The sequence below is a fragment of the Nesoenas mayeri genome (assembly GCF_963082525.1).
Source record: "Nesoenas mayeri genome assembly, chromosome: 6".
NCBI lineage: Eukaryota > Metazoa > Chordata > Aves > Columbiformes > Columbidae > Nesoenas > Nesoenas mayeri.
In genome coordinates this window covers 3552746-3696224 of record NC_137545.1, presented here as the reverse complement: position 1 = coordinate 3696224, position 143479 = coordinate 3552746, and the positions used below count along the sequence as shown (strand labels likewise).

The following is a 143479-nucleotide window of genomic DNA, read 5'->3' as shown; positions in this document are numbered from 1 at the left end:
GGAGCTGCACCATCCACCTGCAGAGCTCAGTGGTGAAGTCTGATTTGAGGAGATGTGATGCAAGTCCCAGGTGGCCAAGGAGGGAACTGGCAGACTGGGGGCGGAGGGATGAGGAGTGAGGTTGTCCATAAAGTGTCTGACCTTAACGGACTGTTCTCCTGCCTGTCCTGGTGTCTTCAGCTGACCCTCTGGATCAATGCCCAGTGTAGAATGCTGCTATCACCTCTTCTATAAAATAAAAAATGATAGAAAGTACTGTTGAAAGAAAAAACCCTCCCTTATGAAATCTTCTTTGAAATCTCCATCATGAAGTGTCCCACTGACACCTCTCCAATTAGTTGTACGACTCCTGCAGACTTGAAGAAAATGACAGGAAAAGACATGGCTCCTTAGGGCTTTTTGTATTTTAATGAGCCCCATGGTGCTGAGTCCATGAACCTCAGATACCAAGAGTAGACTGAAGAATCTCCTCAAGAAGTCCAAGTCAGGAGCAAACTCCAAAGTACGTTGAAGCACTAATGGGTCCCACTGAGACCATTACTCACAAAGCCTCCCCAAGGACAGATAATTGGAGGCTGTGATTGCATCAGGCAAAGTGCAGCAGCTCTGATGCTGAGAAGACCCTTGCTTTGTTTGATGAGGGAGGATGGTCAAACCCTGAGCCCCTGCCCCTAGGAAGGGAGATCCTGTCCCTCACATGTGTCTCAGGGCTCTTCCTGGGGATGTGAGGAGTTTGATGCCAAGTGAGGGACAACGATGTGACACCTCCCAACCTCCCTCAAGGAGGTGCAAGGAGCAATGAGGTGCCATGACAATGATGTGTTCAGGGCTGTGGCAGGGACATGAGCCATAGCCAAGGGGATAAAGACCTTGGGTCTTTCAGGGACATTCAGCCTCACCCTTGGCCATCTCCACCACGGTCCATCCTACACTGTGCCAGGCCTGTGGCTGTTTCCCCACAGGCTGCAGACACCCATGCGCTTCCTCACCTTGTTCTCACCCCGGTACGTCCCCACCTGTGCTGCTGTCTCTCCATCCTCACCAGCTGTTCCTTGAAACACAAAGTCATGGCTGATCCAGACTCCCTCTGAATGACCACAGCACTGCGCTCAGAATGACATTTCTTTATCCTGAGCTCCACTCTGGACCTCCAGAGCTGCAGTTTTTTACAGCTTTCCTTTCTCATGCTGTTTCCCACCACCAAAAAAAGTGTCAGCATCTTGGAAAATGCTTTTCAGATTTCTCTAGCTACTGCTATTCTTCCCTGTCATGGTTTTACCCCAGCCAGCAACTCAGACCATGATAGTTGCTCACATAGTTCCTCCACTCCCCCAAGTGGGACAGGGGAGAGAAGTGAAAGGGAAGGGACAAACCTGTGGGTCGAGAAAAAACAGTTCAATAACACAACAATGTAATAATAATATACTACTACTACTAATATTCTAATACTAGAGCACATTTCTTATGAGAAGGGACTAAGAGACCTGGGTCTGTTTCGCCTGGAGAAGGCTGAGAGGTGATCTCATCAATGTTTATAAATATCTTAAGGATGGATGTTGAGAGGTGGGACCAGACTCCTTTCAGTGGTGCCCAGCGATAGGATGACAGGCAACAGGCACTGAAGCACAGGAGGTTCCATTGGAACATGAGGAAAAATGCCTTTACTTTGAGGGTCACAGACACTGGAACAGGCTGCCCAGAGAGGTTCTGGAGTCTCCTTCTTTGGAGACATTCAAACCCACCTGGACACTTCCTGTGAAATCTACTCTAGGTGATCCTGCTTTAGCAGGTGGGTTGGATTAGATGATCTCCAGAGGTCCCTTCCAACTGCAACCATTCTGTGATTCTGAGTATAAACCTGGAGTGTGATGCCCCAGTTTACTCAGCTTGATGCCTTCCCTTGGCAGGAGTAAAGGAGATCAATTCCTGACCCTCCCTGGGTGTCCTGACTAATGATGGGACAATGAAACGGTGATTTCTGGACCCAATTCTAGTTTTGACAGGAGAAATGACACAGCTGGAAAGAAGTGGAATGCCTTCTTTGCCTCAGTCTTTTATAGTGAGACCAGTTGTGCTCCAGGTACACACCCCCTGAGCCAGAAGACAGGGACGGGGACCAGAATGTAGTCCAATAATCCAAGGGGAAATGGTTGGTGACCTGCTACACCACTTGGACACACACAAGTCTATGGGGTCAGATGGTGCCAAGGGTGCTGAGGGAGCTTGCAGATGTGATCACTAAGCCACTTTCAATTGTGTATCAGCAACCCTGGCTAACCGGGGAGGTCCCAGGTGACTGGCAGTTGGCGAATGTGATGCCTGTCTACAAGAAGTGTCAGAAGGAGGATCCAGGGAATTACAGGCTCGGTGCCCTCGGTGCCAGAGAAGGTCAGTGAACAGAACATCCTGAGTGACGTCACATGGCACACACAGGACAACCAAGCCATCAGGCCCAGTCAGCACAGGTTTATGAAAGGCAGGTGCTCCTGACCAGCCTGATCTCCTCCTATGACAAGGTCCCCCATCTTGTGCATGAGGGAAAGGCTGTGGGTGTTGTGTACTTGGACTTCAGTAAAGCCTTTGGCACCGTATCCTACAGCATCTCCTGGAGAAGCTGCAGCTAATGGCCTGGATGGTGTATTTGCGATTCATAAAGAACTGGCTGGAGGGCCAGGCCCGAAGAGTTGTGGTGAATGGAGAAAAACCCAGTTGATGGCCGGTGATGAGTGGGGTCTCCAGGGCTCATTATTTGGGCCAGTTCTGTTTAGTCTCTTTATCAATGATCTGGATGAGGGGATCAAGCGCACCCTCAGTATGTTTGCAGATGACACCACGCTGGGTGTGAGCGTTGATCTGCTGGATGGTAGGAAGGCTCTAAAAGGGATCTGGACCGGCTGGATCGATGGGCTGAGTCCAACTGTCTGAGGTTCAACAAGGCCAAGTGCCGAGTCCTGCATTTGGGTCACAACAACCCCATGAACGCTCCAGGCTGGGGAAGAACAGCTGGAAAGTGCCTGGAGGAAAAGGACCTGGGGGTGTTGGTGACAGTGGCTGAACATGAGCCAGTGTGTGCCCAGGTGGAAAAAAGGCCACCAGCATCCTGGCTTCTTCACTCCCCCTTGCTCCCATTGTTCAAGGCTAATCTCCGCCTTTGTTTCACAATCCAGGCTTAACTGTGCAGGCCCGAAAAGTCCCCGCTTAGCTTGCCAGGATCCATCTGTGCCTGCGTCGCCTTGCATTCAAGGGTCTCTCTCTGGTGCACTGGGTCACCTCAGGACCCCTGGCGAGCTTCTGTGCATGCTCTTCTTCGTTGGCCTTTGTTTCAAGGAGGAGGCGGGGGCAGGTGTGACTGAGGCAGCAGGTGAGAATCCATCTTCTGGGTGGCAGCTATTGTCCCCAGGTTGGAGAGACCTGTATAACAATCCCTTTTAGGAGGTGGGGACAAACTTGGTTGAGGCAGCAGGTGAAGTCCATACAGCAGCTATTGTTACCGGTAGCCCCCAGGTCAGAGAGACCTGTGCAACACAATTCTTCTCCTCAGGCCTCTCTCCAAGTCACTGTCCATCTGTTCTTTCTGTCAGGCCCTCAGTTCTCCCAGTCCCTGATGACGATGTTTCAGGCAAATACTGTTCCATCTTCAGACTGACTCTTACACCCACCCGGGCGGTCCATGCTGCAAGATGCTGTTAAAGCCTGAGGAAAGAGCAGAAGAGTGTCCTGGTACTTTGATCTGTGCCTCAGGAGTTTTCAATCACCGTTCAAATGATTGTGCCGTACAGCAATAGAGTGAACTTGCCATTGAACTTGGTTAAGTCACACTTTTACAACATCATATTAAAACCACTTTTGCTAATATCTTTGACAGTGGTTCGTTAAGCAATCTCAGTCACCCATTGGTGACATCCTGGTCCTGTACCATCAGAGTCCTGTCTCGCCAGAGAATACCAATGCACTTGATAAAAGAACATTTTTTACTATGAGGTTGGCAAGACCCTGGAACAGGGTACAAGCTTCTCCTGGGGAGATCCTGACTGGACACAACAAGGAAATTTTTCACCATGGGAGCCATCAGCCATTGGAATAATCTCCCCAGGGAACTGGTGAATTCCCCAAAATTGGACACTTTAAAGATTCAGCTGGATGGGGCACTGGGGCAGCTCATCCAGACCGGGCTTATGCCAGGAAAGTTTGGACCAGGTGATCCTTGTCCCTTCCAGCCTGGGATTCTATGATTCTATGAGAAGGTGTGCACAGGTGTGCGTGTGTGTGTGCGCACACGTGTCCATGTATGTGAGCATGTATGTTCGTGTGTGCCTGTGTAGACACGCGTGTGCATACATGTCTGGGTGTGTGCAGACGTGTGTGGCTGCGTCTGTATAGACGTGTGGGTGCGTGTGAACATGCGTGTGTGTGTAGACACGTGTGTGTGTACGTGAGTGTGTATGTGTTCCGGCATGTGCGCCTGTGTGGGTGCGTGTGTGTATGTGTGTGTGTGTGCACACGCGTGACTGCGTGTGGAACTACGTCCCAGGAGCTGGGCTGGCACGGTGGGCTGGCACCGGGCATCCCACTGACCGGCACCACAGCTGGGACGGACACACCTGGGGGTTATACGGGCTTCTCCCAAACCAGGTTTCTCACTGACCCAAAACACGTCAGTGACTCATGCACCTGAATAAAGGGGATTTGGGGTAGAGACAACATGGGGTTCAATTCCTTTCAAAACACAACGTTCCAGTGTTTGAGGGTTTGGAACAGGACGCGGAGCTCGGGGCTCTGCAGCCGCTCCCTGACCCCTCTGCTGCCGCCCAGCGCTGCCCCGACTGGGGCCTTGCTGGCCCCGGGACTGGCCCCCCGACCCGCTCCCCCGGGACAGTGTGGGTGCAGCGGACCCGCCCCGGCTCCCCCGGGGGCTCCTCTGCTCCCAGCCCAGCTCCTCCTGACCCGCCCCGGCACCGCGCTCGGAGAATCCAGGGGCCGAGAGCTGATCCCGGCACCGCAACGGCTCCCGCTGCCTCCCGGGAACCGGGGAACCGCCCGGCACCCCCGGCCGTGCCGAACTCCCGCCCGGCGCTCAGCCCGACAGCCCGCATACAGCGCGCCGCCCTCGGTGAAGGACCCGTTACCATAGCGACAGGGGCTGCGCCGCGCAGGGCCGGCCTCGGAAAGCCCCCGCTTCCATAGCAACGGGGGTGTCTGCTGCAACGCCTGACTACAAGTGTCCCCAGAGCCCAGCGTTGGGCTCTCCCCTCGGCCCGGCTGCTCCTGCCCGGTCCCCTCGCTGCTCTGTCCCCAGAGCACATCCCGCTGAAGGGACCAGAGCGGCCCTGCTGTCACTCCGGGGCTGGAGCAGCCTTGCAGCACTTCTGCAAGTCGTTTTCTTACAGCCCCGTAGAGCTGAACAAAGTTCAGCCCCGTCTGCGCAAAGGGGCGTCTCTCATTGGTGTCTCTGTCTTGCTACTTGGATTCAGACGGATCCTCCTGGTTCCCACTGAATCTCAGTTTGGAGCAGATGCTGAGGAAAACATGAGGAGGCTGTGTTTCTGCTTGTAGGAAACGATTATTTTGCAAATATAACAGGCCCAGGCAGGATCTCTCGGCAAAGCACGTTTTAATAACGATTTTGCAAGAGCGGGTGTTCTACCTAAAGGTCGGCACACATAACAGGGCGAAAAGCCCCTGCTTGTATCCCCCAAAATCCCGGCCGCAGTTTCCCTCCCATGTTCCCCGTTGGTTGGTAGTGCAGGGTTTACAGACTATCCCAACGCACACAATACCCTTCCCCTTATCAATCCATTTAAGATATGGATTCCTGGTACTTTGGCTACAGTTCCCCCTAAATTAACTTGTCAATACAGGTGTCGGTTTGTATACACGTCTCACTACATATTCCGGGAAGAGACTGTGTTTTATATTAAGGTTTCACAGTCCGATGTCTCTCGGTCCTTCCCCCCTGCTGGGGTCAGGCACCAGGTCCTCAGTTATGTAAAAAGAACGGATCTTCGTTAAACGTTCCTTACATGCTCCTTAAAATACCTTCCTTTTCCACGAGCCTTCCAGCTGTCAGTGCCCGAGGGACAGCCCAGCTCAGCACCCGGCCCCAGGCACCGCCCGCTGGGTCCGTCTCCTGCCCACGCAGTCGAACACAAACAGCTTTCGCAGCTGCGACACGTTTGGTCACTAATCCAACACTCGGCACCACATGGGCTGCTGGGCAGAAAATTAACTGCATCGCAGCCACAACCAGAACAGATGTCTGATATCAGCTTTGTGCCACTCTGTGCTTTATCCACGGCTTTGCCTTATGGTGTGCGGACAGCAGAGGGGCTGGGGCTGGTATTGCCGTACACATCCCCCCCGTCCTGTGCAGCCCAGAGCGAGCTGGCACGGGGGGCAGAGCTGGGGGTGATGACCTGTTAATGAGTCCCGTCTGTTCCTCTGTGGCTCAGAATTTGGCAGGCTGGTCCCGGCAGGGAAGCTGGGCTCCCTCAGCCCCATGCCCAGTTCCCTGGCTGCCGGCACCGCAGGCGCCCACCTCCCTGCATGCCCCGATATGAAGTTTGGTCCAGAATCGGTGAATTCCTGGGTTTGCTGCCATTACGACCCAGACAGTTGTGCTGCTGATCTGTATTTATTGCTCCCCCAGTTTTCCAGGCACAGGCGATGGCTCCTGGTTACGGCGCCTGCGGAGAGAAGAGGCTGCTGAGGCCCCGCCGTGGCCGCGGTGCCAGTGGGTGCGAGGCCGCGGGGCGGCGCTGGGCACTGTGGGGTGCGGGCACTCGCTGCACGGAGCTGCGGCCAGAGCTGCTGGGACACCTCGGCTGAGGTGAACATCTGGGATTTACAGCAGCACCCAACAGGGCGATTTCTGCTGGTGGGTTGTCTGGTAGGCAGATGTCTCTATTGCGCTTCTCACTTGCCATGGCAATGTCATCCTTCGCTTTTGCTCCTGACCTTGCTCTGCCTACGTCTGGCTGCGGGGCTGCTCTTGTTGAGGCAGAGTCAGTTGTAACTAACGCTTGCAACAGTAAGAACAGGTTTCAGGACAGAGTGCCCAGGAACTGAGAGGCCAATTAAAACATCTTTCAGCCGAACTCTCAGTGGAGTTTGGCCAGTAACTGACTCGGCACTTCAGAATACCCTACCTCTAAATGCTTCATGGCTAACGGTAGCCATCTCATATAGAAGCTGGGCAACAGCAACCCCAACAACTCACTTTTGTCTCCTGATCCAGAACCAGAACACACAACACACTATCACCCCAAACAGCACACAGAGGAAGATCACCAGGAAGCCTTCTCCACAGTACGTCGGGGAAACGTAACGTTCCACAATTTTTCTGTTGCCATCCCGACCTGGAGGAACAATTCCATATGTTAGTGTGCCCGTACACTATGGGTAATCTCACAGGCGTCTGACGTTGCCAGGAAATGCTTTCTCACTTTGTCAGCATGTCTGAACCAGTGAACATACTGGGGCTGCAACGGTTCCTTGGTTTCAGAAGAAGCAAATGAAATTCCCAAAGCTGATGCAAACTGATGCACTCTGGAGTCTCTCTTTCTCCTCTCAGCTTTGCTTACACTCTGGGATGGCCATAATCCAGTTTTCCCAGAGTGCGGGCTTTGTTCCCCCTTCTTGGTGATTCTTCCCATTTGCACACGATTTCTTTTGTGCTTGCCCACCTTTCCCTTGGAAACCAAGGCTCACCAGTGCTGTTGCATGGAGGCTCCTCTGACCCTTTGGGACAAGTGGTCCCACTGGACAGACCTCGCGAGGCAGAGGGAGAGCAGGTGGGGGAGCGCAGCTGTTTGACCAGCTGTCCCTTTGAGCGAGACAGACAAAAACCATCCCTGTGTCAGGGAATGCCACGCCCAGCTCTCCCTCCCCAGGGGACCCACAGCCCAGGAGGACAGAGTTGGGCCCTCTCAGGGGGCACCCGAACCTCGCTCTCCCTCTTTGCCTTTGCTCCAGCTTTGCACCGCTTGCATGCCCCCAGCCTTCAGGACTTGTCTCCCACTTATGGCTCCCTGCAAGGCTGCTCAGTGCCTGGAATCTTTTGAAAAAATTCCTATATCTCGGTGTTTCAGGCTTCCCTGGGGCTGGACAGCACTGCCAAGAATCAAAGAAAGGTAAAGCCTTTCTCAGCATGGCTCAGGCGCAGAGGATGCGGGAGGATGGTGCAGGTTCCCTCTAACCCACGCTCAGTCTCTCAGCACATCCCTTTGGACCTCAGCTGACAGGAGGGATCCCCCTCTATTGTGCCTGGGGGGACTCACGGCAAGCTCTGGGATGCAGGGATTGCGGGAGGTACCTTCGATAAGAGTCGTGTTCCCCATCATCTGCTGAGCATGGTTCAGATGGGCTCATTCCCAAATTGTCAGAGTTACGTTGGTTTATGACACTGGGTGACTGAAGGACAGCAATTACCTGCCGTGCCTGGTGATTGAATTGCCCGCGGTTTTTCCTCAGAGACTGGCACTGCATGGCTGCCTCCTTTCTGAAATGCCTCCTTCTCCACAGTCTCATGGTCCAGCTCTTTAGAAAGGAATTGGGTTGTTTTAATTAGAAGCAACCATTTCTCATCAGAGACACAATATCTTCAGATGGCAATACTTCTCAGAATACATTAGTAACACTTAGAAACAAAGCCTGGACATTTGAGGGTGCATCCAGTCAGTAGTCCAAACAATGTGTCATTCATGGAGAAAAACTTTCCAGTTTAGCAGTAGACAGCAAATCCTGACCTGCTGAGGGACTAGGAGATTGCATGTGATCTTATTCCACCCAGTGAGCTTTTGGCAAACTGCAAGATGATGGTAAATGACTTCCTTCCCAGAGGACAGGAAGGTGCTGCAGCCAGTTCAGCCAGGGAAAGAGCCCTTGTGAGCAGCACTTCCCATCACGCCAACTCCATCCCATGGGAAGGGTGACAGACACACAGGGTGGACTGAACTGCAAGCTCTGCAATTGTATTCTGGGCACTTTCACAAGTGGCAGTTAGGAGCCCACTGTCCCCTAAAAGAGGAAAACTACCACCAGGTTATCTAAGAGGCAACTAGAAAGGGAGAGCTGAACCGCCTGGGTCTGAATTCAGAGCCCTTCATTCTTAGCTGCCTTGAAGTCTGGTGTCTGGCCTCAAGCTGGGTGTCCGGCCTGTCCTGTCCCTGTCCCCAGGGTGTCACTGAGAGTCCTCAGACATCAAGGAGAACAGCCAGGCTGGACCAGGCCGGGGAGCTGGGGCTGCTCTGCTCCTGGCCAGGCCGGGCCTGCAGCCCAGGAAAAGTCTGCTCTGATCAATCCCTTCCTGCCGTGTAGGCTACAGCTTGTCCAGGCGTGCACCTAAGCTCAGCTTCCCAAATCTTCTGCTTAGGAGCGATATATACACACCATGTTCCGCTTTGTCCAATTCCGTCAGGATTTCCACTAGGACTTCTGATGAGCGCCGGGAAGATTTTCCTATTTCTGCCTTATACTTTGCTCTTTGGGGACCTTAACAGAAAGTGTAAAGGTAAATTCCTCACAAATAAAGCCCTGAAAACGAGAGCTTAGCCTGTCAAAGCAGACTGCTCATCCCTGCGATGCCAGGTGAGCTGTGGCACAGGATCCAGCTGAGGAGCTGGAAAAGCCGTCCCTGTACCCACACCTGCAACTGAACACCCACCACGAGTTTCCATCATACATTGTGATACTGGTAAGAGGAACAAAAATCTTTTAGAAACCCCAAGGCATAATGTAGCAAGACCAGGCATAATGTAAGAGAAACCTAACAGAGAAACAACAGCTCTATAGAGACTGGGCATGAGGCAAAGCGGGATGTCCTTGGCTTGCAAGCCGGGAAAGTGGAAAGTTCCACTCAATGGAGAAAGAGCTACATGACTTTTGCTGAGTAGCAGCACAAAATGACAATGTGCATGCTCAAGAAATCAGGTCAAGTAGCCAACACCGCGGGTGGACACCAGCTGTGAAGGGTTATGGAAATAACTTACATTTAACGCATTAACTAAGTGGTAGAAACAAATGAATATGCAACAGATATTTGTAATAAATACCAAGAAATGCGAATCACGTGCACGCTGGATTAAAGGAACAATCATCTAAGTGTCCGGCACACTATAATGAAAGTGCTGCTTTTTAACACTTTAAAACTGTGTTAAAGAGTCTTTTTGTTGACTTTATGGCATCAATACACACCACCGTAACTGAATAGCAGAACGTATCAGGGGATAGTATAAGGACACGGCACAATGCAGGTCCGTATTCTCACACTCGCAAGAGATGTTTCACCCCCCTTCCGGCTTTGAGCTGGCAGCTATCAAAAGAAGTAAAAAGCCATGACGTACCCATGCGATGACCCCAAGTTTCAGCCCTGGAACCCAGCCCGGGAGCTGGATACACATCACGTCCAGCCATGTCTGCAAACAGACAGAACAGAGAAGCTCCCATGAAATATTTCAGTGCACTTCTTTAGATCTGAAAAGCAGTGGATTCAGTTCAAGCACGGGATCGCTCCATGGCATTGCTCCATTGGCTCCGCCTTCCACTCTGGAGCGCTGTGAGGTTACCAGGTGCCTGCACCATGCTGATCTAAAGCAAACTGGGCATGGAGCTGCTGGCAGAAAGGACTCCCTGGAGCCCACGCCAGGTCTCAACTCAAGCCCAACAAGCCCACTGGCTTTGCAGCCAGCACTGGAAACAGTGCAGGGTCAGAGAGGCTGGGAAAGAGCTTTGCAAGGCAGAGTGCCCTGGGGCACATCACTAGGCTTCACCCATTCCCTCTCTGGTCTTCCACACATCTGAGCATAGGCCAAGAAAATATTAAGTTAAATTTCATATGAACAGAATAGTAAAACCTGAATGCTCACTCATTCAAGCGACAAACCTGGGGCATTGCCCTGAGGCTCCCAGACAAGATCCGGCTGGGAAGTCGGGTGACCATCGGCCACAGGCGCAGCTGTAATCAAGCACATTTCCATTAGATCTGTCATCTACTTCTTTCTCAGTGATCTGCAGTGACTGGAGGCGGGGTCAGGTAATGGCATGGCACCCAGATGTGGGTGGAGGCTTCCAAAGCTGTGGAGGAGCTGGGGTGACACATTTGCTGGCACCTGGCAGCTCTCAAAATAGTTTCCAGGCCATGTGCAATACCCTTCAAGGACAATCAATGACCCCTCAGGGATTTCCTACTGGGAGATTTCTACTGTGCACAGAAGAAGCCCCCACAAAAGCACTGGAGGAAAAAACCGATCATTCCCACACCTCATGGAGAAGAACCCGCTGAGCAGTGAGAGGCTTCACCAGCGCTGCCCTCTCTATTCCCCAGGCTGTGCGTCCCATGAGGACCTGGGTTCCCCAAGGAGAGCACTGCAGGGCAAGAGCAGGAGTGCTCCTGTTTTCCTAAGCAGACATGTCCCAAGGACAGACATCCCGGGGCTGAAAGGCAGGATCCAGCTGGGAAGTGTCAGAGCCACAGCCCCGAGCACAGCCGTGACCAGCCTGGGGATGAAGTGCTCCCACGGGCTCTTGTTGGCCCTGCAGTGCCGCTCCGGCCACAACATGCGGGCTGGGGGAAGCTGCCCCAGGGCAGGGTGGCACAGGGACAGCTCTAGGGACAGTGTCTCTCCTGGCAGCGTTGCTCCCGGCCCCACCTTTCAGCTGGAAAATACCCCCACAGCAGCTGCAGCCCCCGGGACCTCTCTGCAGGGCCTCTGCCTCCCACTGCCCACGGAGCTGCCACGGCTCACCTGGCCCAGCCCGGCCCCATGTTCTCCCAGCCCTGCCCCACCACAGCCCAGCCCCACTGTCACCCCCAGGTGCTGCCAGGGCTGGGTGCTGGCCGTTGCTGCCCCCTACCTAATCCCCGTCTTTGCCACGGAGCAGCCCTGATGTCCTGGACTTGCAGGGCCACCAGGAGGAGGAAAAACAGGAGAGTGGGGGCTACGGCCCCCTGCATCTGGACCATGGCACTGCTGCTCCTGTTGCTGGTGCTGCCACCAACGTTTCAGCCACTGCCACCACTGCTGCTGCCAGCAATGCCACCACTGCTGCTGCCGGCACTGCTGCTACTGCTGCCGCCGCCGCTGCTGCTGCTGCCGCCGCCGCTGCCAGGACTGCCGGAATGGTGCCACGGCACAGCGCTGCACATCAGGACGTGACACAGCACAGCTCTGTGACCTCATCGCCCAAGGTGCAGCCCAAGATACAATGGGCCTTCTGGGCTGCAAGCGCACATTGCCGGCTCATGGCCAATCTTTCATCCCCCAGGGCTGTTCCCTGGCTTAAGAACTTATCCTCCATGCACTCCAGGATGCTCCTGGATTGCTGACAGCTCGCCATGCTACTTTTCCAGCAGGTGGCAGGTGGTTGAAGTCCCCCAGCAGGACAAGAGCCTGCAAGCACAATGCCTCCTGCAGCTGGAGTAAGAGGTTTCATCACTAGTCTCACCCTGACCAGGTGGCCTGTCACAGACACCATCCACTTGGTTTCCTTTGTTGACTTGTCTCCAATTGTTACCCACAAGAAGCTTTAACCTGCTCATGGCTGTTCTTCAGAGACCGGTACCAGTGCTGATCTGCTGGGCAGCAGCATGGGGCGCCTTGGCCCGGGGTAAAGTCCATGCTCCAGTGCCAGCTCTGCTGGCCAAAGGTGTCATTAGCTCCCCCACATTGCAGCGCAGCTACAGGACAAGGAGAACTGCTGAGCTTCTCACTTTGCCAGCCAGGGAAACCTCCCTCCCTGACACGGAGCCCTTCTGCCTCTGCCATTCCTGCTTCCAGCCTGCTTGACTCCTTCTCATCCTCCATGAGGAGAGCTGAGGAGCTTCAGTTGCTGCTGCTAAAAGGTAGAGAAGCAGAGCTTCCCTGGTCACAAATTACCACCGCCGAGCAGTTACAATTGGAATTTCTTCTTCACATCAGAGCAAACACGCAGCTGAGCAGAGCAGCCTGGGCTGAGTGCCAGGACAGTGGACGGGAGTGGAGCAGAGCTGCTTTGCCCAGGACAGAGTCCTTGTGCCCTTCTTTCCTTGTCTGTTTGGAATAGGCTTTTCCACGCAGCTCAGCTACTGCAGGGAAGGGCAACAGCCTTCAGCATCTGGATGTGTTGGTCTGGGCTCTGAACAGTTTCCCCCTTCATCCAGGCTTGAGTGGCTTTTGCCCTTTCTTTGCAAAGGCAACCTTCAGGAATCCTTTTCCAATTTGTAATTCTTCTTTTTCCCTGATCACCTGAATTCCTCCAGGTCTTAAATACATATTATATATAAACATGTTTAAATATTTCCTATTAAGCTCTGGAGTTTAAAACTGAAACATGGAAGCCACAGGCACTTCAACCTCAGGTGAGATGTCTCTACCTCAGAGGTGCCTGAGGCAGCGGATGTTCTCAAACGTCTTGAGCTTGGACCCAGACTTTGCTCTTGCCTTGGTCTGTGAGTGCTGCCCTGTCCGATGGCCACCCCTGCCCTGTGGCCACCAGCAGAAGCCTGTGGGCACTGAGCACCCTCCTCCTGCTCCAGGCAGCTCTCCACACTCATGTCTTGGGCTTCTGCGGCCTGTGTTTCCAGTTTGTGCCTGTGGTTCTAGCTTGTGCGTGTGTTTCCAGCTCGTGCCTGTGTTTCCACGTTGTTCCTATGTTTCCAGCTCATGCCTGTGTTCCGAGGTTGTTCCTGTGTTTCCAGGTTGTTTCTGTGTTTCCAGGTTGTTCCTGTGTTTCCAGCTCATGCCTGTGTTTTCACGTTGTTCCTGTGTTTCGATGTTGTTCCTGTATTTCCAGCTCATGCCTGTGTTCCGAGGTTGTTTCGGTGTTTCCAGGTTGTGCCTATGTTTCCAGGTTGTTCCTGTGTTTCCAGGTTGTTCTTGTGTTTCCACGTTGTTCCTGTGTTTCCAGGTTGTGCCTGTGTTCCCAGATTGTTCCTGTGTTTCCACATTGTTCCTGTGTTTGCAGATCATTCCTATGTTTCCAGGTTGTGCCTGTGTTCCCACATTGTGCTGGTGTTTCCAGGTTTGTGCAGGGTTTGCTGGTGTTAGATGTTCTCGTGGGACTGGAACAAAGGCTCTAATCCACAAATCACCAATTTCTCCTGCAGACACTTGTCTGCATCTCTCAGCATGTATCCCAAGGGAAAGGTCTAACGAATGCAAGCATGCTGCTTTTACGAGCTGGTTCAGAGCAAAAGTACTTTGGGCAGTGTGTTAATTGACCCTGGTCTGACATCTGAAACATGATGAAATGCCAAAGAACATCCTAAAACTACATAAGATAAGCGACCAAAATAGAAGCATTACTGTCCAACGTCAGAAATATCTAATTGTGCACCCAAGCCACATCATTGCAAACTTGCCTGTCAAAACGTCCCTTACCACCCAGGATAACAACTTTGTTGTTGACGTCTTGCTAAGTTTTATGATATAGTTACAAACTTTTGCCAAGCCACTATTTGCTGTAATTTTTAGTAAATTTGTGATTTAATTGAATGCTTCCAGTAATTGTCATTATTCCGAGTTACTGCACAGCTTATTGAACCGTTAACTCTGCTCTCACCTCACTGAGTCAGACGGGACAAGAGGCAGAGCCTGTTTGGGAGTTGTCACAGTCTGCAGACAGAGGCCAGCTGGGGGCTGGGGCCCCAGGGGTGGGGCTGTTCCTGCCCCATACCCTTGTCGGGGTGCTCACAGCTTGGAAAGGGCTTTCCAAAATCCTGCTGGGAGGAGCCAGATGTGGCCACCCCCGGCACAGCCTCAGGGTCTGCTGCCCACCTGCCCTCAAATCATCTCTGCCCAGCTGGACATTGCCCAGGAGTCACTGCCAGTGTTGCTGTTCTCCTTGGGGCAGCACGGTGCTCACCAGGCACGGCCAGAGCTGTTCCTGTGCCAGGAGAAGACTTCACACAGAGCCTTGGCTGATGGGAACAGTTTCCACCAGCTGTCCAGCTCTGGAAGGTCCAGATGCCACAGAGGGGACGCTGACTGGTCGTCACTTCTCTTGCAGGAACAGGATTTAGCAGCAGAAGTGACGCAGGACAAGAGGGTCCATGAGGTCAGAAAGCACAGCGGACAGCTGGTACAGCCATGATGACAGCAGAGGGAGAAGAGAAAGAGATGCAGTGACCTGGCTGGAACAGTGCTTCTGATGTAACACCTGCCACACAAACACAGAGACAGACAGAGGCATTGGTGGGATCAAGCTGCCAAGATTAAAGTGGCTCAGGTAGATTTGCACTGGCAAGATGAAGGTGATTTATTTATGACGTTTTGGGCCCATGATGCCTCAGGTTATCGAGGAAGGAATGCAACATGTGGATGGGCTCGTGATCAAGGGGTTGACTCGACCATGGACGCTGTTGCACAGGTTATTCACCATTGTAAAACATGCACTACAATCAAGCAAGCCAAGTGGTCAAAGCTTGTGTGGTGTCTGGGGTGATGACTGAAGTGTAAATATGGGAAGGTCTGGCAAATTGACTATATCACACTGCCACAAACCCGCCACAGCAAGAGCTCTGTGCTTACAATGGTGGAGCCACCACTGGATGACTGGAAACATACGCCGTGCCTCACAGCACTGCCCGCAACACTGTCCTGGGCCTCGAAAAGCAAGTCCTGTGGTGACACAGCAGCCCAGACAGAACTGAGCCAGACAACGGGACTCATTTCCAGAACATCCTCATAGACACCTGGCCCAAGGAGCATGGTAGTGAGTGGGTCTGTCACATCCCCCATCATGCACCAGCCTCCGGGAAAACTGAGCTGTGCAATGGACTGTTAAAGACTGTGCTCAGAGCAATGGGTGGTGGAACTTTTAGAAACTGGGATTCAAATTTAGCACCCGGGTGCCCAGGGTTGAGCTGACTCTGAGCCTTCCAAGGGGACAACCTGCCCTGCCCTGCATGTGCTCAGCACAGCTGCAGCCCCAGCCCACACTGTCCAGCAGGACAGTGATGGGACTGGGCACGAGCACAGAGCTGGTGAGAGCCCCAAGCGTAGCCCACGTCTTTCACAGATTCATAGAATCATTTTTGTTGGAAGAGACACTTAAGATCATTGAGTCCAACCACAGCCTAACTCTAGCTGCCCCTGGCAGACCCCCTGCTGCCCCTGGCAGACTTGTGGCAAGTTGCTCCTGAGCGCAGCTCACATCTCTCTCTGGCGAGGAGCACATGAGTGCAGCTCATATCTTTCCCCGCTGCTACTGGCAGACCCGCAGTGTCAAGGCGTTTCACCAGAGCTTCCACCTTCCTGAAAATGGCGGAGAGAGCCCCCAGGCTGCCCCAGGAAGGTCCAGCAGGAAACACCCCTAGCTGTCCCAGGGTGGCCCTGCAGGAGAAGGTTAGGGCTCCCCAGGAGGTCAGTGCTCCACCGCAGCCCAACCAGGTGGATGTGGTCCAGCCACCACAGATGGGTGAGTGAGGGGCCCTGATTGCCTGGGCACTGTGGGGACCAGTGAGCGCACCCTTCTCGACACCAAGACCACGTTTGCCCACACGCTGGCAGGGGGTTCCCACAGGTGGTGGGCATGATGCTGCCTGAAGTCCAGGGCTGCTCCAAGCTGGGAGCCGGCCCCAGCACAGCCTCTGCAGGGAGGGGGGACCCAGCTCCTGCTCCAGGGAATGGGCAGCGAGAGGCAGCTGGGTGGGCAGGAGGCAGCCTTGCTGTGGGACAGGGACCTTTTCTGCCTGTCTGAAGCGAGTTCCTCACCCGCTGCACTGGGGGTTTCCCTGTCCTGCCTGGCTCCAGCATCGCAGCCAATCTGCCAGGCACCTTCCAGCCCTGACACGCACAGGAAGACTGTGCCTGGGGAGCAGGCACTGGGCTGGACGGAGGGCAGAGCTCCTTCCTCTGCTCTTCCTACCACCAGACCCTCTCTGCAGTCCTCCCTGCTCTCCTCCTTTATTAGATGCTGATTTGTTACCAGTGAATGAATTACTAAGAGGATACACGGACTTCATCATGGCCTTTCTCAGCGGTGCAGAAAAGGTAACCACAGCCATTTCAAAGGCAGCTGTGCTGGCATCTGCTGACAGGGGCTTTGCTGCGAGGCTGTTGGAGGGTGCTGGCTGGGCAGAGATTCTTCTCCCAGGTCTTCACATGGCACTGCACCCCCCATGCTGTGGTGCTGCTGGGTGTGTGTGTTCCCCATCTCACACTCCCTGTTTGTCTCTCTGCTCCCTGGCTGCCAGGAGGAAACAAGCTGGCAGAGAATATCAAGGTGAGGGGATACCCAGTGACTCTGGGGAAGGGATCGAGGCCCCCGGCACTGGCACCGTGTGAGGACAATGCTTGGGCATGGTCAGGGGCTGGTGACACTGGGTGCGGGCAGCTGCTGGGTCCAATCCCAGCTGTGCTCTGCAGGTGCTGCTGGAAAAGGAGCCCAGGGACCAGCTGTGCACGGGGATTTATTTCATTGCCCTGGAGAAGTCACTGAGACCACAATTCTTGCTAGGATTTGTCTGAGCTGCTCCTGAGCCCCTGCACACACAGAGGTGCCACTGGGAAGGGTCTGCAGGACAGAGCTGAGCACACAGTGGGTGGGATGGGGTCCGTGACACTGACAGGGAACAGACTCAGGGACAGAGACACAGCTGCAGACAGGGAGAGCTCCAGGCAGGAGAGACATGGGCAGGGAGAGGAAGCTGCTATCAGAAATGCTGGGGAGGGGATTCCGGAAGCCCCCTGCCATCCCCTGCAGTGCAGACACATTCCCAGTGCAACCCCCTGGCCTCTGCTCCTCCCCAGCAGTGCCTCTGCCCCAAAGCCATGGGGTCCAGGTCAAGAGTCTCCATCTCAGTGTCTGGACCTCCAGGTGAAGGATTCCTGGAATGTGGTACGCAATAATGGGGCCAAAAGAACTTGTGCCATGTGAGTGGCAGCATCACAGCCAGGTAAAGAGAAGGTTTCACAGCATGCCCATCTCCCTTTCTGTCCTTGCTTTATTTTCCAGGAGCACTGCAGTGTCCTTCCCTGTTTCTCCACCTGTCCCTGGTGCTCTTGCTCTCTGGGGTTGGGGTGGGAAATTGGGTCCGTTTTAGTTCTGGCACCAACACAGGGCGTTTTGTCCCAGGGGTGTGTTCATGGAAACTAGGTGCCCAAGCTGCATTTTAAGCTGTGATGAACCGTGTTTCTCGGTTGGTAGAAATGGAGAACGAGCTGAAACATCCCTCATTCAAGGAGGGGGTTTTTCATGAGAAATGGCATGTTTATTTTGCTAAGAGAAGTCTCCCCTAACTTGTCACTGTCTTTTCCTCCTACGACATGTCCCCACCTTCACATGCAAAGGAAATACCCAACAATAGCTCCATCACCCAGTTCCTCCTCCTGACATTCACAGACACATGGGAGCTGCAGCTCTTGCACTTCTGGCTCTTCCTGGGCATCTACCTGGCTGCCCTGCTGGGCAACGGCCTCATCATCACCACCATAGCCTGTGACCAGCACCTCCACACCCCCATGTACTTCTTCCTCCTCAATCTCTCCATCCTCGACCTGGGTTGGGACAAATGACTGAGTAGTTCAACAAGGGCAAACGTAAGGTCCTGCATCTGGGCGGGAATAACCCCAGGCACCAGTACAGGTTGGGGTGGAACTGCTGGAAGGCAGCTCTGCAGAGAAGGACTTGGGAGTTCTGGTGGACAACAGGTTGACCACAAGTCAGCAATGTGCCCTTGTGGCCAAGAAGGCCAGTGGTACCTGGGGCGCGTTAAGAAGAGTGTGACTAGCAGGTCAAGGGAGGTGAATCCTGCCCCTCTGCTCTGCCCTGGTGAGGCCACATCTGGAGTTACCGGGTCTAGTTCTGGGTCCCGCAGTTTAAGAAGGACAAGGAATTATTGGAGGGGGTCCAGTAGAGGGACACAAAGATGCTGAGGGGTCTGGAGCATCTTTCTGATGAGAGATTGAGAGAGCTGGGGCTGTTCACCTGGAGAGGAAAAGCTGAGAGGGGATCTCATAAATGTTTATAAATATCTCATTCCTGCCGTCGTTTGAGCAGTTGGCCCGTCAAGAATCGGTGACCTTGACCTGCTTGGTGGCCAGTTTCCACCTGGTGGACATCTTGGTGACCTGGACCCACGGGGACGTCCTGCTGGCACCCAAAAGCGTAGCCTCAAAGCTGGGGAGAGGCCTACACCGTCTACAGCCTCTTGGAGGTGCCAGCCAGCCAATGGCAATGTGGCTACACCTTCTCCCGTGTTATTTGCTATGACGGGATCCCCATGAACTACATCCAGAAGAGTGTGGACAAGAGCTCAGGTAAACCCACTGCTGCCAACATCTCGGTGTTTTAGGCCAATACTAATATCACCTGCTACTGGGTGTCACCAGGGGGCAGTGGGGTCATGGGGGTCAAAATAAAGAAAAAGCTCCAGAAAAAACCTGCCCTGAAAAACTTGTATTTTGAACAAAAGGCCCAACACTTGGGTAGGCCTCATCCGCTGCTCCTATAAGCACGTTGCTGTGCTGGGGCTCTCCCTGGGCTCAGGACAGGGCATGCAGTGGTGTTTTAGGGAGTGGGTGTCACAGAGGCACCCCGAGGTTAGTTTAAGGGACAACAGGGTCCAAAACAACTTTTATTAAACCAGTGAGAAACAGGGTTTTAGCACTCCAAAGTGACTTAAATAAAGGTTCGGATATCAGTTGAGGAAAATTATTAAGGGGCAGCAACTAATACAACAGGCGGTCCACAGTGTGCATGCACATGGCTTCACCAAAACAATACCGGAGCCATCCCTGAGTCCCGGAGAAGTACACACTTGCCTAAACACGGTGTGGGATTATTTTTAAAGAGATACACGTACTCGTAGTGAGTACGGGAAGTGTACACTCGCGATTCTGCGAGGGTAAATTTATAACACACTCGCAATCCTGCGAGGGTTAATTTACTTACACGTGCAAATGTGCATGGAATATTACACGTGCTTATGTGGAAGCACGGGAGGAAAATACACCCGCGATTCTGTGAGGATTAATTTTACACGTGCTTATATTGAGCACGGAAAGTTACACGTGCATATGTGCATGGAATAGTAGAAATATACTCGCAATCCTGCGAGAAGTTTTACTCACACCCGTGGCAGCAAGGCAAGCGCAGTCTCCATCCCGGGGAGGGGGGCTCTCGGTGGCAGCATCTTGCTCGTGCTCCGAGAGACCCGCGACAATGGGCGGAGTCTCGACAAGAATCCCGTTTTTATATTGGCTGATCAGATCTGACTGTAGGCATTCTAGAAGCTTCTCTGCACCCCCACACTGGCTGTGGGTGCTTCTGAAGCCTCCAAACATCCCCCACACTGGCCGCAGGTGCCCAGGGGCTCACTGGCGCCTTGGCACTCCCTTCTCCTAATGGCCCTGGCCAGGGTGCTCTGTGGCCAAACAAAAGAAGCTGTTAGCCTCAAGTAGCAGAGAGAGAGGGAGATGTGCCTACTCCTTCCATACTGAAGGAGGGAGGGGGAGAGAGGGGGGTTTGCATTCTGCCACAGTGGGCCTGGGCTCAGCCTTCATGTGGGGGTGCACAGTGCCAGTGGAAATGGTGAATGATCAACAGGGACCTGCCTAGGACTATCTCTCTGAGAGTTTTGGGCACCATGTCCCAGCAGACTGGCACCGCCAGCTTGTGGCCATACCTGAGATGACATCCCCGGAGAAGAGAGAGAGTCTGGGAAGGTGGCCAAGGACCTTCATCACCCCCAGCTTCTCGCACCAGCCATTTCCAGCACTGGTTGCTCAGCTCAGGTTTATGGGTGAGTCTTGCTGCAAAGCCAACTCCATCTTTCTGCTGATCTCAGCGCCGATATCATGGGAATGGCAAGTCCTGCCCGGCCTCTGTCCTGGCCCAGACCCCAGCAGACCCCAGAGAGGGGGGCTCTGTAAAACCCCACGCAGGAGACAGGTGGCACTGGGAACGGGTCTGGCTCTGGGGGACGCTGCAAGTGTTCTGTTATGGGGTGATGCTTTTTGTTGGGGTTATGGGGGGAACAGTGATCTGAGGGCTGTTGTTTGGGTCACAATGAGGGGAGCTTTCCCCATGCCTGACTGCATTGTCCCATGCTGTGCCTGCACAGAGGAGCTGTGGAACCATGTGCAGGGCAATGGGGCTGGGCCAGCACAAAGAGAGGGTTCTGACAGGGATCACGAAGCACCCGCTCAAGGTGACAGCAGGGACAGGCTACCAGAATCAATTTCTCGATGTTGCCTTTGTTGTGGAGCCATGTTTGAAAATGTTCTGGGTTCTGCTGGGATGGATTTCATTTTCTTTATAGCAGCTGGCAGAGTGCTGTGTTTTGGGTTTGATATGAGAATAATGCTGATAACACACTGATGTTTTAGTTGCTGCTCAGCAGTCAGTTTCTACTGGTCTGCCAATGAGAAGGTGGGGAGTGCACAAAAAGCAAGGGGGATACACAGCTGGCACAGCTGACCTCAACTGACCAAAGGGATATTCCGTACAATATGACATCATGCTGAGAATATAAAGCTGGGGAAAGAAGAATGAAGGTGGGGATGTTTGGAGTTATGGTGTTTGTCTTCTCAAATAACTGGCTTTCCTGGAGACAGCTGAACACCTACTGGCCAATGCGAAGCAGTGACTGAATTCCATGTTTTGCTTTGCTTGCATGCACAGCTTTTGCTTTACTTATTAAACTGTCTTTATCTCAAGCCATGAGTTTTCTCACTTTTACTCTTCTGATACTCTCCCTCATCCCACCAGGGGGAAGTGAGTGAGCAGCTGTGTGGGGATTTGTTTCCAGCTGTTGTTAAACCATGACAGAAGGAAAAGCAAAGCTCTCTTGTGTTGGAACGATAAAGGACTCAGCACTCCAATTCAATGTGAATCACTCAAAGCCCTTTATTACAGAAACAAGCCTCCTTATATATGCAACTATTCTCTGATCATGCGTCCACACTCCAAGCATGCATTCACTAATTGGATATCATCTATGTTCACGAGCTGTCCACGCGCTGGAATCTTACTGCTGATAGGTCCATTGATTTACATCTTTTGAGGCCTTGTTATTGTGGAACTGCTTCTCTCCCACAGCAGGTCCTGTTTTCAGCTTTTCGAGGTGACCTTGTAATTCCTTTGGGCCTGGCTGGTTCAACAACAAATCTCCATCTAACAGAAACGCATCCACACTCTTGGACTTGGTAGTTACAAGGAAAACCATGAGCAAAAAGAATTGATTGCTGCACTAGAAACCAAGGCTGAACAAGGAAAACGCAGGGCTGCTGATGAACGAGGAAGGGAATTTAGTAACAGCAGACACAGGTTGCACCGAGGGACTCAAGGCCTCTGTGTCTGTCTTTATTGACATGGTCTCCAGACCTCTGTGCTCAGGGAAAGGCTTCAAGAAGCAGGAGAGAACAAATTGGCAGAAACTTCAGGAAATGCAGCAGGACAAGCACCACTGTCTGTCCCTGCAGGGGACTCACCCGGCAATGGCACAGGCTGAGGCTGCTGTGGGATCAGCCCTGTGGGAAAGGTCTGGGTGGGAAGGGAGCTGGACAGGAGGCAGCATGAGCCCTGGTGCAAGGGAGGCCAGGAGCACCTGGACTGTGTGACCCAGAGGCTGAGGGAGGCGATTGCCCATGTCACTGCATCCAAATTTCAGATCCCAACAAAGGAAAGATGTCAGCAAGCTGGAGTGGGTTGAACAAAGAGCCCCCAGGATGAGGGACTGGAGCACTTTGCCTGTGAGGAGAGGCTGAGGGAGCTGCGCTTGCCCAGCCCAGAGAAGGTAAGATCTTTAGGGAACATGCAGCAGCATGGCCTTTGCCCAGGGAGACTGAGCCAGGGTCATGTCTGTGATACAAGACACGAGGATGAGAGGTATTGGCCTGGAACAAGGATCGGGCTACACAGAGGGAGAAACTTTTTCAACGTGAGGACAGTCAAGCACTGGGAGCTGTTTCCCAGGGAGTGAGCACCAGCTCTGTCCCAGAGAGTGACCAAGATATGGTTGGATAAAGCCCTGAGAAATCTGGCCTGACTCTGCTTTGAGCAGGAGGTTTGTCAAGACACCTCCTTCCTTCCTTCCTTCCTTCCTTCCTTCCTTCCTTCCTTCCTTCCTTCCTTCCTTCCTTCCTTCCTTCCTTCCCCTTCATGTTTCCAAATCAGGGAAAGCTCTCTGGTTCTCCCTGAACACAGCCTTTGCTTCTGTTTTTATTTCCTCCTACCCAAGATCTTTTCTGTGAGTATTGTAATACCCTGGAAAAAGAACATTCTACCCCCTTGGTCATGCATTTCTTGTTTTGTATTCTCTTACAGTATTTCTGAGATAGTTTCTGTGGTGTTTTCCACATTGGGTAGCAACTCCATTAAACACAGATGTATTTCTTCAGCTGTATTTTCCTGCAATCCTCAACACTGTTATCATGTCAGAGGCACTGGCCTACAAACTTCAAATGCTGATGTGTTGGAGTTTCAGTCTTGATGGACATTGTCACACTTGTGGATTGGGCCAACAGAAACCTACGGCAGTTTTACAAGGTGAAGGGGACAAGGTCTGCACTGGGGCAGAATAACCTCACGCACCGAGACAGGTTGAGACCCGACCAGCTGAGGAGTGTCCTGCGGAGAAGGGATGGGAGTTGTGATGGATGCCATGTGGGCCAGTGGGTTTCCCATTTAGAAAGGAGGATGCAGAAACTGGAGAAGGTCCAGAGGAGTCTGTCATGATGGAGTTAGAGGCGTGAAGCACATGAGCTGTGTGGAGAGGCTGAGGTAACTGGGCCTCTTCCCTCGCTGAACAGGAGGTACAAGGCACTCTAGAAGCAGGTGACACCTTCCTGAAGAGGTGGTGGAACAGGGGGAGGGGAGGGAAGGGGAGGGGAGGGGAGGGGAGGGGAGAGGAGGGGAGGGGAGGGGAGGGGAGGGGAGGGGAGAGGAGGGGAGGGGAGGGGAGGGGAGGTCACCTCATGACGGTGCTGTGGTTGGCCAGGAGCAGGCTGGCATCATGACGTCATCAACAACACCAGCTGTGAAGACTGGAGACACATAACTGAGCCCCTGGGCAGGCCCTGTTCTGGGGTGAAGACACCTGAACATCACATGGAAGCACATGGGACATAACGTGAGGAACTGGGATGGGAAAGAGAACATGAGAGAAGGGACTTGTCCCAGTTTGGTCTCACCAGTAGCTGAAGAGCAGAGACATGAGAAGAGGCCAAAGTACAGGGAGACCTGGAGGGAAGCACTGGGGAGCTTCTGGGTCATCGAGTCTTGCAAGGGCACAGTGCCAGGGGAACCCCTCAGAGATGCCATTGAAGGCCCAGATGACCTTGACGATGGCATCCCAACTACCAAGTGGTGGTACAAATGGAACAAACCTGAGACCAATGGGGAAAAAGTAATTGGTGACAGTTGTTAATTGGGGAGGGGCCTGGGGCACAGACAGGGAGGAACCCAGCTGAGCTGGTAGGAAGAAGCCTGTGCGTGGGGAGGGATGCAAGGGGTCAGCTGCAGCCGGGAAGGGGTTACTCAGTGCTGATCTGTCCGAACCCTAGGCCTGATCACATGGTGTGTCCTGCCCCCTTATTAAACACTGCTTCTGGCTATTTGCTCTGTGAGCTCATTAGTGTGTGTGTGACTGTATGTCTGTGCTTTGCTGGCCAGCTGCAAGGGGGGCTGGCTGGAAGAGAAGGACACCAGGGTGGGGAGACACCCAAGGCTGGAGTTGCCAAGTGGGTAACATCTCCAAGAGTGGATAGGACACCTGGGCAGACCCAAAATTCAGGCCCACGCTGCAGAGAATGTGAATAAGTGCTGCAGAGGATCAACAGACCATTCACGACTTTCACATCAGATCAGCCTGAGAAAGGAACCAGATGGGGATGGTTGTGTTGTCCATAGGGGGGGTGTGTTCTGTGGTTGGTGTGTTGGCTGCAAAGGTGCTGTTCTCTTTTGGTCTGTGGATGGTTTATTTTCCTTGCAAGTACCAGTATTTAGCATTTCCCATTTGGGTGACTCTACCTTGGATGATCTCTCACTTAGGGAGGCTTCAGTCACCACTTACCCCAGGTACAGCCTGTCTCTATAGCTCTCCAGAAAGCTCCAGGTTACCACCCTGGAGAATTTCTTCTGCACTGTCAGAGCTCAGAAAGCCCTGGGTATCTACCTCACCGACCGCTCACGATCTTCATAGTCAGCACACACCAATGAGTGAGTCCATTTTATTTCAGAGATGCTATGAGAGTGTCAGCTCTGCCCAATGAGAGGCATACTTTTATATCAGTTAGACAGAGTAGGTTCGTACGTCAAGAGAAGTATGATGGATTCAAACATCTATGTCGGAAAATAATAAAAACTAACAACTATAAAGATAATTATTAAGAAAATAGAAAACACTAAACAAAGGACAAGCCTTCAGTGGGGCACTGTGGGAGTCATCCGTGAAGAGTGATGGAAAATTTACTACCACTGAGAACCACATCTGCAAGAACTTTCCTGATAGACCCCTTGAGCTCCTGGTTCCTCATACTGTAGATCAAGGGGTTCACTGCTGGAGGCACCACTGAGTACAGAACTGCCACCAGCAGGTCCAGGGAAGGAGAGGAGATGGAAGGGGGCTTCAGGTAGGCAAAGGAACCTGTACTGGTAAACAGGGAGACCACGGCCAGGTGAGGGAGGCACGTGGAAAAGGCTTTGTGCCGTCCCTGCTCAGAGGGGATCCTCAGCACAGCCCTGAAGATCTGCACATAGGACAGTATGATGAATAGAAAACACCACAAAAATACAGAAGCATTAAACATGACAAACTCAGCTTCCCTGAGATAGGAGAGTGAGCAGGAGAGCTTGAGGATCTGGGGGATTTCACAGAAGAACTGCTCCACAGTATTGCCCTTGCAGAGGGGTACTGAAAATGTGTTTACTGCGTTGTCCTGGTATTGTTAAAAACAAGTTTCTCTTTCAGTGAATTTTGCCTGTCAGCTAAAGCCTTCATATTAACTGCATTTTCCTGGAGAACCAGACACATGTTTTGGTAAAACCTAGCAATGGAATGCAAACTTATTGATAAGCATGGATGGACATCTCGCGAGAGGGGCAACGAGAAACAACTGACCAACTGTGTATAACATTCCATTCACATGAATACTTCATATAAAATGGGAGATCACGAGGATCTCATCCCTTTTTTCTCTTGTTCTTATGGCCGACATTAGGAGAGGACCTTGCTAGTCGTCCCTGCAAACGGAGGCCTAGTGAGAGACTGAATCCAGCTCTGGTTGGCCGTGGAGTCTAATCCAGGACTTTGGGTGCCGGCTCTGCAGTTGCTGAGACTTTCAAGATTGGTTTTGTATATTTTGTATTATTTTCTCTATTCTTATTAGTAGCATTAGTAAAACATCTTTAATTTTTTCCAACTCTCTTCTCTCTGTTCTTCTTTTCCTCCCAATCGCCTCTCCTTAGTGGAAAGGGGGGAGAGGGAGGGGCAAAAGGGGGAAGTGGGGGGGAAGAGGGGGTTAACAATACATCTGCCAGGGTTTTATTGTCACCCCGCAATCTTAACCCTCGACAGATAATTGGCACCCAACGTGGGGCTCGAGAAAGGGGTAAATCTGGAGATTTTTGGCTTTTCTACTGCTCTGACGTACCTTTCAATTTTCTTGGCACGGTGTCAACTCATAGAGTTGTGATACTCGCGCGTCTGTTTGCTTTGGACATTATTTAGTGGTATTAAGGCAAAGTGAATTACATTGATTTAAAGATGTTATGGCTTAAGTTGTACCAGTTATTTTCTGCATTGTGCTCACTGATTCCATATCTGTGTTGGGCCTTCTTTTTAAATCAAAGTATTCATTATATAACAACAAGGAACTGGACAATGCTCATGATGATACTGTGTGGTTTGTCACTGGTTTATTTCGTTATACTGCAGCCGCTAATGAATTTCTACTCACTTCTGCTTTACCTTGAAAAGTCTCCAGGAGAGATTAAAGAGCAGTACGGCTCTGTGTTTGCTAATTGGTCAAGCGAACCTTCAGAAAGGCTGACTAACAATACTTTTGTTTTTTCGCTAGGACAGTTCGCAAATGTTTTAGAGAGCTTTGAATATCCTTGGAGTTTTGATAGAACTGTGATGGTGTTGTCTGGTTTGCTGAATGTGTGTCAGTTTGTGCTTCTGTTAAGAGAAATGGCGTTTAACAGGAGGTTTGCGTCTCTTTTTAGTCCTGAGATTTGCGCTGCGTCTTCGGAAGCTTTAGTAAAAAGCACTCCTGGCTGCTCGAGAAAGAGCAAAACAGCGAAAGCTGCCACTGCAGCCACTGCCCCCACAACAGTACCTTCGCAGGCTGAAGCTACAGCTCCTCCGCAGAGTTCCTCTGCCAAGGTCGCTTCTGATAACATTAATTCTGCAGCCTTAAAGGCAGCCCCCCCTTCTTCACACACTGGGCACTGTTGCCGCTGTAACCATAGCGATCACAGTGACAGTCATTCAGACTCTGGAAATGAATCAAATGATGGTAAACCCATATCAGCATCAGTTACTGGTTGTAAGAAAGTCACTAGAAAGACCACCCGTGCAGCAGATGATGGCATAGGGCCAACGTCAACCCAAGGGGCACCATTAGGACAGAGAGGAGATGAAGTGACCTTTTCTCCAGGTGAGCTGAGAGATCTGCGAAAAGGCTTTAGTCATCGTGAAGGCGAGAATATTTTAACCTGGCTGCTCCGATGCTGGGACAATGGGGCAGAAACAATTGAATTGGAAGGTGGTGAAGCCAGGCAGCTGGGATCTCTGTCAAGAGATTCCACCATTGATAGGGCAATTTCAAGAGAGTCTAATGCCACTACTCTCTAGACCCGACTCCTGGCAGCTATGAAAGTAAGATTTCCCTACAAGGAAGATTATATATCCAAGTTAGGGAAATGGAATACTATGAAGAAAGGTATTCAGTTCCTGAGAGAATTAGCTGTGCGAGAGATCATCTATTTTGGACCAAACAGCCAAGAGGGAACAGACCCAGATAGAATCAATTGTTCACAACCTCTGTGGCGCAGATTTGTACAAAGTGCATCACCTGCATATGCTAAGTCATTGGCAGGAAAGCTCTGGTCATCTAGAGGTGTACAAGATATTACTGAAGTGATTGAGCAGCTCTGTGAGTTTGAGGACAGCCTTGCTGGTTCTCTACGCGCTTGTGTCTGTGCTGTGGAGAAACTGTGTGAAAAATCTGATGACCGGTTTGAAAAGCTATTGCAAGAAATCAAAGAACTCAGAGAAGACACGTACCATTCACGACCTGCACAAACCTATGTTTCAGCTATTAGGAAAAGGCATTTCCAATCTCGAGAGAGAGGACACAGGCAGCCCACATAAAGAGGTTCACTGTGGTTCTTCCTACATGAGCAGGGAGAAAACATGAATAAGTGGCATGGAAGACCTACCTCAGAACTTCAAGAACGAGTACGTGAGAACAAAGGAAAAACTCCTAGGAAGGTGGCTGCTCCAGCTTACAAAAGGAGCAGAAGAGATTCTGATGCTCTTGAAGGAACCTCTAATTCACACCCAGAGACTGTGCAAACCAGAAATTAGAGGTGCCCTGCCTCCAACCAGGTGGAGGAAAGGGATAACAGAGTTTATTGGACTGTATAAATACAATGGCCTGGTACAACACACCCCCAGGAGTACAAAGCTTTAGTGGACACTGGTGCACAGTGCACAATAATTCCTTCTAATTATAAAGGAACGCAATCCATCAGTATTGTTGGAGTGACTGGGGGATCCCAGGGACTGACTGTTGTAGAGGCTGAAATGAGCCTACCTGGAAAAAACTGGCAAAAGCATCCCATTGTGACTGGTCCAGATGCTCCGTGCATCCTTGGCATAGACTGCCTCAAGAGAGGGTATTTTAAGGACCCAAAAGGGTATAGGTGGGCATTTGGTATAGCAGCTGTGGACACTGAGAAAATTGAACAGCTGTCTGATTTGCCTGGTCTTTCAGATGATCCTTCTGTTGTAGGACTGCTGATGGTTGACGATCAGCAGGTGCCAGTACACGTGGAATCGCTTGCCCCAGGGGTGGAAACACAGTCCTACCATCTGCCATGGACTGATCCAGACCACGCTGGAGCAAGGTAAATCTCCAGAACACTTGCAGTATATTGATGACATCATCGTATGGGGCAACACAGCAAAAGAAGTCTTCGAGAAAGGTGAGAGAATAATTCAGATTCTTTTGGATGCTGGTTTTGCCATAAAATGAAGCAAGGTCAAGGGACCTGCACGAGAGATCCAGTTCTTAGGAATAAAATGGCAAGATGGCCGTCGTCAGATCCCAATGGATGTGGTCAACAAAATTGCTGCAATGTCTCCACCTACTAATAAAAAGGGGACACAGACTTTCTTGGGCGTTGTAGGTTTTTGGAGAATGCATATTCCTGACTACAGCCAGATTGTGAGCCCTCTCTATCGAGTGACTCGAAAAAAGAACCAATTTGAGTGGGGCCCTGAACAAGGACAAGCCTTTGAACAAATTAAGCGTGAGATAACTCATGCAGTGGCCCTTGGACCAGTTCGGACTGAACTAGACCTTGCGTCTTGGCCTCGTAAGACTTGCAGAGGCTTTTGTTGGCCAAACCCACCACTGTGTCCAGGTTCCCTGCACTGGAACTACAGTGTGTGACCATTTAGGGATTCTGGGGCGTGGCCGGAGCACGATGGCGTCACAACAAGCCCCGCCCCCGGCAGGTTCCGCCCCTGGCGTTGCCGGGGACGCGCAGGCGCAGCTCAGTCCTGTTCTGGACGCGGAGCGGAGCGCACGGCAAGGGCGAGGGGAGGAGTCAGTGGGCCGAACCGAGCGCGAGCGACCGCAGCGAAGGGCGGGACTTGAGGAGGAGGCACGGGAAGCGCGTGTGGTGGCGCAGAGGGAGACACTGAGAGACCGGCGCGACCTTGAGGCGGTGGCACGTGCGGTGACACGCCATGGCGGGCACGGCGAAGCAGAGGGAGCTGCTGAATGTGCGGCGGGACATAGGCGAGGCCAGGGTGCTGGGCCGGCTGCTGAGCACCTCAGCCAAGAAGGTGCTGCGGCACAAGATCGAGTTCCAGCCCGCCAGCCACGGCTTCTCCAGCCAGCCGGAGCTGCTGCGGGCCAAGTACCTGCTGCTCAGCCCCCGCACCGAGCCCGCCGAGCACCCCCGCGGCGCTGAGGAGGGACAGCCGGGCCAGCAGGGTGGGTGCAGAGGGCCGGGGGCTCTCCCTGTGCTGCGCAGCCCGCGGCTCACCCGCCTCTCTCTCCCTGCAGGCAGCGACCGGACCCCGGGGCGCCACGGGGACGGCGTCCCTGCGCCCCAGAAGGGGCTGTTCCCTGCAGGGCGCCTCGCCATGCAGTGGCAGCGTGTCCAGCGAATCGGCGCCGGGCTGCTCAACCTGGGAAACACCTGTTTCCTCAACGCCACCCTGCAGTGCCTCACCTACACGCCACCGCTCGCCAACTACCTGCTGTCCAAGGAGCACAGCCGCACCTGTGAGTGGGGAGGGGAGCGCCCACCTGTCCCGGGGCTGTGCTCAGCACCCTGCGCACGGCTCTGCCGGGGGCTGTGCGGCTGCCGGATGTGCCTTCTCTGCTCCCTCCTGCCCTTTTCTCCGTGGAGAGGACATTCCTGCATAGGGGAGCATCCACTTTTCCTGGCCGTAGCAGTGTTCCGAGCTCTGCACCCTGCGTCTGAGAGGCTTTGTCTGTGCTGCACACAGCCAGGACTAAGATGGGTTTGTCCTCAACGTTCTGTCTTCTCCTCTCCCACTCCAGGTCACCAAAGCGGCTTCTGCATGACATGCGTCATGCAGAACCACGTCACGCAGGCGTTCGCGAACAGCGGCAGCGTGATAAAGCCAGTGTCCTTTGTCCGAGACCTCAAGAGTAAGGATGGCTGTCCTCGCGTCCCCTCCTGTAGCCGTGCGGGAGGGCAGAGACTATTGCAGGAGCAGAACCTTTGAGACCAGGGCACGTCTTGGCAGAGGTTCTTCTGAGACAACTCACTGAGCCTGCCAGGGCCTTCATGGGCCTTGTTGGGCTTCCCCCGTGGCCGACATGAGTCTGAAGTCTGGTTTGGACCAAGGGAGCTCACACCCCGCAGTCCCTGCCCCGACAGAGGGCGGGAGGACCTGCCTCTGTTGCAGCGCGTGCTGCGGCTGATCCCTCCCTCTCCTGCAGAGATCGCCCCGCACATCCGCTGGGGCAGGCAAGAGGACGCGCACGAGTTCCTCCGTTTCACCATCGATGCCATGCAGAAGGCCTGCCTGCCCGACTGCACAGAGTACGTGGGGCCTCTGGTGGCCGTCACTGCCCTTGTCTGCTGGTCCCCTTGTCTGCTGGGCTGCTGTCTGCCTTCTCCTGACGCCTCCACCCCAGCACAGCTGCGGTTCTGTCCCCAAATCCTGTGACTGGGCTGGGTTTGGATCCTGAGGACACAGCGCTGGCCCTTGGGGGCGGCTCTTGGGCCGGGCGCTGTGTGATCCGAGCTGCCGTCTCTAGGTTGGATCGCCAGACCCAAGCCACCACCCTGATCCACCAGATCTTTGGCGGTCACCTGCGGTCCCGTGGTGAGTGCTGGCTGCCAGGGCCTGGGCCTGTGACTCTCAGGGCTGCTGTTTCCCCGAGAGCCTTGCAGTAACTTGGGAAAGTCACTAAGCATGTGCAAATTATGCAGAGCTGCAGCTGGTCAGTCTTTTGGTATCTGTGGGTCACGAAGCTGCTGGCTGTGGGTGCCCAGCTCATTGCCACCAGCAAAGGAACCCACGTTGCCAGCTGTCCAGCAGCACTTGTTGTCCCAGCACGTAGAGGCTGCGAATGCTGGTGCTGCCATCCCAGAGCCCAAACGCGGAGAGGGGGAACACGGCAGCTGCCTGCGCTGTGCTGGGGGTGGCGGTGCCGCGTTGTGCCAGGGGGTGCTCACTGCTCTTTCTCTTGCAGTGAAGTGCTTGATGTGCAAAGCAGTGTCGGACACCTTTGACCCCTGTCTGGACCTGCCGGTGGAGATCACGGTACCGGGGCAGGGTCAGGCGGGGAGGCGCTCTGCTCTGCAGGGGATGTTCCTGCAGCTGCACCGCTACTGCTCGACGCTGTTTAACCTGCCAGCGTCAGGCACGGTGCAGGCAAGAGGGAATCAGCTTCTGTTGTTGCGCTGCCTCCTCTGCCTGGCCCTGACCTCTCCTCTGTCCTGGCAGCAAGCCGCAAACGTAGAGCAGGCACTGGAGCTGTTTGTGAAGCCAGACCTGCTGGGCGGAGAGAACGCCTACCGGTGTGACAAGTGAGTGTGCGGGGCTGGGGAGGGAAGGGTCCACGAGTGTGCTGGTGGGAAGCTGGAGGGCAGTTGCAGTACAGGAGGGCTTCTCTACCTGCTCCACCGTTAAACCGTGAGGTACGTGGCTGTGAAGCCTGCGATGAAACCTGTCACTCGTCATCTCCCTCCTCTTGAGACGTGGACCTGAGCCAGCAGACCTGGCCGTGAGCAGGTGCCCTGGAGTGGTACCCGCTCCCAGCAGGGTCATTTCCGGGGGGTTTGTGGCTTGGCCAGGGCTGACAAGCACCTGGGTGGTGGAACAGCATGAATAGCTCAAGCTCTCCCTGTGCAGATGCAAGAAGAAAGTGTCGGCAACCAAACGCTTCACCATCCACCGAGCGCCCAATGTTCTCACACTTGCTCTGAAGCGTTTTGCCAACTTCACTGGAGGCAAGATCACAAAGGTGAGTGCTCGGCAACTCAGAGCGGGGCTGTTTCCTGTCCCGAGGCCCTGCTGCCCCGAGCAGGGTGGGAGGTGGTTCTGTGCGCGATGCGAGCTCTACCGCAGTCCTGCAGCCCTTCCCCAGCTGTGCGCTGCGGTGGGAGTTTGGCTCATCCCGGCATCTTCCTCACCGTGGGCTCTGCCTGTGGAGAGCGGGTTCCCCCTCCGTCGCGAGACAGGACTCGCAGGACAGCTGAGCCGCTCTTGCCATCTGCTGTGCAGGCTCCTGAGACATCCTCTCTCCGCAGGACGTGGGCTACCCTGAGCTCCTGAACATCCGCCCGTACATGTCCCAGACCAGCGGGGATCCGGTCATGTACGGGCTCTACGCGGTGCTGGTGCACTCGGGGTACAGCAGCCACGCAGGACACTACTACTGCTACGTGAAGGTGAGCCCAGGGCGCTCTCTTGGCACCTCTCTGTGCTGGGGGCTGGCGCATGCTCGAGGGTCCGTGTAATGCGCAGACAGGAGGGTGCTCAGCAGACGTGCGTGGTGTGGAGCACTGGGGGGTACGGGCTGTGCTCCGTCACAGGAAGAGTGGAGTTCTGCTCTCGCAGAGACCCCTCACTTGCCCGGGGCCGCTTGGGGGTTTTGGGGAGCAGAGCTCTGCCAATGGGCCTGTTCCTGCTCCTCCTCAGGCCAGGAGCATCCCTGGACACAGCCCGACCCCATTCTCTCTCCCTCCGCAGGCCAGCGACGGGCAGTGGTACCAAATGAATGACAACGTGGTCCGCCCCAGTAACATCAAGGTGGTCCTTAACCAGAAGGCGTATGTGCTCTTCTACCTCAGGTGAGCGTGCCCTGTGTCCCCGGCCCGTCTGCCCTTGCTCAGCATGTGGGACAGGGCTGGGGGCACATACCTGGGTGTGGGAAGGAGTTTGGCCCAGGCAGCCCCAGCGCCCACGTGAGTGTGCTGGCTCGGGGGAGGGTGGCAGGGAGAGCTCCAGCCCCTTGTAGTGGTTTTGCTGCAGCTCAAGAGCTCCTCACTTCCTCGGAGCTTCTGGCTCCTGGTTCTCGCAGCTACGACAAGAGTGTTGCAGTTGCTCAGACACTGGCAGTTAACACGTGCCCTTCTCTGCCTTCCCCAGGATCCCCAACCCCGGGAAGAGCTCAGAGGGTCCCGTTTCCAAAGCTGCCTCCAGCCTGCCTGGCTGTGTCAAGCTGCCTTCTGGGTCACCGTCACCCAAGCTGGCCCGGAAAGCCACACACGCAGCTGCAGCGTTTCCTGGTGACGCAGCCCAGAGGCCCAAGAAGCCGCGCTCCTCGCAGCCGCCACCCGTGCCCAGAGCGGCTCCAGGATTTTGCGGCCCCAGTCACACCAGTGGGGCCAAAGCGCAGGTTCCCCGGAAGCGCTGCTGGGAGCCCGGGCCTCTGCCCGCCTCCCCCAGGCTGCCGGAGCCCATGCCCGGCCAGGAGCCGTGGGGCAGCGGGGGGAACACCGGGACACCGGGAAGGGACCCTCGCAGCAGGGCTCCTGCCAGCCTGGTGCTGGCAAAGCTGAAGGTCTTCTTGTCGGCCAGTGCTGCTCCGCAGCCCAGCAGCACCATGTCACCACCACCGGCCAAGAAGCTGGCGCTTTCCAGCACATAGGTGAGTCTGAGCTTCTGCCCAGAGACTTCAGTAGGTGCCTCGTGCCTCCAGAGCCGGGGCTTGTGTTGGGGAGTGCAGGACTGATGCTGGTACCTTGCTAAGCAGGAGACGGGCAGGGAGAGCCCGTCAGCCCCAGGGCTCTGCCCTTTCTCTGGGTCGGGGTGCAGGGCCAGCCCCCCGCTCTTGCTCCCATCCCTGCAGAGGCTGGAGAACTGGCTGCTGCCTCCTTGCTCAGGACGGCAGGTGGCTGCGCCAGTCCCTGGAGCGGGGCGGCCTCGCCAGCCTTCGCAGGGCAGCGTGTCCCCGGGGGCGACGGGAGCTGGTGACACCACAGCTGGAGGCTGCAGCGTCGCCTCCTCCCCAGGCAGCGGCTGCACCGGCTCTCTGGGTGCCGCTGTGCAGCCGGGGCTGGGGACGGTGCTAGGGGTTCTGTTCTTAACGTTTCCTTCCTTTTTTCCTTTCTGCTTCTAAGGGAAAACACTTCTGATTCTTCTTTGACTCCCCCACTTCCCTCTCCCTGTCTGTGTCCTTTCTCCTCCCCTTTCTCTGGGCTCCCCTTTTTGTTTTCTCCTCTTAGCTCACAGCAGCCTCTTTTATTTAGACCACCAAGTTGTTCTTTATGTCAATAACTGCAGGGCAGCCCCCAGGGAAGAAGAGCAGAGGGGACCACCATGCACGTCCTCACCTGCTGCTGCCGGTTCCTGTGCCCGCCCCAGCCCCGCGCTGGTTCCCTGTGGGGCCGGGGCGCGGCAACCGGGACACCAGGCAAGAAGCTGGAGTGTTCCCTGGGGAACCGGCGGGGCTGGCGGGACAGCGGGAGCGGCCAGAGGAGCCACAGGGAGGATCCCAGGCTCAACAGCTCTGCTGGGAGGAACGGCTGAGAGACAGTCCTCAGCACTCGGACAACTCCTGGGAGAGCTTTCCGTCAGATACTTCATGGTGAAGATTTCAAACACGATTTCATAAAGGAGGGGTTTTTCTTTCCAAGTTGTTTTCTATCATTTTTCAATGTATACAAGAAGTGATAGCAGCATTCTACAATGGGTATTGATCCAGGGGGTCTCATGGAGACATCTGGACAGGCAGGAGAGCAGTCCAGTGAGGCTGGACATTGTATGGATGACTTATCCTCTCACCCTTCCCAGTCCCACCTGTTCCCTCACCGGCCACCTGGGACTTGGCCTCACCAAGCTGGAGCACAAGTGTGATGGGAGCGGCTGAGGGACCTGGGGGTTCAGCTGGAGAACAGGAGCTGAGGGGAGACCTTCTGAGCTCTGAACTGCCTGAAAGGAGCTTGGAGCCAGGGGGGTCGGGCTCTGCTCCCCAGGAACAAGCGCCAGGAGCAGAGGAAACGGCCTCAACTTGCGCCAGGGGAGGTTGAGGTTGGATTTAGGAACAATTTCTTCCCCAAAGGGCTGTGGGGCATTGGAACAGGCTGCCCAGGGCAGTGCTGGAGTCACCATCCATGGAGGGTTGGACAGACCTGAGATGAGAGTCTCAGGACACGGGCCAGTTCCGGGGGTGGGGAACGGTTGGACTCCATGATCGTAGAGGTGTTTTTCAACCAAAATGATTCTATCGCACGTCTATCTTTGCATTGTAATAGTGCCTAAAGGTCACAGCCAGGGTTTCTATGATCTTGTCCTGATATTTTTCCAGATGCGTAGAAGTCTGTCTCAAAGAATGTAATGAAAACAAAACAAAAGAGCGTGGGTAGAGCGAACAATGGCAAGGAGGGAGGGCCAAGTATGAAGATGAATCTCAGTGAGAACAAGTATTTGGGTGATACGATCAGGCCTGAAATCATGCTCTGTTATGCACAACTGAACCCGTAAGCCTCTTCAAAAGACAATTCACCCCTGGTGGACCCAGAACTGGAAGCAAAGCTGCTCAGGAAGAGACCATGAATTCCCAGAGCCTCTGCCACAGAGGAACTACAGGTTGAAGTTCGAGCTAAGCTGTACTTTGAGATGCCAGAGCAGCTGCTCGGGTTCAACAGCGTCAGAAGAAATGGTCTTCGTGCCTCACCACCCTGCAGGAAGAAGAGGAAACGGCAAATTCCCCTCCAGGAAAGGAACGTGCTCTGGTGCTCCCAGTACTGTCCTACCTCTTTGGGGATGGTATGTTGGTCGACTCTTCCCTCCAGCTCCTGCAGCTGTGCAGCAATGGGAGTGAGCTGTGCCATTCGCACTGTCTCACACAGGACTTGCCGACAGTACCTGCAACCATAAGACTTGGTCAGTTTAACCCTCCCAGAGAGAAGTTTGTCCATGTCCTTGTGGTGGCACCTGCTGCATTGGGGCCACAGTCTGCTCCTGGAGTTCTCTCAAGCCACACCGAGGCACTTCATTGTCTTTTTCCTGGCCAAGAATCCCAGCATCTTCACAAGAAGCATTGAATCTCATTATCAGCTTTTAGGGAAGGCTACTGAAATCTCTCTTCGCCACACTTTTTTTTCTGATTTTAAACCAAACTGACTCTGCTTAAAAGCATAAACACACCAGTCCTTATCCTGAACCTCTCACCCATACAAGACGGGGCAAGAATCCCGCACACTCAATACTCCCTTACTGAAACTCTGACATTAGTCCAAATACAAAACGTACCCCGTTGCACCAACAGATGCATGAAAAATAAAGGCACACTGTTGACCAGCTATCATCCTAGTTCTGTGGCCCTTTTGAAAGAAGATTACTCCATGCTTTCTCTCTAGGTATGTCTAAAATGAATCCAACCATTAAAATGACTGATAACTTTCTGAAAACCAGGAGAGAAACCAAACAAAACAAGAAGCAAAAAAATTTTGGCCTGGCAGCCTGGGCACTGATTCTGTGCTCTGCCAATGAACCTAAAGGGTTTCTTATAGACACCCTGAAGACAGCAGCTTGGTCCCCATGTCTGGAGCCCTACGGCACGTTCTGTCTGTGCTGCAAGTCATGCTGTGGCTTGATCACTTCTAGAAAAAAGAACAGAGTAGCTCTGGGATGCCTTATCCTGTCCCAGTGTAGGCTGGGCACCAGGTCCAGTACATGAAGCCCCTGTCCCCACACAACCTTCCTCCGCAGTTCCTTCCATAGGACCCACCTGAGCTGCTCCATTTTCTCATGTGTAATTGGTCCCTTCCCCAGAACGCCGTCCATCTCCTTGTACAGATTCTGCTGAACATCTTCGGAGGTTGTCAGGAAATAGACTGCCCAGGCACACGCTGGGGAAGAAATCAATATAAGACTGGGCCCAGAAAATTCAATCCTTTACAAACTGAATTCAGTTTTCTTACTTCTTGTATTCGCAACATTACTTTTTGGCACAGAGAAGGATGACCCTCTGGTCACAGCAGGCTGGAGAAGGGACCACACAGCCCAGCAAACCCTGGGGAACCAGGGTTTTAGGCCAGCCACACAGCTATTTTGTGAGTGTCAAGGGTTAAGATTGCAGGGTGACAATAAAACCCTGGCAGATGTATTGTTAACCCCCTCTTCCCCAACCCCTTCCCCATTTTGCCCCTCCCTCTCCCCCCTCTCCGCTAAGGAGAGGCGATTGGGAGGAAAAGAAGAACAGAGAGATGAGAGTTGGAAAGAATTAAAGACGTTTTACTAATGCTACTAATAGGAATAGAGAAAATAATACAAAATATACAAATCCAATCTTGAAAGTCTCAGCAACTGCAGAGCCGGCACCCAAAGTCCTGGATTAGACTCCACGGCCAACCAGAGCTGGATTCAGTCTCTCACTAGGCCTCAGTTCGCAGGGACGACTAGCAAGGTCCTCTCCTAATGTCGGCCATAGGGAAAAAGAGAGCGAGATCCTCGTGATCTCCCATTTTATATGAAGTATTCACATGAATGGAATGTTATACATAGTTGATCAGTTGTTTCTCGTTGCCCCTCTCGCGAGATGTCCATCCATGCTTATCAATAAGCTTGCATTCCATTGCTAGGTTTACCAAAACATGTGTTTGCTTCTCCAGGAAAATGCAGTTAATATGAAGGCTTTAGCTGACAGGCAAAATTCTCTGAAAGAGAAACTTGTTTGTAACAAAACCAGGACATTCTACCCCTTATAATATGCCATTCACTGAATACTTAAACCTTATCAATACAATCTATCAACACAATCTAATTAATCACTACTACTATATATATATATACACATATGTACATATATACACAGGAGTAATTAATCTTAATTAGTGGACCATCCTTTGAAAAGTTCATTACGTTCATGTTGTCGCAACAGTTATCCAGGGCAGGAAAAAATAGTACAAGTGCATCTCATGACCACTGTTTGTGGGTTAAAGACATCAACTTCGAAGAAGTTGTCAGGCGCCACTCAAAGAAGCTAGCTCTGGTTTCATCATCACTGTCTTGATCTGGAAGACACTTATTAAATACTGTTAGTACGGCAATTCACATCATGCAGTTCAGTATTGCATATTTTCACCTAAACTCAAATCCCCTTGAGGTACACACCGAACTTCTCCATCCTTAAGCATCACCCACCAGGTGCTGCCAGGTCCCTGGACAAAAACAATCCCACGAATGGGCTTGCCTTTGCCTGAGGCAGGAGTAACCCAGACTGCCTTTCCTAACATGTTTTTCATGTGTACTACAGGCACTTTATCTCCTTCTACAGTCCGTAGAATTTCTGATTGGGCAGGCCCGGCTCGATTGGTTGATCCCCTGGTGTTGACCAACCAAGTGGCTTTTGCTAAATGTGAATCCCAGTTTTTAAAGGTTCCACCACCAAGTGCCTTTAGTGTAGTTTTTAGCAAACCATTGTACCTTTCAATTTTCCCAGAGGCTGGTGCATGATATGGAATATGATATACCCACTCAATAACGTGTTCTTTGGCCCAGTTGTCTATAAGACTGGTTTTGAAATGAGTACCATTGTCTGATTCAATTCTTTCTGGCGTACCGTGTCACCAAAGGATTTGCTTTTCAAGACCCAAGATAGTATTTCAGGCTGTAGCATGAGGTATAGCATATGTTTCCAACCATCCAGTGGTTGCTTCCACCATTGTAAGTACATAACACTTACCTTGACGTGTTTGTGGAAGTGTAATATAATCAATCTGCCAAGCTTCTCTATACTTATACTTTAACCATCGCCCCCCATACCATACAGGCTTTAACCGTTTTGCTTGTTTGAATTCGGCGCAAGTTTCACACTCATGAATAACCTGTGAAATAGTGTCCATAGTTAAATCCACCCCTTGATGGCGAGCCCATTTATATGTTGCATCTCTACCTTAATGCCCTGAAGCATCATGGGCCCACCGGGCTAGGAAAAGTTCACCTTTATGTTGCCAGTCCAAGTGCACCTCAGCTACTTCAATCTTAGCAGCTTGATCTGCTTGTTGGTTGTTTAGATGTTCCTCGGTGGCTCGACTTTTAGGCACATGAGTATCTACATGACGAACTTTCACAGGCAGGCTCTCTAGCCGAGCAGCAATGTCTTGCCACAGTGTGGCAGCCCAAATGGGTTTACCTCTGCGCTGCCATTTGCTTTTCTTCCATTGCTGTAGCCACCCCCACAAGGCATTTGCTACCATCCATGAGTCAGTATAGAGATAAAGTATTGGCCACTTTTCTCGTTCAGCAATGTCCAAAGCCAGCTGGATGGCTCTCACTTCTGCAAACTGACTAGATTCACCTTGTCCTTCAGTGGCTTCTGTAACTTGTCGTGTGGGACTCCACACAGCAGCTTTCCACCTTCAATGTTTTCCTACAAGATGGCAGGATCCATCTGTGAACAGTGCATAGTGCTTATCAGTCTCTGAAAGAGTATTATGCGGTGGTGCTTCTTCAGCACGTTTTACTTCCTCCTCATCTGGAGACATCTCAAAGTCTTTGCTTTCTGGCCAGTCTGTAATCACTTCTAAGATCCCTGGGCGACTGGGACTTCCAATTAGATCTCGTTGTGTGATCAATGCAATCCATTTACTCCACGTAACTTCGGTTGCGTGATGTGGAGAGGGAACCGTCCCTTTGAACATCCAGCTCAGCACCGGCAGTCGAGGTGCCAGGAGGAGCTGTGCTTCAGTACCAATCACTTCTGAAGCAGCTCGAACTCCTTCGTATGCTGCTAGTATCTCTTTTTCAGTTGGAGTATAGTTGGCCTCAGATCCTTTGTATCCTCGACTCCAAAAACCTAAGGGTCGACCTCGGGTTTCTCCTGGTGCTTTCTGCCAGAGGCTCCAGGTAAGTCCATTATCTCCGGCTGTGGTGTAGAGCACATTTTTAACATCTAGTCCAGTCCGAACTGGTCCAAGGGCCACTGCATGAGTTATCTCACGCTTAATTTGTTCAAAGGCTTGTCCTTGTTCAGGGCCCCACTCAAATTGATTCTTTTTACGAGTCACTCGATAGAGAGGGCTCACAATCTAGCTGTAGTCAGGAATATGCATTCTCCAAAAACCTACAACGCCCAAGAAAGTCTGTGTCTCCTTTATATTAGTAGGTGGAGACATTGCAGCAATTTTGTTGATCACATCCATTGGGATCTGACGACGGCCATCTTGCCATTTTATTCCTAAAAACTGGATCTCTCGTGCAGGTCCCTTGACCTTGCTTCGTTTTATGGCAAAACCAGCATCCAAAAGAATCTGAATTATTCTCTCACCTTTCTCGAAGACTTCTTTTGCTGTGTTGCCCCATACGATGATGTCATCAATATACTGCAAGTGTTCTGGAGCTTTACCTTGCTCCAGCGTGGTCTGGATCAGTCCATGGCAGATGGTAGGACTGTGTTTCCACCCCTGGGGCAAGTGATTCCACGTGTACTGGATGCCTCTCCAGGTGAAAGCAAACTGCGGCCTGCACTCTGCTGCTACAGGAATAGAGAAAAATGCATTAGCAATGTCAATTGTAGCATACCACTTAGCTGCCTTTGACTCCAGTTCAAATTGCAATTCTAGCATGTCAGGCACAGCAGCACTCAGTGGTGGCGTAACTTCATTAAGGCCACGATAGTCCACGGTTAGTCTCCACTCATCACTAGACTTACGCACTGGTCAGATTGGGCTGTTAAAAGGTGAGCGAGTCTTACTGATCACACCCTGGCTTTCCAATTGACGGATCAACTTCTGGATAGGAATCAAAGAGCCTCGATTGGTGCGATATTGCTGGCGATGCACCGTCGTGGTAGCAGTTGGCACCTGCTGATCATCAACCATCGGCAGTCCTACAACAGAAGGATCATCTGAAAGGCCAGGCAAATCAGACAGCTGTTCAGTTTTCTCAGTGTCCACAGCTGCTATAGCAAATGCCAACCTATACCCTTTGAGGTCCTTAAAATACCCTCTCCTGAGGTAGTCTATGCCAAGGATGCACGGAGCATCTGGACCAGTCACAATGGGATGCTTTTGCCAGTTTTTTCCAGGTAGGCTCATTTCAGCCTCTACAACAGTCAGTTCCTGGGATCCCCCAGTCACTCCAACAATATTGATGGATTGCGTTCCTTTATAATTAGAAGGAATTATTGTGCACTGTGCACCAGTGTCCACTAAAGCTTTGTACTCCTGGGGGTGTGTTGTACCAGGCCATTGTATTTATACAGTCCAATAAACTCTGTTATCCCTTTCCTCCACCTGGTTGGAGGCAGGGCACCTCTAATTTCTGGTTTGCACAGTCTCTGGGTGTGAATTAGAGGTTCCTTCAAGAGCATCAGAATCTCTTCTGCTCCTTTTGTAAGCTGGAGCAGCCACCTTCCTAGGAGTTTTTCCTTTGTTCTCACGTACTCGTTCTTGAAGTTCTGAGGTAGGTCTTCCATGCCACTTATTCATGTTTTCTCCCTGCTCATGTAGGAAGAACCACAGTGAACCTCTTTTTGTGGGCTGCCTGTGTCCTCTCTCTCGAGATTGGAAACGCCTTTTCCTAATAGCTGAAACATAGGTTTGTGCAGGTCGTGAATCGTCTGTGTCTTCTCTGAGTTCTTTGATTTCTTGCAATAGCTTTTCAAACCGGTCATCAGATTTTTCACACAGTTTCTCCACAGCAGAGACACAAGCGCGTAGAGAACCAGCAAGGCTGTCCTCAAACTCACGGAGCTGCTCAATCACTTCAGTAATATCTTGTACACCTCTAGATGACCAGAGCATTCCTGCCAATGACTTAGCATATGCAGGTGATGCACTTTGTACAAATCTGCGCCACAGAGGTCGTGAACAATTGATTCTATCTGGGTCTGTTCCCTCTTGGCTGTTTGGTCCAAAATAGATGATCTCTCGCACAGCTAATTCTCTCAGGAACTGAATACCTTTGTCCATCGTGTTCCATTTCCCTAACTTGGATATACAATCTTCCTTGTAGGGAAATCTTACTTTCATAGCTGCCAGGAGTCGGGTCCAGAGAGTAGTGGCATTAGATTCTCTTGAAATTGCCTTATCAATGGTGGAATCTCTTGACAGAGATCCCAGCTGCCTGGCTTCACCACCTTCCAGTTCAATTGTTTCTGCCCCATTGTCCCAGCATCGGAGCAGCCAGGTTAAAATATTCTCGCCTTCACGACGACTAAAGTCTTTTCACAGATCTCTCAGCTCACCTGGAGAAAAGGATCGAGTGGTGGTCACTTCATCTCCTCTCTGTCCTAATGGTGCCCCTTGGGTTGACGCTGGCCCTGTGCCATCATCTGCTGCACGGGTGGTCTTTCTAGTGACTTTCTTACAACCAGCAACTGATGCTGATATGGGTTTACCATCATTTGATTCATTTCCAGAGTCTGAATGACTGTCACTGTGATCGCTATGGTTACAGCGGCAACAGTGCCCAGTGTGTGAAGAAGGGGGGGCTGCCTTTAAGGCTGCAGAATTAATGTTATCAGAAGCGACCTTGGCAGAGGAACTCTGCGGAGGAGCTGTAGCTTCAGCCTGCGAAGGTACTGTTGTGGGGGCAGTGGCTGCAGCGGCAGCTTTCGCTGTTTTGCTCTTTCTCGAGCGGCCAGGAGTGCTTTTTGCTAAAGCTTCCGAAGACGCATCACAAATCTCAGGACTGAAAAGAGACGCAAACCTCCTGTTGAACGCCATTTCTCTTAACAGAAGCACAAACTGACACACATTCAGCAAACCAGATAACACCATCACAGTTCTATCAAAACTCCAAGGATATTCTAAGCTCTCTAAAACATTTGCGAACTGTCCTAGCGAAAAAACAAAAATATTGTTAGTCAGCCTTTCGAAAGATTCGCTTGACCAATTAGCAAACACAGAGCCAAAATCTCCAGATTTACCCCTTTCTCGAGCCCCACGTTGGGCGCCAATTATCTGTCGAGGGTTAAGATTGCGGGGTGACAATAAAACCCTGGCAGATGTATTGTTAACCCCCTCTTCCCCCCCACTTCTCCCTTTTGCCCCTCCCTCTCCCCCCTTTCCACTAAGGAGAGGCGATTGGGAGGAAAAGAAGAACAGAGAGAAGAGAGTTGGAAAAAATTAAAGATGTTTTACTAATGCTACTAATAAGAATAGAGAAAATAATACAAAATATACAAAACCAATCTTGAAAGTCTCAGCAACTGCAGAGCCAGCACCCAAAGTCCTGGATTAGACTCCACAGCCAACCAGAGCTGGATTCAGTCTCTCACTAGGCCTCAGTTCGCAGGGACGACTAGCAAGGTCCTCTCCTAATGTCGGCCATAAGAACAAGAGAGTGAGATCCTCGTGATCTCCCATTTTATATGAAGTATTCACATGAATGGAATGTTATACACAGTTGATCAGTTTCTTGATCACTTGTTTCTCCTCGCCCCTCTCACGAGATGTCCATCCATGCTTATCAATAAGTTTGCATTCCATTGCTAGGTTTACCAAAACATGTGTCTGGTTCTCCAGGAAAATGCAGTTAATGTGAAGGCTTTAGCTGATAGGAAAAAATCACTGAAAGAGAAACTTGTTTTAACAAAACCGGGACACCCTCTCTGAAAATCAAGCAGCTTGTCAGGAATGTGAGTTAATTGTTTTACTGCTGTTGTTAGAATTGTTTATTTGTGGTATAAGTACACCGTAACAAACCTTCTCTCCACTTTTCCCACTCACGCTGCAAGCAGCCCTGTGCTTCCCCGCCTCCCTCCCTTTTCTCAAGGTTTTGACTTACAAGATGGGGTCAGGAATGATTGTTCTCATTTGTGTTCCTAAGAAATCGGTATTGGGAGGTGTTTTAAGACATAGGAAAGCACTCAGAATTATGAGGAAGGAAGATCTTGTTAAATATTGAAATCAGTGTTGGCTGCTGTATAAGTTAAATGATTGGGAAAAGTGTCTGGAGAACAGAATCTTGAAGTACAACACCAGGTTTGCTCTGCCCCCAGTGCACACCTTGCGTCTTGGCCTTGTAAGACTTGCAGAGGCTTTTGTTGGCCAAACCCACCACTGTGTCCAGGTTCCCTGCACTGGAACTACAGCGTGGGATCATTTAGGGATTCTGGGGCGTGGCCGGAGCGCGATGGCGTCACAACAAGCCCCGCCCCCGGCAGGTTCCACCCCTGGCGTTGCCGGGGACGCGCAGGCGCAGCTCAGTCCTGTTCTGGACGCGGAGCGGAGCGCACGGCGAGGGGAGGAGTCCGTGGGCCGAGCCGAGCGCGAGCGACCGCAGCGAAGGGCGGGACTTGAGGAGGAGGCGCGGGAAGCGCGTGTGGTGGCGCAGAGGGAGTCACCGAGAGACCGGCGCGACCTTGAGGCGGTGGCACGTGCGGTGACACACCATGGCGGGCACGGCGAAGCCAAGGGAGCTGCTGAATGCGCGGCGGGACATAGGCGAGGCCGGGGCGCTGGGCCGGCTGCTGAGCACCTCGGCCAAGAAGGTGCTGCGGCACAAGATCGAGTTCCAGCCCGCCAGCCACGGCTTCTCCAGCCAGCCGGAGCTGCTGCGGGCCAAGTACCTGCTGCTCAGCCCCTGCACCGAGCCCGCCGAGCACCCCCGCGGCGCTGAGGAGGGACAGCCGGTCCAGCAGGGTGGGTGCAGAGGGCCGGGGGCTCTCCCTGTGCTGCGCAGCCCGCGGCTCACCCGCCTCTCTCTCCCCGCAGGCAGCGACCGGACCCCGGGGCGCCACGGGGACGGCGTCCCTGCGCCCCAGAAGGGGCTGTTCCCTGCAGGGCGCCTCGCCATGCAGTGGCAGCGTGTCCAGCGCATCGGCGCCGGGCTGCTCAACCTGGGAAACACCTGTTTCCTCAACGCCACCCTGCAGTGCCTCACCTACACGCCACCGCTCGCCAACTACCTGCTGTCCAAGGAGCACAGCCGCACCTGTGAGTGGGGAGGGGAGCGCCCACCTGTCCCGGGGCTGTGCTCAGCACCCTGCGCACGGCTCTGCCGGGGGCTGTGCGGCTGCCGGATGTGCCTTCTCTGCTCCCTCCTGCCCTTTTCTCCGTGGAGAGGACATTCCTGCATAGGGGAGCATCCACTTTTCCTGGCCGTAGCAGTGTTCCGAGCTCTGCACCCTGCGTCTGAGAGGCTTTGTCTGTGCTGCACACAGCCAGGACTAAGATGGGTTTGTCCTCAACGTTCTGTCTTCTCCTCTCCCACTCCAGGTCACCAAAGCGGCTTCTGCATGACATGCGTCATGCAGAACCACATCACGCAGGCGTTCGCGAACAGCGGCAGCGTGATAAAGCCAGTGTCCTTTGTCCGAGACCTCAAGAGTAAGGATGGCTGCCCTCGCGTCCCCTCCTGTAGCCGTGCGGGAGGGCAGAGACTATTGCAGGAGCAGAACCTTTGAGACCAGGGCACGTCTTGGCAGAGGTTCTTCTGAGACAACTCACTGAGCCTGTCAGGGCCTTCATGGGCCTTGTTGGGCTTCCCCCGTGGCCGACATGAGTCTGAAGTCTGGTTTGGACCAAGGGAGCTCACACCCCGCAGTCCCTGCCCCGACAGAGGGCGGGAGGACCTGCCTCTGTTGCAGCGCGTGCTGCGGCTGATCCCTCCCTCTCCTGCAGAGATCGCCCCGCACATCCGCTGGGGCAGGCAAGAGGACGCGCACGAGTTCCTCCGTTTCACCATCGATGCCATGCAGAAGGCCTGCCTGCCCGACTGCACAGAGTACGTGGGGCCTCTGGTGGCCGTCACTGCCCTTGTCTGCTGGTCCCCTTGTCTGCTGGGCTGCTGTCTGCCTTCTCCTGACGCCTCCACCCCAGCACAGCTGCGGTTCTGTCCCCAAATCCTGTGACTGGGCTGGGTTTGGATCCTGAGGACACAGCGCTGGCCCTTGGGGGCGGCTCTTGGGCCGGGCGCTGTGTGATCCGAGCTGCCGTCTCTAGGTTGGATCGCCAGACCCAAGCCACCACCCTGATCCACCAGATCTTTGGCGGTCACCTGCGGTCCCGTGGTGAGTGCTGGCTGCCAGGGCCTGGGCCTGTGACTCTCAGGGCTGCTGTTTCCCCGAGAGCCTTGCAGTAACTTGGGAAAGTCACTAAGCATGTGCAAATTATGCAGAGCTGCAGCTGGTCAGTCTTTTGGTATCTGTGGGTCACGAAGCTGCTGGCTGTGGGTGCCCAGCTCATTGCCACCAGCAAAGGAACCCACGTTGCCAGCTGTCCAGCAGCACTTGTTGTCCCAGCACGTAGAGGCTGCGAATGCTGGTGCTGCCATCCCAGAGCCCAAACGCGGAGAGGGGGAACACGGCAGCTGCCTGCGCTGTGCTGGGGGTGGCGGTGCCGCGTTGTGCCAGGGGGTGCTCACTGCTCTTTCTCTTGCAGTGAAGTGCTTGATGTGCAAAGCAGTGTCGGACACCTTTGACCCCTGTCTGGACCTGCCGGTGGAGATCACGGTACCGGGGCAGGGTCAGGCGGGGAGGCGCTCTGCTCTGCAGGGGATGTTCCTGCAGCTGCACCGCTACTGCTCGACGCTGTTTAACCTGCCAGCGTCAGGCACGGTGCAGGCAAGAGGGAATCAGCTTCTGTTGTTGCGCTGCCTCCTCTGCCTGGCCCTGACCTCTCCTCTGTCCTGGCAGCAAGCCGCAAACGTAGAGCAGGCACTGGAGCTGTTTGTGAAGCCAGACCTGCTAGGCGGAGAGAACGCCTACCTGTGTGACAAGTGAGTGTGCGGGGCTGGGGCGGGAAGGGGCTGCGACTGTGCTGGTGGGAAGCAGGAGGGCAGCTGCAGTACAGGAGGGCTTCTCTACCTGCTCCACCGTTAAACCGTGAGGTACGTGGCTGTGAAGCCTGCGATGAAGCCTGTCACTCGTCATCTCCCTCCTCTTGAGACGAGGACCTGAGCCAGCAGACCTAGCCATGAGCAGGTGCCCTGGAGCGGTACCCGCTCCCAAGCAGGGTCATTTCCGGGGGGTTTGTGGCTTGGCCAGGGCTGACAAGCACCTAGGTGGTGGAACAGCATGAATAGCTCAAGCTCTCCCTGTGCAGATGCAAGAAGAAAGTGTCGGCAACCAAACGCTTCACCATCCACCGAGCGCCCAATGTTCTCACACTTGCTCTGAAGCGTTTTGCCGACTTCACTGGAGGCAAGATCACAAAGGTGAGTGCTCAGCAACCCAGAGCTGGGGCTCTGTCCTGTCCCGAGGCCCTGCTGCCCCGAGCAGGGTGGGAGGTGGTTCTGTGCGCGGTGCGAGCTCTACCGCAGTCCTGCAGCCCTTCCCCAGCTGTGCGCTGCGGTGGGAGTTTGGCTCATCCCGGCATCTTCCTCACCGTGGGCTCTGCCTGTGGAGAGCAGGTTCCCCCTCCCTCGTGAGACGAGACTCACAGGACAGCTGAGCCGCTCTTGCCATCGGCTGTGCAGGCTCCTGAGACATCCTCTCTCTGCAGGACGTGGGCTACCCTGAGCTCCTGAACATCCGCCCGTACATGTCCCAGACCAGCGGGGATCCGGTCATGTACGGGCTCTACGCGGTGCTGGTGCACTCGGGGTACAGCAGCCACGCAGGACACTACTACTGCTACGTGATGGTGAGCCCAGGGCGCTCTCTTAGCACGTCTCTGTGCTGGGGGCTGGCAGGTGCTCGAGGGTCCGTGTAATGCGCAGACAGGAGGGTGCTCAGCAGACGTGCGTGGTGTGGAGCACTGGGGGGTACGGGCTGTGCTCCGTCACAGGAAGAGTGGAGTTCTGCTCTCGCAGAGTCCCCTCACTTGCCCGGGGCCGCTTGGGACTTTTGGGGAGCAGAGCTCTGCCGATGGGCCTGTTCCTGCTCCTCCTCAGGCCAGGAGCATCCCTGGACACAGCCAGACCCCATTCTCTCTCCCTCCGCAGGCCAGCGACGGGCAGTGGTACCAAATGAATGACAACGTGGTCCGCCCCAGTAACATCAAGGTGGTCCTTAACCAGAAGGCGTATGTGCTGTTCTACCTCAGGTGAGCGTGCCCTGTGTCCCTGGCCCCTCTGCCCTTGCTCAGCATGTGGGACAGGGCTGGGGGCACGTGCCTGGGTGTGGGAAGGAGCTTGGCCCAGGCAGCCCCAGCGCCCACGTGAGTGTGCTGGCTCGGGGGAGGGTGGCAGGGAGAGCTCCAGCCCCTTGTAGTGGTTTTGCTGCAGCTCAAGAGCTCCTCACTTCCTCGGAGCTTCTGGCTCCTGGTTCTCGCAGCTACGACAAGAGTGTTGCAGTCGCTCAGACACTGGCAGTTAACACGTGCCCTTCTCTGCCTTCCCCAGGATCCCCAACCCCGGGAAGAGCTCAGAGGGTCCCGTTTCCAAAGCTGCCTCCAGCCTGCCTGGCCGTGTCAAGCTGCCTTCTGGGTCACCGTCACCCAAGCTGGCCCGGAAAGCCACACACGCGGCTGCAGCGTTTCCCGGTGATGCAGCCCAGAGGCCCAAGAAGCCGCGCTCCTCGCAGCTGCCACCCGCGCCCAGAGCGGCTCCAGGATTTTGCGGCCCCAGTCACACCAGTGGGGCCAAAGCGCAGGTTCCTCGGAAGCGCTGCTGGGAGCCCGGGCCCCTGCCCGCCTCCCCCAGGCTGCCGGAGCCCATGCCCGGCCAGGAGCCGTGGGGCAGCGGGGAGAACACCGGGACACCGGGAAGGGACCCTCGCAGCAGGGCTCCTGCCAGCCTGGTGCTGGCAAAGCTGAAGGTCTTCTTGTCGGCCAGTGCTGCTCCGCAGCCCAGCAGCACCATGTCACCACCACCGGCCAAGAAGCTGACGCTTTCCAACACATAGGTGAGTCTGAGCTTCTGCCCAGAGACTTCAGTAGGTGCCTCGTGCCTCCGGAGCCGGGGCTTGTGTTGGGGAGTGCAGGACTGATGCTGGTACCTTGCTAAGCAGGAGGCGGGCGGGGAGAGCCCGTCAGCCCCAGGGCTCTGCCCTCCCTCTGAGTCGGGGTGCGGGTCAGGCCCCCGCTCTGCTCCCATCCCTGCAGAGGCTGGAGAACTGGCTGCTGCCTCCTTGCTCGGGACGGCGGGTGGCTGCGCCAGTCCCTGGAGAGGGGCGGCCTCGCCAGCCTTCGCAGGGCAGCGTGTCCCAGAGGCGATGGGAGCTGGTGACACCACAGCTGGAGGCTGCAGAGTCGCCTCCTCCCCAGGCAGCGGCTGCACTGGCTCTCTGGGCGCCGCTGTGCAGCCGGGGCTGGGGACAGCGCTGGGGGTTCTTTTCTTAACGTTTCCTTCCTTTTTTCCTTTCTGCTTCTAAGGGAAAACACTTGATTCTTCTTTGACTCTCCCACTTCTCTCTCCCTGTCTGTGTCCTGTCTCCTCCCCTTTCTCTGGGCTCCCCTTTTTGTTTTTTATCCTCTTAGCTCACAGCAACCTCTTTTATTTAGACCACCAAGTTGTTCTTTATGTCAATAACTGCAGGGCAGCCCCCAGGGAAGGAGAGCAGAGGGGACCACCATGCACGTCCTCACCTGCTGCTGCCGGTTCCTGTGCCCGCCCCAGCCCCGCGCTGGGTCCCTGTGGGGCCGGGGCGCTGCCGCCGGGACACCGGGCAAGAAACTGGAGCGCTCCCTCGGGAACCGGCGGGGCTGGCGGGACAGCGGGAGCGGCCAGAGGAGCCACAGGGAGGATTCGAGGCTGGAACAGCTCTGCTGGGAGGAACGGCTGAGAGACAGTCCTCAGCACTCGGACAACTCCTGGGAGAGCTTTCCGTCAGATACTTCATGGTGAAGATTTCAAACACGATTTCATAAAAGAGGGGTTTTTCTTTCCAAGTTGTTTTCTATCATTTTTCAGTGTATACAAGAAGTGATAGCAGCATTCTACAATGGGTATTGATCCAGGGGGTCTCATGGAGACATCTGGACAGGCAGGAGAGCAGTCCAGGGAGGCTGGACATTGTATGGATGACTTATCCTCTCACCCTTCCCAGTCCCACCTGTTCCCTCACCAGCCACCTGGGACTTGGCCTCACCAAGCTGGAGCACAAGTGTGATGGGAGCGGCTGAGGGACCTGGGGGTTCAGCTGGAGAACAGGAGCTGAGGGGAGACCTTCTGAGCTCTGAACTGCCTGAAAGGAGCTTGGAGCCAGGGGGGTCGGGCTCTGCTCCCCAGGAACAAGCGCCAGGAGCAGAGGAAACGGCCTCAAGTTGCACCAGGGGAGGTTGAGGTTGGATTTAGGAACAATTTCTTCCCCAAAGGGCTGTGGGGCATTGGAACAGGCTGCCCAGGGCAGTGCTGGAGTCACCATCCCTGGAGGGTTGGACAGACCTGAGATGAGGGTCTCAGGACACGGGCCAGTTCCGGGGGTGGGGAACGGTTGGACTCCATGATCGTAGAGGTGTTTTTCAACCAAAATGATTCTATCGCACGTCTATCTTTGCATTGTAATAGTGCCTAAAGGTCACAGCCAGGGTTTCTATTATCTTGTCCTGATATTTTTCCAGATGCGTAGAAGTCTGTCTCAAAGAATGTAATGAAAACAAAACAAAAGAGCATGGGTAGAGCGAACAATGGCAAGGAGGGAGGGCCAAGTATGAAGATGAATCCCAGTGAGAGCAAGTATTTGGGTGATACGATCAGGCCTGAAATCATGCTCTGTTATGCACAACTGAACCCGTAAGCCCCTTCAAAAGACAATTCACCCCCGGTGGACCCAGAACTGGAAGCAAATCTGCTCAGGAAGAGACCATGAATTCCCAGAGCCTCTGCCACAGAGGAACTACAGGTTGAAGTTCGAGCTAAGCTGTACTTTGAGATGCCAGAGCAGCTGCTCGGGTTCAACAGCGTCAGAAGAAATGGTCTTCGTGCCTCACCACCCTGCAGGAAGAAGAGGAAACGGCAAATTCCCCTCCAGGAAAGGAACATGCTCTGGTGCTCCCAGTACTGCCCTGCCTCTTTGGAGATGGTATGTTGGTCGACTCTTCCCTCCAGCTCCTGCAGCTGTGCAGCAATGGGAGTGAGCTGTGCCGTTCGCACTGTCTCACACAGGACTTGCCGACAGTACCTGCAACCATAAGACTTGGTCAGTTTAACCCTCCCAGAGAGAAGTTTGTCCATGTCCTTGTGGTGGCACCTGCTGCATTGGGGCCACAGTCTGCTCCTGGAGTTCTCTCAAGCCACACCGAGGCACTTCATTGTCTTTTTTCTGGCCAAGAATCCCAGCATCTTCGCAAGAAGCATTGAATCTCATTATCAGCTTTTAGGGAAGGCTACTGAAATCTCTCTTCGCCACACTTTTTTTCTGATTTTAAACCAAACTGACTCTGCTTAAAAGCATAAACACACCAGTCCTTATCCTGAACCTCTCACCCATACAAGACGGGGCAAGAATCCCACACACTCAATACTCCCTTACTGAAACTCTGACATTGGTCCAAATACAAAACGTACCCCGTTGCACCAACAGATGCATGAAAAATAAAGGCACACTGTTGACCAGCCATCATCCTAGTTCTGTGACCCTTTTGAAAGAAGATTACTCCATGCTTTCTCTCTAGGTATGTCTAAAATGAATCCAACCATTAAAATAACTTTCGGAAAACCAGGAGAGAAACCAAACAAAACAAGAAGCAAAAAAATTTTGGCCTGGCAGCCTGGGCACTGATTCTGTGCTCTGCCAATGAACCTAAAGGGTTTCTTATAGACATCCTGAAGACAGCAGCTTGGTCCCCATGTCTGGAGCCCTACGGCACGTTCTGTCTGTGCTGCAAGTCATGCTGTGGCTTGATCACTTCCAGAAAAAAGAACAGAGTAGCTCTGGGATGCCTTATCCTGTCCCAGTGTAGGCTGGGCACCAGGTCCAGTACATGAAGCCCCTGTCCCCACACAACCTTCCTCCACAGTTCCTTCCATAGGACCCACCTGAGCTGCTCCATTTTCTCATGTGTAATTGGTCCCTTCCCCAGAACGCCGTCCATCTCCTTGTACAGATTCTGCTGAACATCTTCGGAGGTTGTCAGGAAATAGACTGCCCAGGTACACGCTGGGGAAGAAATCAATATAAGACTGGGCCCAGAAAATTCAATCCTTTACAAACTGAATTCAGTTTTCTTACTTCTTGTATTCGCAACATTACTTTTTGGCACAGAAAAGGATGACCCTCTGGTCACAGCAGGCTGGGGAAGGGACCACACAGCCCAGCAAACCCTGGGGAACCAGGGTTTTAGGCCAGTCACGCAAATGAAATGCTGGTTTGTCCAAAGCATCAGAAAATTCCCTTATTTAGGGGGCTTCCCCAGCACATCTGAGGTGGGTACTCCAGACAGCCAATGTCTGGGGCTCCTGACTGGGAGCAAGAAGAGCAGCAGAGCTCCTTGCAGCAGGCTGGCCAGCACTTGTCTCCCTCACATCTACAGCTATTTTGTGAGCTATTCAAGAGATATTTTCAATAGCGGAGTGAAACAGAAACCTTGCATAAGAAATAACTGTGTAGGATACAGTTTTCCTAAAGCTACAAGTAAATGTTCCTACCACTCCAACCTGTCTATTCATTAGAACTATCTGGAATCCCTGAGGAGTCGAGCCCCTTAAAATTGGAGAAGATATTCTCTGGGAGGAGCATTATCATATTTGCCCAATTTACTTGCCACAATCTTTAACACCCAGCTGCACCTAGGAGGTTTTCTTTGGAGTTCCAGCCCACTGGCTGAGATACAGGGCCTGATAACCATCCCCCATCATAGAAGATTTTACACAGCTCCAGCTTATTTATATCCATATTTTTTTTTTCCATAATCTTTGCACAAATCAGAAAGTAGCTTATTTGAAAGCCTTCCATACATGGAGCACTCCTATCCTCCAGAAATTCAAAGCAGCCAGTCAAATTCCAGCACTCTGCTCTAATTTCCTTCCCATGTGCCAGAGCCTATTTTACAACACAATCTTTGTAGCTGACATCTTTTGGTGCTTTTTCATGAAATTTAGCATCACTTGGCTGAGTTGAGAGTGCAAGCGAAAAACAATGGGAAGAAAATCTAAGGTTCACCAAAAGACTGGGAAGGTTGTCAAACACAGCTTAGTTTCAAATCACTAGCTGTGAGGCTGTGTCAAGAGTCTGCTGTAAAATTAGCGTGTCCTACACATCTGTAGCTCAGGAGAAACAGAATGATGACTATAATTTTTGTTAGCCTAGAAAAAGCCTCATGTCATCACACAGAGCTTCAGACAGCTGAATCTGAGGATGGAAAGTTACTTACAATCTGTACTTACAGTTAGCAGTGATTATGCATCCTGCCAAGGAGAAAATCATGGTATCTTCCAGAATCTAGGAAATAAAATCTACTTCAGAGAATGAAGCTCATGAGACTGTAAAGATAAAAAAGAAGCGGCACATTCTCCATTCAAGCACATGAAATCCCTTTAGTGCAGAGAGCAGGAAATACATCTAGAAGACACGGAGTGAACTCTCCACAGACCTTGCACTGGGATGACATGAGCCATGCATAGTGCTAACATACTTCTGGCTTATAAAAATAGCAATGAAGCGGTGGCAAGGAAGCTACCGAAGCCTAACGCAATTAAACATTGTGGGGACGGAAAAAGAACCAGAAACTCTGCTTTAGTAAGGAATCTGATCTAAGATGCAAAAGCTTAAATTAATCAAAGGCTACAATGTAATGAGCAAGTCCATTGGTGTGTAATGACTTAGCTGCACACACCAGCTGGTCGCTCAGGCTCCTCTGCAGCAAGGTGTCTATAAAGACGTGTCTGTTGAATGATCTCCCTCGGCGCTCCTTTGTAACTTTCCTTAAGGTGGATTCCATCTCCATCAGAGCTTTGGAAGCAAAAAACCATATTTATTTTAAAACCTGGTCATTCTGAGTGCTGCAGAGAAGCAAATCCATCTCCCCAAGCAGATTTTCAGACCAGCTGGCCCTGCTGGGCTCACTTACAGAAGCAGCCTCTGTTACATGTTGCTGTCAATTTGGAAGGCAATATCTCCAATTTAGTTGAAAAGGAAGGAACCAAGCAAGACAGGTTGCCTATAAAAAGCCAGCCTTACAGGTATAACTGAGACACGTACTCGATGAGCTGAAATCAGCAACACCTAAACACCAACCTGCACTAGCTGGAGTTTGTGAAATTGTGTCCTAATGCATCATACTGCTACAACTCAGCAACAGGCCTGAACAAGTGCCCATGAGAAAAGCCCATTTTAATGGGACAGTAGTTGTGCTCAGGTTCTGAAACCCAAAGAACTAACAACAAAAAGATGGAAACACTGGGTTTGGAGGACTAACAAGCAAATCCTTAGTTCTGGATACAAACTGCTTTTAACATCTTCTCAATCAATACTGAAAGGCTTTAACTATTCATGACAAAAAAGACAGGACAACTGAGAAATAAAGTAACTTACCGTGAAATATATAAGAAATAAAAGCACTGCCATAACAGGCTTGAAAATCAGTATCAATCAGAGTGGAAGGAAGACCCCGATTTTGGGAGGTACCTACCATCTTCGTAAAGCTTCTTCCTGGTCATGTTTTTGTAAAGAGACCCATCCAAGAAACCTTTCCCAATCTCTGACCAGATCTGAAAGGACAGGGAGAAGAGCATCATCACTCACCGCAAGCTGAGACCCTTCTATTCTTCCCCTGTTCAGTAATACGAAAACACCAAATCAAATGAAGACTTCCCGTGACTACAAGACTGGTCTCCTCTCTAGGACAGCCTGTCTCATTCCAGATATTATGATAGCTGAAACTGAATTGAAATGAAACAACTGTAATTACAACTGTAGGAAAAAAAGCATGGGATTCTTTAATGGGAGATTAACTATTTCTTTCCTACCCTATCACCAGCAGATTTAACATCCCCAGATGAGGACACAGCTTGGGACCTTCTCTGATTTTCCTGTCTCCACAATGTCCCAGAGCCTTCAGAAGATCTTTGAAAAGTGGAAGTGCCATTAGCATTCCCAACAGAGTTTAACTCACTTATGTACCAAACACCTTTCAATTGCCATTGGATCTGGGCTCCTGATCCCCATAGATCCTCTAGAAATGTCTTAGACTAATGACAGCAGGATGAGCAGTAGGATCTTTCTGACAGTTTCAGCTTGGGATAACTGAGGCAGAGCCCTCAGGCTCTTAATGTTAACTTAATGTTCAAGTCTCAGCAGTAGCTTGTACTAAACTGTACACAGACACAAGCCGTGTGCTGCTGGCGTAGGAAAAGATAATAGGAGATTTCCTGGCTCTTTGTGACACTTACTACATCGTGGTGCCTGCGGAATCGGATAACTTCCCGGTCATCTTCAAAGCTGCTGCCCATAGCTGTCTGTGTGACAGCCTTCATGGCAAAGCCCAGCATGTGCTGGCAGAGGGGCACGTGTTGCGCCTCAGGCACAGACAGCCATTTGGCTAGCAACTCTTCTGACAGCTGGAGAGGGAAGGAACCATTAGTTGGCAGTAATATCAGCAGCCTATTTACCAAACCTACCCTGGAGACATTCCCACCCAGTTGCTAGGGCAGATCACATTTTCATGGCTATGACATGAAGCTACACTCTTTCCAGGGTTTCCTTCCATTAACTTACAAACAGTAACATTTTAGCCTCAAATCTTGTGCGTCTTCCCAAGGTTTCCCCCCAACAAGGTAGCCCTGTCCTCCTCTCCTGCTCCCTCTATCACAACAGAAGCCTTACAACCTTTAATGCTCGTAGCTCCCGACTGAGAAGACACAGATCAAATTCTGGCTGCTGGACTGAGTCAACAGAACAGTTCTTCACCTGTTTGTGATCCCAAGAGCTGGTTCCTTGCTCCCCACTCCTGTCCTGGGAAATAAATCTAGAATCCAGATGCTCCAGTATGTTTAACTGCATCTGGTATCTTGGCATAAAAAGCCATCAAGCTGAGCCTTCCCCCTAACCCACTGGAGCTAAGAGAAACCAAATATTCACACCCTGCTTGAATGGGCAGAGACTGTTTGCTGTCTCAGATGCTTATAGGTCCAGCACTAATTTGAACACAGCTCCTTTATCCTAGTGATCATTCTCACTAAACGTTCCCCTGTGAGCCACACAGGGCTTCTCTGCTGTACAAAGGCAGTTACGCACTTTCTGGATGAGAGCAAAGTTACTTTGCAAGGCCTTGTTGACGCCATTTTCATACAGCTTTCTCCTCATGTGGCTCTCTCCTGTATCCGCATTCAGGCTGGACTGGTACCTCAAGAGGGACTTCAGCATTGTCTCAAAAGGATCCGCTGAAAGCAAAAAAGGAAACGCCATTCAAAAGTCAGGCAGTCACACCACACAGAGGTGATGAAAACAGTTACCTCTTTAATCAGGCACTGTTACTTGTGCACCTCTTTGGGCTGTACATCTTCTCTTGCTCAGTGGGCTGGGACCTCCTATAAGGTCTCTTCTCGGGCAGAGCACCATCCTGTGATCAGCAACCCCTGCAGAGGAGGCCTGTTGGCTCTGCCAAGGAACTCTTTAGCAGTAACACCTCAGAAGCTTGTTTCCAGCTTTCCAGTTCCCAGCTGGTGGTGTCACTGACGTGGTGACACCAGTGAGCGTGCTGTGCTCCTCTCCCTCCTCCTCCAGCCTGACCTGCAGCCCCTCTAGCACATTCCCTCTTGACACCTGGTGCGCTCTCCTGCCCTGACCATGGCTGTGTGCTCAACACAGATCAGCTCCCATCAGAGACTGGGCCAAAGGTTGCTCTGTGTGCTCCTCACCTTGCTTCACGGCCCAGCAAACCTCAGCTGACACCCTACTGCTCCTGCATGATTTCTCTTGCATTTGCCGAGTTCCCTGCTGATGAGCTCTTCCCAAACTAACACCCACCTTTCTCAGTCGAGGGCTGCCTCCAGCAGAGCTCAGACAGAAAACAGTGCCCCACGAAGCTACAGAATACTTTGTACTTCTAGTTGCCTTGCTTCCCATCTTCCTTCTGCACAGACGCTTGCAATGGTGTAGAAACTAGATAAAAACACACATCCTCCTTCCTTCATATCCACAGCTCACTTCAGTTAGATTTTTAACTCTGAATTTCACCACCAGGGGCCTTTACTTAATAAAGTTGCTAAGGTACATTAGATGTCAAGGCAAAACTATGCAATAAAGAATGGCTTATGCTTTTCCCTTTCTCTAAACTTTTCTGTGGGTCTTGCAAAACTGGCAGAATCTTTAAGGAACTACTTAGAAGCAGCAATCAGGGGGTTTTCAAGAGGGATATTTTATGAGAGTTTGTTATTTCTCCCAGATGGAAAATGAAACCTCTGAGGCATCAGAAAACATCAAGGCTGAGCTAGACACATATGACTTTACCAGTTGTGGCTGTATTTAGGATTCCCAGCAGAGATCAGGGCCTCATTGCGCTACCAGACAAACATATGAGACAATTCCCACCTGCACAGGTCTTACTGCCTAATGACATGGAGGTAGCTAATGAGGCCATGAATGTGGTAAACTTTCCTAAATACTTTTCTCTCATATCATTTCCCTTCCAATGTTTTTAAGCTCTGCATCTCACCCTCTTTCCCACTTTGAATGACAAGGAGTATGTGTGTGTGTCTTTCGGCAGAGCAGATGGTACCGGTGGCTCTCCACGTGGAGCAGGCTGTTACGTGACTCGAGCTGCTGCTGCCAATTCCTCCTCCGAGCTGCTTTGCCACGGATGGGCTGCTGCTGCTATTCGTGCCACAATGGCCCGCTAACTGTTCCTGGCAGAGCGAGGTACAGTGCTGGGGTAGCCAGAAAGACACATGGTTGGTGGTGAAGCCCACACGGCAAATCTGGCAAGTAGATGCATTTGGAGAGGCCAGAGGATGCTTAGCACCACCACCTGCACAAACTGCAAAATTCTCCTGGTGCAGATGAAAGAAAACTGCTGGATCAAGCACGGGCTGTTTTTGTCTCCCCTGTCTCTGGTGCAAAATGACAGAGCCATGCCACTGACCCACCCTGTGCTGTGCGCTCAGGACTGCAGAGCCCAGGCTGCCCTTTGCTGAGGGCTGGCCCTGCCTCCCAGCATTTGGGAAATGGCTGTTTCTCCACGGGGACTCCACAAGGCACAAACGGTCTCTCAGAGATAGAGCTCTGTCCTGCGTCAGCTTTCACAGACTTCTTCCTTTGTCCTTGTCTTGAAAACATCTTAAGGCTACATTTTCAGTCCTCTCAGTGAAGCATACAAAAATTTCAAATGTTCCTTCCACTTACAAGGAAATCTCCCTCATCCCATGAGCCTCAGAGTGTTGTCCTGGACATCATTGTAAGTGAATGTGGGGAAAAGATCTAACTCTAGACAGTCGAAACAAATGCCAAGCAGAACTGAGTATCACAAATGGAAAGGACCTCTGAACCTGCAGAGAACAAATGCACACAGAACAGCAATAAAGCAGTCCTTAAAGCGGTCCTGCTCAAACAGGCCAGGACCCATAGCTCCATCTCCAGCACTTGATGTGCATCAGGTTTATTGTCCCAACCCAAAAGGTGACATCAGCTCATGGGAGTTTTCCAAGTGGGTCTCTGAACACACTGGTCCTGGCAATCCTGAGCTAGTCCACCCTTTTTACACCCACACCCTTCGCAGTCCTGCTTACCCGGAACATCTCACAGGAACTGCCAGTCCCAGCAGCAAAGTTTTACTTCCTTTGAATTCTGCTTGCAAACTAATCTCAACAAAGCCCTAAGAGGCCACGAAAAGGTACCAATTTCAAACACTGCCTTAACATAAGGAAAAATAGTCTCCTGGCACTAAGAACCTATTAATAACTGTGAATGCAATTAGTCCAACTTCAAGGCTAGCAGCCTGCCTTTGCACTTTCTTTATTCAAAATCATGCTGAGTGCAGGGGCCAGAGCCACACACAGGATTCCAGGTCTGGCTCATGTTTCATCATCCTTTCCTCTCTCTACAGAAAATACATGCACTCTTTTCTTTTTTTCCGTGGCCATGTCATCCTGCAGGCCATCAATCCAGCTCTTGTTCCTCCCCTTCCTGTTGCTGCTGCCCCAGCCCCAGGGGTACGCGTCTCCTTGCTCTGACACTCTGCTTCCCTGCACTGGCAAGGGGTCCCAGTGTGATGCCATCAGGACAGGCTGCCAACCTAACTGGGAGTATTTAACCTCCCCAACCCAGCCTTTCGCTTTCTCAACACAATCCAGCCTTGCTCCCACTTTCACTTTTCATATCCCTTTGCCTCCACCTTCAGTGATAATCCAAGCGGTGTCCAAGCAAATTCTGAACTGAAACTCTGACAGAAACACAATTCTATCTCTTTCCTTGTCTAGAAGTCCAATTATCAAAGGAGTACAGCATGCATTTCCTATTTACCCCCATCCTTAACAAACCTATTTAGCCCTTGGGCACAGCAGGATGCCAGGCTAGTCTGTAGCTGCCTGGGTCACTTCATTACCTGTATTTTAAGTCCAGGCACTGTATTTAGGGTTTTTTTCCAGTATTTGGGTACTCCAAAATTCAGTACATTTCTGAGAACTTCCCTGCTCAAGTGCTTGTCACCACTTCTCTGAGTGTGGAGAAAGTGACTGTCTGCTCAATTTCCCAAAGACACACAAGTGCATTCAGCTCCTTCAGAGTGGGTTTCCACCTTCTGGAGTGTCATTGCTATCTACTGTGTCTTGCTGATGTTTACTAACTCCCACACCTTCCCCAGATTGTCACCGTTTTCTTTGAGTCCATCATGCAATTGCACAAAAAGCTTACCCGTCATGACCCCAGCACAAAGCGATGCTGAGATATGTGCCTGTGCCTATAGACAGCTTGCGGTGTCAGGTCAGAGCTGTGCAACCAGCACCTTATTCAACCTTATAGGATGAAAATTGGAAAAACAAGAGGTTAAAGCCAAACGTCAACTGAGTTAACTTATTGTCTGGCATCACCTTAGGAAGAAAAGCACCCACCTAAGAGGCTTACACCATAAATTCAAATACCCTCCCAGGACTAAGATGGCGAACTCAGCTACCAGCACCACTGATCACTTCCAAGTCTGGAAGATCATTTGAAGCTTTCAGCACAAAGTTCCACACACCAAAGAAAAACAGAAGTTAAAGCACTTCAAATACTACTTTAAAAACCTCCATACTGAACCACACCAGTGAGCTATCACAATCTAGCACAGCTGTTTTCAGACTTAATTTAGCAAAGTTCCTTCTCTTAGATTGTATTTCAAGCTGGTTTTAAAATGTTTGCCAAATGGCTGCAGGATCTTCACCTTGCAGTTTCAAGTTACTAATGAGCATTACGTTTTCCATCAACATTTGCTTGTAGGGAGATGGTAAAAGACACAAGCATGCTAATTTCTTGATGGCCATTGGACAGCAGCAACTCTTGGTCACTGACGCTCAATTCCAATAAGAAGGACCAAAGACATACCTGACCCACCATGACAGCTACAAACTAAGTCTCATTTTCTTTCTACTTAGAATGAAGCCCCAGCTTCCTTTGACATAGGATGCCAAGCAAGGCCAGAAGGAACAAATGGACTCAAAAACAAAGCAAAGAACACTTACACAACCGGTTGGGGTTGATATGTTGTTTCAGGAGATCAATGGAGCCAAGGCTGACAACAAGACGCCTTCCTAACCAGAAAGAGACCAGTGGGCCATATTTTTCATGAAGGTTCACCAGGAACTCATGAAAACTGCTGCTGGCAATGATGTCTGGCAAGTTGCCATCCCTGAGGAACACAAAGAGGGTGTCTGGTCATGAGCAGCATCCTCTGCCAATGCTGAACTTGATCGATACGAAGACAGAAAGCACTTACTTTTCATCAGCTGGAGCCAGCCCAGGGATAACTGATGCTTGCCTAGATGCCTAGAGAGGGTAAGGAAATGGATCAACCTCCTTGAATTTAAGATTTTAAGATTAAGCTCTCCAGCAGGAGAGCTGGATTTTCCACATCAATACTGCTGCATAACTTATAAACATTAAACAAAAGCTGGATAAGCCACATCTTCAGGCCTCAAACCTACTAAGGCTTCTGAAGCAAATCAATTGTGTGTGCCTGGTCTCACTGGCTAAACCATGATTATAGACCTAGTTGAAAGATCCCTGCGTAAAAATTTTAACGTTCAGGTTTGTGATGTAGATCTTACACCTGGATTTTGCCCGGGCCCTCCCCCGCCGCGCTAAGCGCTCTCTCCCCTCTCTTCTCCCAGGAAGGTGAAGCGGGTGCTGTTCGTTCCCTACGCCCTGCACGACCGAGATGCCTACGCCCGGACCACCAGGGAGCAGTTTGAAAGCCTGGGTAAGGCTGGAGCGCCCCGGCGCAGAGTCCCGTGGGCAGCTGACGCGGAAACGGCGCCTTTGCCGAGGGAGCGGCCGTGTCGGGCTCCGGCCGTGCCGGGGGCAGCCGTGTCGCGCTCCGGCCGTGCCCGGGACCGGCCTCGCCAGCCGCTCCTGTAAGAGGAGCCGAGGTGGTGAACGCCCCTGGGCATCAACGCTGCCACAGTCCGTTTTCCTGGGCTCCGAACGGGGGTGGTGCTGCAGAGAGGGGAAGAGGGGTTTGGCCGGCTCTGCTGTAACTGGAGGGACTGCAGCACGGAGCTGGTTGCTGACTTGTGCCTAGAAGTCCATGCTTTAGAGGCCTCCGGAAGAAATCTTGTTGCAAACACTTTGTAACTACTTCAGGGGGGAAATTTTGGTTCCTGAATACTAAGTGGCATCTTTTTATCCTCCTTAGTCACATAAGGGAATGTTTCTTCCCATGCATCTTAAACCTCTGCTCAAGCCGTGCAGCTACTGGGGTTAAGTGAAGACTATAATGCATTTCAACCAGCCAGATATTTCCATGATGAACAGCAACTGAGCTTTGCTTCGAGCAAAGATCTTTTCAGAGCAGCCTGCAGCAACATCTCCGTCTAATATCTATCACCTTTCAGGATAACTTTGGACCTGTTACTGTAGTAATAAGCAGTACTCACTTCCTTGGGCAGCACACCTTGCTCCTTATCTTGCAGAGGTTGCTGCTATCAGATGTCACATGTACTTTTGGCTCTCCTGGTACTTCCCGCACTTAGTGAACCCCAGCAAGGCAAATCTGTCAAAGCCAGACATTTTAACTGTTACCAAAAAACAAATTACAAAGATCAGATATTTGTAGTAATGCTAGACCAATGATGGCACATCACAGACTCAGAATCAAGCTGAACACTGACAGCTTTTTCCTTCTCATTTTCTAGTGAGCCGGGAATGCTCAGGGGGACTTTGTGCCTCAGGTGGCACCTGCTGAGTGAAGTGCTCTGCTCTTAGACACTGAGCATGTGTATCCATAAAGCAAAGGTTTGCTTCATAAGCCCTGCACTAACATAGGACATATACAGTTTTGTGGTGTAGAGTTCTCCAAAGTTTCCCTGGTTGTCTGGTGAGACTTTTGTCTTGAGTGGGGTATGGAGAGAAGGCAGAAGGGGTCTGACCATACCACATTCTTCTTCCAAGCTGGAGTGGCAAAAGTGAATACTTTTTCATTTAAGGTTATGGGCTGGGCAGCATTCATGAATCCTGTGATCCAGTGGAAGCTGTAAGAACATCTGAAGCAATATTTATTGGTAAGTTTTACTTTTTGCTCCCTGATGAGGGTTTATAAAGGGCACTGGATTAGTCCTGCTCAGAGCTGGCACTGTAGAGACAACAATGAAAAAGCTGGGCCTAGTGATTACTAGAAACAACAGAAAACAGTGCTTGAATTGGGAACAGTAAGACCTTGAATTTAGTGGTGGGGAGGGAAGCAGGAGAAATTTATCAATGGAACTTCATCTCCAGTAAGTTTCAAGTTATTAATTTGAACAGTACTTCAGGGTTTAAAACATGATCATAGCAGCTGTATGAGCCTTATGAAGTCTGGAAGATGCAGGGCCACTGTGCTTAACCTGAGCAGAGTCCCAATGCCACGCTCCTCGTATTAGAACAGTATCTGCTGCCAAACAGCCAGCGTTGGTGTTCCAAGGACAACTCAGGGCATGAGCCCATGGCCTGCTCAGTGACCATTTTTCTGAAGCTTCTGGTTTTAGTGCTGCTCAGATCAGGATAATAGCCTGAACAGAGCATAGAAATCACTGGGTCTGCCTGGTTTGTAAAGGCTTCAATTAAAACTGTTGGTGAAAGCATGTTAAATAAGCTGGACTCCCTTTCTGCAGGAGGTGGGAACACATTCGGTCTCCTGAAAGCTCTGTATGACCACAGCCTGATACAGGAGATCAGGAAAAGAGTTCTTGAGGTAAAAACTACAGGGTTTGGGCCAAGTCTGAAAGGCAGGATCTCATGTACAAGCTCTTGTTCAGACAAATCCGAGTTGATTCCACATATTTATTTTTAATATACTTCAAATATTGAGCCATCTCATGCAGCCTGACGAACTGAAATCTGTGGCCAAATAAGGCTGTCATTAATCCTTGAAGCCTGAAAAGAAGGTCAGCAATCTGTCTGTCTAGAGCAGTTTCCCACATGTGGAACTGTAGAACCTTAGGATCAACAATGCTGCACAGCACCTCAGAAGGAAGCCCATCAACTTTAAATACTAACGAAGAATTTAATCTATGTCCAGAAACTCTGGTTTTCAGCTTGAGATATCCACTTTGTATCTTGTTAATAGATACAGATGTGTTCAAGTTGCAGGTTGTCTGCTAATAAACCAGCAATAAAGCTGGATCCATACCTGCCTTCTAGACAACACCCTGTTGATGTTGAAAGTGGTGTAATTACCTTGAGTACCTCTTGGACCTGGAATTGAGAGGTACGAGTGCCATTGAGCCCTTCTGGTCAGCAGCCCCGTTCTGGCTGGTGAATCTCATAAGGCACAGCAAAAAGATGCCGTCCATGGCGGAGAACAGAAGCAAAGTGTTCCTCTAGCACTGTGGAACAGCAAATGACTTCAGGCCCATTTATGCAAGTGCAGTATCTGAAAAGGCCAGCTGCCAAGAAGAAAGGTTAGCCAGGCTGTCTTAATATACAGAAGCTCAGTGCCTATTGTGGGCAGAAACACCATAAAATGTTGGGCCCCCAGTGAAATCTAGATAGGTATTTGGTTATATTCACACCAGTTCTCTCCAGGTAGCTTATTCTTACAAATTATTTAGCATTATCCATACGCTTGTATGTTTGTGTGGAATCCTTCCAGGTACAGCATAGTACATACTACTATGTACATTGTGCTACGTACATAATAGTAATACCTAAAGCGGTCATAGTGCCGGTAAGTTGATGCCGTGGCAACATTGTACTCAGCTTCAGGTGGCCCAGTCTCCTCAGAAGGTAGTTAAAAGCTAGTTCAGATATTTCCTCTAACTGCAATGTAGACAAGTTTCTCCTCTCTTAATAGCAAAGTCTAATATATGCACTGACTACCTTATAAGTTCTCTCTTGTGATGGGGTCACAGAGCTGCAAGTGCAGGACATTCAATAGCTAATTCTCCAGCAATCACGACATATACAAACTATTGCACACTTCAGAAAGCTGAATTCTTGTTTGTCTGCTTTTCACTTATGAAGTCAGCAGTGAAGTGAGCTAGAAGTACTAAATCTGATCTGATCGCTGAGTCTCTGAGATTGATGGATGCTATAAAACGTAATTCCTAGTTGCGATACTGCATACTAATCATTGCTTTTGTCTTCCAGGATGGGATTCCTTACGTGGGATCCAGTGCAGGAACCAACGTTGCTACGATCAGCATCAATACTACCAATGACATGCCAATTGTTTATCCACCTTCTCTACAGGCCCTAGGCTTAGTGCCTTTTAATATTAACCCCCACTACCCGGACCCAGATGTGAAGAGCACTCACATGGGTGTAAGTAAATCATGCCAGAGCTAATGCAGTAACCAGGGTGCAGCGGTGTAACAACAGTCCGAATTTGTGAGGCCTTACAAAGCTATATAACTCTAACAGCTGCTCTCTAGAGCAGCTGGAAATGTGAGTGGGGCAATGCCAATGAGGCAGTAACATTTTACTCCTCCCTAAAGCTTTCCTGTGAGTGGGAAGAGGAGTTGGCAACAGTATTAGTGAGGTGGAACAGAGTGTTTCTCACCGATACTTTGCAATGTCTGAAATACTGTTGCTTCATACCTGGTGTGGAACTTGGGACAGGGCAGGGAGAGAAAAATTTGAAATGTTAAGGTGCAACGCATAGTGTATCTGGAAAGTTCTGCCATAGTCTGTCTTACCTGCTGCTTCAGAAGACATAACTTAAACATACATTAAGAGGCTTAAATATCTGAAGGACCCATCAGAACAGGGAGGTCTTGAGATTGCATGCAAACCTGTTGTGTGAGAAAATACTCAGGCGCCAGTGTCCCTGCAGAGAGCACCCCCTGTCATGTCCATCACTGAGCACACGGGTGTGCTGGTGTGGCTGAAAGAAAAACACTTGAACCATCAAGTACAAAGACTGACATCTCCACTCTATGGAGGAGTCGATTATTGAGGAGCCTGCCAGGAGCTAATTCCTTAGGGAAGAGTTTCTATGGTGTGTCTTTTAACAGGCCAAATGCTTATAATCAAATTTCTTTGTGGGTAGAGGAAGTATTAAGAATTAGGGGACACTAAAGAGATGGAGGATCAGGGTGTGCTTCTAGAATTTAGATTAAGTTATAGGTACTCATTTAATTATCTTAGCTTGTCACTAGATGAGCAGGCAGTCTTTTCCCTATAAAAGGCTTTTGCTGTTTCTCCCGGAGGAGGCTACAAGCTCTATGCTGTACCAAGTCCCTCCTGTGTTCCTGTGTTTCCTTACCAACAAATCCTTCTGGTTTGATTTAACTGCTGTTGCTCAGTTCAGCAGCAAACCCTCAGAAAACACGGCAGAGCTGTTCACAGCAGGAAATTCTTCAGTGCGTTACCTACTTGAGGACAAAACAGGCAGATATGTAATCAGTGGAAATCCATGGGTCACTACCCTCTTTCACGAAGGTGACATCACAGGCGTTTGCTTCCACCACTGTCCTCAGTGCTCTTGTTCTGAGAGTGATCATGAAGAGATAGCATTAAAAAAAAATAGAGCTGGATGAATTGAGTGGAAGTAAAATTTAAGGCTTTTCAGGCTAGGGATTGTGTTAGTTCTGTTTGATCAATCTACAGCAATTGCTGCTAGTGAAGAAGGGTAAAATATGTATCTATTAAAGTAAATCCTGCCACTACCTTCAATACATTAGTCTAACGAAAGCATTCTGCTTGAGGGCAAGTGCCTGATTTGTTTAATGTTAGGAAATTGCTTCGTGTCATGCTACTTGGAGGGCTCCAAGTCCTACCTTACTGCCTGGGCAGCTAATCTACACTCATTGCAGGAGACAAGAGAGGAAAGAATTCGCCAGTGTCACGAAGAACCAAACACCCCTCCAGTTCTGGTGAGTAGTAGTTCCCAGTCAGGAAGTTCATAGCTGTAGCACAGTAAATATTTTAAATGCATTCTTGCTAGCTTGCAGTGGAGATTTCCCTGCCTGACAAGCCTTACAGAACTGGGGCATGGAAAGCTAAGAGCTTCAACCTTGGGTTTTGCTTACTTGCAGAAGATGTGTTAGAACAAATGAAATGCATTCTGCTGATTATATGTGTGGAGTCCTGTTGCCAAACACATTTTAGGCAGCTCTGATCTTTCCAGTCAGTGGCCAGTCATATGGTGTATGTTGGGGGTGATGTGCATGCAGATTGTAAGATACCTCCCCTGAATCTTTTTGCAGATATTCTTAACTTTACATGATGTTTCATTCTCTGTAGGTTCTGAATTTGCTCATTCAGTAGTAATTACAGTACATCTGTCTGGGGAAGTGGGACCTCTGCGTTTCCTGTCCCTGTGCTTCAGCTTGGAGTATAAAGTTTGTGCTCTAACAAACCCAGCTGGTTGGTGCTTGGCCCAAAGTGCATCTAAGAATGGTGGCAGCACAAGTTCAGGGTGTTTCAAAAAGATGGACCCAATCTGAAATCACAACACAAGGTGTTTTGGGGTCTGTCGTTCTGAAACACCCTGTAACTAGTGTAAAAAAAAGGAATAATAACTGTTCCGTCCCAACAGATGGGATGAGGGATGAGTTAACTCTAGACGTGACACGCGCCCTGACTCAACAGATGAGAACAGGTGTGAGTTAACTCTGGGTTAATTCTGTGCGGTTATGTGAAGTGAATGACAGACAATCACCTCCAAGGTCCAATTCAATTGTGAGTTTTAGTAAAAGTTCTTGTTGGAATATTGGTTACAGCGAATGGTGACTTGGAAAAAGTATAACAGAACTTATCAACACGTTAATAGCGAAAATCCTACTGCAAGCGATATGCTGGCAACCATCAGTAGCTATAATATGAAATTTAACCAAAGATCAACAGCAGAGCTTAAAGATGGTGTTATCCTTATATGTTCAAAAGGGAAAGAGAGAAAGGGAGTACTGAAGGAGAGACAAAGCAATGGGGGTATAGAAAAAAGGAGAGAAGGAAAGAGCAGAGAGAAAGGAAGAAAGAAAAGAGTGAGGGATCCAGTCTCTTACGGCCCCACAGTGTGGATGACAGGACTTGTACGATGATGTGTAGCCTTGGTGTTTCACGGCAAGGATGCTGGGTTCAGGAGCACAGCATCCTCCGATGTCTGGTTCAGAGTGAGGGTCCTCAGCGTGCTGGTATTGGTGAGGCCAAGCTGGTATTCCCTTCGCTGAGACTGGTAGACTGGTATTCCCTTGGCAAGGCCGAGCTGGTATTCCCCAAACCGTGCTGGTTTAGGTGAGCTTTGTATAGCTCCCAGAGTAGAGGAAAGTCTTGGGGGGGGGCGGGAAGTGGTGATTGTGAAAGAGAGACAAGTCTGGACAAGTCCTGGGCCACACTGAGGGTCTACGGCTTGCCCCTTTTGTGTCATGCAGAAATCAGGGGGAAGTGGTGATTGCAAAAGATGAACAAGCTTCAACAAGCCCTGGGCCATGTTAAAGGGTCTCAACTTTTTGCCTTTTTTTGCCAAGCTGAACATATAACGAGATGGGGCTATGTGCCCCCCAGCACATCCTCCATCTCTGGTCGGTCAACCGGCCTGATCTGTGGCTCCTTAGCTCGTCATTGATGTGTAGATCACAGTTCCCTCTGCTCTGAATGTGTCTTCTGGCTGAACTAGTTTTGTCACAATGTTTTCAGCCATGATCCTTATCAATGCTCAACAACTGGAAAAACACATTTTCTTTTTCTCCTTAATGGTTTGTCCTTCTTTAAAAGGGAAAAATAAGCAAGAAAAGCAGCTTCTAAAACAAGATAACTCACCTAAATTTGTCTTGGCAACTTTGTTAGAAATACATGAGTGAGAAAGTCTTGTTGGTAGTCATGGTGAGCTGCACTAAGACTGCTTGTGACAAGCATTCTAGCCTTACTAATAGCTTGAAAATAACATTAAATGCTTACACCTACATTAGGGCTTGCGGGAAGGTGCGATGCTGCTAGTGGAAGGAGACAAAGCCACCTTGCAAGGAGTGACAGGAGCACGTCTGTTTTTGAGGTAAGTGCTTCATTTGAATTAAAATGGATATCCTCCTTCAGATAGATAGGAAGAGAGACTTCTGTTAGACTCCTTGTCCACGCTGCCTGTTCCTCACATCAGAAATTAATCCCTTGTTTCCCTTTCCCATTCTCTTTTTGAAGGCCAGAGGAATGCCAGTTTGGCCCTAACGTGTTCAACTCTAGAACACGGGAACTCATGTCTTTAGTCATATGAACGTTTACCAAGAAATCTAATATGTCTTTCCCATGACGCAGGCAAGGAAGAGAGTCAAAACTCTGCTTGTTCTGAATAAGGATGCTTTGTTCTATCCCTCGTAACAGATGGAAGCACAATTGTCCTAGCTCCTGTTAAAGCTCACAACATGTTTTGTCTCGTTTACAGGGGTAAGAAACCAACTGAACATGAGCCTGGAACAGATTTCAGTTTCCTCCTGATTGACAGTAATCTCCAGAATCTGTAGCCTTGCATATTCTGCAGCAAAAGTCACTTTATGGGAATGCAATGAGGAGGAAGCAGAGAGATGCTTCTAGTTCCAGGGTGGGTGGAGAACCTTATCTTCATAAATAAAGATAAATATGCATTAGTGGGCTCTTCTCCCCAACCTAACTCATGTCTTGGACACCTCTACCAGCAAAAAGTCAAATGTTATTGCAATACTTGAGTAATCATAGCTATTCTTAGTCTGAAAGTGTCTGTACATCCATGTATCCACTTTGATTACTTCCCCACCAGAAGAAAGTTATTTCAACACAATCAAGACTGGATAGCAAGTCAGCTCTTCCTGCTGCCCAGCTTTACCTGCCAAATGAAATAATTGTTCCTTTAGTGTACTCCACACCATTGGTTTCATTTTGGGGCTGTTAATAAAGGGAGAAGTTATGCATTCAATTGCTTTTATTTGCTTCAGACTCATGTTAAATAGATACAATACTAATTATGTACAAAAGTGTGCATGTTAAAAATTGTCAGGTTACAAACTTGCAAATCCTAGAAAAGTGCAAAATTTTGAAACATCTTCCACCATGCTGTACAGAAAGAAAATCCATCATTAGCCAATATACACACTCTTAAAACATACTGATCGAAACAAAATAAGACATATAGTATACTCTTAAAGCACCCAGAAGGGAAAAAGATATTGCACAGAAGACTGTCAGCAAGTTCATTACAGTGCCTGAAGGCTCATTTTGAAAGTAGATATTTACAACACTCCCCACTACCTAACATTTAACTCTTAAAAAAGGCATTTTTTGGCATTTAAAAATCCATTTATAATTGCACAATCTGTAAGAGTTATCAGAAAATATGGTTAACCGCTGCTGTAAGGCTTTTGTTTCCACTCTCTCATTAGCTTTAGTAAAAATCCATCAAGCAAGCTGAGCAGCATCACGGCTTCCACCAAAACAGACTGAAGGGACGCAAATCTTAATGAGCAGTGTTTCTCTAATCTTAGATTAAGCTGCTTCTGTGAAGAGTTGAATCGGAACACGTATCGCAAGTTTTCCTTGATGATTTTTTTCCCCTCGTAGCTTTCTTCAAGCAATAGCTCACAGCTACATATGACTAAAGCAGCACTGTCAGGTGCAACACTAAGTTTATGTTGAAAAGTTACTACTTCAAGGGAAAAAATATGGCTCACCCAAGAGGAAAATACTGACTGAGACAGGAAGCTAAATAAACAAGTGGCCTGTAAATTCAGTTAGATCTCTGATATATATGGCTGGATGTTTTATATTTCAATCTCAAAACACCTTAGCAGCTTTAAACCATAATCTTTACTGATAATCATGCTTCTGAGACAGAAGACATGTTTTAAAACTGTGTCTGTGCTGAGTATAATCACAGACCTAAGCTCCTGCCAAACTTCCCAGCCCAGCAGATGAAAATAAAAAGAATACACCACTGGAGGAACGCTCTCCTGAAGAAAAGCAGCGCAACATCTATTTTATGTGTGCTATTTGGGTAAATGGTAACTAAAAGAAACACACACCAGTTTTCTTCCACAGATGCACAGTGAAAAGGTGAATTGAAACCAAAGGGTACCTTTGAATTAACACTACAAGCAGTTCCTCACACCTGGGGTGTTCAAGCCTGCCGTAAGATGAGCAGCACTCGGCTCAGGCTCTGCACAACATGCTGTGCTGCCTTTGGAGGTGTTTCTGCATTCAGGCATCTGATGGCTATTTTAAACCGTAGCTTTTCAGAAAACCCTTGCTTCCTATGACAGTATGTGCTAACAATGGCAATCAGTAATAAGAAGGAGAATTTGGCTCCTTGGGATGGAAGGAAAGACATCTTCCCAATGCTTCAGTTGAGTCTAACGTTGGTGTACAGTGAACCCAGATGCATATGACTGCGCAAAAACTATTTCTGCCAAAGGAGACCGCTAACAAGTGTCTTTACAGCTGGAACTGACACAGTCTTTTAAACCAAAAAGCATGAAAAGCTCATTCTAGAAAGCACTGAAGCACATGCTTGAATTTCCACCCAATTAAATATAACCCTATGTTGTGCTTTCATCTAACAATATTTAATATATCAGGCCTTAGGTTCACATTAGGATATGCGTTCATATGTTGTTTTTTCAAATAGATTCCTTGACAGGAAATAAAGTATTCACAGCACGTAGCCTCAGCATCTAAGCTGGCTATCAAGGGGCCACTAGCGGCGGAACAGAGGAGTCCCTTCAGGTGACAACACAGAGCATGTGTCTACACAGACTCAATGCAGGAACAGAAGGGCTGACATCTACTCTACTGCCCTCCCTAGCTCTAAAGCTCCCTACCATACCATAATTCCTATAGAGATACACATTTTCAACTAAATACAGATGCACAGTAAAAGCTCGGTGAAGCATCTGGCTGCTGTGCATGTATTTTGTAATGATTTTGTTAACTGAGATTGGGAAAGACAGAGGAAACACGGAGGAGGGGGCCATGGTATAGGGAAGTGAGCCTTACAGCTCCCATTGATTAGGGCACGAGTTAAAAGACCTACCTAATTATTGTGCATTACAAATAAATTCATAATTCCTGCAGACTACCTTAAAGCAGACTGATGTAGGACTGTTATCAGTTCCATATAGAATTTTTACAGTGCAGAAACTCGGTTCTTTGCACTTAAAGGACACAGAAATACAACTTTAAAGAGGATCCTTATGAAGCAGCCAATTGACTAGACTATTTAAAGCCTGTAAAGACTTTGATAAACCTCTTTTGTGATAACATTCATGATCTAAGGTATAACAGCGGGAAAAATGTTTCTTTATGTCAATGTTACAGATTAGCAAAGCAACTGTAATCTGTGTGTGTTAGTGCCTTTTCTTCTTTTCTTTTTAAAACAAAACAGGCTTCCTAAAACCTGATTTCCACAATGTGTATTAACCATGAAGAGAAGTGCAGTTAGTTTAAGATTGGGAATATTATTTTTTTGTTGCTGTTGGTAAAGTACATGGATAATAGAAAAGCTGGTTTTTAGATATCCTATTAGTGAGTATTAGATAACAAGTAAATTGATATAGCATAATTCGCTTAAGTCAGATGCTAACTTGAACAGCAAATATTCTGCTTTCTGAATGCTCCTATAGTAGAAAAACTGCACAGACTAGATAAGATTCTTCACTATAGATGAAAAGACAACTAAAATACTACCCAGAATTACAAGTGAATTGATAAAGAGAAATTTAACAAACATTTTACTTGAAATAAAGGAGAGATGTCTTCTAAATATCATCCTTTGGTATGCAAGTTCAAAACTGTGCTAGGGAGAAGTGACTCAATGCTGCAAGCTACTTGCTCTCATCTATATGCAGCTATGAAAAGAGTCAGTTTGCAGTTTCTCTTAGATATCCATATTTACACTCCTACTTGCTCAGCTTTGAATGTAAGCATATCTTCAGCTTTTATAAATATCATTAGGGTTGTTCCAAAAAGTAAAAGAAAGAAGATACCACCAAGAAGATCTTGACAAGTGTAGTGTTAGGAAACAACTGTCGCTTCAGACTATTTTATTCTGAATTCCCAATCAGAATGCTCTCATCTCACAGCTTTAATTTTTACAATTAAATAAATCTTGTTTCAAAAGCAAAGGAAAATCTTATTTCACCAGTCCTACATGAAAAACAAAATGTGATCCTAAGTTTTACTGACTTGAGGAAATCAAAGAATTATGAAAGTCAGTTCACTAATTCACAGTGCACTGCACAACAGACTGCAATTCAACCAACGTGAACAGCTGATCAGAAAAAATCACTTTCTACTTTTAAAAAGACTTACACAAATACGTTAAAACCAAAAGAAACAACACACCAGCTGACGCTCACATTGACCACCTGTATCTTTCAATTAGAGCTGAGTTTAGATAAAAGCAAAGTGCAGACCTTCAGACCTACAGAGGGGGTCTTTCCAGAGAGGCTCTGGCAAGAGCTGGTGTGCACCTCCCATCCTCGAGGACCAGATAACACATCAAAAGGTGATGGCTGTCACTGTTGTGCGTAGAGCACGAGGCAGCTCCGAGCTCACCCGTCCCCTCTTCGTTCCGCTGCTTCGTGCAGAGCGCAAACCAGGCTCAAGTCTGAGCCTGAGAACTCTCCACATTCAAACCCATCGCAGATATTGGTGAAGACCACCTAATGCTTGTGATGCACTAAAATGACGATATTCAAATGTCAAAGCTCTTCACCATTAACTCTTTCATCTCCAATTATTGCAACTACATGATATTTTACTTAAACTGACAGAGTGTATTCAGTATTCTTTAACATTAAACTACTAACAACATTAATTCAACTGTTGTATAAACATAACTAAACCACTGTAGGACGTTTTCAAACCCTCTCTGTGCAAGTCACAAAAAACCCCTGATGCTCTCACCAAACCTGTCTCCTCAGTTTTTCCACTTGATTCTACCAGCCTGAAACATCATCATTTCCTGCCCCCTTCCCCTGCAAGTAAACACTTAAACTCATCTATGCGTTTAAACAGAACATATATGCATTCTTATAAAAGCCACCAACTCAATGCCCCAAATGAGTTGTTTTCAGCTTCCCATAATACAGGAAAATCTCAGAGCTGAACTGAAATTCTTCTCAACTGCTCCCGAAAGAGCTTCCCTGAAATTCTTTCTTCATGAAATCAAAATGGACAGACATACGTCACATTCTCATATACACACTTAATACTTTCATAGTATCCTTAGTATTCTTACTGGATAGGTAATTGATTAAAAATAGTATTTTTCACTTCTCTATAGCTTATTTGAAAATAGGGGATGTGGGTTTTTTTACATACATCGAGCCTCAAAATAACCACACCACTCTATTTCTTGAAACTTAATGCTCTCTTGTCAAGTGACTCAGAGAAATAATTCTTATTTTCTCCTAACTTTCCAGACAATCCAGTCTCTCACAGTGATTAATCAGAATATTGCAACTATGCATAGACCCCACTTGCTCACTAGTCTGATTTATTATCTCATTTAGAAAAGTTAAGAAGCAGCAACGCAACTTTCTTTACACAGCACAGTAATCAGTCATTAAGAGGGATTTCTTTTTTCCAGTAAAGAAATTGAGGAGAAGAAAACAGTTTGAATGAGACTAACAGAACTTGTGAAGGTTTCTCTTTTTGCTGGGTAAGGAGGTATTACTATTTCTACAAAGTTAATAAATATTGTGCTAAAAGTTAATGAAATGAGATTATACCCTATGGAGTTCCTCAGGTAGTTCAACAGCTCCCCAGAGACAGGGAGTATCTGGTAACATTTATAGGAGATACAACACACATTCATTTCCATAAATAAATAAAAATGACAAGAAAAGTGATGGTGGGGGAAGAAAGCAATAGCCAAAAGGGAACATACTAGCCAACAATCACTTATAGTTTTGTCTTACATCTATATGCCCTTTACCCCATGATATTTTCTCCTTTTGATAGACATTCATACATGTATATACATATATACACACAAACATACACACATCTATACACATGCACACATACTTTCGTACGCCGATCCAAAAATTCTTATTTTTCTCTCAGTCTTAAACACATCTTGAAAATGGATACGTTATCTGTTGCCCTGCTTTGTTTTACAGAAAAAAAATATATGGCTAACAACTAGTTTGCTGAACATCAGGCCAAGAAACAAAAAGGTGCCATTTAACTAAATTGTGCTGCAATGCTGTCAAAATGATTTTGCAATGGAAATTCATCTTTTGTTGGTACGAGTTGCCTTACTAATGAAGCAGATTGATCTTTGACCAATATAGATACTGATTATTTCTCTGTATTTTTCAAGATATTACATATATTACGGTATTTCTTGGTGTATTTCTTAGTCTAGTTAACAATATAAATAATTTTCAGCAGCAAGTATTTCCTACCTCCTTTAGCTCCTTTACCACCTTCAACTCCTTTGAAGTTATTCATGTCTGTGCTTTAACCAATTTCTGATAATCAAGTAGTGCAACACAGGTGTTCCTTGCAGAACAGCCTAAGACTGGAGCTACAAAAAAGATAGCAATAGCCATTTACAGGAACAAATTGCAATACATTGTTCATTGGGCTAAAAACATATTGAAAAGGTTGTAATGTCACCTATCTCAATTCTGAATCTGACCACTGCAACTGCCAGAATTTTAATTTACTGCTGGGGAATTACAATGCTGTCAAAGCAAAGCCAAATACCCTCTTTGTGATCAAGGAACATCTGACCCTATGCAGCTTTCCATCAAATGCTACTTATCTTAAATTCAATTAGCAAGCTTGGGTTTGGAGGTTCGGGTGTCTTTGTTTTTGTTTTATTTTCTTTCATTTTTTTCCTGAAACACAGTTATAGCAGCCATTTAGAGAGGGATTGTGCTGTGAGCAAGTCAACACCGTTAAGGAAAAATATGCAAGCAAGCTAACTTGCATGAGTACATATGCTTATTACTGTACCTCTACCATTGGTTCATCTTCAACAGATTTAAGAATCAAGCCCCTGAAAGTTGAGATACACATTTAAAGTGACCAAAAGATTAGACATGTTTCTGGAATCCACAAGAGAAGGTAGCAGCAATCACTTGCAATCTTGAGTGTTATATTCAGTCTCTCCTGATGAAATCTGGCTGAGCCGTTTGCTTGATCCCCACAGCTTTCGGGAAAGCTGACCTGAGCGCATCTGTTTAAAAGTAATTCAGAGAAACAAAAGGAGGTGGAAGGGATAAGGTGGATAAATTAAAAAGGAATTCAGACACTGATTCTGGTGAAATGCAGACACTACAATGTACTGCATAAACAAAATTAGACCAACAAAAATTATTTGAAAACAAACCAAAGGTTACACTTAGGGATGATTCTTGGGACTGACAAAAAACAACAGACAAAACACTGATCAAAGTCTTCTCTGATTTTGAACGGTTAAAGGGTTATTACCAAGTAATGCAGACTTGTTACTTATCCTACTTCAAATGGCTTAGAAACAGTGTTTCGATTGCTATTTTGATAGGAAGGAAAAGAGGTGAATGTGAAGCAAAAAAGAAGCAAAGTAGAAGAAAGGACGTTTTATTTTAGAGATTTCAAACAGAAATTGCTAGAAGTGAAAAGGAAAAGATAAGCAAAATGCAAGGCAGTGACAGCAGAATGGAGGAAAGAGAGAAAGGTTATCTCCTGGTGTCAGATTTATACAGTCTTCCAAAGATCCTGGGTGAAGTGCCCAGGGTAAAATTTAAACCAGAAGTAATTCATATTGAGTAAGTATACAGAAGTATAGACAGATAACAAGCAACCAGAGGCCACGTTAAATCCAGCATCTGGTAGGTTTGCCATCTGACAACAATTTGTAAGAAACTGTTTTAATTTCTTTCTTAAATATAAGGCTTAAGGTTGGCCAGTAGCGATTAGCCTGGCAGCTAATTAGGTTGTGAAATCCCTCACAGTTCAACAAACAAGGTGCGTGTCTGAAGAGCGCAGCTTTGAGAACAGCTCCCAGCACTCGGAACTACAAGTTAAGCTTGCTCAACAACGGTGTCATTGCAGCAGCAGCCTGCTAGAAAAGGCACAGGCATCGGCACGGGTGGGTGAGCATCCCCCAGACCGTGCAGCATCCCAAACAGCCACGTCATTGTTAAAAATACAGTGACATTTGTTGTACTTCACTTCGTACTGGATACTGTCAATGCAGAAACACTAAAGGCCAATCTTAATACCAAGCAGCATTTCACCATATGCACAATAAAGTTGGTCTCTCCCTTTATCCCAAGGATCAGTATCACCACGAAAAGCCAGAACTACAACACTGTCTTCTGTATAAGGATAAAATTCTAGAAATTCATATATTCCTTCCAAACTACAAATAATTCAAAGAAATACCCCACATACATATGCTTTTCAAATATATTGATTGATGGCATTATAGAAAACTAGAAAATCTGGGACATAATGTTGTTCCTTAAAAAAAAAAATCTGTTCACATAGATATTAACCTTGCAGATCATCTGAATTATAAACAGATTATCCTGAAAAAAAATTCATATAAGGAATCCAGTCTTTGGAACAACACTTTCTCCATAGTTAGAAAAATAGATGTGATTAACAGCTGAAAGAAAAAAAGCCTCCGGTCTAATGATATACATACATTTCAGCCTACAAAAGATCTTTGCTAAGGAACAGGATGCTGAGAAATGACAGTGACATTAAAACTGTCATTACAAACGTAAGTTTAGCCCCATCAGAAGCACCTCTCTGTCAATTGTGCAGTAGGACAAAGTCCAGCTGCAGGTCAGTGGGAACCTCCCTCCCCATCCGCTGCAAACAAAGTCAGGCTAACACTGTGGGAAGCCTGGTTCAAATATAAAACCATGTATCTCCTAGCTAAAACACTTTAAACTACCAGCAAATAAAGTCGCTCTGTTTTCACAATTAAAATATGAAATTAAATTAAGACACTTTTCTGGCATTTACTAAAGGCCATGCAAAAGTGGTAATCACATGTTCAAATAAATACACCGCAGCACAATGGAGATTGGGTTATAAAGAGAAGCAGGTTTAAACTAACCCAAGTACTTTGAAAATCATGACAAGAAGTACTTAAAGCAAAATCGTTCTGCACAAGCAAAACTGGGCACAGCTATTTGACAGATGGATGCTCTGTATTTGATATTGCATATGCAGTACCAACAAGTTTATATTCACCATGTGGAGCACAGAGCATATTGGAAACCTACACAAGTGATTCTTTGTGCACTGTAATTAGAGACTCTGAACAGAAAGCAGTAATATTTTTTTCCCCAGTGTCAATCAATGCGTATCAAAAGATCTGACAGAAAGCATGAGAAATAAAGTAGCTTGCTCTCTTTCGCTTCCAGTTTTCTTCTGGAAAATTATTTCATCAAGAAGTGGCTGACAACACTATCACGTTCAGAAAAAGTTAGCTACTATGACTTTGCTTATTCAGATGCGAGTGATAAGGTTTGCAAGTTAGTCCAGCTGAGCTTCCCATCTGTGATCCCTATAAACCTTTGATTCTTAATGAGAAATTTCAGTAGAGCAGTCTCAATAGTTATTTTTTTCCCACTGAAAACTGAAACTTGCTCTTAAATTTACCCTGCCATAGAGGAGACCTCTTGCTCAACTGGAAAGCAGATATAAGTGAGCTTCCCACTGTTCGGTAGAAAAAGTTCTTGATGGTGGGTTTTACCTCTGCGGGCTTGCCAACACCAACGATAATCAACTTGCCGTCCTCCAAGCCAACAAGGATGTGGCTGTACTCTTTGGTGACAGAAATGCAGTGAATTGGCAGTCGCATGGCTAAGGGGGAGATGCTCAGGCTCAGGCTGCAATGATCAAAAACCACAGAGACAAAGCTCATCACGTATGTGTTTGCACATATGGCAAAGAATCACACTGCAGTTGAAATTGTTGTCTGTGGGATGCACTATAAAACACAGCTTCTCGATATCCAGTTCGCTATTTCAATTATTGTAAACTGCTACGGAATGACCTAGTCATACTCCAGAATGGAGTTCAAATAACAAGAACAGGCATAGATGTGTCAGTAAATTAAGACATTTTCACTGAAGAACAGTAACATTACCCCCACAACTGCCTAAACGACAAAGATCCCTCCCATTCTGAGGAGCAATGGAGCTCTACAGAGTGCAGCAGTAAGGAGAGTTTGAAACTCAGTGCAGAACTACATGAGACGTGATCCTGCAATTGCTGAGCTCCCAGTGACTAATCAGACATGGGGACAATCACAGCTCGCAGATGTCAGACACAGCTCTTCCCGAATTCTGTCAGTTCTAGGTGTATAATTGGGACAAATGCCTGGTATAACCTCCCATTTTTCTTTTCTCCTTATCTTCGTTCCCCCATAGAAGAGTTCTTTCAGGAATACAGAAAAAAGCAATGGTTACCACCTACAGCACCAAGCAAAGCCCACGTTACACAGCCATTTCTCAATAAATCTTTATATTTGCATCTCGATAATAAACTGCTGATGGTGGTACACTACCTGTAGAGATCCCGTATGGAAAGAAATCCCTGTAAGCTGCCCATCACTATATACTCGCCAGTCACACACATATCTGACACTTCCTCCTTCAGAGTCTCAGAACCCAAATATTTTCCATTGACAGAATAGAGATGTAATGCATTCTTATCCTGAAAAGATCAAAAAGGATCCAGTCAGTTCTCTGTGACATTTAAGATTGTATTATTTGTGTCTTTAGCTCACTAACAGGAGCTAACTTGGGTAATAACCCACAGATAATACTGATGACAACAGTTTCCTTGTCGAATGATACAGGACTACCGAGCCTATACGCAATGTGTATGTACACCAGGTTCTGTATGGAAATTTTTGAAGTCATTTCTCATCACCTGTTGATGTAACATGGTATCGTCTTACCTATCCATCTAATCAATTCCAAATTTTCTGAAAACATTCATGGATTTAATGGACATGTCCCTATTTTATAAGGGTTTTTATTAAGGAAGAAGAAAGGAAAAGAGCACTCTTATTGTCAGCCCCGCTGCCACCCTCCCTCCCCCAACTCAAACTGAAAAGCAGGAGGAAATAGGTATATTTCCACAGAGCTAGATCTAGAAGTATTTTCTGGACAAGGCAATGAATTACTGATGGATTAAAGACATAGCTAACGTGACCACCTGAAGTTCTTTCAGCCTGACAATACCTTGGTCTCTTCTGTCCCCATCTTCCCATAGCAGCTAGCATGCCTACATCCAATAAACTTGTCTTCAAGAAATTTTCCATGTTCATAGAAATCTTAACACCTCTACCCTTATTAAAGCAACTACGCAGCTACTCAATGGACAGAATAAGCTACACTGTGAACCTTAGAGCTCTCCCTCTAAAACTAAAAAACCTCAGTGTCGTCACTGGGCATCTTACACCCCAAACCTACTGCTCCCCTTGCAAACTTTAGTTTCTGTGCACAGTGGAACTTGTTTCCCCCAGTTTTCAACTTCAAAGCAGCTCTCCCACGAAGATTCATTGGGACATGCTTGGGCATCTTCCTTGCAGGTATTGGGAGATTTTAATGAAACTTACAGGTGCACAGTGTGTCTGTGACTTAAGCTTTAATCCAATTTCATTCACACAGACTAGCAAAATAAAAAAAAAAAAAAAAATATATATATATGGAAAAAGACACAGGATGCTCAAAAAGTCTTATTACTTTAGAAAAGAAGGATAAAGTTAACAACATTTATGACTAATGTCTTCAGAGAAAGAGAGAGAGGTATGCCATGAACCTAAGTACCTTAAGAGTAGTCTTTCCTTCTATGCTGGTGTGGACTACTATGTGGCCTTCCCAGGACACAGCCAGATTGTGAACAGTCAGCAGGAGAGAACTCTCACAAGGTGGTCGCAAAGTCCTCACGTACTGACCTTTCCGAATAGTGTGGACAATAACAGTTCCATCCTGCAGTCAAATTTAGGTAAGTTGTTACTCAGCAGGTAAGTTACCGCAATACACAGCAAGAATATTTAAACAGAGAGGGAATATTATGAAAGCACTTAAATCCTTAACTGGACATCGAGACTCCTGAGCATTAGGAACGCTACACAAAGAAACCTTCCCCTCAAGGCAACGTACTACAGGCACATGAAAAATAAATGCAAATAGGGCAATAGGGGAAGGACAGACAGCAAATCAGCCGTTTCACAGGTCACATATATGAGTAAGAATTAAGTGCAGAATAGAGTTCAGCAGCCTGCCAGAGTCATACAGTAAGGTAGAATCCCAGAATCACAGAATGTCAGGGATCAGAAGGGACCTCAAAAGATCATCTAGTTGAATCCCCCCGTCGGAGCAGGAACACTTACATGAGGTTACACAGGAAGGTGTCCAGGCAGGTTGGAATGTCTGCAGAGAAGGAGACTCCACAACCCCCCTGGGCAGCCTGGGCCAGGCTCTGACACCCTCGCCAGGAACAAGTTTCTTCTCAAATTTAAGTGCAACCTCTTGTGTTCCAGTTTGCACCCATTAAACCTTGTCCTACCATTTGTTGTCACTGAGAAGAGCCTGGCTCCATCCTCCTGACACTCACCCTTTCCACATTGATCCCCATGAATGAGTCCTCCCTCAGTCTCCTCTTGTCCAGTTCCAGAGCCCCAGCTCCCTCAGCCTTTCCTCACATGGGAGATGCTCCACTCCCTTCAGCATCTTGGTGGCTGCACTGGACTCTCTCCAGCAGTTCCCTGTCCTGCTGGAACTGAGGGGCCACAACTGGACACAAGATTCCAGGTGTGGTCTCCCCAGGGCAGAGCAGAGGGGCAGGAGAACCTCTCTGACCTACTGACCACCCCCTTCTAACCCACCCCAGGTACCATTGGCTTCCTGGCCACAAGGGCCCAGTGCTGGCTCATGGTCACCCTGCTGTCCCCAGGACCCCCAGGTCCCTTTCCCCTACGCTGCTCTCCAAAAGGTCATTCCCCAACTTATACTGGAACCTGGGGTTGTTCCTGCCCAGATTCAAGACTCCACACTTGCCCTTGTTATATTTCATTAAATTTTTCCCTGCCCAACTCTCCAGTCTGTCCAGGTCTTGCTGGAACACAAATAAGCTGCACAGAACCTCCAAGGTTAAGGAAGCAGGCATGAAACTATCACAGAATTGTTCCTATGAGAAGCTTAAGATCTCCAAATAAGTCCACACTCATTAAAGCTCATCTGTGCAGAATAACACAACATGGTAGCTGAGGCCCATGCTGTGCAGAGCAGTTTGAGACAGCCCAGTTTAAGCAGGCAGCAAGGGAGAGGATGCATAGCATCTTGATGTGCAAGGCTGAAGAAAACATCATGAAACAGTCACATTTTTATATTATTCTTCATCAACTTCAAACATGCTGTATGGTTTGAGCAAAGAAAAGGCAAAGAAGGGCAAAGTATGACAATGCTTACCCTGGATCCTGACACTGCCATATCCAGCTCAGTGCTGATGCCAACACTCGAAACTTCATCAGTATGCCCGTAAAGGATCTGTAACGGCCTAGGTGCTAGACCTACAGGCACTCCTCCCTGAGAGTAACAAAAAGTGCAATGACACATTCTCTTGCAGCTGAAGGACAAACAAAAAATAAATTTCTGGTATCTTCACTATCAGTTGTGGGAGATGTATATTTGACATAGACCAAAAGCGAAGGCATAACTCACCTGTTCCAATGCCAATTTTTTACCTTTTATGTCAGCAGTGCTATTTACTGACATCACAAGAATGAACGAAGGACATGTGAAAGACAGAGCTTTTTAGTTGCCTTGTTTATATCCCTTCAGATGTCCAGGTTACACCACAGTTAGCAATCCTAATAGGAGTTAGGATCCACTCATCTACCCACTTTTTCTTCATCTGTGTATCTGGGCTTGTTCAGTTCTTACAATTTACATTGCAATTAAGCACTATGTTCACAGCCATGCTTAAAGAAGTTGAAAGTTATTTTCCTTAAAATTACAGCAACTCTGTTTGATCTTCTAAGGAAGAGCTAATATTCTTTCTCAGTGACTACCAGTAGTACAATATACAAAGGAAATACTGTAATAATGTTCATTAAAAACAGTAATTTTCCCACATGACTGCAGGGTGTAAAAAAATCATTTAGTACTTTTGTTCCAGCATATACAGACATCCTCAGACCAGTCCTACGGCAAGACCTGTGCTTAGTGAGAGGGTATTAGTAAATAGTTCCAAGAGGACTCTTTATTGTCACTTCTGTGATAGATATTTGGCAGTCAACCAAGGCCAGGGAGCCTGAAGAAAGCAGGAATGCAGAACAAGTGTCAAAATACAGAGCTGGGAAAAAATGCAGAGCAGACAAGTAGAATGGACGTGACAGCATGCAGCCATTGCTGCCACTTTGTAAAGACCAAGGGAAAATTCTCACAAGAAGAATTTACAATACATACAAGATATTTAGATATCCATTAAAGAATAATTAAAAAAATACATGAGAAGTCTTAAGAAAAAGCAACTCTAAACAAATATCATCTCCAAAGGATGACTTATTTAACTCACACTAAGATAAACTAAAAAATGCTCAACATTTATCCTCACTTGAGACCAAAAAAATACTGTTGTGAGCACTAAGGTCTCATCTTTTTGACCAAACACTATTAGTACAAAGTACTTCTTGAAAGAATTCTAAATGTTCCCACCAAAAAGACGGCTTCCACAAAAAGACATGCAGTTACACGCCACTGTACTGGTTTAATGTGCTGACTTTAGTTCAATTATAACAAGGTGATGTGACAAAATGTACTGTCCATAATACGACAGCTCCCCCTGCAGTTAATCCTACTCATGTTACCTGTAATGCAGCAATCAGAAATGAGCATTTAAATGCTTAACAATGGAAACGGCCTCACGTTTCGTGTATGAGTACACACATGCATCACACAACCACTTTCATTGTGTGAAAGCACAAGATCAATATTAAAGAATTCTGAAATGCCAGCATAAATCCAGTTCACAGACTAGTGTTGGCTTTGCTAACTCCTAGTGTACTCGTTCAACAGTGGAAACAATACGCTAAAATGCAAGTAGTACACTGAACAGCAGCCTAGAAATGTAAAAATCCCCAACTATAAACACTGTTCTAACAAATTTAGGAAGTCTCAAGCACTGTCTCTTTTTTGTTCTTCTATCTGTACAACGGGGAACAATATTTGCCTATCCTGAAAATAATCTATGACATCTTTAAGAGTGCCTCTGAAATACTGTACTTCAGCTGTAAAGTAACTAATGCGTATAGTGAATATTTCAAATACAGAAGACAATGGGAGTAGTAAAATTAGTAAGCTAATAAATTTTAGTGGCCTGTCTTCCCTTTCAACCTGAAAGAAAATCAATAAACCATCACAGCAAGACAGAGGAGCACAAAAAAGCATTCAGAAACTGCTTCTCAGAGTATGCCTAAATAACCTACCTGCTGAACTATTTGCCATATCATGCAGGTAGTGTCTCTGGAGCCTGAAATTAAATGAATTCCACAGTAGTCTATTGCCAAGCAGGTCACAATATCTAGATAAAGGAAAGAAAACACAAGGTTATCATCACAGAAATATTTAAAACTAACTTCCCACAGAGTGACAATGTGCATGTAACAGACCAACAACGTATCCTGATTTGCAGTCAGTTCACTGTGATAAGGGCTGATGAGACTATATTAAACAACGAAGTCTTGTACAGGTGTACCAACCTGATTTAACCACCTTTGCTACCTAAAACCAGCAGTCAAGCCTTCTTTTGAAACGACATTAAACCATCACTCCAATGACTAAAAAGTCATGCTGAAGTATTTATGTATAATCATGGTTCAAATATTCTTCTGTTCCTATGCTTCCATTCCGTTATAACAGCTGGGCTTGTCCGCTCGAGTGCACTGGCTACAACTATTTCCAAGAAGACCAAACATCAAGACACAATAAGCAAAACCTTTCATTTCACGATATAAACAATTACTAACCCATGTGCCTGAGGTGCTGTCCAACCAGCTTGCCTTTCGTAAGAGATGTCACTCTGATGCTGTTGTCCCAGTGTCCTCCACTAAAGAGCAGCTTTGCATCATGGGACACTGCAAACAACTTGGAGGTGATCTCCAGCCCCGGTGCAAAGGGACCACTCACATTGCGCTGGGTTCTGCAGGCAAATGATGAGCAGTTAAGGGTAGCTTTAGTTCAGACCAATGTATTTTGCACTTCCTATATCCTTAAATATTAATAAGAAATTCCACCTATAGAGGAGGCTATATCTAAAAAAATAATTGGTGGAATTCTGGCACCCTGATATCCAGGGCAATACTCTCACTACCAGCAGCAAGTGGAAGCAAGATTTCACCTTAGATCTTTTCAGTCTTTCATGCAATTTGATCCTGTATGAATAACTCATGTCCCTACTAAGTATTGTTACAATAAAGAAAAAAAAGAATATTCTAAAAAGCGAAGAAGCAAACCCACCACATATACCTGCACTATAGTGTAAGGAAGTATGAAGACTGACCATCTCAGATTCAAAGATGAGTATTTATTTTTAAAAGTTAGAAGTACATCTAAGAATGGAGAACCTTGAAGTACTACTTAAATAACCCTTTACTAGAACAGTATTACAGATTAGAGGTAATATTCTTGAACATCAGAAGATGCATTCTTATGTGAAAACTCAGCCAATGAAAACAGTATAACCCACTGACTGTTGAACAATTACTGTGTTTTATTAGTGTAGATGCATTCATCCGCACCTCGCCTCATCACATGCTTACTTGGGATTTGTCACTGTGGTATCTCTGATGAATGTAAAATAGTTGGAGATATTTTTATCATAAGGCAGCCAACCATGAGTTCCAATAACACAGTTCAGACTTGCTGTTACCTAAAAAAGTTTGAAAGGAAAATCTGTGAAACCCACAGGTATATTTTCTGCTTTCCTTTGATGGCAATGGAGCTTGCATAAAATCCAGCACGGCCTTCTACACTTCCATCTACAAATCAAAAAAAACGTCCAGCTGAGGTGAGTTAATGCACATGTGGTGCATATTACCAAATTAGAATAGTGTGTGTTCTAGATACACCAGAGAAGTTGAAAGCAGGGAGAAGGAACATGTAGCAAGGAGGTAAAATACAAAACACCCAGTCATCTGCTGCTTCTCTTATTTGAAATAGCAGTCATTAAACGTTAACATATTACCACAGGAAGATTATTTTTAAAAAAAAATTGTACTACAGTTCTACTTCTGAGAAATAAGAAGGGAATGTAAATAGTCGAGGATATTTTCATTAGATATTTAGAAAAAATAAAATGAGAATTTTAGACGTGTCCAAATTCTAAATTATATATGCACATACCACACTAAGCCAGGACAGTACATTTGACCTACAAAGTAGGAATATTGGAAAATAATATTCTTTCCTGCAAAACCAAGGTATTATTGCACAGGGCCCGTATGCAGACCATACATACAGATGTAAATACAAAACCACTCTCCTCTTTCCATCATTTGGCCATCTGCCATAGTGTAAGCACAAAAGTTAATTTCAGCAACAGTGCCAGCCTTTGAAGTAAGTATATGTGGCATACAGTATAGTTTAATATATGGGTCGGAAAGTAATGATAAACATAATGGTGCCATGAAAAACTGCCATTTTCAAGCTGGGCTGCACTGCATTAGGAAGTTGATTGCTATTATGGAAGTGGATTGAGTGGGCAACTTACACCACACCTCACGACAACTGACACTCATGTCTCATCCGTTCTTAAATGCCATTCAACAAATCAACCTGGTTTCTCTACAGAAGAAAAACGTTTAACTTATAGCTGACATTCACTATGGGTTAAAGGAACACATTTGAACAGGAACAGTTAAGAAGTGTTTCTCTACAAGTTGTATGAAACATACACACCTATTTGACTGTCTGCAGTCTAAGAATAGTATTGACACACGCAACTCACCAAGATCTCTGGGCTTCCCTGAGAAATAAAGGAATGTGCCTGATTCCTGGGGACAACAGCTTTGATGATGGGCACACCATCACTGATTCCCTAAGAGAAAGGACACAGTTTCGGTTTGATTACATGTAAGAGCTAAAGGACAAATCTGGTATCTGTGGAGAGTAAAACCCAAAGGCTCTGGAGTAACGTCAGCCATGTAGAGTCCTCTAAGGCACTGGAACACACATATCCAGTTCATGCAGGGATGCTTTGTTGCAGACACCAGAAATGAAACCCTGGCTCTGTCCTAAATCAGGGAGTTTAGCTCCCAAGTTCAGGGAGTCCTCAGGTGCCGCCAGTGATGTTCTTGGTTTTCTTAGCATCTTAAGACTCAAAAAACACCCACACAAGCAGCCAGAAGACACAAATTTAGGGGATTCAACCTCGATGAAACTAATTAAGAAGACAGAGCTCATTTTAGACACATTTGCATTTTAAAAACGTTTTCTTAAATAGGAAGCATGTTTATTTTCATCTAGGTTGTGACCTTTTGTTTCAAGCACATCAGAAATTTCAAATCAGATTTTACAAAATTTCAGGTAACATCTACCTCGATGAAGAATGACTTCAGTTCAGTGAGGTGCTGAAAGAGATTCAGAGTGGAGGTGTCACTTTTAGTCAGTCTTTGCACTACCTCTTCTGCTGACAGCCTCTGTGGATGGGGCTCCTAGGAGACAATATTTGAAGGATTAGCAGGTTACACAAATTTATTCATTTGTTCAAGTCACATGATACTCAGAAACTTCTTGATAATCAATGGGAAAATAGACTCTTGAGCACCTAATTTCCCTTGGTAAAGTATATTAATTTCTTTCGAAAACGGTATGTTAAATTTCCATCAGTGTGACCTTTAGCAGTGGTAATGTAGCAAAGACTTAAAATTCCTAAAATTACAAACTATTGTCTTAGAAATCATCATCTTTTCATTCTTTTTCCAAAGTCCTTTGTTACTCAGTTGGATTTAACCACAAAGGTCTCACTGAGAGGGAACAAAGAGCATTACCTTTAACAGCTGACATGGAGTTTGCCCAAAATTGTTTATCATCCCTTCTAAAGCTTTCCTTTCTTTCTCATCTGTTAAAGCATCCAAATCCACAGCCCCTAGATCACAACCAGAATGATGAAGGGTAGAAAAATGGAAAAAGAACATGATCCAGACAACTTATTGAGAACTGATAATGGTCAACAAATGTTGTGAAACTTAATTTAATTGCAGTGTTATCACATTTTACTCCTGAAAAGCCTTCAAACAATGCCTTCATGTTAAAGATAATCTGAAAACTCCACTCAGTAAGTGGAATTTTAAGTGTATCTGTAAAAGTGCAAGAATTGAAGGCCTTTTTCTTATCAAATAAATTTAATATACATCATGCATGCAGCACATTGCATATAAAAGCCACTCAAAATTCTGCAAGTTATGCTTCATCTATAATTCTGTTGCCTTACCATAGGCTACTATATGGCATGCTCACAAATCAAGTGGTTTTTGTCTAAGACTGAAAATCCCCAAGTCTGACGACAATGACAAGAGAGCATACTGCTTTGTACCTTCATAAGTACAATAATAGAACACATTGAGTGCCTCCACTGCAGCTGGTCCCCTCTGCTTGTAGCCAAAAATCAGATCTATCCATTCATGAAGATGAGCGGAAACATACTCAGATTCCTAGAACAGAAAAATACTCTTGTAAGAATAAGAACTGCTGCTTTCTTGAAATATTTACTATTTTCTGTGAAAGAGATTTAATTCCAAAAGATATTTAATTCCAAAACTAGATATACACCAATATATAGGGCAGAAGTATAAGAATATCCATGTGCGTTAAGGGTAGTAACCGCCAGTAAGAGGGAAAATTAATCCAGCACAGCAGCACATCTAGACTATCGAAATGCAACTATGCAATGGAAGGTAAGCTGCTAGCTCTTGAGAACCATAAAGCATAATCTTTAAAAAGCAAGGGAAGCCTTATCACCTAAACCCACCTAATTGTGCATTCTTAGGGCAGCAAACTCCCACATGATTCGTATCTTCAAGCTCTTCCCTTCTTTTTTTTGAGCATTTTATGGACATACACAGCGCTTTTAACTGAAAGTTCTAACGGTACTTGTAATGTCAAACGCAACCACCACTCTAGTTCAAATGTAGCCTCAGTAGTACACACTTAAGCCACAGTGATGATGTGTAGGTGTATCTGCTTTATCATTATTTCACACATATAAACCCCATCTTACCAGAGCCTTCCTGTGTTTATAAATGAAGTCTTCTGGGGAGTGAGCCCATTTGGGGAGAACAACATCATTTACCACCTCTTTGGATATTTGAAGATGACCTAAGTTAAAACCTAGTGAAGAATTTGGAGAATTTTAAGAGTTACTACAAAATATTTCAAGTATCTTGACACCTCAATAAAGATTGAAAAGCATTACTATCTCAATACAAGGGAAGGATATTGAAAAATTCTTAATGTATATTTCCAGCAACGCTACCACCAAGGGCAAGTTCTGCCTGAATGTTTAAAAAGTTAAATAATACAGGATAACAACTGTCCGAAGTACCTAAATTATTCCAAAGCTGAAGTCTCAACCTTCAAAGTAGCATTAATCATTTACACAGCTGCCTGTAAACGGATTTACATTTGCTTTCTTTTAGCAGGACTAAGAGTCCAAAGCATTTCAATGAGGTTATTCATAAGAATGAAGTTACTTTCAGGTTTCAATGGTTGTAGTATCAAGGCTTCAAGAAGTCTTAAATCTCACCAGGTTTCACTAGAACGACTCTAAATGCTTAAATCACTTTTGAAAGTGTGACCTGGATGTTTCCAATTTTTATAACTTAGAACTCTTGTAGACTGTAGCTAGCAGAATAAATTAGCAGCAACACACATACAAATCCATTTTTAAATTGTGTAATAGGTAGAAAACCCGTTCGCTATGCAATAAATGTGAATTAAAAACTGGCTAGGAGTCTCACATCAGAATGCAGGATGCTGTCTTTGCAATCAGCATTATCAGCCATTTTTTTTTCCTTGTGGGCACTGAAACCTTAAAAGGCTCTAAAATCAGGTGATTTAACATTACATTGGAAGGTAACTGTAGCAAACAGAAAATACATTGGTTGCCTAGAGCAAATAAAAGATCTCACATGTTTGAAGATGTCCAAACTCTATCATTCAATGAACCCAGTAAAAAGAATACTAATTAGCCTATATTAACTTTTGTTAATTATTTAATCAGTATTAACTGCTGTAATTTTTTTCTTTTTCAAACATCCAAATGATCATCTCTGGTATTTTACATTAGGTAAACAACACTATTTTTAGCCATCCTTAAGTCCCTAGTCTGAATTTATCAACAACATTGAGGCTGTTGCTTAACACAACTGATGCCTTCATTAAACAATCTGAAGCCAGCATGATGATTAAAGTAATTTCTACAAGCACACTATAAAGTTTACATAGGAAGTGTTCCACAGCATTCACAAATGGTTGTAACAATTCTTCTCTGAAGAACACTAGAACAGCTTTCTATGAGAATATTTGGCGTAGTCAGTTTACCATTTTGATTCTCCAGGAACTCTGGAAAGTAGAAGAACTCTGGGATAAGTTCCTTGACATCATTGGGGTTGTCCATGAGCGCCTGCCATGTAGCAGGAATAGAGTGGAACTGCCTGTCAGCACAGTCAAACCTGCAGATCAGAAATCCCAGGTTAGACTTGGTTCACTCCCTCAGTAAACTGGTAATGAAGCAAAATGAGGGTGCTGCTCATTTGCTCACAGTATACCTGCCACTTTGAAGCTGGATATGAAGTGTTGTGAAAGGTTCTACTCGAATGAGGTAATGCATGACACCAGCAGCATTTGAGTAGTGTGTCCCATAGTGAAATTTGTCAATCATCCCCAGGGGATCCTCGAAATTCTCATATCTAAAACACAATAAAGATTTATAAATACAACTGAGCACTACAGTTGATTGACATGTGGATCACAGCATTCTATAAGAGAAAAATACATTGTGTTTTGTTAAACATGAGGACTTCAATTCTGACTTCAAAAGTCCCTAAGAAAAAGACTTCTGAAAGACAGAAATGTACACCAGATGAAGCCTTTGCATACCTGTTTTTATACTCTTCCCTAGGCAGTTGCTATCAGCTGTCAGAAACTGCATAAAGGGCAAGACAGGACTGATTTAGTATGACTTAATGCAACAGACAACCCCCCCTATATTACTAAGCTGTACAGATATTATTGAAGGGACTTGTCACAGTTTCTTGCAAGATTTAAGAAAAAAAAAAAAAAAAGATAAAAAGATTGTGTGTGTGACTGTGTCGAGATGCAGAAAAGAGATTTAATTGACACTTTTCTACAGGCAACCTCACTGTACAGTGCCCCGCCACCATCTGGCTGATATATTGCTCAGTGGCACAAGGCTGGTAAGAGAAATTGGTTCTCCAGCAGTACGACTAACTACAATTTGAATACAGTCAAGGGCAGAGCCTAATCATTCAAAGAAAATTCTCCACGTTCCAAGTTTTCTGAAGAAAGCTGGTTTTGGAAGCTGTCTGACTGGTGCAATGTGGTATGACGGATGGCACACTCACTCCCCACACTAGCAAAAAAAGAAGGATTGCTACACAGATGTGCGGGTGTAAGTAAGTACTTGTCATTCCTACCTACAGAGGAGTTGCTGCAAGTCACTGAGTTATATTTTATTTCAAAGATAATAATCTATGCTTGAAAAAAAGAGCAGGAAGCACAGACTCTGGTTCAATGTTACCTCTCAGCACAGGCAGCTCAACTCACAGTATGATTTTGCATTCCTTATCTTGAAGCAGACATGGGACATAGTATTCTCTCTGCAAGCTGCTGGGTCTTTAAGTGTTTCTCCAGCCTTTTAGTGTTTTTATCTCCACATCTCAGAAACAACTGAAAATTTGTCCTTTCAGTGCCATCTAAGCTAACTCATCTGAATACAGTAGGAACAACAAATCGTAACCTTTGCAAATGCACCTGTGATGTTATAAAACTAGTTTTTAAAACTTTCACTGTCACAACTTTATTTTTGAAATGTGTTATTAGCCTGAAGGCTCAGAAAAGATAGAGAAATAGAATGGAGTGTTCTGGTACATACTTCTCTTTCACAGCCTTGGCATTCTTTTCATTTACCACTCCTATGGGTTTGGACAGATCTCTAAAGACTGCAGGATTGTTCAGGTCCAGTTCTTCTGAAATATAATCTCGCAAATTCCAAGGGAACTATAAAAGAGTCAAAGACAAAACTGAGATTAAAAATCCATCTTTCAAAATAGAAAAAATACAACTGGCAAAAAAACCAAAAAATTATTCTTTTTTAATTACCACCGGATATTGAGCAAGGTCATTGTAAGTTCGTCCTGCCATTGTGTTCAGCTGAATAAGGTAGTCAAAGTTGGATATTTCTCTATTCACCCATTTCTGAAAAACAGAAAAAGATACAATGGAAGTCACTACATGAAAGATACCACTATTGCCAATTACACGTTGTGGCAGTGTTTATCTGCCAGAGGACAGCACTGGTAAGTGAAAGACACACAACTGCAAGAATGGTATGAAGAGATGGAAATTAAAAACACATCTACTACATTTAAAAATGTATCCATATTTAGGGTAATACAGACACTTTGACATTTTCCTTTTATACCAATGTTACTAATTCCCTTAAGATCATATTTCCTGCTTAATCTTCATGAGTTTCATTGAAAGCCCCATCATGAAAAGGTAGCAGGGAAAATTATCCATGCATGTAGTGAAAAAAGTTCCAAAATGAGCACTCAGTATCATGGACTGAAAATAGAAGCAGGTCTGCTACATGTTTTCTACTCTTGTTGGAACCCTTGTCACAATCTCATCAACACAAGAGGCTGCTCCATCCGTTTACCTCACTGACTGTACACAACGGAACACAGTGGTTCTAAGAATATGCATGTGAAAGTTCAGGGGCGAGACCGAAGGTACAGAAATTGGCAGTCGCCATCTAAACACTGGGGGAAAAAAGCCAAATCAGCAGTCCAGGATGTTCCAGGACTCCTTCAGGAAGCAGAGGAATGCTTTAGACCGTTTGTGCTGAAGTCTCATACCTGCATCAGACCTGAAGCTTTAAAAAGTTCCTGCGGAGATCTTGTCCCAGAAATATTTGGAGAACGCAGTGACAATATTCGACTATATACTTTGTTGCGTACCTGTTAGAAAGCAGCATGAATAAAACAATTGGTCTAGAGACTGAAGCTGACAAGTAAACAGCTTCTCTGCTACTTAAAACGTGAAATAAATGGAATACAATTATGCTTTAAACACTTCTATCTCTTGCTGCATAAAAGATTTGGACATGGATGGACATGACATCCTTCAATTACAGGATACAAAGGCAACAAATAACATGAAGCAGATTTTTTTACTTTTGTGTAGATGCTACACAGTAAAAAATCACTGTTGCCACAGAAGTCTTCTAGGAAATACTGCTGCTGTTCAAATAAAATTATACCAATGTTTTTCCTACAAAATTATTGCAAAGGTTTATTTGCTAAAAACGAACAAACAAAACCCACAAACCCAAGTCTCCACAACATTTTATAGGAGCTATTCATGGACTGACTGTGGCAGAATGCAAGCCCCCCTCTCTCCCCCTCCCTCCTTTGATATGGAAGGAGTAGACACATCTCCCTCTCTCTGCTGCTTGAGGCCAACAGCTGCTTTTGTTTGGCCCCAGAGCCCCCGGCCAGGGTCATTAAGAGAAGGGAGCACTGAGGCACCAGGGAGCCGCTGGGCGCCTGCGGCCAGTGTGGGGGATGTTTGGAGGCTTCAGGGGCACCCACAGCAAGGGTGGGGGTGCAGAGAAGCTTCTGGAATGCCCACAGTCAGATCTGATCAGGCTGTAAAAAACGGGATTCTCGTCGAGGCTCCGCCCCTTGCGCGCGACCTCTTGGAGTTACGAGCTGAGCCGCTGCCGCCAGGAACCACTGCCAATGCCACTGCCTACCTCCTTATTGAAGTTGAGGAAATAGTTGGTTTGGTCGGTCAGGAAGATCTCCAAAGCTGACCTCCTCAGGTTGTACCGACGCAAATGGATCTCTCGAATTTGAGAAAGGTGCCATTTGAAATCAAAACCTACTCCTAGGAAGACAATTTTGATAGTTGACTGGGCTTATATCAAAAACTTTTCATTTAGACATAACGCAGTATCGTTTCCAATCACCCCAGAGTTATCCCTAGAAAAGCTCAATTTTATGTGCGGCTTGATTAACCATCTTACTAGGAAAATGTAACTTCAGCTATTGTTCTACTGAAAGAAGGAGGCAGCAGGGAATATCTGATGGAGTGTATAATTGTTTTTGCTTTCTGATCAAAGTCACTTCATAAATGTATTCTGTTGATAAAAAATATGAACCAACCCCCTTCTGTCTCTTAAACAGGCTTGAATAGAGGCTTTTATGTTTAGAATTCCCAAAAGGTCAACTACTTGATACACTGGTTTTGAAAATTTTACCAGTATTTGTCAAACATTTCAGGTCACTGTTTTCATACTCAGCTATGTATATTCTATTAAAGTTCACTGAAATAGTATACATGATTGATGTTCACATACCTTTTAATCATCACTTACTACAACTTTTTGATCAATGTAAAAGTGAAACATTTGTCAGGGAGAACATGGAGGTGCCAAAAATTTAGAGGTAATGACATTTTGTAGTCAAACTTAATTTCTTTTAATAGGTTAATTTTTTTATGAAATACTCAGAATGGTGAATCCATTTAGCAGCTCAGCAAGTACAATTCCAGATTCTTGATTCTGAAGGGATCAGCCAGCTACTGATCACCAAGTACAATATTAATTTCAAGTACCAATGCACAACTTGTCTCTTCACAATTAGTTTGACACTCAGTCTCAAAAAAAATCCAGCTCAGCCTACTGAAAACAGAATGCTGAACTGCACTGAACAGAAAGAGACACTGATCACACTCACCTTCCTCTTTTTCAATGCTGCTGTCAAAGAAATAGATGTGCTGGGTAGTGATCTCCAGCCTGCCAGGTATCACATCAATTACTGTAATGAGTTCACAGTCTTCAGACAATATCAGCTTTTCTTTCTGACTTTGCTCATCCTTCTCATCCCTATAAAAATACCACTAAGTGTTAGGAAGATTACACAGTTGCTTGGGTACTTGGTAAGAGTACAGTTCAGAAAATAATTACATTTGAATGGCATTAAAAGTACAACATAAAAGACTATACGAAGGTACTTCCATCAGCAGTCTTGCATGTTCCAGACTAGACTACAAAACACCATTTCATAGCGGCACTCTTCAGGCTTGATATTTCAGTCTCGGGTACAATGGACTTGACCTCCCCTGAAGTACAAAAACATGAGGCTGCATTTCCCTTATTTAATTGCTGGGTGCTTAAATTATCCGGCCCAGAGCAGCGCTAAGTCCTGGTTCATGTGACTAAAGTTACCTTCACAAGTATTTGAAGAAATGGTTACCCAGAAGTCTGCAGACGTGACACACCACAAACAAGCGTTTAATTATCTTTATGGTACAAGAAAATACATGAGTATCACTCAGTGCCACTTCTCTGCTGGACTTCAAGAGCATAGACACACATAGATGCACGCACAACATCACATGCCCAGTTCTATTCTGCTGTACTTACAAATTGGAACTGGCTGCAGTGTCTTTTTCTGGTAGTTCAAGAACATCATCTTCCAAGTCACTCACTTTCACCTGCTTCACCACCTCCAGCAGCAGAGAGTCACTAGAAGGCTGTGTCTGGTGCACACCTGTCAGAAACAGATATTGCATCTCACAAAATGTTTGCTACAGCACTTTGGGAAAGCTGAACTCCTGAGTGTATCTTCTGCTGTCAAAACACAGAATCACAGAATGTCAGGGATCGGAAGGGACCTCGAAAGCTCATCCAGTGCAATCCCCCCATGGAGCAAGAACACCCAGATGAGGTTACACAGGAAGGTGTCCAGGCAGGCTTGAATGTTTCCAGAGTAGGAGACTCCACAACCTCCCTGGGCAGCCTGTTTCAGGCTCTGTCACTATCACTGAGAAGAAGTTTCTTCTCAAATTCAAGTGGAACCTCCTGTGTTCCAGTTTGAACCCATTGCCCCTTGTCCTGTCACTGGTTGTCACCCAGAAGAGCCTGGCTCCATCCTCCTGACACTCACCCTTTCCATATTGATCCCCATGAATGAGTCCCCCCTCAGTGTCCTCTTGTCCAGTTCCAGAGCCCCAGCTCCCTCAGCCTTTCCTCACACGGGAGATGCTCCACTCCCTTCAGCATCTTGGTGGCTGCGCTGGACTCTCTCCAGCAGTTCCCTGTCCTGCTGGAACTGAGGGGCCACAACTGGACACAAGATTCCAGGTGTGGTCTCCCCAGGGCAGAGCAGAGGGGCAGGAGAACCTCTCTGACCTACTGACCACCCCCTTCTAACCCACCCCAGGTACCATTGGCTTCCTGGCCACAAGGGCCCAGTGCTGGCTCATGGTCACCCTGTTGTCCCCAGGACCCCCAGGTCCCTTTCCCCTACACTGCTCTCTAATAGGTCATTCCCCAACTTATACTGGAACCTGGGGTTGTTCCTGCCCAGATGTTGGTTTTAACTGAGTAAAAAATAACGAGACTTCTTAGATACTTTTGGGAGAAACAGAACACTAAAGATACTCCCTGAACTACATGATATACATATAAAATCGTAACAGTACAACAGGAAGACACAAACACATTAGAAAACTGAATTTTGATGTGGACATTTCCAACAAAATATTTTGCAGTGTTCTGTCAAACATGGTTAAAGTGTGCACATTTCATGGAAATACACTGCATTTATTTTTTGCTTACTTGGGTTTAAAAGAGTTATTTTTTTTTGTCTCAAGTCTTGACATCCAACACACCTAACTTAAATAACAGTTTGCACCCGTAACTCTGCTGTTTGGCATATTTCTGAAACAAAGTGCTTCATATCTACACATTTTAATTACAAGCTCTAAAAGGTTGTGAAGAAATAGTGCCTGCATACTCTGATTTCATTGTGTCCTTTTCTTGAAACAATCTTATGCAAGAAAGCTGTGTGACTGTTTATTTTAAACCAAAGACTTTCTATAACTTTTTAGCACAAAAACTCACATTTGAATAAACAAGGGGGAATTAATTCTGCTCAGTAGAAAGATGGTGTTTCAGGTGAAAGTACCACTCTTACGTCACATATTTTACTATAGAGGAAATAAATACAAAGAGTATTTAAATACAATTCTTAAATACAAAGAGTAAAGTGTGTGTCTTTCTTCAGTAAAGACTGAAGAATCCCAAGTGAAATAGCAAATACAATCCAACTTTACCTAAATTATCTCTCAGGTCACTAGCATCCTGATGAGAGTTGAAGTTGTAATTCTGCACCAGTTTTAGTTTCATACGTGAAAAATTTTCCACATTTGAAAGTTTCCAGTGAATAGGACGCTGTTCCCTTGGAATACAAGAATATCCATAAAAACAGTTAAAAGAAGGTAAAGACCTATGTGAATTCGTTACGAAACAGCACATATTTAGAAAAATACTGGTCATCCACTTGTACACTGTAAAACAGAAAAGCAATAAACTGCGTTTTAATTTTATATTTCATCTTGCAGGTCTGATGAACCTAAAGTACTTTGCAAACAGTATTTATTTTCTATTATTATTATTTTAAACTGAAACCAACTTAACGCATAATAACTCAAAGTCTTTATTAACAAGTCTGTTATCTCCTTTCCAGCAGAGCCACCTATCTGTAGGATGTCTCAAAAAGTTTTTGCAATCACTTCACTGATAACTAATTTTTTTGGTCACTTGGCAAGAGCACCCAGAAAACTACCTCGGCACTATGCTTGAAACTTTGCATTTTGGTAACTAAATGCAGGACACGTTATAAAAGATGCACTGAATGTTAACTTTACATCTCAAGAATTGTTATCGGAGTCAATCTGCCACAGTTCACATGAAACAGTTAAGTTAGTCATGTGAGCAAACTCCTTTTAAGTATCATATACAGTTTGATTTAAAAACTTCTTACATCTCAGCCCAAGGGCCACGTTCAGAGAGGAGGTAGAGCTGGGCTGCTCTCCACTGTCTCAGAGTAGCTGTGTGTTGACTGTGAAGTTGCTTTAACATACTGTTGTAGCGCAGATTTTCCTGCCGAGCTTTTCTGCCGAACGGTTCCACAAAATGCTCCTGAAAGACCATTAAAAACAGATCTAGCACTGAAATAACTCTGACCTTTGAAAACACAGTTTTGTGGCTTGCAAGGATTCTCACCAATTAAGAAGGAACAATAAAGCCTAAGCGGTAAAAATTTCTGAAAATTTAAGGTAATGCTTACAAGGAAAATTTTAAGAAGCTTAGTGCTGGAAGAAATGGCACCAAACTTTGACTTTAAGATGTGAAGAAAGTATTATCCATTCTGAATCCAGATGAAAAGAATTCTTCGTCATCAGAAAAGTGGTCAGGATGGTAATCCTATTGTAACAGGTAGGATTTTTCTGTAAACTCCTGTTCTAGAATGTGACTCTCATTCTATCCTTCCTTTAGCCACTTGAATAAAAGAGGACTTACTATAAGGATCCTTATTAAGTAGACAAAGAGAATACAAGAGAAATGTAACTTAGCTATATTTGCTGTAATTACTGCTTAATTCTACTGCCTAAACTGAGTCAGTTGAGAAACAGTTTTTCCAAAAGTTTCATGTTAAATAGGAGCTGTTCAGTATTTTAAACACTTTCATTGTATTGAAATAGGGTAAACAACAACCACCACCAAAAACAACAACAACAAAAAAAACAAACAAAAATGAAACAAAACGAAACCAAACCAAACAAAAAACCCACACAAAACAAAACATACACACACACCACACACACTGACTCATCTCATAATGGATAAGAGATTTTAATAATTCAAACCAAAGTAAAAGAACATGCAGCTTATATCTGAGCATAATTCCAGGTTGCTGCACTATGAGAAAGGCCTCATGTTCTTAAATAATTCTGCTTACAGATAGGACTCTTAAATAGAAAGAACATAATTAAAAGAAAATCCTACAAGTGTATCAAGTCACATTGCCCATAACATCTTAAACTAATCAACCTGCCTGCAATCACTTGAATTGGAGCATCCTGGAATTCAGTTTCTCCATCTTTTAGAAGGCAACTCCCAAGATAGTTCTAAGAGATACTTGCACTCACTCAAAACCTTACCTGAAATTTAAGCTTACTTTCTCCTCTCTCCCGGTCTCGCTTGTGCATGTTCACCATAAATGCTTCAGAACAATCCCTCCAATAAAGTGTCATCTGCTCGTGATCATGTCTGAATGAATTCTCTTCATACTGCTTCATATTTGGAATAATCTGGTTCCAGCAAAACAAAAAGCACAATGTGATTTCTGAATGAGTTTCTCTGCTTTCATGGCTAAAAAGAGAGGGAAAATGATGGAAAATAATCTACTACTTACCTATTTGCCAATATACACTTGCCACTCAGCAGAGCTGCAGTATTCTTGAAAATCCTCAAAGAAAGATGGGCTGCCATTGGTAGGAGGCAATGAAGGGAGATGCAGGTTCATGAAAAGAAGTTCATAAATCTTGGATACCAATGTCCGAACAAGGGGAATCAAAAATGAGTAAGTTTCTGTCTTCTTTTCAATTGATCTACTCAAGATGCCTTCCAGCTTCCCCAGGATGTAGCACGCTTCGGGCTGGCTCTCAACTACTTTGGTCTGAAGAAGTGTGTTTAGTTTGGCTGCTGCCATAGCACAGACCTACACAGAAAAACAACAAAAAATGAATGCAATACTCAAAATAGTGATTTCCAGCACAGGAATATGGACATATTCTGGCTGCATCCTGGGAAGCCTAAGGCACACATCCATCAAATATGGACACTGACCACTTATCCATCCTGTAATAGACCAAACCTGAGTCCACTGCAACCACAAACAGCTGCATTAAGACAATCCCAAACATAAACTAACAGGCCTGGCTTTTCTGCAGGGCTCATTCCAGGCACAGCCCTGCTAACTTTGCTCCAAATGTTGATTTGGCAGAACGGTCCAGGTTCACGTGCACTTAAAATACATAAACCCCAAACTACAAATAGATGTATTTTATGGTAGAAACAAAACGTCACAATCAGAATCACTATCTTACTGCCACTAGTAGTGCCTACATAGTCCCAGCTTCCAACAGCTTGGCCTCTACCTCGCTCTCATGCTCGGAAGGTGCACATTGGCAAGACTGCGGGGTAAATTTGCAAGTGGTAAGAATTAAGGCAAACATCTTCCCTGTACAAGGAGGAAGGACTGCCATCAGACTCACTAGATGTCAGCTAAAGCCTCCTCATTAGCTGCATTTTCCTGCAAAGCCAGATACATATTTTGGTAGACATAGCAACGGTATGCAAGGTCACTGATAAGGATGGATGCACATTTCACGAGAGGGGCAAGGAGAAATAGGTGACCAAAAATGGACCAACTTAGTATAACATCCCATTCACGTGATACTACATATAAAAATGGGAGATCACGAGGACTCTTGTCCCTTTTCCTTGTGGCCAACATTAGGAGAGGACCTTGCGAGTCGTCCCTGCCAGCTGAGGCCTAGTGACAGACTGAATCCAGCTCCGGTTGGCTGCAGAGTCCAGTCCAGGACTTCGGGTGCCGGCTCTGCAGTTGCCGGGACTTTCAAGATTGGTTTTGTACATTTTGTTTTATTTTCTCTATTCTTATTAGTAGCATTAGTAAAACAATTTTAACTTTTCCAACTCTCTTCTCTCCGTCCTTCTTTCCCTCCCAATCGCCTGTGCTGAGTGGGAAGGGAGGAGAGGGAGGAGCTGAAGGCAGAAGTTGTGGGGGAGAGGAGGTTAACAATACATCTGCCACGGTTTTATTGTCACCCCACAATCAAAACCTCGACACCCATAAACCACAACAGTTACAACAAACACGCGCTTAAAACACAGCACTACTAGTAGGAATTTGCCACCAACCTGTAAGTTATCTTGTGCAATGAATCCAAGGAGCAACCGGACTTGTACCTGTGAAAGCCTGTTTGCCTCTGGGCCTGCAGAGTACCAGACGGACAGGCTGTCCATGAGAGTCACCAGTTCTTCCAAGAGCTATTGTAAAAACAGATTGGCGTGAAATAAAATTCACAACAGCTACTCCAGCTGGAAACACAATCATTTCAACTAGCTGAAGAAGAGGCTGTGTTCACAGCTCTAACTTACCCAAATCCAGAAAATTATCCCAGAACACCGCACTGCAAAACAATTCCTGACTACAAAAAAATATCTCTAGCCCCATACAGTAAACTTAAGTGTCTCCCCTGAATAAAGCCAAAACCAACATGTGGTATATATGCATATGTTTTTGCCTATAATTGATGTCCAGTAAATGTCATTTCCTTAGGAAAGCTAAAGACTCCACAAGTAGGATTACTACAATTGAAAAGACACTATTACTAAATAGCACAGATCTCACACCAACTTGCAATTTCTGCCTTTAGTATAGATAGGACTTCATTCTTTTGCTTTGTATTTTAAATTATTTGACTGTAATGCTAGTAATTTACCAGCAATAGCAATGCACAGAGTGCCTTGAGAAGGAAAACACAGCTTCCTTCATGAATATCTGATTTAGTGAAACACCTGAAACTGTGTAACAAGCTATAAATGTCTTTAAAAAATATAAAAAATATAGGAGGCAATCCTTTCTGTTCAGTATTTCTACACCAGGGTAGGTATTTGCAGGTAAATGGCACATTTCACTATCCAGATGTATTTGCTTAAAACCACTATACCTTCATACATTCCTTAATAAATTACTGAAATGTAAAAGAGTGGTGGTGGCTCCATACAATGCCTCTCCCCTTTAGCCCTGAAAAATGGAAAAGCAATGACAACTCAGCAAAGGAAACAAGACTACTGCCAGAAACGACACAAATGTTGAGGCAAATGATGGGGATCTAAAAGGCAGGAGAAAGAGCCAGACGGCAGAAAGCTCCTTTACGTTACCTATTGCGTTGATTAGTAATTTTCTTCCACAGATCTCACGTTTCTGACTCTGATCTAGAAAATTGAGCTATTTGCATATATATGCACAACCTTATGTTGAACTTCCAATAGGGGTCAAAGCCCAGAAGTGACATTTCTCAGCTTGCAACTGAGAGCAGAGTTTTGGCTGGTTTTTTTAATCAGGACACACACAATGCATCATACCTGCTGATAAACGGTGCAAAATCTGCTTAGGCTACAACTGACACTGTTTCATTAGCTCCTACATTTTCTAAATACCTCTCCAGTCTGAAAAATACCTGGATTTTCAATAAAGAGTACCACCACTTAGAGGCCTATTTAATTTGCAAAATTAACTATATTCCCTGTGGTAAGTATTCACGCTTTTTTACTCCTTAAGGGGCAAGCTAACCCATTCCACTGCAGACACTCACTCTGTAGTATCTACCATTTAAAAACAAGCCTAGAAGGAACAGCAGTATCCAAGCTGACAACTTTTTCAGTAGTATTTCAGCCCATATACAGTACTTCCATTATGTAGTTACTGTACCTTTTCTGTCCATAAATTTGAATTAACTAGTCCTTCTGCCTGCAGGAAATCTTGTACAATTAGCAAGAGCATGAAGGCATTTTCAGCATGTGCAGGGAGAGCTTTTGAATCTCTGTTGTCAGTGACTGACCATTCTAACATCTTCTCCAGCAAGCTGCATGGAAAACAAAATCCCAAAGTCATTATTATACGTTCTAAGTGTAAGTGGCCTAAAAAAAATCCAATTAAGTATTTAATTGAGCATCTTAGTCTGCAGTGACATAACTGTCATCATCTCGATAAGTCAATGAGGTAAAAGAGATTTCGAAAAGCTCACAAAATCAGCGATACATTTTCAAAACCTTATCACCATGTGACACTACTAAATAGGTAGCAGAATATACTTCTGACAGTATGTGAAGAAAAGTACATCTTGTTGTGAAACACCCGCCCCTTCCCTTCTTCACTAAAGCCCCTTTCCCTGTTTTCCCTCAAAAGAGATGAAACAATCCATCCTTGAACTGGACACTCACTTGAGTTTTATTTCATCAGAAGGTCGCAGCAACTCATTAGACATCCCCAGTTTGGTCAGTGCAGAAAACACCTGCCCTCGCTCAATCCAAGCAGCAGCATCAGATTTTTCAATGCCTTTCCACATTATACACAGTAGGATGTCGGTAAGTAACTGTATGAGTTCGGTATCACCCCCCTACAAAAGAACAGAAATATTTACAGCCCTTCTAGTCTAGACAACCTCCAAAACCTTTCTCCTTCATCACAGTCTACGTTTGCATGCTTCGGTGTTTTTGAAAACTCTGCAGTCTAAAGTCCAATGGCCACATACATACAAATGCAAAGATAAGAGACCATGGCTTGCTTGTATGTTGTAATACATACTGACTTGATTCCTACATCATTATTTCAACCTGACCTTTCGTCTGCTCTATGCCTCCTCTGGAAGGTAAAGGATGTTGAAATATAGAAGGAGGGGGGAGTTTGTAGTTTTCTTTGTTTTAACATCAAAGCTATTCCAACCAGAGAACCATAAAAAGGAGACATGTTACAAAAGGAAGTACCCCTATAAAATAGCTATATTGTTTGCTCTTCTGTTGGAAGATAGGAGGGGGAAAAAAACCCTACAATAATTATGCATTAGGAAGATTATTAAAAAAATAAACAGCAATTGCAGACATTTGGAAAAATTAACCACATAGAGAGTGCATTACTTACTCCTTGGTTTTCAAATAAAGAAAGATCGGCGGCAAAGCCCACATCATTTGAAAGAGCCAGCTCTTTGTCGGGCTGCCCAGAGAACGCCTTTGTGTTCTCTATGGGTGAGGGTGTGCTGGGCTGGTTGTCTGTCGGCCGATTTGCAACGTCCGCCAGTTCGTAAGAGTCAACACTGGAGAGATCTAAGCTCAAATGTGAAGGATTGCTGTGCCACAATTCCTCCCGCTCCTCCAGCCTAAAAGACATCTCCGCTGTGGACGCGTCTTCCAGTGGCATGACAGAGAAATGAGCAGGGACATCCAGGGATTTGGCGTCTTCTAAACTCCACTGATCAAACAGACCATTAACACATGCGAAGCTGCCAGTTTTGTCTCCCTCTGTCTTATCAGGTTGATGTTTCTGAAGCTCTTCAGCAGGAAGCTTTTTTTCCTCTTCCCTTGAGGAATCAGCCCTGGTCTCTTTCAAGCCAATCTGGACAACTGAGTTTTCCTTCAGGAACAGTCGAATCAAAGTGTCCTGCCAGCCCAACTGCTGAGAAATCTGCTGTGCTGCATCCAGCTGGGAATGCAAAAGGTGCAAAACCTGAGGACAGCAGAAGATATCCCATGAGTATACATTAATTTTGGCGGGTCATTGCATTCATTCTAGCTTTGCAATTAGACATTTTACAATCGACAACTTTTTGCCTTTTTTAAGGCTCTTGTAAAAGAGCCACAATCAGTTAATAATAAGCAAACAAGCCATAAAATAATTTTTCTCATTAGAAATAGTATATTTGGAAAAAAAAAAGGGATAAAGAAAAATTTCTCAGGAGCAGGGAAGAAAAGCTTCCAAAGCATATTGCTAAGTCCTCATATTCCAGCCACTCTTCTGTACCAATTCCAGCAAAAGCCAACTATCCCAACAAATAATCCTAATTCAGCCATTAGTCTGCAAAAAAAGAAATCTAGACCAGAAAATATGCTTGATTAGGAACTACTCAATAGATAAAAGTAAGAAAGCTGCAATATTAATAGCTTTCCAATAATGTATATTATAATTTCACTTTTTTCACTTTGAGAAACCTTAATAGACAATATAGTGCCTCACAGCTACATTCGCTACTACTAATTTCGGCAATAAAAGTCAGAGAGAGCTTGATTTAGAAAAAGTCGCTGCTTCTTCCCTATCTCTTCCCTGCAGCCACAACCACTCTTTTGAATCATAATATATTATTTTGAAAAAAGATATTAAGAATACAAAACTTTGATCATGGTCTTACGCATCTTTTGAGAAAACTCAGTATCCCAAGGAGTCTACAATCCCTAACTTGTAGAAAATACAGCTATTTGAGAATCATGACAGAGGCTTTGCTTTGTGTTTTGGTTCTTAAAAGGACTGGGATACAGAAAATTCAACATTAAGTGACAGATGGGCTTCATTTTTAAGGTAAATCATTGCTAACGAAAGCAGTAGCAACAAATAAAGCCTCAAATAATTAAGATATCACAAAGGGTGAGTGTCAGGAGGATGGAGCCAGGCTCTTCTCGGTGACAACCAGTGACAGGACAAGGGGTAATGGGTACAAACTGGAACACAAGAGGTTCCACATGAATTTGAGAAGAAACTTGTTCCTGGTGAGGGTGGCAGAGCCTGAAACAGGCTGCCCAGGGCGGTTGTGGAGTCTCCTTCTCTGCAGACATTCCAACCCGCCTGGACACCTTCCTGTGTAACCTCAGCTGGGTGTTCCTGCTCCACGGGGGGATTGCACTGGATGAGCTTTCCAGGGCCCTTCCAACCCCTGACATTCTGGGATTCCGTACAGCTTATGGGCTTAAAGGACAGTATTCCTGTTTAAAGCAGACTACCAACCTTTCTGCAGATGACCACTCTCATGTTTATATCTGATCTATGAGCCAGATGTACTACAGCTAGGAGATCTTTATAATTCACAGCAGGATCTGTAGGGCAGAAAGAAAAAACAACACTAATTATATCATGCAAGAGAATGTGACAGCTAAATACTACAAATTGCCTTGGAGGTCACTGCTACATTCAGGGGTAGTAAAGGGAACAAACTTCAGGGAACTAACACAATATTAGCTGAGACTAATGGGAACCTTGAATAGAAAAGCTCTGTAAAGTAACAGCTCTGGTTTTCCTTGAAAACAAAACAAAACAAAACAAAGCACAAACAAACACAATCAATAAGTTTGCCTCTGAGCAGGAGGAGTTTATTAATGGTAGACACAACACTTGCCAATTACCTGCATACAGAACTTGGTTAAGAAGGTTTTTAATAAGAGAAACAGTAAGCGCAGATTCATTCAGACGGAGCCCCAGTCCAGAGTACCCCACCTCCCTGAGTCTCATTCGGTGCTTACTACGTTCATAAACTCTAGTGCATTTTAGCATCTCTTCCACAATCTGCAAGAAAAAGTACACACAAATGCAAAATAAGCACAAAGGAGCCTCCAGACCTCTTTACCTTCATATGTATGATATAACATGCTGGTCCACTGTTTTTAAGTTTACTTTGTAAGCTAACTCAAGCAACATGGACTGTTTTTTTAAAGGTATCGATACTTTAAGAGAACACTAATTCCATTGTGACTATGGCAGTAAACAGAATAGCTAACAGAACAGAAAAGAAAAAATGAAAACGTGGAGGATGAGTATCTTTGCAATTGCATGCACGTCTGCAGTGTCAGACTACAGACAAAACCACAAATTTATGTTCGATTGATCAATTTAAGAACATACAATTCAATTCATTACCTTGAAAACAAGTTCTCTAAGTCTGTCAGAGTATCTTTGGTGCAATAACAGAGCGTAAAGAATATCAGCATTCCCTGGTTCAAAGAGCAATAAAAAAAGCTGGTCTGGGGCTGGGCTGGAATGAAGTAGGCTGAAGAGAACATTCAGAATTCCATAGAGCTATAAAATTAAGACAACTACATTAATCCACAGCTCATTCAGACTGCATACTCCATTTGGGGGACGTTTTATTGGCTTTGAAATTTTGCCTTTGGCTTGTTACAAAATAGACATTTTGTCTACTCAATATTACTCCATTTAAAATTACATTTTTTGGATACCTTTTTTTCCTCCATATAGGACACCTTATCAAACTGTAATTAGAGGTCAAGTTCAGTTGGCATTTACAAAATAGAAATGACATCATTACAACTTCTGATGAGTTGAAGTCCAGTTAATTTGGTTTTGTAAATTAAGAGAATTTTTCTAATGGCAGTGTTACATATCATGTTCTTTCTGCCCCCTTCAGGGAAAAAAAATAACCTGGAAAGTATGGCCATCTGCAGAGCTTTTGAGTGTGCTCCTATAACCTGCCTCAGCATCAAATAACACTTTGCTTGTGTTAATAACACTTTCCCCCCTCTTTTAAGCACATTAGACACAAGGTTTCTAAACACCAAACAACAAAACCAAAAGGCGTAAAGTTTAAACAGCTAACATAGACCATATTGGATACCTGCTCCTCTTCAGTGGTGGCAGCTATGTATCCTATGATGCTCTGTATTTCTTCATGTGTTCCACCTTTGCTCAGGAAATACCTGATCAGTCCATAGAGGGACGTCCGTATTGTTCTCAGGTCATCAGGAGCCAAATCACTGTCTTTACAGCCACTGCTACACATGACAGACAGGAAAAGCAAAGGAAGTTCTTCATGCCTCATTAACAGTAATTTCGTTGTGCTAGTTTTGTAATTTTGTACTTTTTCACCTACCTATATATCATGGCACAGGTCACCAATTTCTACTGAAGTAAGGCAACCGAACAGTAATAAGAAATAGTAGATCAGACTTACCAAGTCTATAAGGCCCAGAAATGTAGACTTGGACTGATCTGGATACAGGTCAGGATTTCAGGTCCCTCCCACCTCGACCCTCTAAAGCAAAGAGCAAGGTCTCTAGCCAGTCTTCCTCAATGACATAACTACATTCATACAGATACAGACAGAAATCACCAAGACTGAAAGCTAAAATTCTGAATTCCTAAAAACGTCCTACTTCAAATTCTACAAGGCTATAAAAAACCAAAATAGCTTAAAATGATAAACACCCTCTCTTTTCATAATGATAATGATCTATGACTTAATTTGCATTGTTGATAAAATTACAAGATTGAATCACAGAATCAACTGGGTTGGAAAAGACCTCAGAGATCATGAAGTCCAACCCTTGGTCCAACTCCAGTCCATTGACTAGATCAGGGCACTAAGTGCCATGGCCAATCTCAGTTTACAAACCTCCAGGGCCAGTGAGTCCAGCACCTCCTTGGGCAGCCATTCCAATGCCTGGCCACTTTCTCTGCACAGAATTGCTTTCTAATCTCCAGCCTCAATTTCCCCTGGCAGAGCTGAAGCCCATGGCCCCTTGTCCTATTGCTGACTGTCTAGGGGAAGAGACCAATCCCCACCTGGCTAGAACTGCCCTTCAGGTGGTTCTAGAGAGTGCTGAGTTGAGCTCTAAGCCTCCTCTTCTCCAGACTAAACAAGCCCAGCTCCCTCAGCCTCTCCCCATAGGGCTTGTGTTCAAGTCCCTTCCCCAGTCTTGTTGCTCTTCTCTGGACCCGCTCCAGCACTTCAATCTCTTTCCTGACCTGAGGGGCCCAGAACTGACCACAATACTCCAGTGTGGCCTCCTCAGTGCAGAGCACAGGGGAAGGATCACTGCCCTTATCCTGCTGACCACGCTGGTTTGGATACAGGACAGGACACCATTGGCCTTCTTGGCCACCTGGGCACACTGATGGCTCCTGTTGAGCTTCCTGTCCACTAGTCCCCCCAGGTCCCTTTCTGCCTGACTGCTCTCCAGCCACTCTGTGCCCAGCCTGGAGCGCTGCAGGGGGTTGTTGTGGCCAAAGTGCAGCACCCGACACTTGGCCTTGTTGAACTTCAGCCCATTGGAACCAGCCCATTTTTCCAGTCTATCCAGATCCCTCTGGAGAGCCTCCTGCCTTCCAGCAGCTTCACACTCCCTCCCAACTTGGTGTCATCACCAAATTTGCTGATGACTTGTTATATTTGTTGAAGGACTTGTTAACAACCTTTCCAAGTGTTTTTAGTGTCATTGACCTAAATTTTATATAAGCCTATCATAAAAATTAAGGTCATGGAAAAGTAGGAAATTAAGTGGAAAAATTTAAAAAAAAACCTGAATTTTGAAAGTTAAATCAACGATCAAAAGTCAACCTGCAGTTTTATTTATTAATTTGTTCACTGGGATTTGGGGAAAAAACAAACAAAAAACAAAACCCAAAACAACCCCCCTCCTGCCCCCCCCAAAAAAACAACAAAACCCAAACCAAACAAAAATAACCCCCAAACAAACAAACATAAACAAACAACAGCCACATAAAATAATATAAAATAAGGAGGAGTTAAGAAGAGGTGAAACTCATACCCATAATAAATCCTGAGTGTGTCTAGAAGAAACTGCACACCATATTTCTTCCTGAAGACTCTTCTACTGTCTTTGATAATGGTAGAAAGATACTGTATATGCCCTACAATATAAAGTTTTCTATTAGAACCCAGATAAAGGTTTATGTGACATGAAGGGTACTGTGTCTTTGCACAGTTGCCCAAGTTGCAGAGCTCACCAATTCTGAAGGGGAAGTCCCCGCTGTTCCAGATACTGAAGTCAAAAAGCAAGTGTTGATACATCTGCTGCAAAAGCTGCATGTTCTTTTCTACTGAAACTTGTTCTATCAGCAACTGCACAGCCATCAGTACATTCACATCCATTAAGTTGCTTGGCACCTTTCAAAATAACAGCAGCTGTTAGCATTCAAAATATTCAATCTCCTAACAAACTTCATGTTTTTTCAAGCCAAATTTTGGGATTCTTTGTCTTCTACAGCAATGTCTTCTTCCATTAAAGCAATACAATAAACACAAACCCAGTGTAGTTTGAAGAATCATACAGAGTATCTATAACAAAAAAAGGAGAACATGAAAAAAAGACAAAACACCAGCTTCTCATGTCTCTCTGTTTTCAGAAACATGAGAAAGAAAAGTAGGTACTAAGGGGACCTTTGAAGACCCTCGCATCCTGGCCAAACTAAGAACTTTTCCAAGAAATCAGGACCTCATCCCTAACTTCCATTTCTAAAGGATGTTTCTCAAACATGGCTTCACCAAGGGGAAGTCGTGCTTGACCAACCTCAGTGACTTTTATGAGGACATAACAAGATGGATGGATGATGGCAGAGCAGTGGACGTGATCTACCTTGACTTGAGGCATTTGACACAGTCTCCCACAGCATCCTCACAGCTGAACTGAGGGAGTGCGGGCTGGATGAGCGGGTAATGAGGTGGAATGTGAACTGGCTGAAGGGAAGAAGCCAGAGAGTCGTGGTCAATGGGGCAGAGTCCAGTTGAGGCCTGTATCCAGTGCAGTGCCTCAGGGGCAGTGCTGGGGCCTATATTATTCAATATATTCATCAATTATTTGGATGAGGGAATAGAGTGACTGTCAGCAAGTTTGCTGATGACACCAAGCTGGGAGCAGTGGCTGACACGCCAGAGGCTGTGCTGCCATCAGAGACCTGGACAGGCTGGAGAGTTGGGCGGGGAAAAATTTAATGATATATAACAAGGGAAAGTGTAGAGTCTTGAATCTGGGCAGGAACAACCCCAGGTTCCAGTATAATCCTGGGGACAGCAGGATGACCATGAGCCAGCACTGGGCCCTTGTGGCCAGGAAGGCCAATGGTACCTGGAGTGGGTTAGAAGGGGGTGGTCAGTAGGTCAGAGAGGTTCTCCTGCCCCTCTGCTCTGCCCTGGGGAGACCACATCTGGAATATTGTGTCCAGTTGTGGCCCCTCAGTTCCAGCAGGACAGGGAACTGCTGCAGAGAGTCCAGCGCAGCCACCAAGATGCTGAAGGGAGTGGAGCATCTCCCGTGTGAGGAAAGGCTGAGAGAGCTGGGACTCTGGAGCTGGACAAGAGGACACTGAGGGGTGACCTTATTAATGTTTACAAATATATAAAGGGTGAGTGTCAGGAAGATGGAGCCAGGCTCTTCTCAGTGACAACCAATAGTAGGACAAGGGGTAATGGGTTCAAACTGGAACACAGGAGGTTCCACTTGAATTTGAGAAGAAACTTCTTCTCAGTGAGGGTAACAGAACACTGTTACCAGGATCCAACAGAACACTCCCAGGCTGCCCAGGGAGGCTGTGGAGTCTCCTACTCTGCAGACATTCCAACCCGCCTGGACACCTTCCTGTGTAACCTCATCTGGGTGTTCCTGCTCCGGTGGGGAGATTAGACTGGATGAGCTTTCGAGGTCCCTTCCAACCCCTGACATTCTGTGATTCTGTGATTCAAACGTGCTCACCTTCTGTAACAAGGCTCCTAGGGTGGCAACTCCATGGGAGTGGATGAGATTTTCTTGATTGACATGGTGTCTCTGAATAAAGTGTTTTATCATCAAGATGAAAGTTGCAACAACATTCTCCTCCAGGCGAGCTTCTGCAAAACAGAACAGCAGCCAAAGCCTCATGGTTTATTGTTGGACCACTGCATAAAAGTAGAGGGGAAGAAGTAAAATCAAGAGTTTGTATTCCTCACTATTTCCTGAATGTTTCAACTCTTTTTCTGTTCATTCCCTAGCTGTAGGTTGTATTTACATTTTTCCAGGGCAGAGTCACAGACATTCCATGCTGCTCCAGAATAAAGTGACCCCAGTCACCCCAGTCCTGACTTCAGTTGCTTTATCCATCTGGCCGTAGGTTACAGACAAACTTCTCTTTCAGTTACAACATTTTACGTATGCTGCAGTTATTCTCCCTCTGGAGTTGCAAAGTGACACTTTCTAGCCATGAGACAGACAGACAGAAATATTTTATTGACTTTACTTCATCATCTACTATTTGAAACAAAAAAAATGTGTGTTTTCCTTGCAAGGTCTGATTTCCCAGTGGTTTCTGTTGAGATGAAAGTTCATTCTTAATATTAGGACAGCTTTAAAGAATCCATTCTTAAAGCTTTCTTTTCATTTTCTAGAAAATATAATACTAAAATCTGACAGCATGTGGAAGAGGTAGGTGTCTGAGCGTTTTCCTAAGAACATAAAAGTTTGGCTAATGGCTAAACAGTACTGTGCTGATGCTGCTAAGTCTTTGTGTGGCTTTTGGACTCAGTGCTTGAGTTGTAGGAAAGCTCTTATTATTGATATTAGTAGGCTTTGCATCAAACATCATTTCTCAAAATAATCAGAACAAACTTTTCAGAACAGCAATTTTAAACCTGCACACTTTTACACTAATGTAATAGTAAACTATGAAAAGAAAAAATATGCTATTAAACATAACTATATTGGAAATATGCTAGTAAGTTAATTTTACATAGTGCTGAACTCCTAGTATTCAGCATCCATGTCAGATACCCAGGAACAGAAAGAGCCTTTCAGCTTTGCATACTAAAAAAGCCAGCACATAATCAAACAGCTTTCTGCCACTCACAGAAAGACTCCTTAAATCAATCTGAAAAATCCTTTTAGTTCAGCTGTACTTGCCCACCTGACGCCTTTGTGGATGGCATCACCACCCAGTCTCCCTCTACAGGAGTAAGTAGTTCTGGAGGGAGAGTTTCCCCTTCAGGCTTCTCAGGTATCGGCGCACCAAGAAAACTGATCTGCTCCAGCAGTGGAAACAGCACGTTTATTCCACCAATACAGTTGATCATATCCTAAATCAAGAGAAAAAGGAGGGAAAACATCAGCAAAAATGAAACCTCCAAAACTATGCAAATGAAATTTCCTCCAAATAAAAGGAACCTCAGGGTTTTCTCCTCAAGAGGGTGCTAAACCCCACCATGTTTGTTAATGAATGATTCTCCTAAAACCTGTATTCACAACATACAGCTAGAGATACAAGCACTCCGCATCCACCCCTCTTCCCACTACTGAGTGAAGAGAACAAACTTCAGTCTTTTCAAACTGTTTGTATCATGGCAAAATCAACTAGCAAGAGTCTGAATTTTCTTAACATTAATCTCCATAAATCAGCATACGCACAGTGTAGGTCCAACAATATTTCCTCAGTAATGAGTTTGCTAGTAGAGTAGATTATTTATTTGTACATACATTTTTCCTTAAAGAAAAAAGAAAGTGGTATTCTAGTGACAAGTTTTCTACACTCAGACTTTGGATTTTATTTTTTCTTAAAGCTAAGAGCCCTTAATCGAAGATTCTGCCTATAAAACAAAAGTGGATGTATTCTACCTAAATTTAAAATAAATAAATCCTTACTTGTGTCACTGTTTCTGGATCAAACTCTGATGCTGCACATAACTTGATTTCCTCCTGCACAGAGCAAGCCTGACTGATTTTTACATTCATATGTGCTAGTGATCAGGGAACAAATAACCAAACAGGTACATGGTGGTATTTATTAAGCTGGAGTGCGTTTCATGGTTTCCTCCTCTTCTCCATGAAGTAGCAAGTAGAGGCTATTTGCTGTTTTACACAGAAGACATCCAATGGACATATAATACCGTCAGTGGCATGAGACTATGAAATTAACTGCTTTATCAGAAGGACGTAAGGACCTTATGTGTTGGTTAAGAAAACAAAAATCAAGATATAAGACAGTTTTGCTATAACGGAGTGTTTGAGCAGGAAACTACAAGCAGGTTTAGCCAGAAAATGTTAATTCTTAAGCTCCCATACTAATATAACAGTATTGCTGTGATTACAACTGCTAGCAAAAGTTAAACAAAGATGATTTGCATAGCTTGTAAGAATCAGATATCCCAATGTATCCAATAGTAAGGAAAAAGTATTGGTCACTTAGTGTACAGCAGAGACAGAATAAGGTCCAACACTTCAGTGAATATTTGTTGTTTTCTCTGAAATGAGGCTTTTGGACTGTGCCAACCCAAAACCAGAAGTAAATAAGATAACCACATTAACTTCTCTCTTTAAAAAATGCTAGATTCTTGTACTATTTTAACTCCAGACCTTGTCATCTGTAATTCTATAATATTTTTTATATGTCTAACATAGCAGAAAGTCCCAAGTGTTAACTTAACCCCACTAATCTTCATCTAATTCAGAGTTTAAGACTGTAAGAAAACCATGACAGAATTCCCTAGAGATGATGAAATGCTTTCAATATGCAACATGCATTGAATAGGTTATGAAGAATAGTCAGCTACCAATATAACTTAATGCATTACCTGTGACATTAAGAGCAGTAGGACTTGTAAGTTCTCAATAAGTGTAATACTACTCCAGCTACAGGATTAACCCATTCATGCCCATTACAAAAAACATGCTGTGTCTGCTAAATGTCATTTGCAGTATGATAATAACTTTCAGCATCCCAAAAGTTAGCTGAACATACACAACTTCCACTGCCGTATTTACATCAGGTTCTGCTTCTTCAGTATGCATTTACCTTGATGTCCCAGTTTACTACTTTGTTTCCAGTTAGTCTTCCATGGAAAAGATTTGCAGACAGGTCAAGACAAATTTGGTTTCTGCAGGCCTGTTAAACAAATGAAGAGGCTGAAACATCATATATGTTATCTTAGATTTGACATTCACAATTGTACAAGACAATTCTGTTCTTTTGCCAAACAAGAGAAAAATCTTTTATCTCTGCTAAAGACTACAGTTTAAGCAAGCTCTTATTGCTCTTTATCTTCCCAAAATAAGCACAGTGTAAAGATGGTATGCTCACCTGTTCTACGAAACAGCAACAGCAAAAAAAATAAAGAGACCATCTAGAACATATTCTGAGATTACTGCACGCTGTGAAATCACAGAGAAGCTATGTATTATTTCATACCTTTGGTGTATAATGAAGAAGCACCTTACTGGGGAGATCTGCTACTTCAGCCTCTTGAGACTTCCATGCAGTTAAACAGTTTGGACCTATTAAAATATAAATATATATATATATCTAAAATGATACATCAAGTATATCTTTATAACATATATATTTAAGAATACCCTGGATATCAATGCAGTTCATTAATTCACAGATTTTATACTGCTATGCTTCGTTGCAACACATAGGATATTCTAAACCATACCTAAACTATACAAAGGGTATTTTTTTTTACATTCAAACAGATCTAATATTTCTCTCTTTACAAATATCTACCTCGTATTTGTCACCAATCTCTGTCATCAAGCCCAAATGTTCAGAAAATTAGTAACCTTCAAGAGAGCTTTTCTTTAGTAATGCAAAATATTTCCTTTAAATGATGGAAGTGTTTTCATGCTAATCTCTGACAACCCCAAGTCATTATGAAATTTAATACCTTAACACCTTGAACTACAAAACAGAGCTTATCAGAATGTTTCTTAAAAATAACCTCTTAATTATCAATTAATTCTTATGGAAAAATCCCCAAGCATACGTCACCTGTAAGTAGCCTATCAAAACAAGGGCAATACTTTAAAAAGTCTCAATGGCAAACTCAAGTGTGGGCAAACAGTAGCAAAAATTAAGAACTTAAAAATGAAAATACTACCTCATGTTTATATTTTTGCAGATCTGTGCATATGACAGATAGATGAGCTTATTGCAAACATAACACTTTAAATAAAAGTAATAAAATATTTATCATTCCATTTTAAGCTTATTTGTTATCAGGTGCTCTCACTCAGGCCAGCTCTGCAATTCTTCTGGATTGTAACTTCTTTATGTGTCTATGTAGAGCTAAGCTCCACGGGGTCTTCTCCATAACTCATCCCTTTTATTCCACAAAAACCAGTACAATCACCGCTCACCTGCTAAATACAACGCTTTCACCTGAGGAGGCTGCAGTGCTTCATGAAAGATGATCACTGACCCAAGGTGGCCCTCCAAAGATGTTGGACATCCCCATTCACTGTCCTGAGTCCCTGCTGAGATCATCTTGGTGATGAGCTCTGGTTTTCCAAGCGTCCCGCCCCAACTCCCAGCAGAGAGGATGCCCCCGAGCGACGTCCGATGGGGCAGCACAGGGGAGGAAAAAGGTGGATCTGGTATCTGAGATGGAGGAGGAGTAGTTGTTCTTTGGCCAGCAGAACCAATGCAGCAAGACGTGAAAGACTGGAAAGTCACACATGGAAGAAAGAAAACAAAACACATACTGTAAATCTAACCTCTTTTTTCTTTTTGCCACAGTTGACAAAGTAAATGTAACTAAATAAACCTTACCTGCCATGGTTTTAGCTACCTTGGTGTTCACAGTGCTTATTCTAAAGACGGGCCAAAATCCAGAGTTTTATCTTGCAATGGAAATTACATTTACACTCATTTTTTAAGTGTTATACTGATTTTGCTACGATTATGTCCGATTTAAGTGTTTGGTCAACACATTTAACAAATACCAAATTGGAACTTAAAAAAGACAGAGAATATTCAGCATTGTAGCCCAGGTTAAATGGTATTTGTTCCACAAAAAAGAATGGACAATGCTTATAAAGAAAACTAAACTGGACATATACTTTGCTGTTTTTTCTTTTTTTAGGCTAAATGAGGACACGTTCAGATGGTTAGATTAACTGTGTGTAAACTGCTTATCCAGCTAACAAAGCAGGCATGAGATTAGGCTATTAAGGGAACATACAGAAAATACAAGTAAAAAACCATTACTGTTGAAAACAACAGGGAATATTCCTCATTAAGTACAGTCACATGAATCCTGAGGGCAGATGTGTGGTTTGGTACGATTACCCATCATAAATTATGTCAGTATTCTCAGGTAACTATGTTGGGGAAAACCCCACAATCTAATCATGGTAATCTGTTATTTCATTTTTAAACTGAGATGACTAAACAAGCAACAATGAATGGTTATATTCCAAATTGATACCCTGGATACTGTCCAAAGTTGAACGGCAGTTTATTAGCAGTAGGCTAAGCTATCTTAAGCTTTTACACAATTTCCAAAATGAAAAAAGCCAACTATGTTCTCAGTGTTCCACGAGAGCGCGTTGGGACAGGGCATGACTCAGAAGCTGAACTTACTTCATTCATGGCAGGGAATCGAAGTGGGGCAGAGACCTTCTGCTGCCCGTTGACGTAGATGTATACGAGGCTCTGACCAAAGGGCCTCTTGCCAGGCATGTGAACAATAGTTACGTTGTGCTGGTTAAGCAACATAAAGTAAGGAGGTCATTATTAAAAAGCAGTGAGATGACTGTATGGTACTATTCAACTTCAGCTCTACTAATCTGGTGAGGAAATCACTTAAGAGAATAAATCCAAAACAACAACAAGATAAGACCACCTGTCAGCTGCTTCCATTTTAAAGTAGTTTACATGCAAACAGGTTTTTGAAGGGAGAGAGATACAGCTCTTTCACATTAGTGCTTAAGTATGGGAGTAGAAAGAGGCAAGGAAGAAACAAAGGAGCACATTTTATCAAATTACATAGCACCGCAGCCACCTATGCTTGTTATAATTTAATATAAAAGAATTCTGCATGTTAAAAAGATCTCTAAGCACAATGCTGTCACCAGCTTATCAATAACAAATAGCTAATAACATAGCCATAACTTAGCTCAATCAATCACTAAACTACATGGAAATTGCTTGCATTATTAGATATTAGGTCTGTTCTTAGGCAATGAATTATTTAAATACAATAAAATAGACCATTTGTAAAACAACCAAAAAAAAAGGACTTTGACTTCTGAGCTATCAGCACTATCCTGAACAAAGAGTTTTTTAGTATCAAATCTTACCCAGAGAGAGTCAAAAAAACAATGGTCAGGCAGCATCACTGTTGCATATTCCCTCTTTGTGCAAACTGCAACCACCAGTACCCCAGAGCATGTAATAAATGCTTCAAACCCCATGCCACTTCCTGTGAAAAAGCTAAAGAAAAAGACAACAAAACACACAATCAAGTACTTACTTCATCAAAACTACTGGAAATCACCTAACAGTACATTCAGTAAGGAGCAAACCAACTTAAGTCGTTGTCACTGGTCCAATATATACTACTTGACTGGCTCCTACTATTATTCCAGAAAAAACAAGATGAAGAAGTGCCTCATAGGAGCGACCCCAAGGCACAGGACATGCAGGCTAAAAGGTGATCCACAAAGCTCGCAGAGCAGCTTGTAGCATCCATCTTTTACTTGAGAACATAACCCTGGTCCCAACAAATAATGCTTCATTTTGACCCACACAGCTCAAGCTGGTTCTGCTGCAAAGTCCTGCCCACTGCAGACTCTGGAAGCTACAATATTGTAATAAACAGACTGGCCTGCAACCTCTGCTGCTTTCTATCAGCGAAATTGTGTCTGATAGCCCCTGGTAGAGCTGCCAATATTGAGAAACCTTCCAATTTTTAAGCACTTGACTACAAAAACTATATATACATTTTGAACAGCTATCAAAACCTGCTACACACCCTTAGGCACCAGTATTCCAAGTGGGTGCTTTAACTACTGCACTATCAAATATCTGCATCTATCAATAAAAACCACACATACACACACAGAGCACGTGAATATTACAGGCAACCTCAACAGATATAAGCTATCTTACAGTTAAACACTGTAAAACGTACCAGCTAGATCAAATTTTAATTATTTAGATTTAGTTCTGTGTTTAGCATTTCAAGCTGAAACTGGAATATTTAAACATTTCCTTTTAAAATTATTATTCATTTCAATGCACTACTGTTCTAGATTCCCAAAACTAGAATGATGTCTTCAAAACTGTACATAAAATGACAGAAAAGCAGTCAGCTATTGGTATAATAGCATCGCATGGAAATCCAATCACAGCTTTTTTACTTTGCAGGGCAATTCCACTGCAATTTTCTAGAACTACAGTCTACTTCAGAACTGCAGTGGGACTCTGCTACCCAAACACACAGGGCAGCCATGCAAATCCAAGGGGTCTCCACCTGCCTCTGTGGTTACTGATAAGCAGAAGTAACACTCTAAGACACAGGGGGTTTGAAAATACCAATTCTGTTACGACTAGAATTGCATTCTTCAACATTTCCCTTGAAACTGCTGTGCAGTAAAATGGACTGAAGGGAGCAAAAGACTCTTCAGCTGGTATTCTCCCCTTCTGCATTTTGTTTGCTGCTGAAGGCTAGTACCTAGAAAGAGAAATTATACTGAGAACCATCTGTGTCAATGACTGCTACTTAAGCAAATGAGGGTGTTCTTTTGTTGCACTCTAATATAGGAAACGCACTTCATTACCTTTACAGGACACAATGGGAAGGCTGCTCTCTTTTGGAGTGTGGGTTTTTTAGCTCTTTTTTTTTTCTAGTTGAGCTATGAACCTTAATACAATTTGGAGTTGAAACATTACAAACTGAGAAACTACAAGCTTGTTTCCGTAACACAGCCTTGCTCTGGTGACAGATGACACTGCTCCTTTTCACAAACCAAGCGACACATATCGCATTCTATGAAGATAAACAGGAGTACCACATGTCATAGGGAACCATATGCCACAGGGAAGAGCTGACCCAGATTCGTGCTGTTCAAGCAGTTATAGTAACTATACCTATAGAGTTGCTTCCTCTTGCCACTTTTGCTGGTCATGCTGGGGTCCACCCGGTCCTGGTCAAGGCAGAGCCAAGCATTGAAAGAAAACGCAGAGCCTGGCCACTTATGAATTGATGGAACAGCAATTCCGGCCATGCTGTGGTTCAGGTTGAAGTACTGCAAGGCACTGGCCATGCCCTGCTTTCGCGCCATCGCCAGAATGGCTCGCATGGTTGGAACAACGTACGGGTGAGCTTGTTTTGGTTCCTCAGTCCTCAGGAGCCATATGAGTTGAAGCAGTTCTTCTGAGCCCATTGACTGGCTCCCCAAAGAGCCCAGAAGGGCAATCAAGTTCTCTGCGCAAGTATAATGGAGCGCTGAGTGGGAATTTAGCGTCTCAATGATCCGGATGACCATGTTCGCATTGACACACGTGGCTCGACTCTGTCTGTTAATACAGCAGATTAGCCTCAACCAATTTGAGATGAAAATCTGCAGGTCGTGTGATTCTAGTTCTGGAAGCCACTGGATAAGCAGCAATAAGGGCTGGACGTTACTAATGCCAAGCATCCCAACAGCCATGTGGTCACCTTCAACAGCCTGAAAACCAGCAGAGAACTCAGACATGAAATACAATAAAATAGAGCCAGAGGACAAAAGCTTGAAAAGATGTAAGCATTTTAGCATTCAAAGCAAGCACGTCTCACCATATTCATGAGTTCTTCCAGCAATTCTCATGAGGGCTGACCCAGCGACTTTAGTACCTCATATATGTGTGCATAACCGATCCTCTCCTTGAAGACCTCCTGAGGATAAAAATCCCAGTCTCACTAACAAATAAAACGGACACAAATTGCTCATCTACTGCAGCAGGTTCTAATTTAATACAATACTAGATACAAAATAATTAGAATGCAAGAAAGATGTTTACAGGCTAGCAGTCTCTTTTTGATCATGTCCACTTTGTGATGGCCAGCATGCCGCAGATGAGAAGGATCTCACTGCAGCATGCAGATAAACAAGTAAAAGATCAAAGTTATATTTTAATAATTACCTATAACATAATTCCTTTGGTATAAGCAAAATGTTAATTCTATCACAAAATACTATAAGCTTTATTTTTCTCATGCAAACTACACCATGAAATGATTACATTGAGAATTAGAAGTATTCAGACATTAATTTTTGAGTGAAAGGTTTTCCTAGACCAGCTTGATTAAAAACTACCCATTCTAAACACTTCAAAAATTAGAAAGTGTTCTAAGGAAGTTTTCCTAAAAGCTAATTCTACCCCACAGGTTCGTGGGGCAAGTAACCATGGAATTCCTTTACACAGGTTCCAACTGCCATTAACGCTCTGACCTTCTAGTTCTGATAGAAAGATGGGTCAATGTCCAGCCTTTGGACACAAATAAAGGGATAAGGGATGTTAAGCAGCTATTCCAATTTGGCAGGAACGTATGACCATAATCCGCACACCTTCATTAGCAAAGTTCATCAAGATACGGTGATAAAAACACTAACTGGGAACAAGATCAAGAAGCCTCCTGCAAGCAGACCTCTCATAGATACTGTTACCTTAGCAGCTGGAGACTTGTGCATGACTGCAGTGAGGGCTTGAATGGTTGACACTGCCAAGCGGTCCAGGTGGCCCTGAAACACCTGAAAGCAGCAGGTACAGAAGTTATATACAAATGCACAAAGAGAGTTCAGCTCCAAAATCTATACGGTGCCCTCCTGCCAGGAGGGAAACCAAGAGCTCGCTAACATGCTTCCAAAATCATCTTCCCAGCAGTCAAGATTTCATAAGCCCAAGGTCTACACAGAAGTACATAACAATAGACAACTAGGCATACACTTTGAGAGAAGAGAGGCATTTACAACACACATCACTCTTCAAATATTCTTAGGGACAAACAAGTTTTCCTCATGCGGCTAATGGACAACCTCAAGAGGGAGGGAGGAAAACAAACTAGGAAACCCCTTGCAGCATGTGTGTGTGTGTGCTGCTGGACAACCAGGCACGGCCAGCTCAAATAAAGCATCGTCTTTTCCTTCCGAGTCCCTACACACCAGTGCAGCGCACACACACAGATTAGAAGAGAGAAGGCACACCAGCATAGCAAGGGGGCTGCCTCACCCCTGCCCTCATCGCATTGACCACCATCTCTTTTTCCAATTTAACTTATCTTTTGAGGGTTTTTTCTATCATTCTTGCTCATATTGATATTTTCATGGTGGTTTTAAGGACAAAAATGTCAGAGCACTGTTTCACATCCATCAGTAAACCTGATTAGCCAAACTGGGCAAACAAAATCTGTTTCATCATCTCTGAAATATATGCGTATCAGACATATTTTGAAAACAAAGTATCAAGAATTGAAGACCGTGTTAGATGTGAAGAAACATTTACATGTGGCTAGAGTGTCACCCTGCGTTTCTAAAAAAGCCAAAGCTATTCGTTAGAATCACAATTTGTAGATTACTATACCTTGTGTTTAGCATTTCTTTACATTTTTAATTAGAACAAATCATTCTACTATAAAATTAATACAACAACAATTTGCACTTGAAACTTTCCACGATATTTGGGGAAAATTAAAGCAACAGGCTATTCCTACCTCCCTGATTCAGCCTGTCCATTGTTCTGTGAACATCTGTTCTTGATGACAAGCAAAGAATCAGGACATCAAATACAACCATTGAGATTCACAAACAAGGCCCCAGAATCCAAACCACCACAGTGCTGAGACAAAGAAGCAAAAAAAGAGGAAAGGGAGGGGGGAAAAAATCACCACTAGCTTGACAGAATTCATTTGGATTCCATTTATGTACTTCACCTTTTCCTTAATAAAAGCATAACTGAGGCTCAAGCTATTGCAAATATCTGCAATTTGAAGCAGATGAACAAAACTGAGGTTGATTTCAATCTGTTATTCAGAAGAATTATTTTCCAGAGACAGGAAATACTGATGCATGCAGCAACACAAGTTCATCTTGCTGCAGAAGGCTTAAAGAAGATGGTTAAGGTGAAGCACAATAATCAGTTCTCCTGTGATTGTATCTTGAGTTCAACTGGAGCAAAAGACAGGTTAGGTAGGTACCTGGTCCTCATTCATTTCTGTCAGTAATTTGTTGGCAAGGTCTTTCTCACTCTTGTCTGCCACTTTATTGTTAGCATTTAAAAACAGCTGTTAGAAACAGAGACAAAAATAATGCATATAATTGCATTAAACAGTTACCCGCAGCCAAACCTGTGGAGGCTGCCTTGGACTTGTATTTCACATACACACCGAAAAGAAGAATTCTCACACCGGTGAGACACAGTCCTCCATTAATCTGTATTTTTGCTGAATAGTTAAAAAAAAGGAACAATACTTCTTTTTCCTCATACATTTTGTTCCATTATGTGCTAGACAGTCTCTCTGACAAGGAACAACCTGAGAAATCAACTTCCATAAATCACAAGAAACAGAAGAACAACACTCAAGATACTACTTGGACTTACATAGGTGTGAAAGCACATAGTTAGACATACAAGTCATTTTGAAAGGTACTTCACGGTCAAGGGCACCTAATATGGCAGAATAACAATAACATGCCTCAGAGGATTATAACATTAACAATCAGAAATAAGAACAACGGGAAGCAGACACAGACACATGAAAAAAAAATTCACATGGGTTACTTCAATTCTGATAACACATGTAAAATGGATGCATAAACTTGTATTACAATGCCCAGATGGTTTTAATTCTTCTATTTTAAAGCTGTTCAGAAAAGAATATTTTTTTTAACCAGGCATATTGCTAGAGGTCATTGTGCTTTGATCAAAGTTTGACCTTTAACAGAGTTTAGGCGATGAGAAAAGATTCAGGCCCAACAAAGCAGCTTATTAAATGACCCTCAGTATATGATAAGCACCTCCTGGTACCTCCAAAGTACCGTCCCTCTTTTGGATGTTGCAGGAAAAAGCAACATTCAGATCATCAAAACTTAACCGAGCAGTTTCAAAAGGCTGTTGTGCAGATCTCTAACCCTAGAGCATAATTAAGGGAATACAGTTTGCTCATAAGCCTTAAAAACAGCAAATATGAAAGAAAAAAAAAAGATGCAAAAAACTAGGAAGTATGACTACAAGTATGGCCCCAAATACCCCAAGTTCTCTGGGATTTCTATAGCAGATATAGCGGTATGGATTTTCGTCACCCCCTCCTTTCCATGGAAGTTTCTTGCACATCACATTTGCTGCAGATCCATCAGCTTCCTGAGTTCCAGATCCATATCTGGACTCTTCTTGCTGACTGTGGAGCTGCAGAACTGCACTTTACACTGCTTGCTGGTGAATCCAGTAGCAAAAGTTTCATAGGTAAAGAAAAAGATCTAGAAAGAGGGTCTCTACCTCCAGCTAATAAGGAGAAATCCTAATTGCACAGCTAAATTCATCTTCCCTATTTGGCTTTGAAAAAGAATGCAGATACAAGTATATTGGAAAAGACACACGACTTCCCAGCCTTCACCCTCTCCACACTTCTCATCTTTGGGGATATTTTGACTGGAAAAGGTTAAAAAAACCCACTATGTAGCAAACTGGCAGCACTGATGTCCAATCACAGTAATATGTGAAACTATCACCGGAAAAAACCCTTAGAAGAGTGTACATAGGCAGAATAAAAATAAAGGAGCAAGCTGCAAAAATAGCGTAGCTGTTCCTGCTTTCTTAAATTCCACCACTTGTTCATATGAGAGCAGGAACACAGAGTCTCCATAAATAGGTAAACATCGCACTGCTTGATAATTTAGGAAGAAACTAAAAAATACATTTCTTACGGAGTACAAGGTCAGTACAAAAATAGGCACAGACTTCTAAACAGAGGAGAATGGAAAGGTCAAGCAATGTATTTTCACGAGAAGATTAAAAACCACATACAGTATTCAAAACACTTCAAGTCAGTTGGCATCCTGCCACTGATTATAACTACAGCTAAGACATAAGCCAAGCACATTTATTTCTAATATATCACTGCACTATGTTCTAATCCAAAATCTAAATGGATTTGAATCAAATTGCATACTGTAGCTACCATTAAATTATCTAGCATTAGAAGAGCTCAAAAGAGCTATGTGATCAACATATCACAAAAAGAGAAATAAAATATTCCACAGAGTTACATCACAGCTACGTCCTTTTGCACAGGGAAAAATGACATCTATGAAGCAATTACTGGAAGACACTATAGCTTGCATATTCTAATATGACGATCTGAGACTGAGATGAAAACACAACATCTATGTAAACACTAATCCTACGGAGAACAATTGAAGAACATTTGTAACAGCTTGAGCTCATGTTTTATGTCAGCTACACAAGACCCAAATATTCTGAAACGCTTAAAGGCACATCGGCAAGGTCTTTTTTTAAAATAGAACAATATCCCTCTGAAATTAGAATTCACGCCTCCACCTGGCAGCACCTGGGACTCCCTAGCAATCCAGTGACAGAACGTTAAAACCAAAACCAACCAAACAAAACCACACACACAAAATAACCCTCATAACAACAACAATAACGACAAAAAGATTTTAAAGTAACTTGGATCTTTCAGAACTTTCATGGCACTAGTGGCACTAATTGATCCAAAGTTTTACTTCTAGTATGTAGACACTATAAAATTGCATCTAATTCAGACAGAAGACACAAAGGTAATGAATATATCTGCAATACCAGAGGATAGATTTTGTTAAAAATTTGCTGATAAGGGAAAATTTACCTTGCAGTTCTGCAACAGTCGAATGAGATGCTCAAAGCAGTTACTGTTAAGGAAAATTGCCTGCAGAACAGGCCTATCTGTGCAGTCTAACATGGCTGTGATGGTATCTATAAAATTAAAACAGAACTGGCATCAAAGACAAAACACTTCCCAAATCCATCAAGCATTTTTTCTGCACATTACATAATAAATATGAAGAAAAAAAAAAGTATAACGAACTGTGCTGTGAATTCTTTGATAAAGAATGATCGGTATTTTAAGCACAGAGTGCTAGGCCTAAAGCTAAACGTTTTGATGCTGTAAAAATTATCACGTTACTTACTATACCTACAGAAAAATTGAGCTGCCAAATATCTTGGATTGCTTTGGGGCTCTGTTTAGAGTTACTGCCATTTGTGAGTACATAAGCAGCAGGCCTTTTATTTAAAACACAAATGCTCGCTTTCTCATCAAGCCATTACTGTGCATTCTACAGCAGCCTTATATTGTAAGCATTCTTCATTGCCTGGGTACTATTCCTCAGTTTTCTTGGAAGTTTGTGAAAAGAAATACCTTTATTTCTATTACCCATTGGGAACAAAGTGGAAAAAATCCAAATCCCAAATCCTTATCCAATGACTTAAACCCAAGTGTTTCAGACCATCACCTTTGGCCAATGTTTACAACAATGCCATTTAAAGGCGAACAATCACAAAACAGCCACCACATGGGCCTTTCAGTACAGACCCATCTTATTCTGCCATTACTAAGGTGCTGATCAGTAATAGCTATTGCCTGGCAAAAGTTGTTGGTTTTTTAGGTTGTTTTGCTTTTTTTTAAATTGAGATGGGCAGTCTGTGAACCTTGATGTCCTGGTTAAATGGTAGCAATTCAATATGGTTTCTTGCGTTGTTTTTTGTAGTGAATGATTAAATAAGAATAGATCTGATGTCAATGACGACATATGCAAAATATTTCAATTGCTTCTCCAAGTCAATGTTTTTAGTGGAACATTCAGTCATACTACTATCACGGTTCAATCATTGCTTGCTTCAGAGTTATCAAGAGATATTTAAAGGAACTGCACAATTGAGTACTTACTCAGCATTTGGATCTGCAGTGCTATGAACCTGCTTTCCCACTGCCTGCATCGCCTGGGATTAGGTAAAGCTGAATGGTCTGAATTAAGCAACTTGAAATAGTTCTCCAATATTGTGCTTGTCTCCACTTGCCACTGGTCAGAACTGCTGGTCAGGAGGATATGGACAACTTCTGTTAGGCACTGCAGAGTCAGCTCTGCCTTCCTGCTCACCTCCTCGGGGCTCCTGTCATCCCAGCTGTCACAGTCGGCCAGAACACGCATCAACACCTCCATGGTGGCAGGAGATACTGCTTGAAGAGCGTTCCTCTGAAACCCACAGGTAAAAACAATAAAGGAAGAAATACAATCAAACCAGCAGTTTCAATCTGAGTTATCCAAATCATGGAACATCTGGGATATTGTGTCCAGTTGTGGCCCCTCAGTTCCAGCAGGACAGGGAACTGCTGGAGAGAGTCCAGCGCAGCCACCAAGATGCTGCAGGGAGTGGAGCATCTCCCGTGTGAGGAAAGGCTGAGGGAGCTGGGGCTCTGGAGCTGGACAAGAGGACACTGAGGGGGGACTCATTCCTGGGGATCAATATGGAAAGGGGGAGTGTCAGGAGGATGGAGCCAGGCTCTTCTGGTGACAACCAGTGACAGGACAAGGGGCAATGGGTAGAAACTGGAACACAAGAGATTCCACTTAAATTTAAGAAGAAACTACTTCTCAGTGAGGGTGGCAGAGCCTGAAACAGGCTGCCCAGGGGGGTTGTGGAGTCTCCTTCTGTGCAGACATTCCAACCCGCCTGGACACCTTCCTGTGTAACCTCATCTGGGTGTTCCTGCTCCATGGGGGGATTGCACTGGATGAGCTTTCCAGGGCCCTTCAACCCTTGACATTCTGTGAACATGCATTATGTGTCTTAATGCCCTGTAATTGTTAACTAAATAGGAAACATTCTACTTGGATTATATTGATGGCTACAGATGAAATGCACCCCATCTTGTTCACTTAACTATGCTTCCTTTTTCAATGAGAATGCTTATAGGGAAAAGGAAGTACAATTTAAATGCATGTTATAAAATTCTAATAAGGTAGCCTTGATAAACTGCTAATTCTAGGTAAATCTTCGCTTGAATTTTCATTTTACATCAAGAGATTAATAATACTTCAAAATTTTTGAAAAGAACATAATAATTGGTAAACATTTCTCTGTGTCCCGAGTGCATTTCCCTCACTTCTCTTCCTGGCCTGCACAGGGTCAGGGCCAACTCAAATCTGGGGCAGGAGCCCAGCCTCACAGAACCTTTAAGAAGCCTCAGCAAGGACTCCCGGCCTTCTCTAGGGAGCTGGATTCAAACTGCGGCTCTCAGCCTTTTACCTGCCCGCGCTGCACTGCAGCCAGAGAAACATGCTCTTTGCTTCCCTTTTTTCCAAAGATTTTCAACAGCTTCCAAGCTCTAAAGGCCCTGTGGCTCTTTCTGGAACAGCTTACTTCCAGCATGTGCTGATTCCAAATGTGCACCTTTGCAGGTGGAGACTCCTAATCTAGTTACCCACGTTTTTCTTCATGATACAAAAATATTACAGTAAGTTCATATGAATGTGTAGTTACTGTAGACAGCAAATGGCTATGGTTATTTGAAAGCAGGACCTAGCTTTTAGCATTTAGATACTACTGCACAGAATGTCCCCAAACTTCGTAAGACAAATTCATAGTCAATAACAAATTCTTCTCATTTATGGGTAATAGGGTATTTATAAACCTTAAACAATGAACAGGCATCTGGAGGCTTCAGCAGCTGAAAAGATTTCCGAACATCCTTACCTGACCACCAGCCACAATAGCTCCAAAGAGCTGAGCTGGGCTGGGCTCCTGGCACAGAGGGAGCTCATGGAAGCGGCAGCGCTGCAGAGAGACAGCTCTGCCCAGGAGCAGCTCCTCTGCACATGCAGCAGGGAGGGGAGAGGAGCCAGGCAGAGAGAGGTTAAAGGCAATGTAGGGTGGTACGTTGCCGAGGGCTCACTGAGAGAATTTTCTTCACGATTCTAACATAGTAAGTCTCTGGCTGCAGGAAAATGCAGATGTGGTTACTGGAGGGATCTCCTAAAGCTGGTGCATCCCCCAGTTTACATGATCTGTCAGGTTCTCTCACAGTATTTCTGTTGAAGAGAAGAACGTGCTCCAGAGCAGGGCTTCCCTGCTGCCCTCTCACAGGGACAGGCATGATGGCATCTTCTGCTGAGGGTGATTGCAGGGTGAGCACCCAGGGGTGCCCAGGGCTGTGCTGCAGAGCAGGGTCCCTGCACCCCAGGGCTGTGCCGGGACAGGGACTCTGCCGCCTTCCAGGGTCAGCGCTCAGCCTGCCCAGGGAGATCCCCACAGTGCTGTGGGAAGAAGCTCACACTTCCAGCTCAGGTGCAGAATATTTGCAACAGGAGGTTTCAAGGAGAAGATTAAGACAAGGAGTACTATAAAGATTAGGAACTTGTCTGAGTCTGTGTTTTCAGACTCCTACTCCTGGGGAATGGGTGGTGAGAAATAGAAAGGGAGCTCTTAATTTTAAACAAATGCTTAAGACTCATCAACTGCAACTGAGTGGTCAGCAGGTCTTTCAAGTGAACCCTGACATGCCTTCAGCCTCTCCTCTGCCTATGCAGAACCAGCATCAACTTTGCTGCACCCGTTATGCTTAAGCTGACCCATCCAGTTTTCAGGCCTGCAAACAGGAAGATGCTGCCAGGCAGTGCCCTGCAAACAGGCAGATTTCTGTAGGGCCAGGGTGAGTGCCAAGAGGTTGGGATGGGGTCAGCGAGCACTGAGAGGGAAAAGACATGGTACAGGGAAACACCTCCCAGGAGGAAAATCTCCAGGAATCAGGGATGTGATCTGGGAAGGAGAAGAAACCAAAACCAGAAATGTTGTTGCATGGAAAACACAGAAAACTCTATATGGGCAACAAAGATGATTAAGGGAGTGGAGCATTTCCCTTATGAAGAAAGGCTGAGGGAGCTGTGTCTCTTTAGTTTGGAGAAGAGGAGACTGAGAGGTGACCTTATTAATGCTTATAAATGTATAAAGGGTGAGTGCCACGAGGATGGAGCCAGGCTCTTCTCGGTGGCAAACAATGATAGGACAAGGGGTAATGGGATCAAGCTGCAACACAAGAGGTTCCACTTAAATTTGAGAAAAAACTTCTTCTCAGTGAGGGTGACAGAGCACTGGAACAGGCTGCCCAGGAGGGTTGTGGAGTCTCCTTCCCTGCAGACATTCAAAACCCGCCTGGACATGTTCCTGTGCGACCTCACCTGGGCGTTCCTGCTCCAGCAGGGGGATTGGACTGGATGATCTTTTGAGGTCCCTTCCAATCCCAAACATACTGTGATACTGTGATATGCTCCCCTGCAGTGCAGATCCTGCCTCTGAGCAGCCCCCTCGCCCCCTCTCCCCCCCAGCAAAGCCTCTGCCCTCAGGGCCGGGGGCTCCAAGGCATGAACCAGCTCCTGTGCAGCCAGAGCTCCAGTTCCTCTGCAGAGCACAGGGGCTGAGAGCAGCTGCCCGGCAAGGTTGGTGTCTGGGAGGTGGCTGCACAGCTGGGGAAGGGTGATGCTGTCTGAGTGCCCGGCTGCTTCTGCCCTGGCCTCTCGCACACCCAGCCTCACCGCATTTTCCTTCTTGCTCCACTGCTCTGTGTTCTGTTGCTGTGATCCTGTTCTTGCTGTCAGGCTCTCTGGGGATGGCAGTTTCAGCTGCAGAGTCACAGCCTGATCTTGTGGGTCCTTTCCTGCAGGTGTGTCCATGGGAACATGTGTCCCAGCTTTCCTCTGATCTATGGGTCTGTGAGCAATGCAGTCTCTGGGGCTGGGAAATGGGCTGAGTCTCCCTTAATCAAATGTCATTATTAGAACACTTGGCTCTGTCCTTGAAGTTTCCTTCCAAGCCGTGAGCTTCCCTCCAGGATGCAAACCTGTCCTACAGCATCTTCGTGTCATCTGAAACCCCCATGGAGAAGCACCGAAATGCTACGACAGAGAAAATGCTGTTGGGTTTGTGAGATGAGCCATGTGTGTCGTGGGCTACACGTAGGATACTGAGATATTAGGAAAGGGTGAGGCTTGTTATGGTCTGAGGTGGATTCCTCTGCTCTCAGCAGTGCCTGGTGGCTTTTCAGGGTAACATGGGAGTGTGATCAGCCTCCATCTCAGAAAGGTGCCAGCCCAGGGCAGCTGGAGCAAGACAGGGGGACAGACCAGCTCCCCTCATTCTGCACTAGGTCACAGACCATGCTCCTGCCTCTCAGGACCTGCTCTGTTCTCCCTGAGTGCAGCAGAAATGCTGAGTGTTTCTGACATCCAATACTATACAGGTATTTTTTTTCTTTTTCTGTGCTACAGCAGAGTTTTTTCTTCTCACTGTCATGTCCTGCGACTGCTACGTTGCCATCTGCAAACCCCTGCACTACGGGACCCTCCTGGGCAGCAGAGCTTGTGTCCACATGGCAGCAGTTGCCTGGGCCAGTGGGTTTCTCAATGCTCTGCTGCACACAGCCAATACATTTTCACTGCCACTGTGCAAGGGCAATGCTCTGGACTAGTTCTTCTGTGAAATCCCCTCAGTCCTTAAGCTCTCCTGCTCACATTCTTGCTTCAGAGAAGTTTGACTTAGTGTGTTTAGTTTTTTTCCTAGAATTTGGATTTGTTGTGTTCATTGTGGTGTCCTATGTGCAGATCTTCAGGGCTGTGCTGAGGATCCCCTCTGAGCAGGGGTGGCACAAAGCCTTTTCCACCTGCCTCCCTCACCTGGCTGTGGTCTTTGTGTTCACCAGCACTGCTGTGTTTGCCTACCTGAAGCCCTTCTTCTTCTCCTCCCCATCCCTGGACCTGGTGGTGACAGTTCTGTACTCAGTAGTTCCTCCAGCAGTGAACCTCCTAATCTACAGCATGAGGAACCAGGAGCTCAAGGATGCCCTGTGGAAAGTGATGACTGGATCTTTTTTCTGAAGCTTTAAACTGTTCATCATCTTCTGCATAACAGTTGTAGTGTAAATCATTGCAGATCCAGCCTTTTTTTGTTGTAGTAGTTTTTGTTCTTTTAATTGTAATAATGTTATCATCTCATTTGTTACTCACTTTCTGCTTTTATTTTCTGACTTAATGGCTGCAGAAATGAGGAGAGGTGCTCTCTGTGTATTGAAATAAGTTCAAGATATTTTTTTTTTAATGCTATGATGCTTCCTCTAAGGTTTTGGTTTTGTTTTTTTTTTTACAGCCACAGTTCCTGTGTGCATGAGAGGAGGGGAAAAGAGTCCAGCATGTCAGCACTGCCAAGGAGCCCCAATGCTTGGTCTTAAGGGCTATTCTCTTTCCACTCCCACACTCTCCTTCTAATCCCTTGTATTGGTGTAAGACCTGAGTGCTCTGGCAGCTTGGTCAATGTCCTGCTGCGTGTCAGCCCTGTGACTGCAGGCAGGGACAGGCAATGGGCACTTGTGTGACAGAGCTGGCCTCCAGAACAACATTTCCATAGAGACAGCTGATCTCCTCAGTGCAGTGCCTGAAGGTTTAGGTCTTCTGCCAAAGTTTTCCTCAAGAACATGCCAAATAAATTGACCCACAGATATAAATACCAGTGAAGATCTAATAGTGTGAGTATGCAGGGTTGGGACACACAGCAGTGTCCTCTCATTGCCAGGCCTCTTGCCAGAGACCTGAAGGACCAGCAGAGCAGGGTCTGGTTTGTGCCCCTGTGTGTTGGGCACCCTGTGGAAGCTGCCTCAGGACAATCTTAAAATCATAGAATGTCCTGAGCTGGAAGGACCCACAAAGATCATCGAGTTCAACTCCTGTCCCTGCACAGGACACCCCACAGTTCACACCATGTGTCTGAGGACGTTGTCCAGTCTCTTGAACACTGTCAGGTTAGGGCCGTGACACCTCCCTGGGGAGACTGTTCAGTGTCCAGCACCCTCTGGGTGAAGAACCTTTTCCTCACGTCCAACCTAAACCTTCCTGGCACATCTTCCTGCCATTCCTTCAGGTCCAATCATTAGTCGTCAGAGAAAATAGCTCAGTGCCTGCCCTTCCTCCTCCCCTTTGAAGAAGAGGTAGCTGCCAGTTTCCTCTTCTTCAGGCTGAACACTTCAGCCGCTTCCCTCCAAACCCTTCACCAACTTCATGGCCCTCTTTTGTAGTAGCTTCATATCCTTTTTATCCTGTGGTGCCCAGAACTGCACACAGTGCTCCAGGTGAGGCCACACCAGTGCAGAGTGGAGCAGGACAATCCCCTCCTTGGCAGCCATCAGTGCTTTGCTTCCCTCTTGGCTGCCTGGGCACACTGGTGGCTCATGTCCAACTTGCCGTCCACCAGAGCCCCCAGATCCCTCTCCATGGAGCTGCTCTCCAGCATCTTGTCCCCCAGTCTGTATGTACAGCCAGGGTTGCCATGTCCCAGGTGCAAAATCCGGCACTTGCCCTTGTTGAATTTCATGCAGTTGGTGATTGCCCAGTTCTCCAATTTGTTCAGATCCCTCTGCAGGGCCTCTCTGCCCTCCAGAGTGTTGACAGCTCCCCCCAGTTTTGTGTCATTTATGAACTTACTTAGTATTCCCACAAGTCATGAGTCTAAGCCATTTATAAAGACATTGAAGAGTGCTGGCCCTGGGATGGATCCCTGCAGAACCCGCTAGTAACTGGTCACCAGTCCGACATGACCCCATTTACTAGAACCCTTTGAGCCCGGCCCGTCAGCCAATTGCACACCTGCTGTATTGTGTGTTTACTCAGCTGTGTGCTGGACACCTTGTCCAGGAGGAGACTGTGAGAGACACTATCAAAGGCTTTGCTGAAATCCCAAAAGATCACATTGACAGGTTTCCCTTGGTCAACTAGATGGGTAACCTTGTCATAGAAAGAAATTAAGTTGGTCAAGCATTACTTTCCCTTCATAAACCTGTGCTGATCGGGACCAATGACTGTGGTGTTGTTCAGGTGTTTTTCAGTAACTCCCAGAACAATCTTCTCCATAATTTTGTGAGGAACAGAAGTGAGGCTGACAGGTCTATAGTTGCCGCAGTCATCCCTGTTGCCCTTCTTGTAGATCAGGACAATGTTTGTCAGCTTTCAGTCAACTGGGACCTCTCCAGATTCCCAGGAGCATTGAAAAATCACAGAGAGAGCTGTCGCTATGATGTCAGCCAGCTCTTCAGGCAACCTTGGATGAATCCCATCAGTCCCCATCGATTTGTAGGGATCTAACTGGAGTAGCAAATCCCATACAAGTTTCAGATTGATTGGGAGTTTATCATTCTCTCAGACATGGTTTTGTAGCCCAGAGTTATGTGGGCCCCCAAGCCCACCTTTGGTATTGAAGGCTGAGGCAAAGGACACATTAAATGTCTCAGCTTTGTCTATCTCCTTGTTAATATGGTGAACATACTCATCAAGTAATGGGCCAATGTTACTTCTAGTTTGCTTTTCACCATTAGCATATATTAAAATGCCTTTTTTTATTGTCCTTCACAGTACTGGCCAGCTTCAATTCTAATTGAGCTTTGGCAGCACACATTTCCTCCCTGCAGTGGTGAGCAGCATCTCTGTAGTCCTCCCACATTGTGTGACCTTGCTTCCACTGACCATGTAATTTATTTTTTCGCTGTATTTCCAGAAGATCCCTGCTCAATCAGGCTGGCTTTTTGCCTTGCCTGACATATTTTCGGCATTTTGGAATTGCCTGGTCCTGTGCTCTTAGCAGGCAGTACTTAAAAAGTGACCAACACTGATGGACCCCAACACCTTCAAAAGCTTCTTCCCAGGGAATCTTACTATGTAGTTCTCTTAGCAGCCTGAAGTCTGCTCTCCTCATATCTACTGTTAAGGTCTTGCTGGCAGTTTTCCTCCCGTTAGCAAAGATTTTGAACCTGGCTGCTCCGTGGTCGCTGCGGCCAAGGGAGCCACCAGTCGCCACTGATGTTTCCTGGTCGGTTCCCTTAGTACCTGCACCAAGAAGTTATTATCCAGATGCTTTAGGAATCTTCTGGACCTGTTGGTGCCAGCTGTGTGATATTCCCAGTTGACATCTGGCAAGCTGAAGTCCCCCATAAGGATAAGGGCAGATGACTCAGAGGCTTCACTTAGTTCCTTAAAGAATAAGTCATTAGTGTCACCATCCTGACTGAGTGGCCTTTAGTGACACCCACGACAGCATGCACTTTATTTGTCTGACCCTCAGTCCTTACTCAGAAGCTCTCAACTTTGCCATCACCAACTGCCAGCTCCATGCGCTCCAGCCTCTCAGCTACATGCGGTGTTGCCCCCCACCTCTCCTGCCCTGCCTATCTCTTCTGAATAGCCTGTAGCATCCATCATGGTGCACCGATCACAGGATTCATCCCACCAGGTTTCATTAATGCCAATTATATCATATCCCTGGGACCGGGTCGAAGCTTCTAGTTCATCTTACTTGTACCTCATGCTGCAGACGTTAGTGTAGAAACACTTCAAGTGTGGTTGGTTGTGCCCTTCACCCCATGGCGCAGTCTCTGCTCCCTTCAGAAGGGAGTCACCTGTGACAGTTACCCTTCTTTTTCTCTTTATATGTGAAGTTTTAATGGGTTTGCTGGGTTTCATGTGGGTTTCTTAGAGGACCCCTCCTTCCCAGAAGGGTCTTCGTCAGTGAAAGCACAGGGTAGTTGAGTAAAGTCCTGATGGACACTGCTGCTTTTCTGACTCTGCACTAAGTCACTGGAAGCTCAGAATTTTTCACTGTTCTCTCTCAAGACTACTCACATTTTCACTCATAAAAATTAGGAATTCTACCCCTAAAACCATGAGTCACCAGATGTGAGGGTGGAAAATAAAAAGCACAGAAAAAGTTATTATGAAGACATGCTAAACCTTTCCTCTGCAGTCCAAGCTCTTGAGAGTCATGAACTTTTCCATTAACAGTGGATAATATTTGACATTCGCTGTGAATGTCAGAGCTGTCACAACCCAGCTCCTGTGTCCCCACTGCAGCAGAGCAGGGCTGGATGCTTGGCAGCACACGGGCAGAGGTTCTGCTCCTCACAGCACACTCAGCCAGCACCGACCAGAGAAAGGAAATGCACTTAAATTGGGGCGATTTTTCAAAAAATTGAGTGGCTTTGGTTACTGGAGTCTGTCCTAATTTTAAGCTGTTTTTTTCTTTTTTAAACAGAGCCCGCATGCCCAGAGGCAGCCAATGTCCAACAGCAGCTCCATCAACCAGTTCCTCCTCTTGCCATTCGCAGACACACGGGAGCTGCAGCTCTTGCACTTCTGGCTCTTCCTGGGCATCTACCTGGCTGCCCTCCTGGGCAACGGCCTCATCATCACCACCATAGCCTGTGACCAGCACCTCCACACCCCCATGTACTTCTTCCTCCTCAACCTCGCCCTCCTTGACCTGGGCTTCATCTCAACCACTGTTCCCAACTCCATGGCCAATTCCCTCTGGGACACCAGGGCCATCTCCTACACAGGATGTGCTGCACAGGTTTTTTTTTTCTTTTTATGTGCTATAGTAGAGTTATATCTTCTCACCATCATGGCCTATGACCGCTACATTGCCATCTGCAAACCCCTGCACTACAGGACCCTCCTGGGCAGCAGAGCTTGTGTCCACATGGCAGCAGCTGCCTGGGCCAGTGGGTTTCTCACCGCTCTGCTGCACACAGCCAATACATTTTCACTACCACTCTGCAAGGGCAATGCTGTGGACCAGTTCTTCTGTGAAATCCCTTTAATCCTAAAGCTCTCCTGCTCATGGTCCTACCTCAGGGAAGTCAGGCTTCTTGTGGTTAGTGTAGTAGTAACATTTGGGTGTTTTGTTTTCATCATACTGTCCTATGTGCAGATCTTCAGGGCTGTGCTGAGGATCCCCTCTGAGCAGGGACGGCACAAAGCCTTTTCCACGTGTCTCCCTCACCTGGCCGTGGTCTCCCTGTTTTTCATCACTGGCACATTTGCCTACCTGAAGCCGCCCTCTATTTCCTCCCCATCCCTGGACCTGCTGGTGGCAGTTCTGTACTCGGTGGTGCCTCCAGCAGTAAACCCCTTGATCTACAGCATGAGGAACCAGGAGCTCAAGGATGCTGTGTCAAAACAGGCGACTGCATTTCTTCTGAAGATATAAACTGTCTCTATCTTCTTCTACATATAAGCTGTAGTCCAACTCATTGCACGTTCTTCCTCTCTGCAGTATTTTTTGTGTCCAGTTGTGGGTTTTTATTGTGATAATGTTGTAATTCCTTTTGTAATGCATTGCCTGCTTTTCTCACCGAGTGGCTGTGTCAATGAGGAACCCTACTCTCTGTGTTTAAGCAAAATAAAGGGCCCTTTAGTTAACTTTTTTCTGCTGACATCCTTCCTTCACAGCCTTTTTGGACCTGCAGGGACAGTTCCTGTGTGCACGGGTGGAAGGGTAAAGAGCCTTCACATGGCAACACCGACAGGGAGCACCAGTGCTTGGTCTTCCAGAGCTGTTCTCTCTTTCCTCTTCAACACTCTCCTTCTGAACCCTTGTGTTGGTGCAAGGCCTGAGTGCTCTGGCAGCTTGGTCACTATGACTGCAGGCGGGGACAGGCAACGGGCACATCTGTGACACAACTGGTCTCTAAATCAGTCTTTTCATAAAGAAATGTGATCTCTTCAAGGTAGTACCTGATGGTTTATATCTTCTTACAACATTTCTCTCAAGCATATGCCTACAAAAGTGTCCTGCAGATGAAAACACCAGTGTACAGCTGAACAGCGTGTATGTGCAGGGCTGGGCACACAGCAGGGTCTTCTCACAGCCAGGCTTCTGCCAGAGACCTGCAGGACCAGCAGAGCAGGGAGTATCAGCAGGGAGTATCAATTGTGTATCAGCAACCCTGGCTAACCGGGGAGGTCCCAGGTGACTGGCAGTTGGCGAATGTGATGCCTGTCTACAAGAAGTGTCAGAAGGAGGATCCAGGGAATTACAGGCTCGGTGCCCTCGGTGCCAGAGAAGGTCAGTGAACAGAACATCCTGAGTGACGTCACATGGCACACACAGGACAGCCAAGCCATCAGGCCCAGTCAGCACAGGTTTATGAAAGGCAGGTGCTCCTGACCAGCCTGATCTCCTCCTATGACAAGGTCCCCCATCTTGTGCATGAGGGAAAGGCTGTGGGTGTTGTGTACTTGGAATTCAGTAAAGCCTTTGGCACCGTATCTCACAGCATCTCCTGGAGAAGCTGCAGCTAATGGCCTGGATGGTGTATCTGCGATTCATAAAGAACTGGCTGGAGGGCCAGGCCCGAAGAGTTGTGGTGAATGGAGAAAAACCCAGTTGATGGCCGGTGATGAGTGGGGTCTCCAGGGCTCATTATTTGGGCCAGTTCTGTTTAGTCTCTTTATCAATGATCTGCATGAGGGGATCAAGCGCACCCTCAGTATGTTTGCAGATGACACCACGCTGGGTGTGAGCGTTGATCTGCTGGATGGTAGGAAGGCTCTAAAAGGGATCTGGACCGGCTGGATCAATGGGCTGAGTCCAACTGTCTAAGGTTCAACAAAGTCAAGTGCCGAGTCCTGCATTTGGGTCACAACAACCCCATGAACGCTCCAGGCTGGGGAAGAACAGCTGGAAAGTGCCTGGAGGAAAAGGACCTGGGGGTGTTGGTGACAGTGGCTGAACATGAGCCAGTGTGTGCCCAGGTGGAAAAAAGGCCACCAGCACCCTGGCTTCTTCACTCCCCCTTGCTCCCATTGTTCAAGGCTAATCTCCGCCTTTGTTTCACAATCCAGGCTTAACTGTGCAGGCCCGAAAAGTCCCTGCTTAGCTTGCCAGAATCCATCTGTGCCTGCGCCGCCTTGCATTCAAGGGTCTCTCTCTGGTGCACTGGGTCACCTCAGGACCCCTGGCGAGCTTCTGTGCATGCTCTTCTTCGTTGGCCTTTGTTTCAAGGAGGAGGCGGGGGCAGGTGTGACTGAGGCAGCAGGTGAGAATCCATCTTCTGGGCGGCAGCTATTGTCCCCAGGTTGGAGAGACCTGTATAACAATCCCTTTTAGGAGGTGGGGACAAACTTGGTTGAGGCAGCAGGTGAAGTCCATACAGCAGCTATTGTTACCGGTAGCCCCCAGGTCAGAGAGACCTGTGCAACACAATTCTTCTCCTCAGGCCTCTCTCCAAGTCACTGTCCATCTGTTCTTTCTGTCAGGCCCTCAGTTCTCCCAGTCCCTGATGACGATGTTTCAGGCAAATACTGTTCCATCTTCAGACCGACTCTTACACCCACCCGGGCCGTCCATGCTGCAAGATGCTGTTAAAGCCTGAGGAAAGAGCAGAAGAGTGTCCTGGTACTTTGATCTGTGCCTCAGGAGTTTTCAATCACCGTTCAAATGATTGTGCCGTACAGCAATAGAGTGAACTTGCCATTGAACTTGGTTAAGTCACACTTTTACAACATCATATTAAAACCACTTTTGCTAATATCTTTGACAGTGGTTCGTTAAGCAATCTCAGTCACCCATTGGCGACATCCTGGTCCTGTACCATCAGAGTCCTGTCTTGCCAGAGAATACCAATGCACTTGATAAAAGAACATTTTTTACTATGAGGTTGGCAAGACCCTGGAACAGGGTACAAGCTTCTCCTGGGGAGATCCTGACTGGACACAACAAGGAAATTTTTCACCATGGGAGCCATCAGCCATTGGAATAATCTCCCCAGGGAACTGGTGAATTCCCCAAAATTGGACACTTTAAAGATTCAGCTGGATGGGGCACTGGGGCAGCTCATCCAGACCGGGCTTATGCCAGGAAAGTTTGGACCAGGTGATCCTTGTCCCTTCCAGCCTGGGATTCTATGATTCTATGAGAAGGTGTGCACAGGTGTGCGTGTGTGTGTGCGCACACGTGTCCATGTATGTGAGCATGTATGTTCGTGTGTGCCTGTGTAGACACGCGTGTGCATACATGTCTGGGTGTGTGCAGACGTGTGTGGCTGCGTCTGTATAGACGTGTGGGTGCGTGTGAACATGCGTGTGTGTGTAGACACGTGTGTGTGTACGTGAGTGTGTATGTGTTCCGGCATGTGCGCCTGTGTGGGTGCGTGTGTGTATGTGTGTGTGTGTGCACACGCGTGACTGCGTGTGGAACTACGTCCCAGGAGCTGGGCTGGCACGGTGGGCTGGCACCGGGCATCCCACTGACCGGCACCACAGCTGGGACGGACACACCTGGGGGTTATACGGGCTTCTCCCAAACCAGGTTTCTCACTGACCCAAAACACGTCAGTGACTCATGCACCTGAATAAAGGGGATTTGGGGTAGAGACAACATGGGGTTCAATTCCTTTCAAAACACAACGTTCCAGTGTTCGAGGGTTTGGAACAGGACGCGGAGCTCGGGGCTCTGCAGCCGCTCCCTGACCCCTCTGCTGCCGCCCAGCGCTGCCCCGACTGGGGCCTTGCTGGTCCCGGGACCGGCCCCCCGACCCGCTCCCCCGGGACAGTGTGGGTGCAGCGGACCCGCCCCGGCTCCCCCGGGGGCTCCTCTGCCCCACCAGCCCCGGCCCGACGTGGCTCCGCCCGGCCCGGGGCTGGATGCGGGAAGAGCCCGGAGCTCCCAGCCCAGCTCCTCCTGACCCGCCCCGGCACCGCGCTCGGAGAATCCAGGGGCCGAGAGCTGATCCCGGCACCGCAACGGCTCCCGCTGCCTCCCGGGAACCGGGGAACCGCCCGGCACCCCCGGCCGTGCCGAACTCCCGCCCGGCGCTCAGCCCGACAGCCCGCATACAGCGCGCCGCCCTCGGTGAAGGACCCGTTACCATAGCGACAGGGGCTGCGCCGCGCAGGGCCGGCCTCGGAAAGCCCCCGCTTCCATAGCAACGGGGGTGTCTGCTGCAACGCCTGACTACAAGTGTCCCCAGAGCCCAGCGTTGGGCTCTCCCCTCGGCCCGGCTGCTCCTGCCCGGTCCCCTCGCTGCTCTGTCCCCAGAGCACATCCCGCTGAAGGGACCAGAGCGGCCCTGCTGTCACTCCGGGGCTGGAGCAGCCTTGCAGCACTTCTGCAAGTCGTTTTCTTACAGCCCCGTAGAGCTGAACAAAGTTCAGCCCCGTCTGCGCAAAGGGGCGTCTCTCATTGGTGTCTCTGTCTTGCTACTTGGATTCAGACGGATCCTCCTGGTTCCCACTGAATCTCAGTTTGGAGCAGATGCTGAGGAAAACATGAGGAGGCTGTGTTTCTGCTTGTAGGAAATGATTATTTTGCAAATATAACAGGCCCAGGCAGGATCTCTCGGCAAAGCACGTTTTAATAACGATTTTGTAAGAGCGGGTATTCTACCTAAAGGTCGGCACACATAACAGGGCGAAAAGCCCCTGCTTGTATCCCCCAAAATCCCGGCCGCAGTTTCCCTCCCGTGTTCCCCGTTGGTTGGTAGTGCAGGGTTTACAGACTATCCCAACGCACACAATACCCTTCCCCTTATCAATCCATTTAAGATATGGATTCCTGGTACTTTGGCTACAGTTCCCCCTAAATTAACTTGTCAATACAGGTGTCGGTTTGTATACACGTGTCACTACATATTCCGGGAAGAGACTGTGTTTTATATTAAGGTTTCACAGTCCGATGTCTCTCGGTCCTTCCCCCCTGCTGGGGTCAGGCACCAGGTCCTCAGTTATGTAAAAACAACGGATCTTCGTTAAACGTTCCTTACATGCTCCTTAAAATACCTTCCTTTTCCACGAGCCTTCCAGCTGTCAGTGCCCGAGGGACAGCCCAGCTCAGCACCCGGCCCCAGGCACCGCCCGCTGGGTCCGTCTCCTGCCCACGCAGTCGAACACAAACAGCTTTCGCAGCTGCGACACGTTTGGTCACAAATCCAACACTCGGCACCACATGGGCTGCTGGGCAGAAAATTAACTGCATCGCAGCCACAACCAGAACAGATGTCTGATATCAGCTTTGTGCCACTCTGTGCTTTATCCACGGCTTTGCCTTATGGTGTGCGGACAGCAGATGGGCTGGGGCTGGTATTGCCGTACACATACCCCCTGTCCTGTGCACCCCAGAGCGAGCTGGCACGGGGGGCAGAGCTGGGGGTGATGACCTGTTAATGAGTCCCGTCTGTTCCTCTGTGGCTCAGAATTTGGCAGGCTGGTCCCGGCAGGGAAGCTGGGCTCCCTCAGCCCCATGCCCAGCTCCCTGGCTGCCGGCACCGCAGGCGCCCACCTCCCTGCATGCCCCGATATGAAGTTTGGTCCAGAATCGGTGAATTCCTGGGTTTGCTGCCATTACGACCCAGACAGTTGTGCTGCTGATCTGTATTTATTGCTCCCCCAGTTTTCCAGGCACAGGCGATGGCTCCTGGTTACGGCGCCTGCGGAGAGAAGAGGCTGCTGAGGCCCCGCCGTGGCCGCGGTGCCAGTGGGTGCGAGGCCGCGGGGCGGTGCTGGGCACTGTGGGGTGCGGGCACTCGCTGCACGGGGGAGCTGCGGCCAGAGCTGCTGGGACACCTCGGCTGAGGTGAACATCTGGGATTTACAGCAGCACCCAACAGGGCGATTTCTGCTGGTGGGTTGTCTGGTAGGCAGATGTCTCTATTGCGCTTCTCACTTGCCATGGCAATGTCATCCTTCGCTTTTGCTCCTGACCTTGCTCTGCCTACGTCTGGCTGCGGGGCTGCTCTTGTTGAGGCAGAGTCAGTTGTAACTAACGCTTGCAACAGTAAGAACAGGTTTCAGGACAGAGTGCCCAGGAACTGAGAGGCCAGTTAAAACATCTTTCAGCCGAACTCTCAGTGGAGTTTGGCCAGTAACTGACTCGGCACTTCAGAATACCCTACCTCTAAATGCTTCATGGCTAACAGTAGCCATCTCATATAGAAGCTGGGCAACAGCAACCCCAACAACTCACTTTTGTCTCCTGATCCAGAACCAGAACACACAACACACTATCACCCCAAACAGCACACAGAGGAAGATCACCAGGAAGCCTTCTCCACAGTACGTCGGGGAAACGTAACGTTCCACAATTTTTCTGTTGCCATCCCGACCTGGAGGAACAATTCCATATGTTAGTGTGCCCGTACACTATGGGTAATCTCACAGGCGTCTGACATTGCCAGGAAATGTGCTTTCTCACTTTGTCAGCATGTCTGAACCAGTGAACATACTGGGGCTGCAACGGTTCCTTGGTTTCAGAAGAAGCAAATGAAATTCCCAAAGCTGATGCAAACTGATGCACTCTGGAGTCTCTCTTTCTCCTCTCAGCTTTGCTTACATTCTGGGATGGCCATAATCCAGTTTTCCCAGAGTGCGGGCTTTGTCTCCCCTTCTTGGTGATTCTTCCCATTTGCACACGATTTCTTTTGTGCTTGCCCACCTTCGCTTTCCAAGGCTCACCAGTGCTGTTGCACGGAGGCTCCTCTGACCCTTTGGGACAAGTGGTCCCACTGGACAGACCTCGCGAGGCAGAGGGAGAGCAGGTGGGGGAGCGCAGCTGTTTGACCAGCTGTCCCTTTGAGCGAGACAGACAAAAACCATCCCTGTGTCAGGGAATGCCACGCCCAGCTCTCCCTCCCCAGGGGACCCACAGCCCAGGAGGACAGAGTTGGGCCCTCTCAGGGGGCACCCGAACCTCGCTCTCCCTCTTTGCCTTTGCTCCAGCTTTGCACCGCTTGCATGCCCTCAGCCTTCAGGACTTGTCTCCCACTTATGGCTCCCTGCAAGGCTGCTCAGTGCCTGGAATCTTTTGAAAAAATTCCTATATCTCGGTGTTTCAGGCTTCCCTGGGGCTGGACAGCACTGCCAAGAATCAAAGAAAGGTAAAGCCTTTCTCAGCATGGCTCAGGCGCAGAGGATGCGGGAGGATGGTGCAGGTTCCCTCTAACCCACGCTCAGTCTCTCAGCACATCCCTTTGGACCTCAGCTGACAGGAGGGATCCCCCTCTATTGTGCCTGGGGGGACTCACGGCAAGCTCTGGGATGCAGGGATTGCGGGAGGTACCTTCGATAAGAGTCGTGTTCCCCATCATCTGCTGAGCGTGGTTCAGATGGGCTCATTCCCAAATTGTCAGAGTTACGTTGGTTTATGACACTGGGTGACTGAAGGACAGCAATTACCTGCCGTGCCTGGTGATTGAATTGCCCGCGGTTTTTCCTCAGAGACTGGCACTGCATGGCCGCCTCCTTTCTGAAATGCCTCCTTCTCCACAGTCTCATGGTCCAGCTCTTTAGAAAGGAATTGGGTTGTTTTAATTAGAAGCAACCATTTCTCATCAGAGACACAATATCTTCAGATGGCAATACTTCTCAGAATACATTAGTAACACTTAGAAACAAAGCCTGGA

The 143479-nt window shown here is 46.7% G+C and overlaps 5 protein-coding genes and 1 pseudogene across 6 annotated transcripts; 4 read left to right on the top strand and 2 right to left on the bottom strand.

The window, feature by feature from the left end:
* Nucleotides 1–29899: 29899 nt before the first annotated feature.
* LOC308041748 (ubiquitin carboxyl-terminal hydrolase 36-like) lies at nt 29900–34292 on the top strand (the record flags this gene model as incomplete). Its single annotated transcript, XM_080346654.1, has 10 exons — nt 29900–30443; nt 30726–30836; nt 31131–31233; nt 31452–31519; nt 31890–31960; nt 32144–32226; nt 32552–32663; nt 32950–33090; nt 33392–33492; nt 33791–34292. 10 exons carry the CDS (start codon nt 29900–29902, stop codon nt 34290–34292), a joined length of 1836 nt encoding a protein of 611 aa, XP_080202780.1.
* A 10695-nt stretch (nt 34293–44987) lies between these two features.
* LOC308041747 (ubiquitin carboxyl-terminal hydrolase 36-like) lies at nt 44988–49382 on the top strand (the record flags this gene model as incomplete). The annotated part of the gene is made up of 10 exons (XM_080346653.1): nt 44988–45531; nt 45814–45924; nt 46219–46321; nt 46540–46607; nt 46978–47048; nt 47232–47314; nt 47641–47752; nt 48040–48180; nt 48482–48582; nt 48881–49382. The coding sequence occupies 10 exons, from the start codon at nt 44988–44990 to the stop codon at nt 49380–49382; spliced, it is 1836 nt and encodes a 611-aa protein (XP_080202779.1).
* Nucleotides 49383–51381: 1999 nt separating this feature from the next.
* On the bottom strand, nt 51382–61512 carry LOC308041746 (cytochrome P450 20A1-like; the record flags this gene model as incomplete). The annotated part of the gene is made up of 11 exons (XM_080346652.1): nt 51382–51412; nt 51480–51599; nt 52457–52577; nt 53804–53858; nt 54253–54368; nt 55048–55126; nt 55808–55975; nt 56652–56797; nt 61070–61236; nt 61324–61373; nt 61486–61512. The coding sequence occupies 11 exons, from the start codon at nt 61510–61512 to the stop codon at nt 51382–51384; spliced, it is 1080 nt and encodes a 359-aa protein (XP_080202778.1).
* A 71-nt stretch (nt 61513–61583) lies between these two features.
* Nucleotides 61584–69478, top strand: LOC308041745 (alpha-aspartyl dipeptidase-like; the record flags this gene model as incomplete). The annotated part of the gene is made up of 8 exons (XM_080346651.1): nt 61584–61634; nt 61722–61806; nt 63032–63106; nt 63695–63774; nt 65172–65345; nt 66839–66898; nt 68933–69015; nt 69400–69478. The coding sequence occupies 8 exons, from the start codon at nt 61584–61586 to the stop codon at nt 69476–69478; spliced, it is 687 nt and encodes a 228-aa protein (XP_080202777.1).
* Nucleotides 69479–75738: 6260 nt separating this feature from the next.
* Nucleotides 75739–128368, bottom strand: LOC308041744 (neurobeachin-like protein 1; annotated as a pseudogene). Its single transcript has 50 exons — nt 128168–128368; nt 127969–128016; nt 126161–126467; nt 125081–125187; nt 122414–122500; nt 120888–120971; nt 120017–120115; nt 119329–119909; nt 117537–117669; nt 116818–116937; nt 115593–115896; nt 114643–114728; nt 114250–114339; nt 112369–112537; nt 111186–111319; nt 109444–109603; nt 109245–109347; nt 107312–107468; nt 106597–106755; nt 106086–106245; nt 105691–105779; nt 103840–104421; nt 103143–103318; nt 102631–102784; nt 101055–101183; nt 99523–99828; nt 99269–99418; nt 98089–98246; nt 97379–97503; nt 95685–95811; nt 94996–95144; nt 94011–94144; nt 93112–93213; nt 92354–92449; nt 92127–92251; nt 90781–90921; nt 90554–90684; nt 89232–89341; nt 88548–88665; nt 88003–88100; nt 87550–87666; nt 86961–87050; nt 85774–85883; nt 84982–85154; nt 84442–84536; nt 82424–82540; nt 80780–80941; nt 79510–79658; nt 78694–78829; nt 75739–76176 (listed from the first exon to the last, which is right to left on the bottom strand). The product of its transcript is annotated as a neurobeachin-like protein 1 (transcript).
* A 6989-nt stretch (nt 128369–135357) lies between these two features.
* LOC308041743 (olfactory receptor 14I1-like) lies at nt 135358–136290 on the top strand (the record flags this gene model as incomplete). The annotated part of the gene is made up of 2 exons (XM_080346650.1): nt 135358–135651; nt 136012–136290. 2 exons carry the CDS (start codon nt 135358–135360, stop codon nt 136288–136290), a joined length of 573 nt encoding a protein of 190 aa, XP_080202776.1.
* Between the last annotated feature and the right edge of the window lie 7189 nt (nt 136291–143479).